Source organism: Oryza glaberrima, chromosome 7 (genome assembly GCF_000147395.1).
Source record: "Oryza glaberrima chromosome 7, OglaRS2, whole genome shotgun sequence".
NCBI classification, from domain to species: domain Eukaryota; kingdom Viridiplantae; phylum Streptophyta; class Magnoliopsida; order Poales; family Poaceae; genus Oryza; species Oryza glaberrima.
Genome location: NC_068332.1, coordinates 22,247,570 through 22,361,699, shown reverse-complemented (window position 1 = coordinate 22,361,699; position 114,130 = coordinate 22,247,570). Strand labels below are relative to the sequence as shown.

Here is a 114,130-nt window from a genome sequence, read left to right as displayed (position 1 = left end):
ACTATTTTTATTAAATTTTAATGGCTGAAAATCATTTAAAAAGATTTTAGTTGGAATATGTTTTTGTCACACATCGAAATATCGAGATTTCGTGGTTTTCGATCGGTTTTTATTGAGAAGCTAACATTGTCTCTTTGCAAAGTAAATTAACTTCAATTGTATTTCGATGTCCAAGTTCATATTGTAATTTCATTGTTGATTCTTAGGAAGTGATTGTCTTGTGTCAAAATGTTAATTTTGACTGTTAGTTTCCATTTTTATATGTTATAACAAATCATGATTAGCGTATAATTCATGACAAATTATATTAAAGTATTATAAAGTTTCAATCTATAAGTACACTTGTCCCTATTAAAAAGTCAACGTGTATTGAGAATGAATAACACACATGCACAACTATGCTGACAACTATTTAGAAACAACGGCAACAACTCTATTTAAAGACAATGGAACTTTTTAGTGGTTTAAAAATAGAGTTGTACGGTGCAAGTAGCATACTTTTATATTTCCTACTACATCTTTCTGGTTGCATTTTAGTTTCCTACTTTTATATAAAGAACTTATATCCAAAGGGATACAAATATGTAAGAAAACACATTTTTCATGAGGAGCTTCTTTATAATTTTGGTTTGAAGCCATTTTTTTAAATATTTGCAACACGGATGAGCTTGCATGTCTTTATATGAGCTTCTACCTTTGTATTATGTTTGGTAAAAAATATTAGTAGTACTAAAACCTTATCAAGTTATGGCACCACTAAAATCTTGTTCGGTTGCGGCTGCAGCTATAGCTACTAGCCATAGTTATACGTCGCAACCGCAAACACGTGCCACAGCTACTGCTGCTGCAAAAACCACTGCTGAACAATGCCTAAAATTGTTAGAATAGAACTTTTACTAATGTGGAAAAAATTAGCAGTAAACGAAGCATCCATTCAATATTATTAAAGTTGTAAAAAATTTTAGGGCTGAAATTGACTTTAGTCCAAACAAAGCGCACAAATTGGATGCAATCAAACAAACCGCGAAAATTAGATGCAATCAAATCAAACCCTACATGCGTTATTTGAAAAAAAAAAGAGTAGTATTGCACATGCACATTTAACTCGTAAAGAAAAATATCATGGCACACATCTGGATTTGTTGGTCGGGCGTGCTTGCATTATTTTTCTTTATTTTTAATCATTAACACTACCCTTTAATGACCTAGTACTTTAGCATCGAATCAATGCTCAGTGGAAAGGTAGTTGCTAAATAGAACTCTAACTCAAATGATAATAAATTATGTAGATCATTTTCTTCGATGAAGTATTTGGCAAGATGCAGCGTGATAGATATGTTTACAGGTGATGTCATGAACCAAGTATAATGTACAACGTAACTAAGGACAAACCATCCCGAAAAAATAGAGGTTTCCTAAAGATACTAAGATTGATTAAGGAAGCAAGCTTTTGCCACCTTCTGATCATGGGAAAAAAAAAGAAAGCAAAAGAAAATTCTTCCTTTTGTGCTTTCATGCTGGCATCATAGAACCGTTGGCTGGCACTTAATCAAACAGGATGGTTGTATAACAAAATCAAGTACCAGAACATTACTTTTACTTGTGCCATTGTTCAGATAAAAACAAGGCTTCTTCCATTAACAAAAACAAAAAACAGAGGGCTCTAGCTATATTCAGTATCAAATTATATATCAAACTATTAATTTTGGATGGCTCTACTTGCTCGGTTGTTACTTCATAGTTGCTAACCATGATGTTGAGATATTTCTCTCTTTTTTTATCTACTAGAATAGAATAATAGCATCACCATCGTAACACCATCCTTTTAATCTTTTGGGTTCAATTCTTTGGTTTTTCATTGAAAAAAAACATATGGATGTTTTTTATAGATAAACGTAATTTATTAATTATGATGGTTTAAATTGAAGCCAAATAATCGGTAGCGCACATGCTCCATGTTTCTTCGCCATCTATTAAGATTTGACTAATTTACTTCATATTAGTAGCAAGCTAAATATGAACTAGATAATTTTATCTTAAAAAAAATGTAGTATCAAAACTTTGCTCAAGGCCGTAAATACTGGAGTATTCATTAATCATTATTCAATTACATGTGTTTAGATAGAAATACCGTTTACGAAATAAGAGCATGTTTAGATCAATTTGCTACAGCAAATTTTTTAGCAAAAGTTTTGGTGGCAAAAGATTTGGCATTGCAATTTTATAAGTTGGTGTTTAGATTTATGGTAAAGTTTTGCTATTAATTGCTGCTGCCTCTCTCATGCACGGGGCCGGTGCTTTTTAGCCAAATTTGCTGCTATGGACTCCCAAATGACAAATACCAACTTACCTACTTTTTGCTACTAGTATTTAGATCCATTTTACTAAAAAGTGGTCCAAAACGATAAAACTTTTATTATGTTGGAGGATCCCGCGCTAGTATTAGAGTTGCTGCATCAACGATGGTTTCCTTCACATCTTTTTTGTTAAAATTATAGAGTGATCGGCCAATTCTACGTCACTGACTGCAGGAGCTACTATCCAAAGGCGTCTGGTAGAGTGGTAGAATAGAATAGACCTCCACTGGAGAGTCCTGTCTAGAAAGGAACTTTAGCTATGAGATGGGCCCTACATGTCAGCCAAACAAAACAATTAGGAAGGAGTCATCCTCGGCACCGTTACACGTGGCAGCCGAGGACAATGAGGTTGTTGGTAGCTCTCATAATAAAACCAAAATTCATGACCGTTTTATCACCTGCATGATGCCAGCCAAAAAAAAAAAATTATTCTGAGGTTTCCTCTCCTCTTCAGAGAGAGAAACTATAATTCTTCTAGCTACACATGGAATGGTACATGAAAATGATGGAAGAGGCAAATGGAAAAAAAATGCAAAGGTATAACTATTTATATCCTCGGAAATGCTTAGGTTTACTACTTGTAAAAAAATACGTATTATATTGCAATTATATTTGTGTTGTAGAAATATATAATAAACAGTGAAAGGAAGCTGGCTTATTGCAAAATAGTGAAGGGGCAACTTTATTAACAAGCCTCAAATCCAATATATAAAATCAATATTCGTAGACATATACTGTATGGCCTTGCGCTTAGCTCGTCCACGTGTTTTGGTATAGTTACATTGTTCACACCGCACATCCCCATCTAATTTTGGACGGGCCCTCCTCCTCCCCCCCCCCCCCCAACACACACCCACCCACCCATCCTCGACACACATTAATTTCAACTCCTAAGCTTCTTCTGACGCCTCATCTCTTTCGCTTCGCACATGGCTACGCGGAGTGCGCCGGCGACATGCCCTTCCTCCTTTTGCTCTGACGCCAACCGGCGATCACGCCTTGTTGTCGGTCATCGCCGAGTCTTCGAGTCCGACCATGTCGGCACCCTTCATCCGCCAAGCCGCTGCCCACAGGTGTATTCTCCCTCATATCATAAAATCTTACTAAATCCTTGTGTTGTAAGTTCTACTCTTTTTTTAGTCCCTATGTGGAGACTAGAGTCCGTCGATGAGATTCGGTTTTGTGATTTTCTATATATATATTTTTTACAATTTTAGTAGTATTAAAATTACTCAACAGGATGAAAGTGAAGAGATTAAAACACATGTTGGTTTCTTGCCTAACTGCAATAAGTACTCAATTTTGTGATTTCCTATCTTGTGTTTCAATTCCAACCATGTATTAAAATTGCTCAACTAAGATGAAGAGTAAGACAACTAAAACATATATTGGTTTTTTATCTGACCGTGGAGACGATATATGATTATACATGTATTAATTGTTATTGATATTGGCTTTGGCCTATCACCCTAATACTCCATGCTTAAATCCTAGCTCCGTCCATGGTTGTTCATGTATTTCCTAGGCCTTTTGATCAGCAACCATCCGTGCTATCGTATATCTCCTTCATTCTACTCTCTGTAGTGGCTGTTGTTGCGACTAACATGGAAGGGTCAACAGTGTGCATCTCAACTCGTGAACCATGATCCCCTTTTAGCCCTTGGCCTCTTCGCCCCCTCCTCTCCTTAGGATATGTGTTTTTTCTCTTAAACCTCCATAACTCCTTCTCATTCCCAAACTACGTTGAGCTAAAGTAGCGCCGCTCTTCTATGCCCCCTTTGCCCCAGGTGCTAAGCCATTGCTTGACGACCTTTTGTGTTGTTTTGTTCAAGTAGTAAGGGGTTGTTTGATTGAATGCCATGCACATTATTACACCACATGTTAGGCACGCCATAATTTATTGTTTATTGTTTGGTTACTTGTTTCAACTATGACAAGTCACATTTTGTTGCTCCATAGGTCTACTGTCCACATGCATGCCATACTCTTATTCTCTAGCTAAACATTACCATACTTGTGGCCAATAAATTGTTTAACACACTTTGTGTGCCGTACTACACTCGTGACAGGTTGAATAGTGACAATGCCAACCAACGATCAAACATGCCCTAAACATGCTTGGGAGACCCTGTTTCTCCAAAAAGCTCCAAGCATTTGTAAGTTGTGCATGTATATGTCACCGTATAAGTGTATGAATCTCCCATCTATACTCTTAAAATAAAGAAAGCACCCAACACGTTTAGAGCCGCGTTACTGTTGTTCCAACTAAAAAAAAGCAGTTGTTCCAACTCAAGAACTCAATGTTGCAACATCAAGTTTCAAGTGTTGTCCAAACAAAGGGAACATCCTATTCGCTTTGTCTTAAAATATAGCTATCTTTAGCGTTATTCAAAACTATAGTTATCTTCCGCCTATTTTTTTATCTGAACCAATCACAACCATCTATCATCTAATTTCTCCAACTACTCACTTATCTCAACCAATAGCAACTATCTATTATCTAATTTCTCCACTACTTATTTGTTTCAACCAATCATATCCATCACTCATATAACTTCACGTCTATTCTTTATTGCTGTAAAAAATCCAGAAATTCTAGAAGTATTTATATTTTATATTTTAGGATATAGCTAGCGAGTAGTATCTATGAGTTATCATTTGGCAACACATTACCATTCCAAAATAGTACTTTGAGAAAAAAAAAGGGTAATGGCTTTACTCCTTATTTAACTGTTAGCTCACAGGAATCTCCATAAGCCTTGGAAAATAGAGCAACCTATCCATAATTAGTTCTACCCTTCTCAAAAAACATAATAACCTTTGGCATACAAAATAAATCCTATTAATATATCTTCACTTACTCTACATACAACTAATTACAACCATCTCGCATTTAATTTCTCCACATATTTTTTCTTAATTAATAAATAAGTGCCTCCATTTTATTTTGCCTACTTTATATTTATAATACTTGTGCCAACTTCATGAATCGCTAGGCAATTATTTTGGGATAAAAGAGCAGAAGTAGAATTTTAGCATAGCCATATGCCTCTATGCACCTTCTGACTTTTCTTGGTGCATCTATCAATTTTATTGAAGATGTGACGTGTGAGTGTGGAAAGAAAGGCCAAACATTTCTTTTCCTTTATTATATACCAAAACAATAAGAAAGCTTGATTTATACCTACAAGTTTATATAGCAGGTCGCATATTTGGCAGCAAAGAGAGCATAGAGCACAGTCCTCCTCTCCTCTTCCCCGTGCTCCCCATTTCTGCTTCTTTTCCCACAAATTTCTCTCTCTATCTCGGAAAGGATTCGGGAGACTTGAAGAGAGGAGCTCGAAGCGGGACAGGAGAGAGAGGTACATCTCTATGCGCGCCGCTGCGCTACTCCCTCCTCGGAGAAATCCCCAAATTGTGTTCTTGCATGCGTCGTCCTAGTAGCAGAGAGCTGTCCCTTCCATTTTCCTTTCATGGAGTGGATTCTTGGTTCTTGATTACGACATGCTGTGTTTGGTCCAGTTCTTATCCCCTGCGATTTTTTCCCATTTCTTTTCTCTCCCTTGTTCCACCTCGGAAATTTGGGTTCTTTTTTTCTTCTTCTTTTGATTCTTGGTTGGTTTGTGTTGCATAATTTCAGTTCTTTGTTAGGCTTGCTTCGGAGTTGTAGTTAGACATCGCAAGATGCATCCTTTCGAGGAAGTCAATGCATCCCCTGTTGTTAGCTGACCACTGTATATCGAATGCACTGTGAGTTGTGTTTTAGGCCGTGGAGTGGGTGGAAATTTGACTTCCCCATTGCAGGATTTGGTAACTTGAAGCTAAATTCCGTGTGAATTTGTGATGGTATCAAGCGATTGTGTCTCTGATAAGATTCTGAATGTGTGAACTTGCTGCGATATGTTCTGATTTACTAGTGGTTTAGCTTTTCAATCGTTATTCTGATTAAGACAAGGGACTTCTTCTGTGCATATGGATTGGCAATTTGGACTCGAGAACAATCCACTAAAAGTTGTGTAGGTTATCTCTTTATGATCTGCATGTAATAAATGTAAACCTGAGACTGATGTAGGCTACCTCTTATTCGAGAAAAAGAAAAAGAGGCTGATGTAAGCTACCTAATGTGTATTTTGTGCTTATTCCTCTTGATCAGGTTGTTTCTATATAAGAATTTTCTGTCTGTCTACTTAGGGTAGGATGCTGTGTGTTATTTGTAGTGGTACTCTTTTTAGGTTGATTTATTTGTTTTTTTATTCAGTTATTTCCTACTCTTGCAACAAGCACTTAACAACCTACTCTGCCTACTCTGTTCCTACTGAACAGTACCACTATTAAGTATTACCTTATTATGATATTAAGGTAATATCATAATTTATTTGCTTTTATGGTTCAGAATCTCATGATTCAGTTATTTCCTACTGTCTCTATTCAGTATTACAACATCTATTGTCGTTTTTTTTAGATAATTCAACACCTGAAAGTAACTATGCATAATCATATTCCAGTTAATGAGTAGAAACCTTTAATAGGCATCTTTTGATAGAAAGGATTAGAGCTAATACTTTGATGGGCAACAAAATCCCCACCAATCTGAAGAGGTCGGGTTAAAAGCCCTATCAGTTCAATTTGCTTAAGTTAATGTTATCAACTTGTCTTGAAGGCTAATTATAGAAGTACACGAAGAAAAATGGTGCCTGGACCAAAGTGAGACCATCTCATAATGCTAATGCTTTTGCGACAAATGGAAGATCATCGAGCCCATACTACGCCCAACTATGTAAGTAGTAGTTATTGATGGTGCAACCTGGGAATCGCTGGCTTTGCTACTCCCATGAGTAACACATTTACCAGCTAGACTCTGCATGTGTAGGATTTTTTCTCTGGAGATTATCAGATGAAGCAGTTAGGTCATAAGATGTATGATCAAGATTCCCCGTCAAGCGATTCTGGACAGTCACACCAAGAAGAATCTGCCATGAATGATAGCAGTCCAAATGAGCGACATACCTCAACACAATCTGGTAATGCATGATATTTAAAAGTATTGTCATAATGGTAATCCGGTCTTAGTATAGTTTCAGATCTTATTGTCGCAACATATTCTTCGCTTCAATCATGTCTCTTTAAAACACATTTGTAGATGCTGCTTCTTGGTTGGCAATCGTTTGTCTATGGATGTAGTGCCAAGTTGAATGTATTCATGATACCAATACGTTCAATGATTATTTGCAAGCTCATCTATGCTATAGTGCAAGTGACTTTATGGTAGCTGTAAATTGTGACGAGCTGCTGTGGTCTTAGGCAACCTTTTTTCTGGATTATGTTAACTTTTCATTTGAGTTTCCACATGAAACCCATATTGGAACGAAGAGTATTATCATGTGTTTCCACATGATAATAGTTCATATGCGTCAAAACTCAAAACCATGTCATCTGTTTTGTATGTAATGCTCACGTTTCAAATTTTCCTTTATTGTTGTTATTACTATGCTTCTCACCAAACCTTCGAGTAATCTTTTGCATATTCTGAAGTGACAGTTTTGATGAGTCTGTCATTTCATTAGTGAGTTTTCCTGTTATTCCTTCTAGTGCTCAATTTACATCGATTATCTCTGTTAATCATTCCGGTGCCCAACCTAACATCTCGTTTGTCCTATTTTCCCCCTCAGACAATGATGATGGTCATCAGATGCCAGATCAGGACAAAACAAAGTCAGTATCATCGTTGGGGAATCCAGGAGCTTTGCCTCCAAAGCTCGACTATAGCCAATCCTTTGTAAGTTCATGCAATTGTGTGGATTGTTGCCCTCTTTGAATCAAGTGTTACTTTCAGTTGACCAGCTATGTTGTGTTCTAGGCTTGTATTCCTTATACAGCTGATGCATACTATGGTGGGGTCTTGACTGGATATTCTTCACATGCAATTGTGAGTTCACTCTACCATTTCTGTTCTCACATCAAATTTGTACAATCTTTGACGATTCAAGGTGATAAGATCATTTTTCTCCCCTCTTCATCCATTTACAATTTGATGAGCATCGAAGATCTTATTCATTCTGGTAGTTAAGCAATTGTTGCAGTCGAGTATTATTCAGAAGCAAAACAAAAGAGTAGACAGGTGCTTTGAAATAAAAGAGAGGAATTTGCAGGGGACTCGTGCATCCTTTTTGTTGAACTTCATTAATATTTAGAAGGAAAAAAAATAAAACAACAAAGAGTCCTTTTAAATAAAACTTAAAGGTGGGGAGTTTGCAATTGATTCATGCATCTTTTTTAGATTAAAGATCGTAGCTTCATTGATGGATTTTGGACTTCCGTACAAACCATTTCTAAGCTTATCAGCTAAAAGATGCCACCCAATCAAAACTGTCTTCCTGAGAAACTAGATGATATATTGTATAACACTTATTTCCTGCATCTTCGCAGTACATTTTTTTAAAATTTTCTTATGGCACAGCATCAACAATTTGTCATTTGTGTATTATTTACCCAGGTTCATCCCCAGCAAAATGGTACAGCTAACTCCCGGGTGCCGTTGCCTGTTGAGCCTGCAGCAGAAGAGCCAATATTTGTTAACGCAAAGCAGTACCATGCAATTCTTAGGAGGAGACAGATACGAGCTAAATTGGAGGCCCAAAATAAGTTGGTGAAAGGTCGGAAGGTAATATGAAATGTTGCAATCCTTCCTGGTACCCTTTTTTTTTTTCTTTCTGCTATGAAACTGTAAAAGAGATCCTCCTGTTAGTACTTCCCTAATTTTCTTAGATACATGCTGACTGCTGCACTGCATCTTTACATATCTTTCAGCTAAAAATTCATTATCCTGCCTTGGGTTACTTAGGGAGTTATCTGTGCTCAGAGTACATCTTTATGCTATTCATTGATCAAAATATTTGGACTCAGTATGTTTGAAGTGATCACCATCCTCAATCACATGGGTGATTCATTTCTCAAGGCAAAATAATAGCTACTTACAGCTATACATTTTAACTTACAATTACCCCTGTTATAAGTTAAAAACATTTCTCCTGTCTTCTCAGCCATACCTCCATGAATCTCGGCATCGCCATGCCATGAAGCGAGCTCGTGGATCTGGAGGGCGCTTCCTCAACACAAAGCAGCTCGAGGAGCAGAAGCAGCAACAGGAGGAGGAGGCCGCATCCGGTGGCGCGAGCTCTGGCAATAGGACATGCCTTCAGAATGGCACCGGTAGCGCGCCTTCAGCTTCCTCTCCCTCTGAAATCGCGAGCGTCTCAACCAGCAGAGAATTCCTTGGTAACCATGAGCAGAGCCACTTCCCCTCAGCTGGCTTCCTTCCCACAATGAGCTTCAGAGCGCAGAATGGCGGAGATGGGAAGCTGGTCGCGAACGCCATTCACCAGCGCGTTTCCATGATGAGGTGAGGTGAAGAGGGGTGAAGTGGGTTCAGCTCAGCACCATCACTTTGGCTCTCTCCCTGCTGGTGGCAATTCATCCTTGGCTTATGAAAATACCTTATGGGAAAAAAAAATGTAGTTTCATCCTCAAATGGACCAAATATGTGTGGCTCCATTTTAAGTTTTCCTGTAACTAAAAGCACTGCAATGATCAACTGACTGTTGGTTCTGTTTGTGGATGCTTATATCTGTACTTGCTGTATCTAAGTTGAAACCCTGAAACTGATGGTCCCCGTGAAATTGTAGCTTGCATTTTATCTGATTTTTAGTTCCTATCAGCTTTTGCATTCGATGTGACGACCTAACAAGTTAGAATGGTCCCAAATTTGAGTCATAGAACACGTTCTGCTGGTTAATGTGTCTCCCTCCTTCCCAAAATATAAAATACTTCTAAAATTTTTAATGGGGATTAAGCAGAAATGTAAATTAAATGAGGGATGGTTGCGGTGGGTTGAGATAAGAAAATAGGTAAAGAAATTATATGTGGAATTAACAAAATTTGAACGCTAAAATTAGTTATATTTTGGGACATAACAGAAACAGATATAGCACATGAATTAGCCACTGTCCAACAGTTAGTTGCAAAGTTAAAAAAAATAAGTGCGGTGCCATAAAAATGTAAGGTCTATGACAAAGACTTCTTGATATTAGAGTTCTAGAAAGACTGAGCACAAATATTAGAATTCTAGAAAGATTGAGCAGAACTCAGGTTTTACAAGTAGTTCTTAACTTCTTAGCAAGACTGAATCAATTTACAGGCCCATCGGTAGAAAATTTACAGCTTGGGCAAAAGTAAGCTGAAATGGAAAATGGGTGTTCTGAAATTAAATGGAAGCACTCATCCTCAGCACCATTTCGAGCCCCATCGGTAGAAAATTTACAGCTTGGGCAAAAGTAAGCTGAAATGGAAAATGGGTGTTCTGAAATTAAATGGAAGCACTCATCCTCAGCACCATTTCGAGCCTCTCGGCCTTGCGGTAGTCATTATCAGTGAGAGGTCCAGCAGGGAAAGCTGTAATCTCCAGAACTAGGTGAGGGGTAGGAAGCTCATCGAACAGAGCTCTCACATTATAGCAGCACACACTCTCGCCGTGCGCACTTTCCCTCCTTATTTGACAACCCTGATTGTAAGCAACAACATTCAGTTAGAAGAGCATCAACTTTACAATAAGAGCAAGAAACATGGCAAATATCTCAGTATTTTTTCTGAAGCACCTTGTTGTTAAATTATTAAACACTAAACATAATGGCTAGAAAGTGTATTTGCAGTGGATCATGAAAAAAATCACCTTGTGACTGGAGGCGTCCACAAAGTGGTCATCTTCAGAGAGAACCAAAGCAATTTCTTTAAGAATCCGTCGACCTTCTTCTACTGAACGAACTCGGTAAGTCCTCTTCAGCGTGCCTTTAGTTGTTGGTTTCCATTTGCTAACTAGCTTCCTCTTATCCTGGGCTTCATTTTCTCCTGAATGAGATGAACACGCACATCATTTATCCATCTTGTGTGTGAAAATGGAAGTACTTTTGATCAAAACCATAGTCCAATACATAACGAAGCAATGGAACAGAAATCTAGAACCACCATCCAATGTTTAGCCAACAATATGTCCATGGGTGATGTCCTCATCAGGATATCAATGATAACATCTACAATATTGGATCCAAAATCGTTCTATTTACCAAAATGATGAAGGTTCCCCTTGTGAACTGCTTAAGCCTTACCACTTGGGTAATGTTATGTTTCTTTCCTCCTAGACACAATCTTACAGAATTTGACACTTGAAATGTTAAATTCAGCTGGTGAGCATAACTGCATAAGCATGTTATCTGATAAAAAAAATGGTTGATCCTGGCATAATGAGAATTGACACAATGGATTCTTCGTTAATAAACCAAAGGTGATACACACCAGAAGTAGAAAACTTGGATTAACCCCAACAAATAATAGGTAACAAAGTGTCAGACTAAATAAGTTTGAGAAATGCTTGATAACACCTTTGGGCACACATCCATGCTAAACTGTTCTAGTTTGAGAAATGAGTTTCTTGCATAATACAATAACTAAGTCTAGGGAAACCTCTATACACATTTAAAGCCTGCACTGCACTATGTTCTGTGATTAGTCTGTAAACATCCAAGAGAATCTGATTCCCATATCCGTAGCAAACAAATCTTCAATACATTTCTATTCCATAATGGTATCGATCCACCAAGTCATCAACTTTTACTTTTTCTACATCTAAAAATTATAGTCCACTATAAACGACGACGGAAAACTTGCTTTTTCACACAATATCATATCATAAGCATCTCCACCTTTTTGGTCCCAAATCTAAACCCATCCAAAGATGCAATTGCATGCACTCTCTCCTAGCTAGCAGAAAGCTCGCTATCCAGACGCCCAAAGAGGAATATCTTATCCAAGATCCACATTCTCCTAACGATTACAGAATCCCACACACCTTTCGCGTTCTAATAAATCATGGATAAAATTAACTGAGAAGGAGAGATAAATCGATTTTTGAATTGAAACTGCACGAAACCTGGCGCGCCGCCGCGCAGCTTGTCCGCCCACTTCGAGAACCCTAGGTCGCTGTCCCCGGCGCCATCATCGCCAATCTCTGCACGAACACGACACGAGGCGCATCAAGAACCCCCCGCCTTTTTTCCCCCGAATCGAAACCAGCCGCGGCTAATGCAGATTACCGTGGGCGAGGAAGGGGTTGCGCGGGGAGCCGGCGAGGCCGATGTGGAGGAGCGCGTAGTAGAGGCAGAGCCTCCCGGCCCAGACCAGCACGGGGCCCTCGAGCAGCGACGCCGCGATGGGCACCACCGCGGCGGCGGCGGAGGAGAACGCGGCGGGGCGCCGCCTCGGCGTGGGCACGCGGATGGGGGACGTCGGGAGGAAGGGCGTCTTCGGCGGCGAGCGGAGGGAGAGCGGGCTGGGCACCACGGCGGCGGCGGCGGCGGGGGCGTGGAGGAGGTAGGCGAGCATGGCGGCGGCGGCGATATGGCTAAACTGCGGTGCGTGCGGGTGTTCAGTGATTCAGTTAGTTTTGAGGCGATTTAAAAGTGAGTGTCAGCGTTGCACGGTTGCAGTGGAGTGGAAGAAGAAAAAGATTTTTTGTTTCCTCCAAAAAAAATTTGTGGTATAAATTTTGATGAACTTTTAATAAAAAGTGAAAATTGTATGCAAAGCTCATCCAAATCTTTCTATCATTACATGGAGGTTGCAAACCCTCTTTCGTTACACGGAAGACTCATACATACTCCCTCCATCCCATAAAAAACCAAATCTAGATGTGAATGTGACATTTCCTAATACAATAAATCTGGACATGCTTACTAGAAAATATTACATCCGTGTCTAGGTTCGTTTTTTCGGAACGGATGGAGTAGGTGTAAAGGAAAAAAAGACACACATGTTGAAGATGAGACGAATTTCACAAAATTATCTACATGTAAGAAGTGTTTTGTAAAGAAAAAAGATACTTGAGTAAGATCTTAAAAATAAGCTAGGATGGTCATAAAAAGGACAATAATATTGTTAATATTAAAGGAGAAAATATTATAGGAAACGCGATAGGAGGCTGTCGAGGTTGGTTATGCACCGTATAAGACCATCCAAGTGCTCTTAAAATACCAAAGTTGCTTTATATATATTATATATTTGCACTTTATGAACCTTAGGTTGCGAAGGACGAATATAATATCTACATTTCAATTTCCGTTTTGTCCTTCTCTGTGGAGGAGCCATGCATATGGTCATCTCAGCATCAGATAATGGCGAGGACTGAATGAGACGGAGTGCGACAGCTAGGACTAAGGGATGATAAACTCCACATACCATACCTTTCAGATGACACATGGCCATAGCTCGATCTTGTACTATTCACTCTATGATTGTGACAAGCATTTCAAGAGAACCTGAACTTGCGGCCCAGCCCAGAAAGATTGCCCCAACCAAACACAGCACACTGGCACTGAACATCAGCAAGAGACCATTTTCCAGCTGCTGTTTTTTAATAATGGAATGGTTTACATCTCCGATCCAACTTCTGCCGACAAATACAGAGACAATAAGTTCTATTGTTGAATATTTGAATATATATATATATATATATATATATATATATATATATATATATATATATATATATATATATATTTCAGCTTTTGATGTAATGATATTTGACATGGCACCAGAAGAGAATGGTGCAAGGTTCAGACATCAAGATTATCTCCACTCCTGAAAGAACATCAAGATTTTCTGTGATACATTAGCAGATGAACTTTACATCTTTATAAAATTCTGTCCAATTAGGCTTTGAACAATGTACTATATTCAAAGCAACCTGTACTGCCCATGTGTGTGTTTTTTCAGTGGCTACCCTGCAGACTCAGCAAGAGACCATTTTTCAGCTGCTGATAGACTGATACTTGACACGGCACCAAAGAGATAGATGCAAGGTTCAGACGTCATGATCATCTTCGCTCCAAAAAAGAACATCAAGATTATCTGTGATATATTAGCAGATGAACTTTACATCTTTACAACATTCACAATTAGGAATTGCACAATGTACTATATTCAGAGCAGCCTGTGCCCATGTGTGTGTGTTTTTGAGTGGCTACGCTGAAGACTCCCCCTCCCCCTCACCCTCACCCTCCTCTTCCTTCCAGACAGGGAGGATCCCTTGGCCAGCCAGCCTCTTGTAAACCCAGAACACCACATACTTGGCGTTTGCTCTCTTCTCGTCGATCAGGAACGGCTCGATGGTGCTCACTTCTGTGCCATACGATGACAGCGCGAAGCCCTTCGGTCCTGCGTTAATCGTCGAGATGAATGATACTGGTGTAAACATTTCAAGCTATTCAATAAGCTATGCGCCCATATCTTTGATGATGATGCAGTGTTGCAACTTGCAAAATATGCTTCTGCAATCCTACTTAAGTACTCTGTACTCTGCATAACTGGTCTTTTACACCTAGATGCACTATATTGTAGTCTTCAGAATGCGGATTTATACCTAAATAATACGCTACATAGCAGCCTTCAGAACACGGAATATCAAGTGATAGTAGTTTACAGTTAAAAATTCAAAAGGTATGAAATATATAGGTTATGTGAATGCATTGAGGTATTGTCCTGCTTATGCCTCCCAACGGTATTCTCAGCAAGAAAGCAGCAATTTTTGTATGAAGAAATGAGAAAGGTGCAGGAGGTAGCTTGTACCTGTGAGGTCTCCATTTGGAAAGAAGGCCCAGAAGTAATAAGGCACTTCATCCTTTATGAAGGAACCCTCCAACTGCATTCATCAAAGCAAGGGTTAATAATGTCGATATATATGTAATAACGCAGCATAGCAGAAATGTTGGTATGAATTATCAATTATCTAGAAAAAGCAGAAATATTTGGTCATTATCATTCCTTGTAGGCTGTAGCCTTATTGTACAAAACTATCACAGCCTAAGCAAATGTTTTTAATTTCCTTCAGAAATTCCTACATCATCAGCAATGCTATTGTTCAGAACTAGGCTGAATCAAATTTAAAAAAAGCAATGAGAAACCTATTCCATGTAATTAAATTTGACTTGTTTAACATTCATCGAACAATTAGCTATGCTATGCTGAATTGCTTTATACCATCTGTAACTCTGTAACTTATACCAAGTTGCTAATTTACACGTTTCAGTACTAATCAGTAATCACAAAATCAACAAGCTTCAGACAACAGTACTTATGAAACAGTTAGGGATGCTAATATGCAGTGTGATCACTTCCCTATTATCATCTCCGGCACTAGTCGGCACACTCACCCTATTATCTTCGAAGGAGAGCTCCACTTGGGACACGTCGTCCTCAGCCTCCAGAGCTGCCTTCAGCGGGGGGATGATCTCCTCCTGCATCATCTCCGGCAGCGGCTTCACCGGAGGCTTCTTCGGCTTCGCGGCCGGCTTCGCTGCGGGCTTCGCCTCCGCGGTGGCTTCCTTCTTGGCATCGGCCGCATCCTTCTTCTCACTGACTGCACACCACACCACAAATCCATAGTAACCAAAAGATCAACAAAATAAGTGCAACTTTTCAATGGCAAAACGCAAAACATTGGCATGGTGCTACTATGGCAAACATTTGACTGATCTAATCAACACTGATGCGTTTCTTTCCTAATCTTATGAAGGATTTACAGTAGCTAAGCAATTGGGGGCGGACCAGTCGTGGCGGCGGCGGCGGACGACGATTCCTGCACGGCGGAGCAGGAGGCGCCGGAACCGGAGCCGGAGCCGGAGCCGCGAGGGAAGGCGACGAGGAGCGGCAGCCGCTGCCGCCCGAAGACGAGCGGGATGGCGGCGGAGCACTTGCACGCCGCCGCGTGCCGGCCGGCGAGCGGGCTCGGCCTCACGAGGCGTAGTGGCTGGGACGCCATGGGAAAATCGGGCGGCGACGCCGATGAGGTGACCGTCTAAAGCTTTCGTTCTTGGCAGGCAGTGGCTCGCCGTGGCCGTGGTGGTGGTTGCCTTCCACTGATTCAGTTGGATGGCATTGGTTTCCCGCCACAACTCGCTCTATCTGCTCGGAAACTGGAGCTCAGTGGCGAGGCGCGAGCAGCACGATTGCCTGAGAGCCAGCCATTCGTTTCATTATCTCTTTGCCGTCCGATCACAACCAACGGTTCGGATTAGTCGCTACAGCTGGAGAAACAATAGAAAGAGAACTTTTTTGGGATTTGCTAAAAATATGTGGCCCGTTTTTTTGTTAATGAACTAATGATTCACTTAGGGGAAAAATACTAATTCCAAATCGACTTGGAAAGAAAATACTCAATCCGTTTCAAATATAAGACGTTTTGACTTTCTCTAAATTTAACTAATTCTGTAGAAAAATATTACTATTTTTTTATATATAGTTAGTCAAACTTAGAATAGTTTAACTTTGACCAAAGTCAAAAAGTCTTATAACCTAAAACAGAGGGAGTCAGAACTTTTAACTTTGTGCTATATTATAATAAGTTTTATAACTATAAATCTAAACAAATGCATGTTAAGATTATAATAAAAATACTATATTTTGAGATGGGTTGAGATGGGATAGTATTTAGATTTTCCAAAACATCTAATTTACAAACAAACTCCGTACTCCCTCTATCTCTGAATGTTTGATACCGTTCACTTTTTTAAACATGTTTGACCGTTCGTCTTATTCAAAAAATCTAAGTAATTATTAATTCTTTTTCTATCATTTGATTCATTGTTAAATATACTTTTATGTATATATATAATTTTACATATTTCACAAAAGTTTTTAAATAAGACGAATGGTCAAATATGTTTAAAAAAATTAACGGCGTCAAACATTTCGATAAGGAGAGAGTATCTCACAACAAACCCTATTTTTACTGCCGAAGATACTTCCCAGTTTGTGCTTTGTACTTGGTGAAAATTGAAGCGGTTTGCGGGGGAGGGGCGGAGATGCAACGGCCCCGTCGGACACGGCGGAGGCGCCGCGTAGCCGAACACCACCCCGCCCGCCCGCGCGTCGTTTCCCATCCATCCCCTTCCACCCATGAAACTGACAAGTGGGCCCAGGTGGACCCCACCTTTCCACCCACACCACCACCACTTTTTTTGTACTGCTACCACACCCACCCCCATGGCCCCACCAACCACGTCCACCCTCTGGGCCCGGCCCACGTTGTACGCGCGAGCAACACGGCACGACGACCTGGCACCGTCTCCTCTACTCTAGGCGGATGATCTCCCACGTCACTGCTCTCACACCCGCCGTCCGATCTCCGCTCTCCACGATCCGCGCCGTCCATACAGGGCATCACGGGCATAGCGTGCATGCGCGGGGCCAGAGGCCAGAGCTATCTGTAGACACGGACCACATGGTCAGACGAGTGTAGCCACCCCAACCGGGGCCCCACCTCCCAGTCGCCGTACGTGACATGGACCCGGTGCACGTGATTCACCGCTCGAAGCAGAGCTATCGTATCACTGACTTGTGGGGCCCGACGATCACCGTGGTGGGACCCACACCCAAAGTCTGCGTCGTCTCTAGGCGCGTCGCCCATTCTTTAATTCGGATCCCGCGGCAGGGAGACGTGTCAAAGTTGGGGAGCCAGCTGGGGGTGTGCGCCTAATTCAAGCCGGTGGGCCCCCACCAACGACGAGGAGGGGGAGGGCAATACCGTCATTTCAAGAGGGAGAAGCATCCAAGGAAGAAAAGAAGGCATCCATCCAAATCCGGCCGAATCTCCTCTCCTCCCCTTCGCCTCGAGCCGCTCACCGACAACGCGCACCCACCCACCCACCCACCCCACCCACTCCCGCGCCGTGGTTCACCTCACCACCCGGTCCAGTTACCACCCGCCCCCACCACAACAGAATTGCCTGCGAGTGGGGCCCGGTGAGCAGTGAGAGAGGAGGACCCATGCCGTGAGCCGTGGACACGGGCGCAGCCGCCGCGGGCTGTGCTGCTGCATCTGCTCGGTCCAAAAATTGGTAAAGAAATGGCTCTTACTGCTGCGAGCACCGGGAGCCCAGTTGCCCGCCCTCTCGCCCACAGAGGTGGCTGGTTCGTTGGTTGGCCGCGGGCGCCTCCGCATCGCTGCAACCACAGCCGTTTCACCTATCTCAAAGCACGCAGCGCCCGCGTACAGAAGCCCCCCCGGGGTGGTGGCACCGTCGTCCACACTCCCCAGTGAGAAAAACTCTTACCACACACAGCAACACAGTTCAACCAACTAGGGCAAAAGTATAAAAATTCAAATTGGAGGGGGAGCAACGGCTACTGAGGGGGCATTTGAAAGGGGGGGCATTTCCCGGGCTTTTCCCTTGGAGGGAAACTACAGTTTTGACAGTTGGCAATACATCGGCTACACTGCCAATGTAACAGAAATTTGAAAGGGTGGAGGGAAACCTGGGGCTTGTAACTACCATTTGAAATTCTGGAGGGAAAAAAGAAAATCAAAAGAGATGGTGCAGGCTAGGGAGACAATGAAACTGAAACTGAAACTGAGCTTAACTGAGCTGCCATGGCTACTTGCTAAGTTGCTACACAGGTATCTCCATTTTCCCTCCTAAAATCTGATGTTTGAAGAGGAAGGATGGATGAAGAAGCTCTCTCTCAATCCAAAGTCTTTACAAGAAAAACGCTAAGAAAAAATAGGGGGAAACCCACCATTTCTGTTTGCTGATGCTCCTGCTGCTGCTTGCTTGGTTCTTTCTAGCTGAGAAGAGGGGGAGGAAGGGATCCATGTACATTGCTGCTTGGTCAGTGGTGCTTGAAGGGCCTCAGGTCCTCGACACCGTCATCGTCCTCGTCGTCATCTCCACTGCCTGATGGATCATCATCTCTCTTCCGCTTAGCGCCCTGTGAGGACGAGGGCAGGTCCGTACCACCATCATCATCGTCATCAACCTCATCTCTATCTTCATCAGCATCATCAGCCTCAGCTGCATCAAAGTCGTTTCCAACCGCCATGGCCTGAGGTTGAGCAATTGGTTGAACAAGATATTCTGTGTCTTCATCCTGAGGAAATGCAAAATTGGATGAATTCTCATTAGACCTGTGTTTCCACAATTCTGCTTTTAGAGATATTCATTAACAGGAAGGACATACTGGAACAGGGTTTAGAAAAACCTCAAACATAAAAGTCATGTGTATCATAAACAGCTCACTAAGTGAAATGCCCAAAGAGTCAAACAAATTACTCCATGATTTATAGTTTTAACATACATGCAGCAATAAATTAGCAATGAAAAACATAGGCAAAGTAACCATGCAATTGCTGAAATACAATAAGCGTCTCTACCACTGAAAGAAAATATGTATGGTTTCAAAACCATAGTAAACATCAGCAATATTTACATCAAAAGATCAACTTAACAATAAATTAAATGTCCTATAAGCAAGAATAGCACACTAAAACAATAGTGAAAGTAAAAAAGCAGTATCAACCACCTCTCGAAGGATTTAAGAAGATGAAATTCAGAAAGGAAGGCCTTCTCGTTACACAATGAACAAAACAATGGGCCATAACAAGCATGACAGGAGAAAATCTATCTACAAGGATATTTAGCAGCGAATAAATTGCACAGTTCACAAATGAGAGAAGAGCTTCTACTGGCCAGATAACATAGGCAAAAACTAAAGCATGTTCTCATGGATAGAAGAACTACAGGTCTGTACACACTTACACAGTCAGGGATATATAATGAAATAATGCATTATTAAGATAGCCCCAAAAGAAATAAATGCATGACAAAACATCTGGCACTACTAAAACAGAAATATATCAATAAAAATTAGAGTAGAAACACTAGTGATTTACTAAGCATACATAGATATGGATATCAAATAAGGTAAAAAGAACATATAAAATCCCAGGTTTCATAGATGCATCAATTTTTTTCTTTTAAGCAATTGCCAAATTTAAAAACTTCAGATGCAAAATCTTTTGTTATATCCGAAAATAGGGCATAAAAGAGATAACTAAAACCTTCTCTTTCTTCTACATGAAGAAACTAAACTCTGCTGTCATACAGTATCTATTTAATCATATCTGAAACACTAATTTCTCACGTTTCCTGTCATTTTTGGGTCTAACTGGAATTTTCAAAAAGATTGTGCACATAGCTGCAGCATATCAAACAAAGTACTAATGCACAACTCATAAAATCATCGCACGGATACATTAGCCAACAATGATAGAGCGCACACATAAGTCTCTGAACTGCTCCTATGTATCACACTCAGTAAATGAGGTAAAAATGATTTTATCCCTGCTGCTAAGTAACTGAGGTAAAGAAGATTATCCCTGACACTATTTCAGAGTGTAAAACATCACCAAAAAGGTGATTGTGGAAAGGAAACCTAACAATTGAAGTTATCTACTTCAGCATGACAAAAAAAATGTTGCACTTATAATAAGTAGACTAAACAAACACCCACATAACTAACGCATGAACTAGTAAATCCCCTGAAAAAAAAAAGAACCTGCAACTGAGAATGGTTAATATCAATTTTACTAGAACATGAATATAAACGACTACCGATGCTACCGTTACTACGAAACATTGCAACGAATAGCAAAGATCTTGATACGCTTGCGAGAAATTAATGCAAAATGTGTTATACCTCATCATCCACATCCTCCTCGTCGTCATCATTCCCCTCCTCATAAACCCTATCATCCTCCAATCTCTCCTCATCTTCCTCTCCAATCTCACCGTTCTCATCCTCATCTTCCCCCTCTCCGTGCTCATGCCCATCAATCTCTTCTCCAACGTCCCCCACCGCCAAAGCGACCCTCCCGCTGCTCTCTGGCTCAGCCTCCTCACCATCATCCTCAACCTCCTCTTCATCCTCGTCCTCCTCCTCATCCTCTTCCTCGATGCCGTCTTCCTCCTCATCACTGCTACTTGGTACATCATGCACCTCAACAACAGCGTCTTCGTCATCACCATCCTCATCGATCTCCTCCCCCAAATCATCCTCCTCCTCATAGTCTTCCTCATCATCATCGTCTTCCTCCTCCACATATTCATCCTCGTCCCCAACGGCGGCGACCCGAAACCCATTAGCGTGGTGGTGTTCGGCTCCCCCGTTCGGGACGACCTCGTCGGCGTCGCTCTCGTCCTCGTCCACATCGATCACACCGTTCACCTCCACCGGGTGCGACGCCACGCCACCGCGCGGGTGGGAGACGCCTCCGTTGGCCACCTCGCCGCTGCCAGGATCCTCATCCTCGTCATCGTCGTCGTCGTCCTCCTCCTCGCCGTCGCCGTCGCCATCCCCGTCGTCGTCGTCGTCATCCGACTCCGGCCTCTCGTTCTCGTCGGCGTCCATCTTGTCGAGGTACTTGAGAGTCCGGATCATGCCGAACACCTTGGATCTGTAATCCTTGACCCGCGTGACGGGGCACTCGTAGAGGTCGAGCGAGACGAGGCGGAGGTTGGCGAGCGGCGAGAGGTCGCCGACGTCCTGGATTCGATTGTTGCTGAGGTCGAGGTCGCGGAGCGAGGCCAGCCCAGCGGCGACGAGGTGGTCGAGGCCGCCGGCGATGCGGTTGTCGGAGAGCGTCAGGCGCGTCAGGTTCCGCAGCCGAGGGAACCCGGCAAGCGACGCGACCCCGACGCCGGCGATCGACAGGTGCTCCAGGCTCTGGTACCGCTCCAGAATCTCCGCCGCGGGCAGCCGCCCGTGCAGGCACTTCACGGCGCCGTCCAGCGTCAGGCTCCTCGCCGGCGACGAGCTCCCCTCTCCGGCGGCCTGCAGCGCCGCCTCCACCGCCCTCTCCCACGCCTCGTCCATCTCTTTCTTCCCTTTTTTTCTCTTCTCTTTTTTTCTTCTATAAAAAATAAATTATTTTTTTCCGGGGTGTTTGGTTTCGAGAGGATTTGAAACGGAGAGATATATACGGGGCAAGGGTGTTTACCTCCCCATTGGAGGCGGTTCACGGGGCGCACCGTGGACTCGGTGCAGGGGAGAGGTGGGGGGATCGCGGGTTGTATACGCAGCCAATGGGAGGGCTCGGATCGGGAGGTGCGGATCGATGACGTGGCGGGATCCGAGAGGCGTGTGTTTCTTTTGAGAGGAGGGGGGGAGCGCGGCGTGGAGGCGTGGTGGGCTGGATGATGCCAAAAGCATCTCTTTTTTTTTTTTCTCGCTTCTTTTTTTTTCCTCTTTTGTTTCTCTGGGTTTTTTTTCGTATCGTTTTCTTTTAAGGGGCAAAGATATTATTAGTTAATGGATGGAATCGCTTTCTCACGTGTGGGTTCGAGCGGGTGGGTGACTGACAATGTGGGGACGGGATGCGGTGGGACCCACGTGGAGGCTGATGGAGGGGTGTGGGTCGATTTTGTGGTTGTTGTGGATTCGTGGCCGTCCGTTTTGGGGTGGGGAGAGGAGGACCGTCGGATGATCTGTGAGGAGATAGGCTCGACCCAGTTGGGGTGCAGACTGGCAGTGGGGCCGGAGGCGGCTGGCACGGGTTTGATTTGGACCCGGGGCCTCGCGTTGGAGTCGTGCACTACTCTTGTTTGGTTTGCAATATTGCTCAAATCACGTTTAACGCTGCGCTACTACTTCATGTTTGATTCATTGGTAATTAAAAGACAAATATTAGGAAATAAATTAGTATCAAATAATTAGAATGGATAATACTTCAAACCCAGATCGGCTAGCCGAAAGACCCCAGACGTTTAATTACCCATTAAAATTATACCATCATCATGTTTACGTGTGGCTTCACTACATAGTAACACGTCCATATTACAAGTGTGTTAGTAGTAATTGTTTTACGTAAAAATATTCAAGAAACATAAATAGGTTGTATAGCAAGGTAAAACACACGTATAAAAGTATTTCAGCGCTTCTATGTAGGATATTATTGAGCACTTGCTAAGTCTTGAAAAAGTTGTGTAGTAGTAGTAGCAATTTTTGCTATGACTATGTTGTTGTGCAGGGGCTCAATATGCATGAGAGAGACATGGCAAAGGTTCTTTGAGAGAAAAAGGGCATCATCTTTTTACTTATATTTATAATTATCAACTAAAATTTGAATTTTCAACTCTAAATTTAGAGCTAATTTTGACGGTTTTTTATTGAAGTTTATTTTTCAATCTTTGCTTTTAGATCTCTATGTCGTTTCGCTTATCCCGCGAATAAGTGAAACGATGGCTCCGAAAGATGCAATTTAGTTTGGCTATCATACAGCAATTTGGACATGAATAAATATAGATTCAAGACAATTTGTAACAGTGTTAGCGAGATAGATATATGGCTAATGTATAACTAGCGCATTGGCCAATAGCTTCTCCTCCTTTTCGAGCTGATGTGCCACGAGTTATGTAGTGTTGTCTTCATATAGCTACGCCTCCACCCACATATCCAATCTCGTTGTGGGTATTTTGCTTATACGGTTATAACACATAGAACCTTCTTGTAGTCATCATTGATGTGTGATCGATAATCGACCCGCTACTCTGGTCTGACTGCTAAGATATATTAGCTTCACCATCAAGTCTACCCACAATCCATTAAGTTTTGTCTAACATATAGTGACACTATTACATTACCTTGTCATCCATTCATAGTCTAATTGTTATGCCAACTTTTATCTAGGCATCAATGTGCTCTCCCTCTCCCTCTTCCTCCCCAACCCTAGCTACACTCCTATGACTGGTGTACTTGTTACTTCAGTCCAATCGATGAGCTAACGAGTGGAGTTAGAAGGTATGGGCAGCGTGTAGTTATATGTACTGTCCATGGTGAGACACAAATTTTCCAATAGGAACTCATTATTGAAAACTATATAATGGGCAAAACTATTTGTTTAGTTTATTGTTGGTAAAACATGATCACGTCAAAATGTATGACTATTAGTAGGCAAAGTAAATGGCCACAACAATTAGGGATATGTTATGAATACATCTTCTGCTATATACACTGCCTTATATAATAGCCACTACAATGCTACGCACGTATTGTGGTACAATGGTTCATAATCATATTATGTTATCCGGTTACTCTAATACGTTTCTCTTCGAATAAATTAAGGACTATCGTGATGATGAACATTTTTAAGTTAGTTGGAAAAAAATATGTTCCATGGATATCGTTAATAAGAAAATAACATCAGAGGGACAAGAATAATGATACGATGTCATCGTCTGGGAGATCAACACGTAGGATATTTGTAATGTGGAGGGGGAAACAAAAGATAAAAGAGATACTTCCTCCGTTTCATAATGTAAGTCATTATATCATTTCCTACATTCATATTGATGCTAATGAATCAAGACATATATATCTATTTAGATTCATTAGCATCAAAATGAATATGAGAAATGCTAAAATAATTTACACTGTGAAACGGAGGGAGTAGAAGGGTACCGCATGTTAATTAACAAACGATATAACATACATGTTGATAACATATACATTTACAACAAAATCATTATTAATTGCTCCATTGCAAACCATTTTGTATGTGATTTTTTTATATATCTTGTGTTAGGTAGATGTGACAAAATTTTATCGACAGAATCGTTTGAAACATTGTTGTTCGTTTACTCCCTAGATCGATGCACGCAGGACTCTATAGTCTCTCTAGTCAGGACCCAGGGAATTTCCCTTTTTTTTCTTAAAAATGGAAAATGGACCCGGGGACAGCTAAATGCCATGCTTATTTTGCTGTGTGTTAGTGCTAACAAGGATGATTAGCGCTCATGACAACCAATGAGGAGAGAGCACTCTAACAGATAAACTGTCCCCTCTTTTTCTATATTCCCTTCATTTCATATTATAAAACATTTTATTTTTAAAATTTAATATTCTTTAAATTTTTACCAAATTTATAGAGAAACTTAGCAATCTTTTCAACCCAAAACGAAAATACTATTAAAATATAATGAGTAAATTTCACTTCGGGCTACTTTTTGTTACCGATGTTTCACTTTGGACCACCCTTTAAGCAATATTTTCACTTTGGACTAGGTAAACCTGCCTTTTGTTTCACTTTGGACCACCCGACTCTCTTCTCAAGCATATGAACGATCTCCATTACATCGCCTCATACTCGTCAATGAGCTGCCACAGCTATATGTAAGACTATTTCTTCAACATATTACAAGTTGGATGTAGATGAATAAAAGAGTAAGGGTGGTCCAAAGTGAAATAAAGATAAAAATACCCGGTCCAAAGTGAAAACATTAGTGCTAAGGTGGTCCAAAGCGAAACATCGGTAATAAAAGGTGGCCCAAAGTAAAATTAACTCAAATATAATCAATGTTAGATTCAATGAAACTAATGTAATGTTGTAAATATTGTTATTTTCCTATAATTTGATTAAATATAAAAAAGTTTGAATTAGAAAATGTCAAAGAATTTTATAATATAAAATGGAGGGACTATTATATACCTGTAGATTTCTCCGTTTAGACATTTGATTTTCAACATACCCTCTTTTCTACACTTTCTCTTGTACGTGAGTGATGTGCCATTTGGTCACATCAAAAGAACATGTGAGCGTCCACCACATGTTTTTTTCTCATAAAGATACATATTTTTTTCTCGATTTTCGTTAGCACGTTTTTTAAACCGTACGACTACTTTTTATATAGAAATTGCTTTAAAATATTGAATATATTAATTTATTAAGTTTAATAATAATTAAAACTTAATTAATTATATCATAGTAGCTTTCTCGTTTTACGTACGTTGAATTCATTTTTATCTTCATCAGTTTTAAACAGTGATGCACTAGCCCAGTAGCCCATCACTCCGGCAGATTGAACGGCCCATCCAGCTCGGGCTCAATACCACGAGCCCAACATCTCGGCAGCGGCGGTCGCCCTCCTCTACCGGTGCCACCAAGGCACCAAGCACCAACAAGCGAGATTCCACGTACGCCTCTTCGTCGCCACAAAGCACAAAATAACCGTACTGCTTTAATTATGCTCCTGCTGCGAGTCAACCAGCACCAATCCTCTGTTTAGCTTTCTGATGTACAGTGACCTGTCCGATATCACCATCACCTGACTGGCAAAATCTGACTTTGTTCTCTTAGCACGTGTATATTTGTACTCCCTCCGTCAAAAAAACAAACCTGAGTTTTCGTCTTCAACGTTTAACCATCCGTCTTATTTGACAAAATTATGAAAAAATTAAAAAGACAAGTCACGCATTAAGTATTAATCATGTTTTATCATCTAACAACAATGAAAATACTAATTATAAAAAAATTCATATAAGAGGAACAGTTAAATGTTGAACACAAAAAATTAGGGTTTGTCTTTTTTTTGGACGGAGGGAGTATGTTAAGATTCAGTATATTTTTGGTCCGTTCCTTTGCTTTGATACGTCACACTTTAGTCGTTGTGCACTCTTGCCATTGTTCTTTACTTTCTTTTTTAGAAGCATGTCTTTACTTCGTTACCACATTTACGTTATACCACACTTTATTAACTTTAGATTCCACCTTAATTTTAGAGTAAAGTATTATATGGAGTAACACTTTTGATCAATATTTTTCTCGTACTTCATACCATAATTTACCTATGCTTAGTCGTGGCACTCTTAGGTATCACCACCAATATCCCCTTAATGCATTCTAGTAGACGAATCAATACTAGTACTTGTTAAGGATGTGCTTGTCTACGGATTAAGAAGCCTGGCTTTTATTCATAAGTAAAAACTATACCCTCACTGTCTAAAAAACCCAACTTCTAAATACACGTTTGGATAAGAATTTGTTCAAAGGAGTGGGTGTGCAGGTGGAGGCAGAACATGGGTAAACACATATGCTGCTGGCCTCACTGCTCAGCTCTCCGAACTACTCCCTCCGTATTTTTAATGTATGATGTCGTTGACTTTTCGACCAACGTTTGACCATTCGTTTTATTCAAAATTTTTGAGAAAATATAAAAATATTTATGTCATGCTTAAAGAACATTTGATGATGAATCAAGTCATAATAAAATAAATGATAATTATATATTTTTTTGAATAAGATAAACGGTCAAACGTTAGACAAAAAATCAACGGCGTCATACATTAAAATATGGAGGTAGTACTAAGTTACTCCTGTCAAGAATTTACGAACTCCTCGTTTCTCATTTGCTTATACTTATAAGTAAATTTTTTTTAAAATTTTAAGTTAATTTTATGGTTTTCTCATTACACTTTATTTTATTTTACACATTTATATCGAATCGTCAAGAGTACATATATAAAAAGTTTTATTTGTAAATTATTTTTCGAGTTAATAATAAACTGTTTGGGTATGCATATATACGTAAGTGAAATGATGAGGCCGATACAGGAGTGTGTACAGAGAGATAGATAATCTACAGAGTAATTTGTCCTGGATCTTCTGATGAAGCAAATTCCAACTCGCTCATGCTAAATTAGAATACTCTACATTTGATAGAGGATTCGGATCCTAGGATGTAAAGTGAGATAAACATTGTCACTGACGTATAAACCCCACCATGCATCCATGGACCAACATGATAGTGACTATGTCAGGGAAAAGTTCACGTCAGATGATCCATTTCCTTTCGTATATTGGACAGGAGCAGGGTTTACCAAACCGTTTTAGATAGGTTACCATCATCTTGCGGTTTGATGGTTATCGCAAGGTATACCGTGGTTTCAAAACCGTGAAATATACCATGGTTTCAAAACTGAAAAGGTTACCGCAGGTGATAACCGTGCGATAACCACGCGGTTTCGTAAACCATTGACAGTGGTCACCCAATTTGCCTTTTTTTTTCATGTCGTTATTTAGCACAAACCCCCCTGATTTGGATCGCCACCATTTTTCAGAATAGACCCTAAGTTATTCTATTTGTTTCATCAGGAAAAGAGAAAAAGGCCTATATGTGCTGGATTTGATTCTAATTTGTCATGGAAACAAGTTGTGCAGCCGAATTGGAGGGGAAGATGAGGAAAAATATAGAGCCTAATTTTATGTTAGGTGGTGAATTCATCCCAAATTCAGAATTTCTGATATTGTCATCGAAGGAAAATAGTATTGCAAACCGTGCTTTTGCATTTGAGTTTCTTGTTGCTCTGATTGTTGATCTACCACTAATAAACAGTAGAAAATAAACCAAGCAACCCAAAAAAATTATATTCAAAACTTTATATGTGTGTTCTTATCAATTTAAAAGCTAATGCTGAAAAATAAACTACAACAAAGAAAACCTTAAAATCAACTTTGAAATTAAGTTTTTAGATTCAAATTTTTGCTACAACTGATAAGACAAGCAGACGATCAGCTCCACTTCAACTTATCTGCTACAACCAAAAATTAAATTTTAAATTTTAATTTGAGTTGATTTTAGTGTTTTCTCATTGTATTTTTTTTCAGCATTGACATTTAAACTTATCAGTCATAGCCCAAATTTAATTTTTAGATCTTAATGAGATTTGATTTTAATGTTTTATCTAGTTTATTTTTCAACTATATATAAAAATTTTACTCATAAATTATTTTTTGAGTCGCTGATAAGCATCACAACTTATAATTAGTTGTAGGTGAAACGATGAGACTAGATGAGAGCTTTTCAACAGGCACTGGCTATTTGACCCACAACGTCCAATACAAATGAAATTTTAATAAACAACAACAATATAAATGCAAAATATTATCTCATATTTCCTCTCTTTCACAATGTAAGACTTTCTAGCATTGCCCACATTCATTTAGATGTTAATGAATCTAGACGTATGTATGTGTTTAGTTTCATTAACATCTATATGTATGTGAGTAATGCTAGAAAGTCTTACATTGTGAAACGAATGGAGTATTTGACTCCATGTTGTAGGATCAAGGAGGCCGACTAGAGGGGGGTGAATAGGCGGTTTTAAAACTTAATGGCACTTAAACAAAACTAACCTAAGTTGCTAGGCAAGGTAAGGTGCAAGGTTAACTAAGCAACTAAGTTAAGTTTTGCAAAACTAGGTGATATGGGCTCAAATATGTCTCTATGAATGTAAATAGCACAAATGTAAATGCAACAAATAAATGAGACAAGAGACAAGGAATTTTTCACCGAGGTTCGGAAACTCGCCGGTTTCCTAATCCCCGTTGAGGCGAGCCCAACTCCACCGCTCAACCACGAAGCCACCGCACGCCCCCTTCGTCAAGGGGTGGGCAAGGCGGGAGCCGGCCCACGGAGAGGACTACCCAAGCCTTGGTCACTCGGGGTAGTTCTTCCTTCACTCCGAAGGTGGTGAACTCCAAACCACTCACAAACGGCGCCGGGCCTCCTCCACAATCTCCTCGGAGAGGTCACCGGGCAACACCTACACAAGCCATCTAGGAGGCGACAACCTCCAAGAGTAACAAGTCTAGGATGCTTGCCGAGGATGATCAAGTGCCACACTAGCTAAAACAATGAAACAATGCACTTGGATTGGCTTAACTCACTCTCTAACACCTCACTAGATAAACTAAGTGCACAAGGGTGTGAGAGCTCTTGCAAGGGTTCAAGATAATGCAATGAAGTGCCAAAACCTTACCCTTGCTGCTGGGGAGTGGGTATATATACCCCCAACCACCAAAACTAGCCGTTGGAACCGAAATCCCCAACTTTGTGCTTTGCCGGTCAGACCGCCGTTGTGAGGCCGGTCAGACCGTACTACTTTGTAACTACAGGGCAATCATTGAGCCCACTCAACCTGGCCGGTCTGACCGCAGTGTAGTGTCCGGTCAGACCGTCCACGGCTCGGTCAGACCGCCGTCGGCTCGGTCTGACCGGTTGCGGCTCTGGCGGCTCTGTATCGCCACCAAAAACCAGACCAGTGCAACAGACCAGTGGGGCTGGTCAGACTGGCCTTACCACGCCGGTCAGACCGGCTAACAGACCCGGTCAGACCGGCCTAAAGCCCACGGTCAGACCGCAGGTCACTTTTCAGCTCAACCGACCGTTAGTAAAACGGCGATATCTCTTGACTCGGATCTCGGAATTTGGCGTTCTTGGACTCTATGGAAAGCTTATTCAAAGGGCCATCCAACCCATGAAAAATCCATCCAAGAAACATAACTTAAGTCAAGAATAAAGGGCTCACACTCCAAAGGATATCCACCGGACATACCCACAAGATGTCACTCACTCCTATTGGACATGCCCACTTCTCTCTTGGTTTAGGACTTGAGAAAACTCATCACACTTGGTTAGACAAGCCCACAAAATGCACCTACATGTATATGAACTAATATGGCACAAGATCATCCACAAGCTCGCTTCATAGACCCCTCTTGATAGTACGGCGCCTTCTAGCAAATCCGGTCTACACCAAACACCAAGACCGGGGAAAGACTAAGAAAACATTCTTAGCTACATTATACCTTTGCCTTGCGCCATCCATCTTGGGGTCAAGCTTGAGCCGAGATCAACACTTGTGACCATCCAGTTGAACCATGTTTATGCTGAGGTCTTGTCCATCCTTTGTCAAGACTTTATTCTCATCACAAGTTTGACTTCATTCTTGCCAACATGACGATGTCCTTGGCTTGGTGACCACTAACCCATGGTGTCATTCATTAGCCTCATCGTAGTGGGACTTATTCCTTTTCACACCTCAAAGGAGAACATTAGTCTCAACAAATCGGTTGTCATCCTTCACTTGATGACCAACCGGTTGCATATGAAAGATATGGATATGTTTGTTGAGTATTCATTAACATCACAAGTGTCATATACTCGTATGCAAGCTCAAGTGCAAAGATCCGATATAAATAATAGGTGAACAACATGGATCTAGAACATGCACAATAAATGTATAGGATTTGCTCCCCCTAAATATATGCATACAAATAAATATACAAGAGATGCAAGTGTATGCATAATTAGAGAATGACCAATGGGGGTTTATCCTATACATATAGAGAAGACATATGTAGTAATGATGTAGACCAACATAAAACATATACCTTCATGATCTCCATGTTCTCAATGTAAATGAGACTAAATAAGATAACATTCGAGTAAACATTAGTCTCACACTTATATATCAATAACATGGAAATCATATATATGAACCTATCAAAAAGTAGGAGATAAGAAGTGGTACATATCGTTTTATCTCCATGCATTTCATCCTTGTCATGATTAAGGTCCATCACAAAAGAATGCATGTCTTCCACATCTCATTGTCGGGAAATAACCTAGTAGACAACTTATGCAAAAGAGAGGTTAATCCCATAAACATTGGTTTATCATCTATCACCAAAGTAACAATTACACAAATTGTTTAATCCAAGATCTTTCAATCTTTTCTCTCTTTGGTGATGGATAATAACCCGATATAAACAATATAGAGAGATGAGATGAAAAATGATTTCAAATCAAGATAGAAATCTTATAATAAACAAAATATAGAATAAGCTCCCCCTCCAGATGTGCATACATATGGATATGAAGGAACGCATATGCACATAATCGATAAAGATCAAATAGGAAGCTCACACTATATTTTGGATCCACAAGAGAGACCAAGTTAGAATATGTGAAGTTTAATACATACCTCTCATCATTTTTACTTCCATATCCAAATGAGACTAGTCAAAGAAAGGCTCATAAAAATGTTAGTCTCATATAATTAGATTTGTCATTAATCACCGAAACCAAATTAAGGCACTTGAACTTACACATGTTGAAGCTTAACAAGCAAAGAGGCCTCCATCGTTTGCCCAAATGAAATCAACCATGGCTAAAATTTGAATTTTAAAACTTGATTTTAAAATTTTCATCAAAGTTTATTCTTCACCATGACCTTTTAACTTGATAAGAACACATATATAACAGTTTTATCAACAAATTATTATTATCGCTAATATGTTATATGGTGTATTATTGGCTTATGCCTTATGCCGATCAATGGGGACAAAAGTTGCAAAAGATGTATATCCATGGTTTTAAAATCCATTTGGAATTGCCACCCTTTGAACACATTGATTCCAAATGGGTTTCTTTTAGTATGAAAATAGTTCAAAAAGATATTGTATAGACAACAAGGGCATATTCTATACTACTCCCTCCGTTTCACAATGTAAGTCATTCTATCATTTCCCACATTCATATTGATATTAATGAATTTAGACATATATATATCTATATAGATTCATTAACATCAATATGAATGTGAGAAATGGTAGAATAACACATTGTGAAACGGAGGAAGTACTACCCTTCGTCCAAAAAAAAACATGGCTGTGTATATGGACATACATACATATGTCCAGATACATAGTTAGGATACGCATGTCTGTATACACAGCCAGGGTTTTTTTATGAAGAGAGTGCATGTTTCTAACTTCTACTCCTTCGTTTTCCGCTCACACGCTTTTCGAACTGCTAAGCATGATTTTTTCTAAAAAAATATATATATGTAAGAAAATTGCTTTAAAGAATTATATTAATCCTTAACACAGCAAAGTCAGCAATTCCATAAGGAGTTTTTAGAATGAAATATGCTAGTTCAAAATCTTCCGAATCAATGGAGCAAAAATTCTTTTGATTCAGAGAAGCACAAAAGTTTCCCGGATAAAATGTGAACAGTTTTTGTGCCAATTTGTTTGATTGAGTAAAGCATAAATCAAAGGTGTGAAGAAGCACTTGGTAATTTACGGATGCTTTAAGCTTTATAATGTTCTCAGTTTGTTTGCATGCATACTGTAACAAGAAGGATATAGTAGCACATCTGCACAGCGAACAAAATTGCTTCAGGGAAAGTAAGGCACTTTGCTTAGACCAAATGTTATTACATTTCACACATTTGGACCAACTCAAGCATACACATGTTTGGCCTGCCTACAATGGAATAGCTATCTTTTTTTTGTATATTTCACATTCTAGGAGATATCAAAGGAGAATACAGATTATTGTGTAACTACAGATATCTTGTATGATGGTTTCTATCTCCTCCCAGGGAGGATGTGATTACAGCTGCTTCTTAGCCAGATTTCTGCTTTGCTCAATATAAGGGTGAACTCTTTGGTACTGTAGTATGGCCCAGACAAGGTGCTTGAAAGAGAACTCCGGCCAAAGAGGGTCTGGATTCTGCAAATGACTGAACATCGTCTGCCACAGAAGGAAATTGCTCAGGCGAGTCTCGCCTGAGGTCCGGATCACAATATCAGGATCGGGGCAACCAGCGCTGTACATATGGTGGTCCAGATCTGCCACTGAAATATCTGAATGCACACCATTATTCGCAACACTGTCAACATCCTCCCTCTGCAGTATATCCCTCCTTTCTGCACAGACCTTATTGACTGCATTGACAATCTCAGAAGTGGAGTTGTATGGCATGCAAACAGAGAAGACCAGTCCCTTGTTTTCAGCAGTGCTAGCCATCAGTTTCTCAGCTGCTACCCTCACCGGTTCGCTCAACATGTCCAACTTCCCCCAGAAGTTGATCTTACAGTTAACCTTGTTGATGACATTTCTGTTTTCTAGCAGTTCATTGATCTTTTCCTCCATTAACTCCATCAAGGATTTCACCTCAGTCGGATCTCGCTTAAAATTATCGATGCTAAATGCATACACTGTGATATACTTCATGCCCATTTCATAGCAGTAGAGTAGGCTGGCAATGAGAGCAGAGAAGCCCATCCTGTGACCAGAGCCTTCCTGGATACTCCTGAATTTAGCATATCTATGGTTACCGTCCATAATAAATGCAATATGTTTAGGCATTGGGCCATATGAGAGGACAGCTACGATGCATTTGCGGATAAAGTTTTGCAGACTCGCAAGGACACCAGTCGCAATTAACTCATCAGGGTTCTCCGTCTTTGGATTCTAAATGAAAAAAGCAAAACAGAAGTATACGAATATCAGCGAATGTCAGCAATAAGCACAAAAAAAAAGTCACAGCTCTTTGATTATCTTTACATGACTAATAATGTTTCCACCTGGGTACTTGTTCAGCATAAGAGATTAATCTATATATCACTGATATAAATCTAAAACTTACCACTGAAGGTGAGTAAGAGATATGTGAACCAAGCATTTTGAAGGGGAGGGACCAACAGGCAGTATCAGGCCTGCAAACTGGAAAAGACATAAAATTTTCAGACTTGCTTGCTCTGATCAAGAAAAAGGAGCAAGCGTTTGCCATTGGAACAGGATACACAAAGAAGCTATAGATTGCTACTCCATCCGTTTCACAATGTAAGTCATTCTAGCATTTCCCATGTTTATATTGATGTTAATGAATTTAGACATATATATCTATCTAGATTCATTAACATCAATATGAATGTGGGAAATGCTAGAATGACTTACATTGTGAAACAGAGGAAATATCTACTATTTTAAGTATGTTTTCCGGAAGGGAAATACTAATTTCAGAAGAATGGATACCAAAAATTATTGATATTTGATATAAGTTCTCTGGAAACAACATCAAACTCTTTATATTTAGTAAAGTTTTATCAAGGAGTATTTGATAGTTAAACTGAAAGGCGTAACCTTTGGATTTACCTAGATTTTAATTGATTTCACTTAAATTTCCTAACAAAGTGAGACAAAGATGATGGCTAGCTATGCACGGTTGGGCTCCAATCCACGTGTGTATATCGGGAATATCTCCATTCTCCCATCTACTTAGGGCCCCTGTGAATTGGAGGATTGTCATAGGAATTTTAGAGGATTTAATTTCCTAAGGATTTTTTTCCTATGAAACCCTTTGATTCATAGGAAAGTATAGGAAATTTTCCTTAGGATTGCATTCCTATAGCTCAATTTCATAGGAAAATAAGCAAGAGGTTCAACCTCTTGGAAACTATCCTTTGCTTTGTTTGTTTTCTATGGTGCTATCAAAGGGACCCTCTTCATATTTCCTGTGTTTTCCATTCCTGTAGGATTAGGAAAACATGCTACTTCAATTCCTACGTTTTTCCTATTCCTGTGTTTTTCCTATTCCGCGTTTCAAAGGGACCCTTAAGTTTTATGATGATATACTACTACTAGTGGGATAAAGGCAAAAAGAGCATACTTTTCTAGAGTTTGGAACAACAAGACAACAAATAAAGCATCTGCACTTCTCTTTCATTAACAAGATAAGCACACCTTTTAGCTATCGAAATCCCTATGCCATTGTAGGCTAAAGAAGCTTTCGCAAAAAAATGACGACTTTTTAGCCAGAAGCTTTCTAACAACGACTATTAATAACAAGCACAAATAAGCAATCAATCCAGCACAAATAACAGCTGGATTAGCATCAACCAAACCACAGCCACAGCACCTCACCTCACCTCACCTCACCTCACAGGTATTCCATCAAACACGTGGTGAGCAAGCAAACGCGTGTAGCAAATCAAGAACCCAAGGAGGAGCAACCGGAGCGCGCGCGCGCACACACACACAGGAGACGGCAGCTGATGAGTAGCGGGATCGGGCGCTCTCTTTCCGCCCTCTTTATAGCCGTCGTCCGCACTCCGCAGCCAAGCAGCCCCCCCTGCAGCGCGCCACCGCCACTCCCTCGCCTCTCCCGCGCCCGCGCCCGCGCGCGCGCCAGTAAAAAGAGAAAAGACACTGGCGAAACGGGCGGTGTATGTGGAGCAGGTTGGCCGCGACGCCGCCAAGCTTTTGGTTGGTTCGACCTCGAGCTGGATTCCCTTTTAGGGCTCAGGAGGAGGAAGAACGCGGCGGCGGCGGCGGCCTCTCCGCCGGTGAGCAATTGATTGCGGGGAAGAAAGGGGATCGGGCCACCTAACTCAGCTTTTGCACAGAGCCCATCTCGTTGCAGGCTCTCACGGCCCACCTAACTCCTAATTAAACCAAATTTGTTTGAGATGTTTATTTAAGTATATAGTTAGGTGGTGTTTGAAACTCATGTAAATAAAAGATAAAAATTAAGTGTTTTAAAATAATATGGTATTAACGTATGATTAGTTGCGTTTTAATTATTACAAAATCGAAAAATAGATTTATTTGATATTTTAGAGCAACTTCTATTTTTTTTGCGATTTAGCAGTTTTAATTAGTTTAATACAGATCATGCTAAGCCCAAGGCCCACCATCACCAGGCCTACTTTCACATGCGTTAGCGGTTTAGCCAAGATTTACAGTTGTTTGGCAACTTCGAGTTAAAAGGCTTAAAGCTCTCGGTAGCTTAAAATTCTTATTAACAATTGCTTGGCTTATAAGAATTTACAAAGGCTGGATTTTTCAGTTTTTGACTTCTTGTTTATTTTGTTTATTTCGTGGATTATATAACTATACATATATTTTTTACTGAGAATCTATAGAGCTACATATGTTAAAAGGAATTGTACTCCTTCCGTCTTAAAATATAACAGCTTTTAGCGCTTAAGGTTTGTCCCAAAATACAACAAATTTTTCATCAACATTCTCTTCTAAACCAATCACAACCCTCCACAATTCAATCTTCTCATCTACCTTTACTTCTCAACCAATCATAATCTTATCTTATTTAATTCCACATAATTTTTTAATACCAGTGTCCAACCATAAAAATCTTTATATTTTAGGACGGAGGGAGCAGTTGCTAAAAACTTCTAGTAAAGGGTCTTGGTGCCAACAGCTAGTGATGATATACTATCCATCACTGTTAACTGTTCACCATTCATACTAGTGTATTTAAATATAAAATTGAAAATGAGACATAGATGAATCTCACACCTTGAAGTAAGGATTCCACCTAGGATTCCCGGCAAATTTAGTTGGGGTGTCCAATGAAGGAGGCCTAATTAGTTCATCTCGTAGCTCACCAACAGCAAGAAACACTTTGTTGAAATAACATCTAACTGTTTCTCCAGACCTATCAAACTTAGTGATAACTAATCTATTTCTAAGGCAGACCTACTGTATTTAGAAACATAGCTACTTGTTTTTTAATAGATATGTGGATGGTATCGTTAAGCAAACCACGATTTCTAAAGAACTTACATAACCAAAACAAAGAGTCTTTTCTAAAAGGTGGTAATAACGTAAGTCTAAGCATGTTGATACAAGTGATATTGTTTCTCCAAATTTTTGTGTCTAGATACTCAATTCTCATCCTATCTCTTTTAACCATTAGGCCATATTTAACACATTCTCTCCTAGCACTTCTCTTTCTTTTCCTTGAGTGAATAATCATAGCTATCATTAACAAAAATAGATGGCAACATCAAAAATTAAAATCTTGGTCCTCTTATCCATATACTCTCTCCGTAAAAAAAAAGAATCTAGTACTAGATATGTGACACATCCTAGAAATATAGACATATGTATGTCTAAATTTATTGTATTAGAATATATCACATTTAATACTGGTTTAATTTTTTATTGGACGGAGGGAGTACACTACAACTATCAAAGAAAAATAAACACGTTGCTCAAATCATCTCATCAAAAGGTAGAGTAAGGGCCTGTTTGGCACAGCTCCAGCTCCACTTCTCTTAGAGCTGGAGCTCAGCCAAACAGTTTCAGCTCACCAAAACTGGGAGTGGAATTGGGTGGAGCTCTCTTACTAGAGTTGTGGAGCTGGGTTTAGGCAGCTCCATAACTCTACTCCGGACTCAACTCCTGTAGCAATATTTAGGAGTTGGGTCTGTACCAAACAGACCCTACTTGCCCACATCGCCCAGTCCCAGCTGCTGAGCTCCCACTGCCACCGCCATCCTCGAGACGAGACCGGCCATGAAGGCTCCCGCCGACCACCACCACCACCACCACTCCTCCACGCCGCCGCCGGCGACCAAGATCTCCATCCCCATCTCGGCCGCCGCCGGCGGGGCGGAGGCGGCGCTGCTCGGGAAGGGGCGGTACAAGGCGTGGGCGCTCGCCGCCATCGCGCTCCTCGCGCTCTGGTCCATGTTCGCCGCCTCCGTCACCATCCGCTGGTCCTCCGGCGACCTCGCCGCCGCGTTCGGGGACCTCCCCGACCCGCTTATCGACGACCTCGACCCCCTCGTATGTCTCCCCTACCCCATCATTCCCTTCCTTCCTTCCAGATCTTGCCGCCACTCGGTGGTCGGTGCCTAATCTCTTCCATTGTTCCTCAACTGTCCGATGTGTACATGCATTTTTCCCAAGTCCCAACGGTCTGACATTGCGAAAAAGGAGATGCATTATTGGTTGATTTCAGATTTCATAGTGGGATGAAATGGGTACTTGTTTCAGCAAAGTCACAAACAGCTTATTTTATTAGAAATTCACATAGTAGACTAAGCATTCTGCAATCTAGTAATTTTCTCTGTTTATAGAGTTTCATTTGGACATACATTGCATATTTTCTCTTCTGAAAGGTTTAGTTCTGTGCTAAGAAAATGCTCATTATCAAAAAAATGCTAAGGAAGGGTACACGCTCTGCTGGAAACATGATGATTTTTTTTTTTGGTCTGATGGTATTTTAAGTTGTTCCATTACATGGACGAGAAAGCAGTCACCTTTATTTCTTGATTTTGGTGTCTGGAACATATGCTATTTGCGTTAACGGTTTAATTTCCCAAGCTTCATCTGCATAATTGTCTAGTCAATATGACCAGCAGAATCCTAAGCTAAAACATAGACGAGCAAAACTATATGCATTTTTTAGTTGTGAATGAAATCTTGTACTGAAGTTTTGCCTAATTTTTAAATGATGAGTAGGAGATGGAGGACAGAGAGAAGCTAGTGCGCCGGATGTGGGATGTGTACACACGCACCGGTGTTGATCGGGTACGGCTTCCACGGTTCTGGCAAGAAGCATTCGAGGCTGCATATGAGGAGCTTGCTGGTGATGATACGCAGGCTAGTGAGACGGCAGTATCTGAGATTGCTCGCATGTCAGTCCACAGGCCTGAACTTGAACAATCGTCGAACAAGTATTAGGTATGAACAAATTGATCCTATCCCTGATCTTGATGCTGCATGGAGATAGATTTTCCTTCTTTTAAATTATTTATATAATCAAATATCTATGTTTGCTTCGCTGTGAGGATTATGCTGGTCATAAGTGTGATTATCAGATATGAAATGGTTACCAACTTTTGTAACTTAATGAAAAAAAGGTTACTTAGAGACTAGAGTTGCTAGCTTACGCAATATTTTCTAAATTTCTGGAATTCTAATACCTAAGTCTGAAGTTTGAGAATTTTTTCAAGCGTGGATGCAACAAAATCAGGGCTGTGAGGCCTCTCTTATCGAACATGGATCCCATTACTGTTAAGCCGTTAAGGGTGTGCCTTTCACTATACCTAGTTCCCATTTGTATGCTTCTTGGTTGGTACTGTATTTTCTCCACTGACTATTGGTTCAAGTATAGAAAGTTCCTATGACTAATGACGTGCCTGTGTTTATTTATGAGGGAAAGGGATGTAAAACAAGATGCCACATGTTAATTTCAATTTAATAAACTATAGCATCATCCAAGGCATCTTTTGGTTGTTAGCATTTCCAATTTTGTACTATTTCTATCTGTGGATGTCTCAACGTAGATGTTAACAAACAATATTATGGGCTATGGCATAACGACTTAACGCATGAAGGATGAAGCACATGGTCATCATTGCAGACTTTAGCTAGAGTACCATGTTGTACTGGTGTAGTGGGCTAGGGACATTCCGCTCCGGTTTCCAAACCTTACTTGCCTCAGTATATCACTCAATCGCTTAGGCTAGTGGGATAGAATATCATGGTACTCAATCGCTTACTTGCCTCAGTATATTCATACTGCCTTGCATTTGTGTATCCCCTGCCAAAAAACTGCCAATCTGTAGCAATCTGGTTGTGCTGTCTATGCTGAATTTGTTTGTTCCTAATATATGCTTTTCTATTTTGCAGAAATAAATGTGTAACATTTGGTGAAGTGGAGATGGTAGTTGGAACCTGAATAAGTATTTAGGATTATGTAAAAATTTAATATCCCACTTGAAGATCACTTGCTAAATATGATCACAGTTTACTTGGTTTGTTAGCCAAGGCAAAAATTCCACTTCTCTGCAGTATGCAAAGCTTAAGCATATGCTGATGACACAGCAAAACCCCACCTCCTTGTAAAGTTTTTTGGGATCCAGAGTAACCCAAATGAGAATATACCAAATTTCGGTAATCTCCTGAACATATTGTGATTTGTGAAAAGATCAATCACAATAAATTTGGAATTCGGGAATCACTTGTACCCATGTTTTAATCACCCATGAACAAAAACTGTTTTTGTATGCATACATATATGCCATATCTGTTTGTGCATATGGTGATTCTAGAAGCTTCTGGAAATTTCCACAGAACAGCATGACAATTACGAAATCTCTAACCAGTAACCAGTCCATGGGCTGAAACCACAGGACCATTTCATTGTTGCAAGGCTGAGCCTGAAAGTACTAGAGCCTATATTGAATTCATCAATCCCTCATACAAATACGGACTATTTCAGTCCATTTTTATTTGGCACGACCAAGGACATGAACTCGTTTTAAGTTCACACTTGTACAAAGTTGTCTGACTTTATAGGGTGACTTTGATTTTGAGTTGAACGACAAAGTGCGGTCTGAAAAATTGCTTTCACCGTGCTCATTTGTAAACGAAATTTTGATGAAAGTTGTCACGAATAAGCGTGTCGATTTGCTGAATTTTTGAGTAATTTGGGCATAGATCCTACACAACCCATGTTCATTTGATTGCACAGTAAACGGCTTTACTTGAACTGCAGGTTTCTGCAGAAGATTACCTAATCGTCAAAAATAGCTCTAGTGCATTGACCTTTTGACAGATTTCAGCAGTGTTAGGCTCGCACTTACATAATGCTTCTTCGCCTAATCCATTATAACTAGCAATAGGAAACAAAATGGCATTGACCATTGATCTCTTGCCATTCTTCTCATCTGAAGCATTAGCGCTTTGTTTTAGAAAACATTTTTGCCAATCTAATTTTTCTCCATTTAGGTCAAGAAAAGCAGTTAACTATGGACCATCACAATTCACAAGAGCTAGGTAAAAAAGGTTGAGAAAGTGGGACGTGCATGCTAGACTCAACCGTTCTGCACTAACAACCTACTAACTACCCCGTTTGATCAGCCTACCTTGTCCAAATTCCACCACGAAAATTCCCCAAACAAATCTTGGTCTCTCTCGTGCACAACTCATGAACAACCTTTCCAATTCTTGTAATCAATAAAACAAAGCACCAACCATTATGCCATGACATACTAATTAATTAATTAATTAATCACAAAAAAAAATACTATGCCATAACTATCACACCCTTATGAGTTCCCTTCCCACAAAACAAGTCCATGCAATGCAACACCATCGTGCTAGCTCTACCAACAATCCACTCTTAAAGAACCGTCACGAAACAGTCACTGACAAATAGGGCCCCACTATCACGCAACCTGGATGAAAGCGGCTTTTTGAGCGACAAACCGCTAAAGTTTTTCGTGGACAAAATTAGTCTCATAAAAAAAAAGGTTTTTCGCGGTCGACGAAACCGTGTACACAACTCCATAAGCAAAAACACCCACTTTTGTGCCCTAAAATCTTAAAAATCTTTGATATATCTCCAATGGGCACACCAAAACACCCATGGCTTTGTGTGTGGCGCTCCCCATATTTAATGGCATCATCACTTCCTCACGCCTCCAACGTCTTCTTGCATTCCATCCCTTCTTCTCTTCTTCTTCTTCTTCTTCTTCTTCACATCGTCGTCGTCATCATCCATGGCATGTGTAATGTGAAATCAGCGAGCTCGATATATACTCCATTAAGCTAAGCTGGTTGATCTCTCGTGTGTTCCAAATTAATCCGCGTGGTTAATTAGCTCTAGCTAGAGATCGGTAGCTCTCGACTAGTTGGACATGGCCGCCACGGGCGTGCTCGTCGTCGTTGTGGCGCTCGTGTTCGCCGTGACGGTGGCTGGCGGCGGCGGCGCCGGAGTAGGAGGTGATGGCGGGTTCATCACGTGGGAGGACCTGAGCATGCCGGCCGGGGCGGCGCGGAGCAGCACGTGGGACGACACGGCCGGCGGTGGCGGCGGCAAGAGGAGCGGCGGCGGCGGCGGCGGCGAGCAGCGGACGACGATCGTGGTGTCGCCGGACGGGACGGGGCACTCGCGCACCGTGCAGGGCGCCGTCGACATGGTCCCCGCCGGCAACACGAGGAGGGTCAAGATCGTCGTCAGGCCGGGCGTCTACAGGTACGTAGGTGTTCGACCGATCGATCGCCTCCCCACTACCTGTCCCTCTCTTAACCGCCATGGACGAGTTAATGTCGTCCTATCTCGCGAAGCTTTTTAAGACTGGAATTGAAGCTGCAATGGCGCTGACCTCGCCGGCGACGGCGTGCCGTGCAGGGAGAAGGTGACGGTGCCGATCACGAAGCCGTTCGTGTCGCTGATCGGCATGGGCACCGGCCACACGGTGATCACGTGGCACTCGCGCGCGTCCGACGTCGGCGCGTCGGGCCACCAGGTGGGCACCTTCTACTCCGCCTCCGTCGCCGTCGAGGCCGACTACTTCTGCGCCAGCCACATCACCTTCGAGGTATACACACACCGCACGTCGTCGTCGTCGTCGTCGCCGGCCGGCTCGCCGGCGGCGGCGAAACGTGTTCCTGGATGTAACAAGCGTGGTGGTGGTGCAGAACTCGGCGGCGGCGGCGGCGCCGGGGGCGGTGGGGCAGCAGGCGGTGGCGCTGAGGCTGTCCGGCGACAAGACGGTGCTGTACAAGTGCAGGATACTGGGGACGCAGGACACGCTGTTCGACAACATCGGGAGGCACTACCTCTACAACTGCGACATCCAGGGCTCCATCGATTTCATCTTTGGCAACGCAAGGTCCTTGTACCAGGTAACTAATAAATAAATAAAATTAAACCACAGCTGCTGTTACTACTACTGTTGCTGCCTTTTACTACTGTCTAATTAAGTCAGGATGTTGCCCAAATTAACCACAGGTATTTTTATGGCAATTCTTGGTAAGGATCAGTAGTGTACTGTTACCATGAGAAATAATCCTATAAGAAAAACCGACTTCTATTTCTATTTAGAAGGGACGTGCACATACGCCACTACACACAACAAGTATGACCGCTGAATACTCGTTTAAAGAGATAGAGAGCAGTTGCATATTGGATGTTTAATACAACATATGTTTTTTCTATTTGACATTGGTCAAATCAAAATTGAACTAACCAATGTCACGTAAATAAAAATGGAGGAAGTATTTTATATTTTTTAAGAATATGTTTATGTATAGCATGATAAAATCTTTGGACACTCTGTCCCCCACACTTTGCTCTAGTTGTCCTCTAGACTAGTAGTACTATACCTTTTATGCTGTGTCTCCTGTTGGTCCGATCAGAGCTGTCACAAACTCACAATTCAGGCATTCACCAACTCTTCCATTTTATACCTTACAGCAAAAGAACTTCTCGCTCTGGTGAGGCACCTAGATTAGCACCTTGCTTAACCTAGCTATATAGCTAAGTGGGATAAGGTGGTTAGGCACTTAGCCCTGCACCAATGCCACCAATGCTCTTACACAAATCGGTGTTCAGAATTAGTGGTCACATTCTCTTTCTACCTTCGGCACAACTGTCACTGAATGAAAAATGCCGGAGTGAGTGTTAATGAGAGTGACATTACATGGCAATGTGGTGCCATGATCAATTTATTTTTTTCACGAACACGCAAAAACCTTACACGTCAATATATTATTATTAGATCAATATACAACTGTTACACGTGGAGGCAGTAATATGCCATGATTAAAATGGACAATTAGCTTCTTGGCAGTCTGAATTTTTGTAACTTTGTTTTTTCTTTTTGTCAGGGTTGCACGCTGCACGCCGTGGCGACGAGCTACGGCGCGATCGCGGCGTCGCAGCGGAGCTCGCCGTCGGAGGAGTCCGGGTTCAGCTTCGTCGGCTGCCGGCTCACCGGCTCCGGCATGCTCTACCTGGGAAGAGCATGGGGCAAGTACTCCAGAGTGGTGTACTCCTACTGTGACCTCAGTGGCATCATCGTCCCCCAGGGATGGAGCGACTGGGGTGATCAATCAAGAACAAAGTGAGCAACTTTCCTGCCATTTAATCACACACTCAATTTGCTGCTCTTGATTAAAATTACAGTTACAATTATAATTGCAGCTACTCTGTCAGGTTCACATGGCATATTAATATTATTGATCGAAGAGATTATATTTTAGCTGAATTTTACTAGTTACCAACTTACCATCCTCGATGATCAAATGGCATAGGAAGTGGTTGGGAGTTGCATTGCAGGCTCACCAAACAGTCTTGATAGGGGAATTCAGTTACCACATGTGACAAGGCTGTTACCAAATGAGTTCCTTTTCTTTTCTGAAATCCTAGAGACGATACTGCCATATCATATCCGTCAGAAAATGACAGAGAATGTGTCTGAATCTTCTGACAGGACGGTGCTGTTCGGGGAGTACAACTGCAAAGGGCCAGGGGCGAGCACGAAGCAGAGGGTGCCGTGGTCGCGGACGCTCACCTACGACGAGGCGCGGCCGTTCATCGGCCGGAGCTTCATCAACGGCGAGCAGTGGCTCCGGCTGTAGATCATCGCCGATTCTTCACAAGTTCAGAAAGTTCAGACTGCTGCTGGTTCCTTCTCCACTGCAGTCTGCAGATAGAAAATGTACCTAGTAGATATAATAGCTGACATGTAACGATGTACCATGTAACAAACTTTGACATACATCCATATGTAGTGAGATGAGCAGCCCCATCATTTCACTTATCTTTATGCTTATTCGTATCGCCTATTATTAGCAAACAAAAAGTAATTTATAGGTAAAATTTAATGATACAAAAGCAAAATGTTGTAAAATAAACCACGATGAAACCATAAAATCAACTTCAAAGATTGAGTTTTATAGTATTCAAAGTTTGCGATATAATGGGACCGGAGATTTGTTAGACCAGCCAATCATAGCAGATGAGAGTTTGGATGTGTAAAGGAACTAGGGAATGCATCATATGAATGTGACATGCTCGTGCCAGGGACATCAGGCCTAACATAACAGAAGATGATGATATCATGGGATGGCATTGGCATCAGGTAGAATTGACTTCAGATCCCAGGATGCCACAAATAGATGATACAGAACTTGAGGAGGAGAAAAAACCACTCATTTTGCAACTTCTTCAGATCAACATGCGCAAGTGCAGTTCATACTTGACGGATGTGCAATTGCACACCATACCCAATCACAATGTGTGATTGTTAGTCGTTGAATCTTCACAACAGCTTAAATGCAGATATACTCTTGTAGCACAAGCAAGCTAGGACAAGAATGTTATTCATATGAACTTAAACTATATTAACAATTGAGAATAAACTGAAACTATAGTCCAGACTCCGGAGGAAAACGTAAGAGAAGCAATGATCAATCGGACTGCTATACAATATGACTGGTAAGGGTAATATTTAGTTTGCAACCTCTGTATCTGGTGACAGAAAGCCTGAAAGTGGGAAGCTAACAATAAAACAAGGGAACACGTGTATGAAAAAAGATGTCGATGCTCACTGATATCAGCAACCTAGTAAAAAACCCCTCTGCTGGGGTCCAATTACCATATCTATAGCTATGTACATACGTCTAATGAGGTTGCGCTTCCCAACTTCACAATTTGCCAACATCTATGCCTACTTCCCCATTGCAATGTTGTTCAGCATCATCATCCCTAGGTCGCTTTCCTAGAACTGTTTGTTTCTGATCCTCTGCAAAAGCAGAGGCCATATCAGTCAAACTAACTTCTGCTGGCTGATCAGCTCCTGTTTGTTTATCTTCACTAGAGTTTGTTTGTACGGCTGCAAGCTCTTGGTCAGACATTGCAGAATTTCTGGAGTCCGGCCTCTCAACAGATGTCAGATTATCAGGTTGCCTTGTTTGAACACCAACCGAAGGTATTTTCGATAACACATCTGGTTTCATTTCTATATCAACCCAGTGGCTCTTGACCCAATCTTTTGAAATTCTTAAATTCTTTAGCTGGCATACACTAAAGAAGTTCTCGCCTGTAAAAACAATAGAAATATCAACATGTTGCAGATGAAATAGAGGATTAAAGAACATAGGAAATCGTTGTTTGATGATAAGGAGCATGGTTTAGCTTCCATACGCTTGCAAGGAATACCACTGGGGCATTTGCAAATTTGCCAATAGTTTTTTCAATTTTGCAGGGATACCACTCGAATGACAGTGTGTCATTTTTGCATTTTTCTAGTGGCAGTCTTGCAATAACGATTCAATCCAACAGCAAATTTGCAATTGCCCCTAGCTTGGAAGGTCAAAATTAGATACGGACTGCAAATTTGGGTTAAGCCAGAGCATAAGTGGTGCCTGGTGCACATACTATCTAAGATTTTTACTCTCAACATGTGTAGAAGGATCTATTTTATCAAAACAACTTGTTGTTTTCCATTGGAAGAAAGGACCAGAAAAAAAAATTCAAAAAGGAAATTTACCTGGAAAATATATTTGTAGGCTATCAGCTGAAATGTTGTCTGCACTGACTAGAACTCCTTCCCACCAGCCACTAAATTGCCATACATCAACAGCAGCTCCAGGTAAAAGATTAGTTCCGTCAGCCAAACTATTTTGTTGAGGGCGTGGCCTAACTCTGAGTCGCTCTGGGCATCTCAATCCCAGTTTATCAGGACGAGCCAATGTTGATACAGGTACCCACTCCTACAAAGAAGCATAGAATAATCTCATCCTCTTATGAAAGCATACATTTTACAGAGTTAATAAAATAAATCATGGCATTACGAAAAAGAATAGAAGTAACAAGAAAATACCAAATATTATGGCATATTCTGCCTTTCAAAAATACATATACCACTTAAATTTCAAACTAAGACCAGTAGTCATACCTCCAATCTCCCACTATCATCAGCATTCTGGAGATCATCATACTGAACCTTCAATTTGTTATGATTAGTACATGACTTGAGAACTGTACACCTGAACCAGCAGCCTACAATCCCACTGTCCTGAGACAAGACCTCTATTCTGTCACCAACATTGTAGGTTGGCATACGCTGATTCTGAGGCCCTATGAACTTGACTGAGAGATGTTTTCTGGGAGATTGCTTACTGCTTGGTTTCTGATAAGATGCTATGGAGTCTTCTTGTGGGCCTCGGCAGATTTTAGTTCCCAAACATTTTGAGTAAAGCCTCTCAAACTGCTTAGGAAACTTTGTCTTCCCAGGTGTCCATTGCTCAAAAGTTTTTATGATATCAGAACCATCATCCTTTTCTTGCTCTGGGGGAAGTTTTAAGGACAAAACAACAGCTTGACTAAAATATCCACGCAATGATCTCAGGTCAAAACGTTTAAACTTATTTTTACTGTATTGGCGAAAGCAGAAACGGATTCCCACCATAGAAGAATTTGGCAATGTATTGACGCATTTTTCATAGTGCTCAGGAGTTAACACAGTTGCAATATCATCGACACACTCCACACTGATTACTTGAGAATAAGGAGTGATGAAAACTTCGCAAGGATGAGGAGGGGGAGGAGGTATAGCGCAAGCAAATTCCTGGTTTTGATGAAACCATCGCACTTTAACCTTCTTCTGCCCCTTCTTATCTTCGTACATATCTTCCAAGTATGCAAGATAGCGACTTTCCTCCTCAGACATGACAAGCACAAAAGAGTGGGTCTGCAAAGAAGATGGCACATGAAGCTCAGAAAACAATATGGGCAATGGGTATACACACATGACCATGACCATGACAAAATACTTACAGATATTGTGGTACCATTACGACAAAAAGCTTTATAGTGGTAAAGCTGCTTGCCACAAGTCCAGGACGAACCAGACCACATAATGTCCAAGCTACAGGCTTTCCCCTAACAATATAAAAAAAATCAATACGCTAATAAAGATGAGAACAAACTGTATGCAAAGTTACAAGTAATTGCATACCAGATTGTGACCCATAAAGCTATCAGGTTCACTGTATCCATCCAATCCAATGTCATTACCCATATGTGATCCAAATTTTGAAAGTTCTGAAATGACCAAACCGTTAACAAATGGTTCATATGTTGATCATACATGTTATATGCTGAACAGGGTGAACAAACTGGTAATCAGACCATTATGTGGTAAGAAAGGGAACAAAGAAAAAGTTGATTACTAAGGACAACTGTCACTAACAAGCTATCGTAAAAAGTTCATGTAATTTCCCTGTTTGAAAGGGCTTCTCTTTGAACGTGAACAAAGCATAAGCACTCTCAAGTCCCAAATGTTGTGATTACAGTTACATATGTTACCAGTTAGCACATATTGCCTGTTACCATGTCTAATATGATGGGTGGAAATAAACCAAAGGCCTCTACCACAAAATGTCTAATCTGTATAGGTCTTTCAGGTAGAACTTTTAGTCCTAAAGGTCCTTTAAGGCTAAATTTTCCGTATTGTATCCATCGCAGAAAAAATGATTATGCACTACGAAAATAGGGTACACAGCAAGTTGCACAGGATCTTCTAGAAATCCAAAATTTTACTAGTAAGGTCTAATCTGAATTCATGGCTAGCCTACTGTGAACAACAGACATACTCCAAACCAGCTATTTACTTCATTAGGTTCTAAAGTCACTACATGGCATATAGCATGTTAAATAAACAGCTATTGGTATATTCAGTATCAGCCGAACTCGTGTATGAGCACTATAAACAAAGGAGGCGAGACTTACTCGAGGCAAGGGACTTCGCCGGAAGGAAGGAGGCGAGCCAATCCACCACCTCACGGCGTGACCGCCACTTGCGCGCAAACACCCCCGGCCCGCCGCCATCGGCACCCTGCGCCTCCCGGAAATCCTCCGAGACCACATAGAGCATGTGGCGCAGGCTCCGCTCCGTGCCGACGACGGCGAGGTGCGACGCGCCCGCGGCGTCCTCGAGGTAGTAATGCACGACGCGGCTGCCCCTCTCCTGCGACACGAAGTCCTCCCTCCACCTCACGAACTCCGGGCCACCGCCGCCGTCCTCCTCCTTCGCCATCCCTCGCAGCAGCACCACCACCACCACCGTCACCTATAGAAGAAGGGACGCCCAGCCCGAACTCAAACTAAACGAGACAAGGAGCCTCTCGCAGCAAGCTCATGTCCTTTCACAACACCTTGAGCCGGTCAGCCCAGCCTCTCCCTCCCCTCAGAAACCTCCGAGAAGACGAGAATTTCACGGAACACACGAGATGAACCCAAAAAAAAAAACGAGGAGGGGTTGGGGGGAAGCGCCGCCCGGGACTTCCTTTTTCTCGAAATCCCCGGGCAGGAAGGAGGGGAAACCCTAGGGTTTCAGGGAGATTTGGGCGCGGTCCTCGGCGGCCAAATCGGCTTGAACCGGAACGGGTTCAGGCTGAGCAGGAAGCACTCCATGAAGCAGCCACCAACGGCGGCGGCGTCCGCTCACCCCGGCCCGATTCACGCCAAACCGCTCTCCCCCAACACGCGGGCGGCGGCGGAGGAGACCACCAGAACGACGGGCGGACGCGGCGAGAATCTCAGGCCGTCACCTCCCCGCGCGGCCACCGGCGAGAGGAGATACTAAACCCCCGCACCCCCGCGCCTCCTCTCCCCGCCCCGCCCCCGGGAAGAAGGCGGCGGAGGACGAAGGCGGCGGCGGCGGCGGAGGGGGGGAGGTGGACAGGTGGGAAGGCGAGGAGGAGGTTGGGGCCTTGGGGGAATCTACTCCGTTTCGTTTGGTTTGGTTTGGTTCGCTGGGGTTGCGGCGGGCGGGGCGGGGGCGGGTTTACCGGTGACCGGTGGTAGGGTGACGAAGGAAGGGTTGGTGACTTCCTTTTGCTGCTACTGCTGCCCTTGGATTTGGAGGAGGGCGTGAAAGAAAGTCTTCTTCGGCTTACGCCTTCGGTTTTTTGTTACTACTTGTAAAGATGTACTGTAAAACGGAATGTACAAAGTCAAAATCAGCAGTAAATTGATAAAATTATCTCGAGTATATATTATCAATCAATACTATTGACCTCGTTGAATCCTAATAAAAAATATAGTGTTTTCTACCGATAAATCGATTTGACGAACGTAATCGATGGTGAAAGATAAGAATAAAGGAGTACAGACAACCTCCGAGAGCCTCCGTGGTAGTATTTACTACGCTTTACATTATTATGAAATAGAAAGAAGGGGTGAGGTTTCTAATTCAGTTCGGTTCTAGCTAGAAAATGCCTAAATATTTCTCAATTTAGATCAAACTAGAAAAAAAAATACCCGTGCATTACAACAGGTGAAGAATATTTTAATTTTTATTATTGTTATACGGTTTAGTAAGGAGAAATTCAATTTAAAAATTTGCTTCGCTGCATAATTTTCTAGAAAATCATTAGCTGCAATTACTCCCTCCTTCCCTAAATGTTTGACACCGTTGACTTTTTTAAATATGTTTGACCGTTCGTTTTATTTAAAAACTTTTGTGATATGTGTAAAACTATATGTATACATAAAAGTATATTTAACAATAAACCAAATGATAGAAAAAGAATTAACAATTACTTAAATTTTTTTGAATAAGGCGAACGGTCAAACATTTTTAAAAAAGTCAACGGCGTCAAACATTTTGGGATGGAGGTAGTATAAGTCTGATCATCTCATGTTAGCATGCGAGTTTTTTTAAAAAGATTTTTTATACTACTCATCCTGTATTTTTTAAAGGCGAACGAATTTAAAACCCGACTCAAATATGGATCTGTATTTTCAAAAGCGAACGGATTTAAAAACTGACTCATACACGAATAACGTACTAAAAATACCGACAAAAATATCTTCAATTTTTAGAGATAAAGATACAGTATGAAACAAAATATAGCCACAACGTATCATTACCGTGATAAAATGCTTTAGTAAACACGATTTCGCCACGTTATTCACGAAAGCTAAACACGAATTACGAGACGGCCTCTTTCTAGCAGAGAAAAGCAAAACAATTTGCTAAATCATTGCGCAGATTAAAAGATGTAGAAAGCGCTAACATGTCATCAAACTTTTGGTTAGCCACTTTAGCCTACACAAGCCGCACAAAAGTAGAAAAGCGCTAACATGCCAAAGCGCACACCAAACCGGCCCATTTATCGAACCATGCCCATGGACACGAACCAAGCCCACGGCCCAACCATCAGCAACAATTGCTTCGGCCCAACAACATTCCACTCGGCCCAACAACCACCCGCATCCCCACCACCCCACATGCAGAGCAGGTGCAGATCACGGCGACTGCGAGGCGAACTCGTCACCACACACTCCTCCTCCCTCATCGCCGCCGTCCTCACCTCACCGCCGGCCAAGCCAGCCGCGGCGGCGCAAGATGAACCACCACCTCTCGCTCCTCCACCTACCTCGCCTCTCCCCCGTACTCCACCACCACCCCCGCCACCTCCGCCTCCATGGCCGCACCACCGTCTTCCAAGCTCGCCTCCCTTCCCCTCAGCGAACGAACCAGCACCGCCTCCTCGCCGTGACGACCGCACCACCGGAGCCCGAGAAGACGGAGGAGCAGCAGCTCCTCCTCCCCCTCCAAGAACCAGCGGAGGGAGAAGTCAGCGGCGGTGGCGGGGCAGACAGGACGTGCGGGCTCCCGACGTGGGCGCTGATCGGGGCCATCGCGGCGGCGGTGGCGCTGTCGTCGGCGGCGGCGGCCGGGCCGGCGGCGGCGCTGGGGCCGGAGGGCCCGCTGGTGGAGGAGTTCTGGGACAACATGCGGCGGTACGCGCTGTACGTGGTGACGGTGAGCACCGGGTTCGCGTACACGCTGGCGCAGCCCATCGTGGAGCTGCTCAAGAACCCCGTCACGGCGCTGCTCATCGTCGCCGTCCTCGCCGGCGGCGGGTTCCTCGTCTCCCAGGTGCTCAACGCCATGGTCGGGAACTCCGACTTCATCTACACCTACGACCAGTAGTAGAACAACAGCAACATCCCAATCCTTTTTCACGTGTAATATGCTTTTCAGTTTCAGCTAGAACAGGTGATGATGATGTGATCAAGTTTTTGCTTGGCAAATGTAGCCGTGTTTGGTGTAAATTTCGAACGAAATTGGAGGATTTAATCCGAGTTTTTGACCAGTGAATCTCTAAACTAGGATTTGAAATTATCGTTTAGAATGTTGCGCGATAGTATTATGGTAACTAATTTGTGCGCGATACGATGCGGGGTTGCAACGAACGAACAGATAAATCCATCGCTAATCCCTTTTCCTCCTCCGTGAAACTCCGGAACACATGGCGGCGCTCCGCCCCACCTGGTCGCCGCCTCATCTCGCGGTGACCGCCGCGCCGACGAGCGCCCCGGCCTTCCTCCCTCTGATTAGCCAACGCCGCCGCCTCCCCTCGCCGGCGCCGGCGAGGAGGATACAGCTCCGCTCCCACTGTACAAAGAGCCCAACGGAGTCAGAGCCGGAGCACGAGGACGACGGCGCCGACGACGAGGTAATGCTAGCCGACGCAGCGGCATCGTCTCCTCTTTCGGCGAGCCTTCGATCTCCCGCTATGTTTTTGTGCTAATAATGATGTAAGCTTATTGCTTGCTCGAACAGGATGCAGCTGCAAGATCAGAGCATCCAGCAATCATCTTCCAGGAGAGATTAGACAAATTCCGGGATGATTACAGAGCAGCCTTGGGCCTGGTAAGTCTCGATCTCAGATGTTAATCTAGATTAATCTGGTTCATGCTGTAATACTAGATTACTAGTCCCTCGAGATATAGATGAGCAGTGGGAATTATAAGCAACAGAGGAGTAATATGATAACTAATGATGCTACCTCCGTTTCAGGTTATAAGACTTTTTAGCATTGCCCATATTCATATAAATGTTAATGAATCTAGACATAAAATAGATTCATTAACATCTATATAAATATAGGTAATGCTAGAAAGTCTTATAACCTGAAACGGAGAAAGTAGATGTTTTGGCATTTGCCAATGTTTGATTTCTTCTTGTAAACCAGAGTGTTACAAATGAAAGTCCCAAGCTTATGATGTCAACCATCAGCTGTATGAGTTCTAAAATTGCTTTTAAGTTCAGAAGTTTTTTTTTTCTAAAAACAGTGGTCCCAATGTAAATTTAAACTTCAATTGGAATTTTGAAAGCAATCTACTACTGTGTTAGTTTTATTACTCTAGGGACAGAGGTAACCGAGATCATTTTCTTTATAAGGTGAGTCAGTGATTATTAGCAAACTTTCCTGCGGTTAGATTTATATTTGTTGTTCCTAATGCCTCTAATTTTGATCTTTTGAAGCGTACGCCCCCTGATATGTTCCGTAAGGAGAAGTACAAAATTGCGGTTATCATGCAGAAGATGTATTCTTCCAGTTCTAAGATTCTAGTTAGTCTTTGTTTATACTCTGTCTGTGAAACAGTTGGGAAAAAACTTCTAATTAAAAAATCCACAATAATAACATTTCCATTGATATGTATTTGCAAGAGCAATGCTACATGTACTAAAAATTTCTTTACAAACTTCTTACTAACAAAAATGTTAACTGATTGAGTCAATTTGCCTTTATTAAAAGTCAAGATTCAGTCACAATGTGAAACATCTGCTTTTGTAATGGTTCTTTTAAAAAAAATTAGTGCGCACATCTTTTCCCTATTTGCACTAGCTGACCAATCTTTGGGGTTATGTCAAGTTCACTAGTATTTTGCTAATGCACCGAATTCATTGTTAACACATTACTTTATGGTGAAATTTTGACAAGCATGCTCTTATTGTTTAACAAAGATCTACCAAAATAAATGTGTTGCAGCTTATCGTTGATGCATTTCATTCTCTTTTAATTTGGCGATGACACTATCACAGAATGCAGACGAGAAGGAGATGGTGTCAACGGTTTGCAGGAAAGCACGATTAGCTCTAGATTTAGCTTCGGAGGTCATGGTAAATTATGATGTCATGTGTACGCTTTCCATTTGTTATAAGTATAGTTGGTGCTTCTAAAGTTAATTCATCAATTTTATTATAACATTTCTAGGATGTTGCTGCCTTCGGGCTTGGTACAACCGAAATTTCTCAACGTACAGCAGATCAGGTAATTAAGTTCTAAAGTTTCTTTCTATTGTACTTCTAAAATTTCATTCGGCTTACTGATCGTTTCTGAATTGCAGATGGTGAGGACGTACACAACTATCTTTTGTGAGGTTGCCAACGAGTTATATCATAATAGGGTCACAATGGAAACTATTCTATCCTTTCTTGATGCTCTTGGAGGCTTAGGGGCAATAACACATATCTTGGTTCAAGATACCGTGGATAAGCTCCATAATGGTCTTTTAAAAAAGAAAATCACCCATGATCTGGATGCACTTTCCCATAAGTTTGATAAGGAGATGAACATTTTGAAAGACAATTTTAAAAGGGAAACAAGAATTGATGGATACATGGTACACGTTCTTGTCCACATATTCGTTATGCTACCATATATATATTCCATCAGTTCCAAAATATAAGGATTTCTAGCTTATTTAGCACTAATAAATAAGGTTAGATTGAAAGATTCCCTTTTAGCCTTTAGTTGTCAACTTTTGAATTTCTAATTGCTTAGATCACTTTCCAAACATCTGATTAGCTCTGGAACCATTTAAATGATAAGGATCATGGGAATCAATTCAAGAATATTTATATTGTTGTACAGAATTTTTAATCCAACCAATTAAATTTCTTGGTTGTAATTTTCTATTTTTGTTCACTATATATGAGATGATGGTTGAACTGTTTAAGCACTATTTTTGACAATCTTATCTGCATTTAAGCATACTATTTGTATGTATAATAATTTGATATTCAGGTCCTGTAATATCCCGTAGCTTAGATTTTCATTTCTGCATTTATCGCTGTAAGAGAGATATGAATGTGCACACCCAACGTGATCTTTCTGAGTCCGTCACTGCACCGAATATCCTGAAATTCAGTCTTTATTGTCAAACAGGTAGTGGACTATACTTCTGTGAATGAGACAGTCTCGCATGGTGTGATTAATACAGAATTATATGTTTCTGATCTGGTTAAATGTCGGAGAGCTGCATTACCTTCTATCTCAGGCCTCGGTAAATTAAATGATTCTCTGCACACGTTTAATTAGTCTGCTTTTGCAATGTTTAGGTTCTCATCAATGTAAGTGCAAGTTTAATAGTATAGCCCGCTGCTAGCTCCAATTTATCTATAGCCAATCTAATAGCCAATTCATATAATAGCTGTTTATTATACTATTAATATATGGTTCCATATATCCTACATACATTGCGTGTTACAGCTGGCTACAGATCTGTAGCCCGCTGCTCTTTTCTCTCATCGTTTATCTCATTAAAATATGTTTATAGGTGGCTAGTAGCCTGCTATTGTACCTGCTCTAACGATCGCTGTCATCTTGCTGGTATCTTTATGCGCAGGGAACTTTTCTTGAGAAGCAAACAGCCCGCCTCTAAGTAACGTGAAATCGTCGATGCCTGAATAAGAGCATACTTGGTACTTCTGAAGACCAAAGCTAACCGTTTGTGTGTGTGTTTGCCTTGCTTCAGATGTTAATCTTCTGGAACCGAGTTTAAATGAGCATAATATCTTAAATGCATAGCTGCCCTGCCTACTGGTGTTTGGGAGAGAACTCTCAAAAACATAAGTCCCTCCCCTAGAGACTTATGGTTTTGAGAGAGGGGCTAAAGTTTAGCCTCTCTCTCCTAAACACCCCCTTAGTCTAGTCAAGAATTAATTTAGGATGTCTCTTTTCTTTCCCTACTTCTTATTTGTTAGGCTTGGTTTTTGACAATTAAGAGTACAAGTATAAAAGATTTATTATCCAACGCAACATTAAGGGTTATATACTTGTATTGTTGAAGAGTAAGGACTATTGGTCTAAATTGTTATTATATTGTGGTTGAAGAGTAAGGTCGTCTAAATTGCTCCGACTACCTTGTGTTGCGTAATCTGACGTGCAAGTGTAAATGCTGCCTTGCTTGCACAACTGCATTGCAGCATTGTATTGCTGAACCGTATGTTTCCCTGTGTGTGTTGGTTTCATGCTGCGTTGTGATTCCCCAACAAAAGCTACTGTGATGCTGCAAGCACAGAACGTCCATGTGTTGCGTGTGAGCTGCCTTCTTTTCCCTCCCTGAAAGGAAAAAAAAATAAAGCTGGCTGTACCTGTATACTCCTGCCTTGTTTGGGCTTTTTGGCAACATGCACCGGAGCAAGAGATACACACCACAACCCTGCATTATTTTTGTTTGTCTTCATCTTCTGTTGCCACCTTCCTTTTTCATCTTAACGGAGAAGAACCATATCAGTGTGATGTGTGTTTCTGTTTTGATGTTTGACTGCATTTGCACTAATAATTCTACTATGCCCTCGTGGCATTTGGTATGGACTGAAAAGCTTGCAAAAAAAAAAAGTCACTTAACATCAGGTCAACAGACTTTGACCATACCATCATCGTGTTAATCATGAATTTTTATGATAATCGCGCATCGATAATTAAGTTGAGATCAAAGTTTTTTATTTGCATAACTATGCTGGTTGTTGGCGAACGGCTTCGTCAGACTCTCGTGGCGCGCTCCACGCGCACGACGCGCAGCGCTCCTCGCTCCGCTCGCACCGCTGCACGTCCGTTAGACCAGGGGATTAGTTAGGCCCAGGCAGCTCCCAAGCCTTGTTGTACATGTATAAATGTAAGCTCCATTGATCAATGAAAGTCACGGTTGATCCAAATCTCCTTCTACATGGTATTAGTGACCCTCTGATCCTAGTCTTCCGCTACCTCTCCCTTACTAGCCATGTCGCACAGCTCCGGCGCTTCCGACGCCTCGTCCACCTCTGACGAAGAGCCTGTGCCGGCGCCCTCTGCCTCTGTTCTTCAAACCGTCAACATCCGCTCCCACGTCCCGGTCGTCCTCGATCTCGACGTCTCCAACTACAGCCAGTGGCACTGTAGCTTCGAATCGGTCCTCGGCAAGTTCGGCCTTGAGGCCCATGTTCAGGAGCCGCCCGCTCTCGACCTCCGCACTGCCGAGTGGCGCCGCGCGGATCACTGTGTGGTCAATTGGCTGCACAACTCCATCGCCAAGAACATCTTCGACGTCGTCTACAAGCCCCGCGCCTCTGCCTTCACCGTGTGGAGCGACATCGAAAGCGTCTTCCATGACAACGCCGTCCAACGGTCTGTCTACCTTGAGACCGAGTTCCGCTCGATCAATCAAGGTGACATGACCATCACGCAGTACACCGCCAAGCTGAAGCAACTCGCCGACGGCCTCCGCGACATCAACATGCCCGTGTCTGAGCCCAGCCAGGTGCTCAACCTCCTACGTGGCCTCAACACCAAGTTCCGCTCCCTCCGCGCTGGCATCGCCGATCGGAATCCGCCGCACACTTTCATGATCGCGCGCTCCTACCTGCTGCTGGCAGAGCTCCAGATGCAGCACGACGCCAAGGCTGAAGCCGGGGAGGCCCTCTATGCCGGCACCAAGTCTTCCTCCGGCACCTCTGACACCACCGGCCAGCCTCGTCCCAAGGGACGGGGCAAGCGTCGTGGCCGGGGCGGCGGCGCCCCACCTGGCGGCTCTTCTTCGATTCCTAGCAGCGGCGCTGGTGCCGGGCACGACGGCCAGCCTCGCCCTCCTGCGCCTTGGGGCTACAACCCCTGGACGGGCTTTGTCCAGGCCTGGCCTTCCCCGTTCCGGGCTCTCGGCGCGGGTGTGTTGGGCCCTCGCCCGCCGTTCCAAGCCCAATAGGCCATGACCGCGCAGCACCTGCTTCCGGCTCTTCCTCCGGCATCTCTAGGAGTTCAATCCACCGGCGCCTGGGACAACAGTGCGCTCTACAGCGCCTTGCAGTCCGCCAGCGTCGCCACCACCACTCCTCCGAGCACTGCGGATTGGTTCCTCGACACTGGTGCGTCAGCACATATGTCCTCCACCCCTGGTATTCTTGCTCATCCCGTCCTCTTCCTTTGTCCTCTTGTATCACTGTCGGAAATGGTGCCAAGCTGCCTGTCACGCTTACAGCTTGCACCCACATTCCCACATCCTCCACTGATCTACACCTTCATAATGTGCTTGTTTCTCCTCCCTTGATTAAGAATTTGATCTCTATGAAAAAGCTAACTCGTGATAATAATGTCTCCATTGAATTTGATCCAACTGGTTTCTCCATCAAGGATCTTCAAACTCAGGTGGTGAAGCTCCGTTGTGACAGCCCGGGTGACCTGTACCCCCTGCGTCTGCCATCGCCACATGCCCTCTCTGCGACTTCCTCGCTATCGGTGGAGCGTTGGCATCTGCGGCTCGGGCACCCTGGCTCTACTTCCCTATCCAAGGTCCTTGGTTCCTTTGATTTCCAATGTAATAAATTAGCCCCCCATCACTGTCCTGCTTGTAATGTAGGTAAGAATGTGCGGCTTCCTTTCCACTCCTCCTATAGTCAGACTCTATTTCCCTTTCAGTTAGTACTCCTACTTCATGCTGACGGCTCCCTCGACAAGTACAAGGCACGTTGGGTGGTTCACGGGTTTAACCAGCGCCCGGGCGTCGACTTTGGCGAGACATTCTCGCCTGTCGTCAAACCAGTGACCATTCGCACCGTGCTGACGCTGATCTCCTCCAAGCAATGGCCGGCGCATCAACTGGACATTTCAAACGCGTTCCTACACGGCCATCTTCAGGAACGTGTCCTGTGCCAGCAGCCCACAGGCTTTGAGGATGCTGCTCGCCTGGCGGACGTGTGCCTCCTCTCCCGCTCGCTGTACGGTCTTCATCAAGCCCCCCGCGCTTGGTTCAAGCGCTTCGCCGATCATGTGACCAGCCTCGGCTTCGTCCAGTCCCGCGCCGACTCCTCACTGTTCGTGCTGTGCCACGGCTCCGACACGGCCTACCTCCTCCTCTATGTCGACGACATGATCCTCTCCGCGTCTTCGTCGAGCCTGCTGCAGCGCATCATCGATCGCCATCAAGCGGAGTTCAAGGTCAAGGACATGGGGCCCCTGAAGTACTTCCTCAGCATCGAAGTTCAGCGCACTGCCGACGGGTTCGTCCTCAGCCAGTCCAAGTACGCCACCGATGTCCTCGAACGTGCAGGCATGGCGAACTGCAAGGCCGTGGCCACTCCGACGGACGCTAAACCCAAGCTGTCAAGCGACAAGGGGCCTCTCTTCCAGGACTCCTCCTGGTACCACAGCATTGCAGGCGCTCTCCAGTACTTGACCTTGACGCGGCCCGACATCGCCTACACCGTCCAGCAGGTGTGCTTGCACATGCATGCTCCGCGCGAAGCTCACGCCACCCTGCTGAAGCGGATCCTGCGCTACATCAAGGAAACAACCGCGTTTGGCTTACACCTTCGCGCCTCGACGTCGCCGATGCTCACCGCCTTCAGCGACGTAGATTGGGCCGGCTGCCCGGCACCCGGCGTTCCACGTCCGGCTTTTGCATCTTCCTCGGCGACTCCCTCATCTCCTGGTCGTCCAAGCGGCAGACGACCGTCTCGAGGTCAAGTGCGGAAGCCGAGTACAGAGGTGTGGTGAACGCGGTGGCGAAGTGCACTTGGTTGTGCCAGCTGCTCGGTGAACTCCACTGCCGCGTTCCACAAGCGATGATCACTTACTGTGACAACATCTCCAGCGTCTACATGTCCAAGAATCCGGTGCACCACAAGCGGACCAAACACATCGAGCGCGACATCCACTTCGTCAGGGAGAAGGTCGCGCTCGGTGAACTTTGCGTCCTACCGATACCAAGTGCCCATCAGTTCGCGGATGTGTTCATGAAAGGGCTTCCTTCAAACATGTTCAACGAGTTCCGAGCCAGTCTCTACGTCGGTGATACGACGGCTGTGACTGCGGGAGGGTGTTGGCGAACGGCTTCATCAGACTCTCGTGGCACGCTCCACGCGCACGACGCGCTCCCCGCGCACGACGCACAGCGCTCCTCGCTCTGCTCGCACCGCTGCACGTCCGTTAGACCAGGGGATTAGTTAGGACGAGGCAGCTCCCAAGCCTTGTTGTACATGTATAAATGTAAGCTCCATTGATCAATGAAAGTCACGGTTGATCCAAATCTCTTTCTACACTGGTTATTCATAGAGCGAGATGCACGTTTGATTAATTGGTTGGACTAACGAATCTTAGCAGTTTAGAAACCACGTCTGAATAACTGCTTATACACACTAAAGAAACACCTAGATTATTTAAAATTAATTATTATTTTTTTCTGACGAGCGGGCAATAGAGCACGTAGAGTATGAGAAGTGCTATACGTACTACTAACGTATGTCTCACCTCATCAAACTAATCACATTGCTTAGATTAATTACCTCTGTGGGTTCAGGTTATGATCGTACGGACTACAGAGTCGTATTGACCAGTCGTATGCATAGTAATTCCGGTAAAGTACTCTCTCCAACCTAAAATATATACATGTAACTTTACATTATTCATATCCAATATTTGACCGCTCGTTTTATTTCAAAAAAATTATGATTAGTATTTTTATTATTATTAAATGATAAAACATGAATAGTACTCCCTCCATCCACAAAAGTTACACATATTACTTTTGACACCAAGACCAAGGAAAAATTAAATTACCTTAGATGTTACAAAATCAAGTAGTGAATGTAAGCATGCAACCAATAAGTATTTAGATGACTCCTTGGGTTCTAATAAAACATTTAATTTATCTCTTCATTCAAGTCTTGAATGCATAAAGACTACAAATATGAACAACTTATTTAGGAAAACTCAAATGTGAAATAGGTGTAACTTTTGTGGATGGAGGGAGTACTTTATGTGTGACTATTTTTTATTGTTTTCATAAATCTTTTAAATAAGAAGATGGTTAAACGTTGGAGATAGATATCTATGTCTACGTTTATTTTAGGACGGAGGTACTATATATACATTATTGCATGATCATCGTTGGGATTGCCAAAGAAAGTTACTACTAAGTGCTAGTCTTTTTATTTTTTATATTTTATTTTAGAACAAAGAAACGTTCTGAGAGGTCCCAAACTAGAGCAAGCTCGTATGAATTGAATATAGGATTCGTCGTAGCTGGCAGTATTTTCAGTTTTCACCTGACCTGAAATGGACCCACCCAGGACCCAGCCAACTATACTTCTACTTTTTCTCTTTTGAACGTACGGGTGTATTTAAATTTGTGTGTGTGATAATGTGATTTACCCTAAGCTTTCCTTGTTCCGCAAAACCAGCCAGGGAAAAAGCCTGCAGGAGAGACGTGCGATGCAACGACTATATACTACTCCATCCGTTTCGAAATATTTGACGCCGTTGACTTTTTATCACATATTTGACCATTCGTCTTATTCAAAAAATTTAAGTAATTATTAATTCTTTTCCTATCATTTGATTCATTGTTAAATATATTTTTATGTAGGCATATAATTTTACATATCTCACAAAAGTTTTGGAATAAGACGAATAGTTAAATATGTGCTAAAAAGTCAACGGTGTTAAACATTTCGAAACAGAGAGAGTGCTATAGTACATGATACGTTGCGAACTGTGTGGTACAGTAGAAAAAGAAAATTAATACTCGACGCAACGACACCTCATTCACTCATCCATCCATCCATGCATATCTTTTCTTTCGTATACACAAAAAAATCACACCAATCAAAACAGGAGTACCAATGTTTTCGGTAGCGTAGAATATAGTACTATCAATTTATAGTTATTGATTTGATAAATATTAGTAGCAATTCAAATATCTAGTATTCAGTATTGCTAAATGCTACAGTAGTAGTATTTGATTTTGGCATCAAACCAAATTTAACCCAAAAGAGGGATAAACTAAGAAAATACACGTCCAAAATCCGAATGGGCTTTTAGCTAAAACGGCCCAACCACAGGGCGCAGGGAGAGCTGCACAGAAATTAAAGCATAATCACGCTCATCATTAGACACTAATTAAGATCACAGTACCATTAGTCACTTGCTTAACACCACAGATCACAATTAAGAAACCGCCTTTCGTTCGCTATAAAAGGCGCACGCCGTGGTGAGGGCGAGGGCGAGCTCTCTCTCACCATTCACCAACCACTCCACGCGCCCACGCCTCGCGCGTCCCAATATCCATATTTAGACACGACTACTTTATTAGACTCAAAAATCAACTTAAATCCGTCTCTAGTCAGACGGGAGCCACTAGCAAGATTCCTGTCGATAGAAGGGACATGCTGCACGTTCTTCAGCTGCACGATCTTTCCCGAAGTAAACTTCAGATCTACCGTGCCAACACCATGAACAGAGGCATGTGACCCATTCCCTATTAGGACGGTGGAACCCCGTGCGTCCTGATAAGAAGAAAACAATGAGATGTCAGCACAAACATGTACATTGGCCCCAGTATCAACCCACCAATTAGTAGACTGATTAACTGAAAAAACAGTAGGTAAATTACCATACCCGCTTCCATCTCCAGTGTTGCCAATAGTCACATTAGCAGACTTAGAAATCTACCCTGCAGGTGTCTTCATCCCTTTGCGCTGTGGACACTTCCTAGCCAGATGACCAAGTTGGCCACACACAAAGCAAGTCCTCTCATCCTGATTAGGATTATTGTTGTTCTTCTTCTGCTTCTTGAAGTTGATGGTCTGCTGAGCTTTGTATTTCCCTTTGCTCTTGTTCTGGGCCTTGTGCACAACATTGGCACTGGACTGCCCACCATCGCCCTTAGACGCGATTTTTTTTCCGAGCTTTCTCCTCAACATCAAGAGACGCTATCAACCCCTCAACGGAGTATTCCTGTCTCTTGTGTTTGAGTGTAGTACTGAAACTTCTTCAAGATGGAGGTAGTTTCGCAATAATGCACCCGGCCACAAATTTGTCGGGTAAGACACACTTAAGGAGTTCGAGTTCCTTAGCCATAGTTTGTATCTCATGAGCCTGTTCGACAACAGAACGGTTGTCAGCCATCTTGTAGTCATGAAACTGCTCCATGATATACAGATCATTGCTAGCATCAGTAGCACCGAATTTAGTATGCAGTGCATCCCACAACTACTTAGCGTCGGTCATATGCATATACACCTCGACCAGACGATCGCCAAGAATGCTAAGAATGCATCCCACAAAAAGAGTAGTGGCTTCCTCGAATTGCTTCTGCTGTTCGGCAGTAAGAACTCCTTCAGGTTTGCCAGTACTCACCCAGAAGCATTTCATAGCTGTCAGCCACAGAGTGACCCTGATCTGCCATCTCTTAAAATGCACACCGATGAATTTATCCGGCCTCAGTGCATCGGCAAAACCAGCCATAGTAAAATCACAATTCCTATAATAAGGTTTTTGGATTGTTGAGATTATAGGCATATAATGATTTAATCTATTCCATAAATAAATCATGACATTACAGATGAAAACTAGCATGAACGCATCATTAGATCTACACATATAAACTACACAGTATAACATGAACAGATCAAATATGCGCAACATATTGAACACGTACCGAGGTGGCGGAAAGACCGGCTGCTCGGTCGAAACTTTTCGCAGGCGTCTACGAAGGCACGCAGCACGCGAGCGAAGAGGAAGACGAGCCGTCGCGGACGAACAGGGAGCAGTCGCGCAAAGCGCTTCCCAAAAACCTTATTGCCGCCTTCTCCCGGTGCAGAACGTCGAAGGCAGAGGTTCCGGAGACCTGCTCTCCCGATCGCAGGTGCACGCCGGCGAGCGGGATGGAGTAATCTACGAACGACGCGCAGCACAGAGTCGGAGGCAAACCCTAGATTGATTTCGCGTGTGTTGCGTGAAGGCGGCGGCTCGGTTTATATAGAGAAGGGTCGCTTGATCAGGGTGCCCGCACGATCTCCACTGCGCGTAACCGAACCGGATAAGTCGCGCGTAACTTATCCGGACTCCACGCCGTTTGCACGCACCGGATTTTTCTGGAACGTTTCCAAAACAAAAACGAATCCGAATTTGCAGCAAAACAAAAGCGAGCGCGCGCGTGTTCCCCCTCTTCTCTCCACCACACATGCTTCAAGTGGCTAGGAGGGCATCCTCCCTTTTAAGGAGGTCCCCTCTCCTAGAATAAGCAAGGTGGTACTAAACTCCACATGCATGCCATCTCATGAGGTGGGCTTTTGTGATTTTCCAAAGAATTAATCTTCGAGTGGGCTAAGACCCATTCATTAATTCCAACAGTAAACATTGGTGATGCCCTTAGCCATCCATCCTCGTTCCCTCTCACCTCTTGTTTGGGCTCTCTGTCTCTTCTTATGTGATGAGTGGGCATCATGCGGGCTCCACTGTTTTTTGTTTCCTTTGATATAAATGCCACGTAGGATGATGACCGAGTCAACACACAACATGGGGTCACATGAGTCGAAAACAATCTCAATTAGTCAATACTGTCTTTGAACTATAGTTCACTGATTTCAGAAGATGAGCAATGTATTGTACCTGGTTTTTCGTTTGAGAAATACGATTGAAACCCTACGTGAAGGATTCAAGGTGGACTTATTCATACTGTGTACAACAATTTCATCGGCCCAACAAAATGCCCATTGACCCAACAAAACAGTTGGGCCTTTTACAAGAGAAATAATTGGGATGTCCATCTGTCATTTGGGTGTGGCATTGTTGTTCATTAGTATGACTGAATCCCACCACTTTGCGGGCTATCCGTTGATTCATAGGCTGTGAGTTCACACTGTAGTTTGGAAGTTTGGTTGAAATTGGAACGATGTGATGAAAAGTTGTATGTGTATGAAAGGTTTGATGTGATGGAAAGTTGGAAGTTTGGAAAAAAACTTTAGAACTAAACAGGGCCTATAGTGTTCTTCCCGGGATCTTGCTATCTGCTTATTGTCAAAGATGACACATAGGTGGTGTTTGCATCTCCTAAAGATAAAGATTAAGTGTTTCACGCAAAATGAGGTGGTAATAACGTGTATTTAATTGAGTTTTAATTATTTAAACTTAAAAAAATGAATTAATATGATATTTTAGAGCAACTTTCATATAAAAAGTTTTCACACGAAATATACCGTTTAGCAGTTTGAAAAGCGTGCCACGAGTATAAAAAGTTTATCTCCGTGTTGTTGGAGAAACGAACCAAGACCATACTAATCTTTTGTGGTACATGCATTGAGATTGTCAAGTACTTGTACAGAGGCCGTGTTTACCCCCAACTTTTAATTTTCCATCACATCACATCACATCCAAAACTTTCCTACACACATAAACTTTAAATATTTTTTTTAAACTTCCAACTTTTCTCAAACTTCCAACTTTTTTCAGAAACTAAACACAGTCACAGTCAGAAACAAAAAGCTCGTCCAGACTCAGAGTTTGCTTTGCGTTGACTGTACCATCGTACTCACACTACACAGTGCATACATCTATTGTAGCAGCTACCTGCTCTCCGCATTAAGTTGTACCTTTTCTGAAACGGACACATATCTTATGCGCACAAGTAATCTCCTGTACACACTATGTACACTAACTAATAAATTTTACTAAAAAATCTAGAAAAAAATATACATGTACTTTTTAAGTACTATCACATTTATGTTTAAAGTCTCATCTTTTAGTTCATTTTATATATGAAGCAACAAAAAAAATCTAACCGATTTATTATAGGCAAAATTTGCTACAAGATACGCAAAAAACATGTAATTGGCTGTGAGACACCGCAAAAATGTGACACTGCCCATAGACACTACAAAAGTTGTGTAATTGGCCGTAGGACACCAGAGGCAATATTTTATAATTTCTGAGACAAAAGAGGGGATAGAATTTTCTAAATGACCTGATTGCCCCCGGTATCGCACCATCTAAACCCGCAGTTGGAGTCCGCTAATCGGGTTGGGCCCACATGTCAGCGAGGTGGTGGATGGGAGGCAGCCAGGCATGGCAACGGCGAGGTTTGCGGCATCGCCGGCAGTGAACGGCGGCTTGGATGAGGTTGCAGTCAAAAAAGAATTTGTAGAGGGGTCCAAGGCGAAGCTACCATAGTCTTCTTGCAAGCAATGGTGAACGGAATCAGTGGTGTCAGCGGTACGGGCGCCGGCCAAGTTCGGGATGGTGGTGCATGTCGTGTTAGAGCTCGATTTAGCCTAAGGGAATGCATGCATGTGGTTTGTAGAGGCTCTAGAGTACTCACCGAATCGCACACAGGGTTCGGCAAGGTCTAGACATCGATGGTGATGGAGAAAGTCTCCAGGCGGCGATTGTCACACCCCAAAGTTCTTTCCCAAGCCTAAATTGAAGTTATAAATGGTCTCAAGAAAATACTTGTGTAAATCAAGAGAAAACCTTAATAAATTAACGCAAATAATAATCGGAATTGGCATGTGGAATTTTTCTTGAATTCTACATGTCAAAACTCACTAACAGGATTTTTAGTGGAATTTTCAGAGCCCTAGAAATAATTTTAACCAATTAAAATTGAGCACATGCAATTTTAATCCCAGGAAAAATCCTTTTTCCTTCTTTTTCCTTTTTCTTTCTTTTCTTTTCTCTTTTTCCTTTGAATGGGCCGCCGGCCCATTCCTCTTTTTTTCTCCCCCTCCTCCCGCTGGGCCGGCCGAAGGCCGAGGCCCAGCTAAGCCGCGCGGGCCGGCCGCCCGCCTCCCTCTCCCCGGGACGCCGACAGGTGGGCCCCACCTGTCAGAGTCGTCCCCTTCCTCCGGCCGCCCGTTCCCATGTCGCCACCACCGCCGAAATCGCCGCCGCGCCCACGTCCCGCCCCCTCCGGGCCACGTCGGCCGCCCCGGTCGTGCGCCGCGCCTCCCGCGCCCACCTCCCCTCTCTCCCGCCCGCGCCCGCGCCCGAGATGGCCGTGATTCGATTTTCGAATCCCGCCTCTCTCTCTCCCTCTCTTCTCCCACTCCCCCACGTCGGCCGGCGATTCCCGCCTCTCCCGGCCACGTCCGGCCCCCTCTCTCCCTATTTAAGCTCCGGCGTCGCCCCCTCTCTCTTTTTCCCCATTTCACCGAACTCCCTCGTGCTCCCCATCGCTCCCGCGCCGTGCATCCACCCGCCGCCGCCTTTCCCGCCGCTCCGGCCGCCGCTAGCCGCCGCTAGGTTCGCCGCCTCCGCCGCCGTCGGGTTCGCGTGGCCGAGATCCACCCCGTCCACCCCTCCTTCGTCGAGGTTCGCCGCCGGAGCGCCGTTCTCACTGTGCGACGGTGAGAGCCGCCATGTCCGCCGCCTTCGGCCATGGTTTCCCATCGCCGTGGTTCATCTCTCTCCCTCTAATCTCTCTCTTCTCCTTCCTTAGGGCACCCCGAATCCCGTCCATCGGTTGCCGTCGTCCTCCCGTGGCTCGTCGTCGCCGTTCGCCGTCGTCTTCCTCCACGCCGGCCACCCTCGGTGAGGCTTCCTCTCCCCTCTATTCCCCTCCCTCTCCTTCCTAGCCGCCGCTTAGCGCCGCCGCCTTCGCGTCGCCTTCGCGCCGCCGCCTCCGCCGCCGGTTGCCGTCGCCGTGGCCGGTCGGCCGGCCTTGAGCCGAGCCGAGCCGGGTCGCCGCCATCCGTCCGATCAGCCCCGGGGGCGATCTGGGCCGTCGGTCCCGTGGACCGGCGCTGGACCACCCACGTGGTCCCGGTCCACGGTGGACCGCCCCCCCCTTTGAGCCGCTGCCGAGTGGGGCCCGCGTGCCGGCGCCCCTTTTCCCTCTCTCTCGAGCCGCTGATCGGTGGGCCCCACATGTCGGCGCCGCGCCCCCCTGATGACGTCAGCCCTGGGATTTATTGCGCAATAAATGATTTAAGGACTTTTTGTTATAGTAATAAACACAGTGAATCTTCTAAAATTCATAACTAATTCATCCGTGCTCCGTTTAAGCCCATTCAAGTCTCAGTAAATCAAGAAAAATGTGTAGAATCCATTAAAAATGGTTTTGTTCTCTGTTTCAATAGCCTTATAGCCTGTTTGCAATGTTTGCCTTGTATGTCGCTAAACTCCGGTTCTTCCGACGCTCCGGTGTATTTCGAGATAGTCGCCGAGGTTTCTCCAGCAGTAGAGCAAGGCAAGTCATGCTTGTCACTTGAACATGTTGACCCTATATTGCAAATGCTCTATTGTTTTTCTTCAAATATTGCATTGTTTTATAATGTTACGATGGGGTGTTTACCTATTGTTACAGCCATTCCATCTTGATACCATGCTCCTTTGTTAGCTTGGGGTTATAACATGAATAGATTTTAGACTAGGAATTGCTTAGCCATGCTTAGTTCCACTAGCACACAATGGGGAAAGCTCACTAAAATATAGACTTTAGGTTCAATTGGTAAGGTTGGTTTAGTACCACCGTTTTGGTGTTGGTTAATTAAAATGAATCACATGGTGGGCTGTGGGTGCATGGTTTTGCTAGTCGCACCCATGGCAGTTAAGGACCGGTTCGCGGGATGCCTTGGAAGAACTTATCGTACTTACCACAAGCCAACGTGGGCAACGGCTGGGCTTGTAGTGTAGCTTTCCTCTAGTCGATGCATCCAGGCAAGGGTGGGCGTGATGGAGCGGGGCGGGCCCTGCGACGGCCTCTGTCGCTTCCGGATTCACCTAGGCACGAGAGGGGACTACCCGTTGCCCACTGGGGACGGGGGTGAAACCTGAGGTGTGGTGTGCTTGGCTAGAGGGGGTTATGCGAAGGGTCCTGTCACGGCCTCTTTCCGGTATGTCGTGGTGGCATGTCGGCACACAGAAACGTGTCGTGGGGTTGTGTCTTGTGGGTACAGTTGTACACCTCTGATCAGAGTAAAACTATTCAAATAGCCGTGCCCGCAGTTATGGGCGGTCAACTAGATTCACCGTGATTAGTCTCACCCTAGTTTAGTCTAATGAAATTGGATTGTATAGGTAGATGGTTGGGCCTGTTGCAACGTGGGATAGCGTTGGACAGTGGATGATCAATATTAATTAATTATTACGACTGTTTAAATCTTCCAACTTCTGTATATAAATGCTCACTTTATGCAAATGAACCACTCTAGCTCTCCTTTGATAATTCCCTGCATCATATCCCCATTCCGGTATGACTTGCTGAGTACAGTGGGTAGTACTCAGTCTATTTTTCCCAACCCCAGAGTACGAGTATGTGTCAGATGGAGGTTTCTCCGAGGAGTAGGCTTCGTCCGTGCCGTCGAGGATGCCTGTGGAGTGGTGTTCCCGCTGCAGTTCTAGTCAAGGCTTAGCTCCTGCTGTCTTTCGTTTTTTCCGCTGCATTTATGTAAGACTTTTATAATGTTTGTAAGACGTGGATCTGAATGTCAACATTGTCGTTTGTGTACCCCGGCCGGTCCTGGACGGGGATTTTAATGCACATTCTGCTTGGAATTCTATTCGGGAATTTCTGGGCGTGACAGCGATGCAGAGCTTCATGACAACGATGATGGCGCGAAAGGGTCGATGAGCCGCTAGCTTGTGGCATGCATGAGCGTGGTGAGGTCATAGGGACAGCACGTGTATAGGGAATCGGGCAATGGCTCACTGGCGTGGACGGATTTGACGAAGATGGCGGTAGACCGGCGCCGGAGAAGAAAAGGTTGATCTCCCTCCTCGCTTCATCGATCTTGGCGGTTCTTGGGCCGTTTTGAAGAGGTGCTCGAGGTGATAATGATGGCGAGGCAGCTTGACCGGTAATGCTCCACGGTGGTCGGAACGCCAAGGTCGCTATGGCGGCGGTGCTCGGAGCATGCTCCCGAGCTCTGGTGGCGAGGTCGCGTTCCGACGCCGTCACTGCACGAAATGGGGTGTGATTAGATGGAATGGAGATGGCACTGAAAGGAGATGATGGAACGGGCAAAAGATAGAGACGACCGCGACTCGATGGCAATGACGGCCTTCATCTTCACCATGGCCGGCAAAGAAGATGAGGGCGAGGAGGATGAGATGGAACACCTCGCATCAGTTTCTTGGCAATGGGGTGAAGAGTGATGTCGTGCGACGTTGCTGGGTGAGCTAGAGGGCGAGGAGAAGCTTGGAGCCGTCGACACGTCGTGGTCACGCAACCTCATCACCGCTGGCAACACCGCAAACATCGCCGCTACCCTACCTCCCATCCACCACCTCGCTGACATGTAGGCCCAACCCCATTAGCGGACTCTGACTGGGACTGGTTCGACCGGACCCGATCGAGTTTAGATTGTGCAATGTCGGGGGCAATCTGGTCATTTGGAAAATTATCTCCCCTCTTTTGTGTTGGAAATTATAAAATATTGCCTCCGGTGTCCTACAGCTAATTACACAACTTTTGTAGTGTCCATGGACAGTGTCACGTTTTTTCGGTGTCTCCTAGCTAATTACACAATTTTTACGTGTCCTGTAGCAAATTTTGCCTTTATTATAACCTTCAAGCTATCTTTTTTCTAGGCTAAAATATAATAAATCTGAGGTTAAGACTTTAAACAGAAATATAATGCTATTGAAACATGTACTCCTTTTCTCTAAGTTTTTTTTGGTGAATTTTGTTCTGTGCATAATGTGTATACGAAAAATTTATGTGCACAGGATACGCTCCCTAACAAAATAGGTAGAGAAGTATTAAAAAATGTTAGTGTGTAAATACCACGGTGCATACAGCTATCTCTCTGCATTTTGTTGTACTCCTTCCATTCAGTGAAACATGTACTAGCATTAGGTTGTACTCCTTCTCTCTATTTACCTTTTTAGTAATAAAGTACATGTACCCAAAAAAGTTCAAAAATGTTAGTGTGCAAATACCACATTATTCATTATCTGAAAGGGAAGTTTCATCTTCCCAATATTCTCATAAAATCTTCAAATCGTTAATTCCTTGTCTGTTGTTTCACAGGGAAACAGTGCTCACTCCACCCAATAATCTCTTTTCGATACTTGAGTGGGTGCAAGCTACCAATCGGAAGTTTCTCCTTAGTTTAATCAAGTAGAACCAATCATCACCCAGAATTATGCCTGTGTAAAATCAAATGCGTTTTTGATTATTATTCTGTGATGAACAATTGGGCATTGGAGATTATTGGTTTTGTTATTTGGAATTTATTCACGAAGTGGTTTTGGAGATTATTGGATTTCACAAGTGAATATACAGGTACTGTTGGATTTGGGTCCGGTTAGACCGGGCATGGGTTGCCGGTCAGACCGGCGCAGCCCGCGGTCTGACTGGCCGACACTGTGTTGGTTTCAGTTTCGGGTTGTTTATTTAGATATCCGAGTTTATTTCATGATTATGACTTCTAAATGGATGCTATATGTATGTAATACTATTGTTTGCTGCTAATGAGTTAAGTTGGAGATAGTTTGGTCTCGGAATATGGTTTCTTTGTTTGTTCCATGTGTAGGCGACTCGATGTCTCGGGAGAGTATTTGCGGTGATGGACCGGGAGTCGGCTTGGGGATAAGACGACGTCCGTTGTGGTCAGAGATCATGCGGGATACTTAGGCTAGAGTTGATGCACATGGTTGATGGAGATTCCATATGGCATACGATGGAGTTATTGTGTGCGTATGGGATGCGGAGTCGAATTTGGAAGGAGTCCAAATTTGGTACATTTGGTTATGTAAAGTTTCTTTCTTGTACTAGAGGGTTTTCTAAGGTGTTTAGGACTCCTAGTATGAGTTTGGTTCGTGGCTTTAGGCTGCCTACCTCATGTATAAATAGAGGGGGAGCATGAGGCTTCCCGGTATTGCTTTAGAGAGCAATAGAGTTGAGTTTTGAGTTAGGGTTTCGAGTTTACTCGAAATTTTTGTAAGGAGTGCTGTTGGTGCACTTTGTAAACACAAAGAGAATCAATAAAGTCGTCATCTACTTTAAGAGTTCTTCGATTTGTATTTACCGGGTTTCGGCGGTCTAACCGGCGATCTACGGGCGGTCAGACCGGCGGGAGCACGGCCGTTAGACCGACGGCGGCGATAGCAAGCGGCAGGCAATCTCGGCGGTTAGACCGGTAGATCAACACCGGTCAGACCGGCGGCTACGCTTCGGTCAGACCGGCTAATCTACTTCGGTCAGACCGATCTCATCGAAATTGAGGGTAACTTTTATTTTCGCTAAAATTTTTTGTTTTTTGGGTATACCAACGATTCACCCCTCTCTGATTGGCTTAGTTCTTATGATTCGATCCTACAGCCTGCTGGTCTTGTAACCAATCCAATAGAACAATCTGAAGAGGTATCCAAGAGCCATGCATGAGATGCCATGATGCTCGATCTCTTGTTGCACCTTGCATGGATGAATCATCACAATACGAAACCCCCATAAACACGACAAGTTGATCACGAACAACCAGCACTAAAAACCTTGTGGATTAAGCCAACCCAAATACGATCAAATAAACAGAAATAAAAACCCACACGTTCTTTGCGTAGGAGCAGATAAATTATTCTTCTTCCTTGTGCAGTCAGTGGATGGGACAAACTGACGGGCATGTACAAAAACACCGCACGAATTGCAGAATAACCCGGATTGTATTGCTCATGAGAACGAAAGCGCAACGGCAGCTACGGGTTGCACAGGAATTAACTATTTATTTATTTTTGATGTCATATTTTTCATCAAAATGTAGTTAGATGTTTGTTACACTATATTTTCATATATCTACGCTGTAAATTTTTAAAACTTACGTGCACTCATTATATCTACACTTTAATTTTTAAAACTTATAGTACATACTCACTCCATTTCATATTATAAATTGTTTTGACTTTTTTAAAGTTAAATTTTTTGAAAGTTTAAGTAAGTTTATAGAAAAAATATAACAATATTTATAGCACTAAATTAGTTTTATTGAATATTGCATTGAATATATTTTGATAGTTTATTTTTTTTATGTTGAAGTAGTTTGAGTTAGGAAAAAATTGAAATGTCGGTACTCATTCCGAATTTTAATATATGATGCCATTGACGTTTTGACCAATCGTCTTATTCAAAAAAATTTATGTTATTATTATTTATCTTGTTGTGACTTGATTTATCATCGAATGTTCTTTAAGCATATCGTAAATATTTTTATATTTGTAAAAAAAATTTTAATTAAGATGAATGGTTAAACCTTAATAAAAAAAATCAACGGTGTAATACTTAAAATACAGAGAGTAGCATTTATCATGACAACGAGAGCACAACGGCAGCCACCACACCAGGTTTGCACACCACACACCCCAGGTAGCGTAAAAATAAAAATAATAAATGGAACCCAGCGATGAGCGCACGGCGACGGGGTAACGTGCACGACTAGTGCGACCACTGTGCGCGAGCGGCGAACCGCGCGCCCAACCCGATGAGAATCCCACCGACACCACCAAGCCCGCGAAGCCGCGAAGAAAACGTCCCGCGGCCAACGTGTTAATTTGGTACTACTTTGGTGTACGCGCGCGCGCGCCGCCGTAACAGCTCGCCTCGTACGTACATACGCGCGCCCACACGACGCCGCCGCGCGCCGCTCGCGCGCGCGTCTCACGGTAAAAACGGCAGAATTCTCGTGCGCGACCTCGCGTTCGCGTATGTACGTCGCCTACTATTTTTTTCACCGCCCACCAGGGCGATCTGCGGGTTGGGCCTTTACTCCCTCCGCACTTAGGAAATCGTTTAGAGTAATGTTTAAGTCAAACCTTAAAAATATAAATCATAAATAGCTTTTAAGTTGTTTAGTTTGAAAATATAAAAATTATATGTATAGATTTGTCTTGAAAAATACTTTCATAAAAATATACATATAGCACTTTTCAATAAATATTTTTATAAAAACAAAAAGTCAAAGTTATATTTTAGAGACCGTATCGCTGTACTAAACGACTTCCTTAGCGTGGAGGAGTACGAGCCGCATGCTGCATGCGTTGTCACTGTGTCTCGTCCAGTGTGACGACGTTTTTTCTTTTGGTTGTATTGGATGGGGTCGTAATTACGACTACACCTTGAAACTGCATGTATTTTCAGCCATTTATTTTTGTGATCAATGATCTAAATCAATTGCTACAGTGTTCGTGCTACGGTACCCCTGAAGGATCTTTTAGTCCTTTTACTGCAGTAATCAATCTAATCCTTACCGTTAGATTTAGATCCAACGCAACAGCTACAACTGCTTAAGTTGAAATCCACGCTACTACTGCATATATCCGGATCCGGGGGGAGGGGGGCAATCATTGGCATGTGAATACTTGTTCATGTGATGGGGAGTGGAGTACTGGAGTGGCGTTGCGAGTGACCACCTTGGCGAAACCGCGAAAGGTAGCGAGCGAGTAGCTGGGAAGGAGGGAGGGACAGAGGAAGGTTCCAAGTATTTTTTCCCTCTGGTGAGATCGATACGACGAATGGCAATTGGCAAATGAGTTGTGCAGCACTTTGGAAGTTTAGGGAATGCAAAATTAAATCCCTGGCCCCCAGTTCAAGAATCCAGATAGCTATGAACTTCCCAACACCAAAAGGCAATCGCATTAGCACACCATCATTAATTTATTGACCATCTTTGTGTTTTATCTGGTGGTTGCCCCTACATAGATGGTTGATGACGTACGTACGTAGCTCGCCTTCAATCTTCATCCCGTTGCCGACAGAAAACATCACGCCGTAAGAGAAAGTTCAATAGTATAGCCCACTACTAACTCCAATACATCTATAGTCAATCTAATAGTCAATTCATATAATAGTTACTTACTATACTATTAATATATGATCCTATCTGTCATATACACGTTGTATATTAGAGTCTGTGCTACAGAATCTGTAGCCCGCTGCTCTTCTCTCTCATCGTTTATCTTATTAAAATATGTTTGTAGCTGGCTAATAGCCTGCTATTGTACCTGCCCAAAGGTAACAAACAAAATTCCCCCATAGTATGTGGCGTCCCAAAATTTTCTTATGGTTGTCTGTTTCAGTTCAGTTCGGTGCATTTCACCTCAATTTATTGGCAAATTTGGCGGCATTTCGCCTGCCTACGCATCAAAAGTCCAAGGCATGGTCATGGAGATGCCGCCAAATTTAGGTGTCAAAATCGATGGACGCCATTCCCAGGCTGGGACGCATGCATGCATGCATGCGCTCTTGCCGCTTGGACACAAATTTCCCTGCTTTCCATGGCACAAAAACACAAAGCACACATCACTGCTGCTAACATTACATCACCTGTGTTAAGTCATGTATGTCACCTCCTTTTCCTTTTTTACTACCTTTTTTTTTTCTGAGCCATGCAATGTTAGTATCAAGTGCTAATTATATCTCGCCCTCCTCTTCTTCATCACCATATATCATCTGGTTTAAGGGGGAAAATGTGCAAAACATTGCAAATGAAGAGATAAGCATTACAGTACATTGCTTCCACAATTCTTTTCTGAATTCTAGAAGTGACTTGTACTAGGACAGTACTACTACTACTGCAGCACTAGTACTACTAGACTGATTATCTATTTTCTTTTCTCTGAAACGTGTGTGCCCAACGCAGAGAGAGGCCCACCTACTGACAATATTTTTGCACATGATACACAGCTAATAGAGGTCAAAAGGTCGACGAGGACCGGTGGGCCCCACCTGTCGGTGGGCCGTGGTTGGTGCTTACTGCTAATTACTAGACTGATACACTACACACATAATTAAGAGAAGATATATACCCAACACCTGCGTGCGCGTCAGTGAGGGCCGAGATCAGGCTTAAAGCCACGCACCCACCACCAACCCAGTACGAACATACACCATCCTTCTCCTCTCTTCTCTTCTCTTCACGCCTCCCTCCTCTCCTCTTCCCTCTCCGGCGACCTCCTCCTCCGGCGTCCAGCTCGGCCGCAGCGGCGGCGGCGACGACGAAGCCGGCCACACCGCCGCCATTCTCATGGCAGACAAGGTAAGAAGAGCTTTTCGCCGGACTTTGCTGTTCTAGGGTGTCCTTTCATGAGCTGGTCTGAAGATTCTGTTGTTCAGTATTGATTCTTGCCTTGCATCTTTCCTTCATTTCTTCAGTTGGGTGTGTGTGTGTGTGCATGTGTAGTCAGAACAAAGTTGATGTGTTTAAGCAAAATAAAGAAAATCGTTTTTTTTTCTTCCCTTTGGGGTAGAAATATTTTTCTTGGAGAACCTGAGTCAAGTTTGGTAGAGAAGCTCTTCAGGTTTATTGGAGAAATGGAGATTGTTGACAGCCTGATGGCGTTCACTTGTGTAGCTAAACAGAGTGTCAGGCACGCAAGAAAACAAGCATGGTGGTAAGCAGAAATGAAGTGCAGAGCAAGCAAAAATATCTCTATCTCTGACCACCCAAAACTCCTTTCCTTGTCGCAAGCCACTTTCATGCGAAGATCAAGGCACACGTTCTTTTTTTCTTTCTTTTCCCAGCTCGTGGTTTCGTTTTCAAACAATCTTTTGAACAAAGATACAAAAGATACACGCTCCCAGCTAGTGTCCTTTTCATATTTCTTTTGATGCTCTCGAAAGAAGCACCCACTCGATTTCCTAGTTCAAGTTCGCCCACTGAATTTCTTCTTCAGAAACTGGCTTCATTTCATCTGGTTCTGCAAGAGAAAACTCCAAGATTCATTTTTATGCTCCTAATCTTTTGTTTTTTTTAAGGACAGAACAAAAACTAGGTAGTAGCAGAATTGTAGAATACTAGTAAATCCTTTCTGAACCCACAGGTTGAAGAATTAGGCAAGTCACTAATTTATTCTGCTATCTGCAACTCTGCAGTTAACTCTCAATTAAGAATTGCCAAGTGAACCACACAGTAACACCGGAAGTACCAACAGCTTCCGGATCTGCTGTTAATAATACCACTAGCTAGTAAGTACTCCATTAGTACAGCATTTACCTATCTTTTAATCCCTCGATCACATCGCTGCAGATCTCCACGGTTGTGCTCAACGTTGACCTCGAATGCGATCGATGCTACAAGAAGATCAGAAGAGTCCTTTGCAGGATCCAAGGTAGAAGCTAGTACACTATCATATGGTTTCATATCGCATTCGCATCATCAATTCATCGCCACAGTCACCAATTCAAAAGCTGCAAAGGCACGGACCTGTCTCTGTTTCGTCAACTGACATGTGGGCCCACATGTCAGATGGTTGTGTTAGTTACTGTGAGCTCGTGCGATGCTGCTGCGCACTGTAGCATATGGAGTGTGAAAAGATAAAAATGTTGGTGATTTGAGGTTGATGACGACCGTGTTCAATCATGGCTCATGGCTGATGGTTTTCAATTTTCATGGATGATTTGTGTTGTTGTGCAGACAAGGCGAACATCAAGACGATCTCGTACGACGAGAAGAACAATGCGGTGATGGTGTCGGGGCCGTTCGACGCCGACAAGGTGTGCAAGAAGCTGTGCTGCAAGGCCGGCAGGATCATCAAGGACATGCAGGTCAAGGGCAAGGAGAACAAGGGCGGCAAGGACGCCGCCGGCGACAAGGCGAAGCCGGCGGAGAAGGACGGCGGCGGCGGGAAGGCGGAGAAGAAGGACGCCGCCGGCGGTGACAAGGCGGAGAAGAAGGACGGTGGTGGCAAGCCGGAGAAGGAGGCGGCGAAGGCGGACAAGGCCGCCGCCGCCGCCGCGAAGCCGGAGAAGGTTGCCAAGGAAGCGAAGCCGGAGAAGAAGGTCAAGTTCGACGTCGACGACGCGCCGCCGGCGGCCGCGGCGACGGCGAAGCCCGGCAAGGTGCAGCCCTTCCCGGCCGGCATGACACAGGCCGACCTCGCCCCGCTCCTCGAGAAGCTCAAGATCGCCAAGCAGCAGCAGCAGCAGCAGCAGCAGGCCGGCCCCGAACCCCCGCGCGGCGAGCCGATCGCGCCGCCGATGATGATGCCGGCGGCGCAGGGCGTCGCCGTGCCGTCCATCTGGCCGGCGCCCGCCGGCTCCCTCTCGTGCTACAGCTACAACCCAGCAGCCTACGACCAGTCGTCATATTACGGCGGCGGCGGCTACGGCTACGGCGGCGGCGCGTTCCAGGCGCCCGCCGGGTACTACGGCGTGGCACCGCCGCCGGCGGCGGCGGCGCCGTACGACAACCAGGGGTGGTACTACGGCCACCGGCAGCCGTACTACGGCAACCAGCAGCAATGCTACGAGGACCCCAACGCCGGCGGGTGCAGCGTCATGTGATGGCCATCTCGCCATCGCCATCGCCATCGCCATGGACGACGGGAGCAATCAGTGCGTGTGGTCACTCTCACTCACACTCACTCATCACTAGCTCATGGCCAGTGGTAAAAAAAAAGAAGAAAATATTTCTTTTTTTTTTTGGTGTCGCCTTCTTCTTGTTTATTATGCCTGTGGCTTTTTTGTTTATTTAGGGTGTTGAGTTGTGCATGTGAACAGTTCAGTTGTGATGTTCTTGGTGTCTAGTTGGATCTTCTTCCCTTTATGACTATCTGATAAATGACAATGAGAACCATAATATACTAGTAGTAAGCAGTACATTCAGTTGGAGCAAGTTGACTAATGATTGATTAGAATGAACAAGCCGTGATCAGTTGAGTTTGTTCATTAGCTCAGAGCCATCAGCCATCTGTTCTGAAAAGTACAGTATAGTTAAAAAATCAAAAGCATGGTACTACATAATACTCCTAGTAGTACATAGATAAGCTCATCAGCTGTCAGCATGTTCTGATTTCTGAGTGATGTACTGCCTCCGGAATAAGTGCAGCCATGAGTTTCCGTGTTTAACTTTGATCGTCCATCTTATTTAAAATTTTACTTTACTCGTTACTTATGTTTTTAATTTTTTTTAAATTTTTTTTAAATAGATGAATGGTTAAAGTTGGACGTGGAAAATTATGGCTGCACTTATTTTGGTACGGAGGGAAGGGAGTACCTGATTGGTTTCACTGTATAGAAACATGGGTATAGAAACATGGGGACCCATATTTCTGTCCATTTGTTGGAACTCGGAAGTTGGAAGAGAAGAGAGGAGATGCCTATGGAGTACAGTAAAATACAGTGCTAGTACGTGCATGGATGAGGCTGTCCGTGCAATGTGTTTGGGTCGGCCAGATTCGTTTGTCGATCGATCATATGTGTCCAATCAAACGGCCAATCAATCAGTACAAAAAGGAGAATGCAAAGTTTGCAACTGCTGCCTCCTCTGGGGAACAAGAAATCAAGCCCAATTATTCACGCATTAGCAAATAGTTTTGCATTAGGTTAATCAAACTCACAGCCTGGTACAGCCAGAAAGCAGAAGCTAAACCAAAACCTGTGGCTAACACGACACTAGAAGCTCTGATTATCAGAGAGAAGGCTTCTGGGAAGCGTAAAGCTGAACATTCCTATGGAAATGAAAATGAAAATGAAATGCTGCCATGTTTTGGGACCCTTTCTTTACCACTGTTCAGAAGCTAAAGAAGCTTTTCTGTTGTGAATAAATGTTGCCTTCTTTTCTAGTACTCCCTCCGTCCTAAAATAAGTGCAACTATGGTTTTTCACGCCCAACTTTAACTATTCGTCTTATTTAATTTTTTTAAGAAAATTAAAAATATAAGTCACGAGTAAATTACTATTCATGTTTTATCATCTTATAACAACAAAAATGCTAATTATAAAAAAAATTTAAATAAGACGAACGATTAAAGTTAAACGTGGAAACTTATAACTACATTTATTTTGGGACGGAGGTAGCAGTGCCTGTCTGCCTGATGCCGCAAGACTGTAAGCTGCTACTACTACTACTGTGGCCCAGTGAGATTGATGCCATGCCAGACAGACGATCGAATTAATAAGAAAGATTTCGTGTGTCCTAACACATCTTTAGACCACATTCATTGAACAGAAGATAATTACTTTGGTTGCTGATCAGTCAACAGCAATCAAAGGACATGTGTAAACAGTTCAGTTGCGTAGAGAGAGCATTATAGAGGAACAATTTATTCATTGCACTTGCAAGTCAGGAACCATGCTGGATTGCTGGCCATCTGCAAAAACCATGGTCCTTCACAGACTCATGCACAGTGTAGACCATCTAGCCCCAATTCCGTCCAAATACTAGAGTAGAGTGGATAACTACGATTGGTTTGGTTCATTTGGGTTTTCATGGCGTTGTCGCCACTACATGTTGAATTGTTGATTGGTTTGACGAGAAATCGTTCACATGATGCTTGCCATTTGCCAATGCCCAATGGCAATCAGTCTAAAAATCAATGCTTTCACGTGGCCTCCTCAACTCGTTGTCTTCGTCTCACGGACAGAATCGATCATGAACAGCTCGTCTCGTTGAATTCATCGTATGAATCAAATCAAATCAAATCAAATCGAATGAGAAATTGTGTGAGTGGAGTAGGAGTGAAGTGACCAGAGCTAGCGATACAGTGAAGCAAACTGTAATGTCGGCTACTGCAAGTGCAAGAATGTGGAGCACTAGGAGGCGGCGGCGGCGGCGCGGCGGCGGTTGACGAAGGCGGCGACTTCAGTGAGCAGCCTCTTGCTGTCGGCGAGGTCGTCGAAGATGTAGAACGCGTGGATGGCGTCGGGGAACTCGGCGACGACGACCTCCTCGGCACCGCCGGCGGTGCGGAGGGCGTCGGCGTAGTCGCGCTGCCTGTCCTGGTGCGCGTCCCACCCGCCGACGCAGACCATGGTCGGCGGGAACGCGCGGCGCCGCTCGGCGTCGCGACGGAGCGCGGCGGGCACGTTGGCCGCGTCGTGGTCCCGCGTGGCGCCGGGTGGGAGGAACGCGCGCCACAGCCAGGATATCCGCTCCGGCGACCCGAACGGCGCGTCGCGGAGACGCTGCTCGGAGGCGGTCGGCGTCTCGCCGGCGAAGAACGGCTGCAGCGCGATGAGCCCGGAAACGCTGCCCGGCGTGCGGGCGACGACGTGGTGGGCGACGTTGCCGCCCGCGCTGTCGCCCGCCACGAAGACGGTGGCGGGCGGTGACGGGAGGGCGCCACCGGCGCCGGCGAGAACCCAGCGGAGTGCCGCCTCGCCGTCGTCGTAGGGCGCCGGGAAACCGTGCTCCGGCGCGAGGCGGAAGTCGACGGACGCGACGACCGCCGGGATGGCCGAGGCGAAGCGACGGCACAGCGCGTCGAACTGCGCGGACGCCACGGAGTGGAACACGAAGCCGCCGCCGTGGAAGTACACCACCACCGGCAGATCGCCGCCGCCATCCCTGGCAACTGCCGCCGGAACGAACATCCTGACGCGGAGGTCGTCTGACACGGCATGGTCCGAGGACGACACGCCGGCGGCGTCGGGGGCCGGGTTGGGCGGCACGACTCGGTCGAACAGCGACAGGAGGAAGCGGTTGACGGTGCCGTCGCGGCGGAGCGACGCCGAGTGCAGAACGGAGACGGCGCCCACGAGCAGCAGCGCGCGCCACGGAAGCGGTGGTTTGTCGCTCGCCGCCGCCGCCATGTCTCTCGCCTTCCGGGCGCGCCACGCGCACGGCGTGGCGAGGGATAAGGCGACACAGAGAAGGTGGCAAGTGTTTGTCGCGGTCTACCGCGTGGCCCGCGACGTCCAACCGCAGCGACGTGCGTGTGTCGCTGGAAATTTGGAGATTTGCAGCTTTCAAGCGACAACAACATGTGCTGATCCATCTTAAGGATGGTAAATTTTAATGAGGGATTACCTGAAAGTTAAACTTTCTATTAAAAAATCCTTTTCAAAATCTTCCAAATACAATCGTATTGTAATTGTATTATACAATCACACTTGACGCGCAGAGGGGGCGGTTGCTTGTCGTCTAGGCTGACCGGATGCCGCAGTTCAGATACTTCGTGGTGGCCTCCCACAACTCCGGCTCCCTCTCGGAGTTCACAGCTCTTGCTTCCTTGTCCCGGGCTGCCGCTCACCACCCATCCCCATGCGATACCGTTTGCGCCGACCGCCCGCCGCCGCTCGACCTACACGTGTGCCTGATGACACGCGTGAGAAAGAGAGAGAGAGAGAGGGGGGGGGGAGGAGGTGAGAGAGTATGACAAGGGGACTCCACCATTTTTTTTAAAAAAAATACTGACTGGATTGTCATGTGTACGCCATGTAGAATAAAATCGCTCTGGATTATGTCAAGGGGGATAATTCGTCCAGTATTGAAAGTTCAAGGTAAGCGCTGTCTGGTTTTCTGATTCAAGGATGTAATTTGTACCTTTTCCACTTCTAAAACCACTTTGATGGCTCTGGTGGCTAGCGCGTGCGGCTTGTTAATAAGAGATGAGGCTTCCATCCCTATGTAAACCTACTTGTGAGTAATACTCCCTCCGTCCCTAAATATAAGAAATTTGGTTGGATGTGACGTAGCTCTTGTCTAGATTTGTCGTACTAGAATATGTCACATCCAACCAAAATATCTTATATTTAGAGACGAATGGAGTAGATCGGGGTTCCATCCCTACGTAAGCCTATTTGAGTTTTCACATGATTTTTCTCTCTCTCTCTCAAGCCCTTCATGAATCTTCAAGCACATCTGATGGTCAAAAAAATGAAAAAGAATTCTCTTTTTTTTCCGATAGAAATCTATAGTAAACCCGATTAATAAATCACTAGTTGTTTTGTTATTTGGAGAAAATTGCAGGTTTCTTGGTGGATATTTCCTTTTTTTCCCCCTGAAGTGGGCTCCGAATTAATAAGGGCCAAAAGGCTGTGAAGATGTTTGCACTGGGAACTGGTTGGATCATGGATGAAATATGTTGGGCTTCTGCCACATCTTGTCCAAATGAGGCTGGAACAAATATGATCCAGAAAAAGGATAATAGATCCATGTCAAATTGTTGGGCTTCGCGCTTGCAGCGGATTGGTTTCTAGCCCAAACCCTCAAGAGTTCTGGCGAATTTGTTCAACAATTTTGTTCAGTCAATTTTGCCCCATCCCATTTCCCATTGCTGCTCTGAATCTTACCTCTTTTGGCACACTGAATTTCTTGCTCAACATTAGAGATGTCTCATACACTGCCCCTATTTTTTAAGATAAAGAAAGCTTTATCGATATCAGACGATTACAAGATGATATAATAATTACTCTAATATCACTCCTAACTTCTGTATGGTTAGGATGCGAACAACTTATAATTATTAGAAAATCAAAAGAAGACCGATATAACTTAAAAAATCATGCCATCCTCCCCCAAATAGTTCAGGTGATTGTGACCAAGACGGACTTGGTGTTCTTCTCTGGCGACTGCTCCTTGCCGGTTCATGCATGATGATGGCCCGTTAATTAGTCAGTCGATCAACAGCCGACCTACCAGTTGACCAGCTGTCAGAGCAGGAACAACAATAAAACATCCGAATTGCTAAAAATATGTCGCCAGTTTTTTGGGCTGATTTTAATCGGTGTCGCTAGCCGCACGATTGCTCCGTGAGTTTTCGATGGTTGTTGGATGTTTTCACACACGGCGGCATTGCAGCAAGCCCTAATCTTCTTTGTTGATTAGCGTTGAACGTTGCACTGATACATTCTCTTATATAAGTTACACCACACTTACACACCACTTACATATGTAATTAGTATGTAATTTTAGTATTTACATATGTAATTTTAGGACTTACATATATAATTATAGGACTTATATTGTAAATACACTAAAATTACATATGTAATTTAGAGAGTTACAATGTAAATACATGCCGACTATTTTTTTTTAAAAAATATGGCGCCATAAATATAGCTACTCCCTAAAACATAATCAAACAAAGTTTAATTTGTAGTCGCAAACTCGACTGCTAAATCCTACACCTTCTCCATCATCTCTAGCACCTTCGTCAATGAAGTCGGAGTTGCTCTCGCTCTCTATTAAATTATTCACTGTATCTTTTTTTGAACTCAATTATTCACTGTATCTTAATTTTGGTATAGAGGGAGAAACCCGTACGACTGCCACTCGATCGAGATTTGACGGCTTGGATTGATAGGGCTCAACGCTCACTGGCCTTTGGATCTCAATCGGACGGTTCAAATTAAGTTCAGTTGACCCATTGCTGGGGGATATTTGTGTTATAGCCCTCTCATGATGTATAATTGCCTTAAAGATCTCTAATCTTTTGAACGATAAATAATGCTGCGATAGTGGTGAACAGTACACTGAAGTACAATACTTCCCTTCAAAACATAATTCACTCAAACCAATCTGGACAACATTATCGATGATGCAGCTACCAGTTTTATAATTCTTGACGTTGAACAATATTATAACTATCAATAACTTTAAAAGTATTTAGTTTAAAAAATCTAGAAAACAACGTATATGGATTTGTCTTACAAAATTCTATAATAAAAGTAAACATGCATTTATTTATTGTATATATTGTAATATAAAAATAAGGTCAAACATATATTTTAAATACCATATCATTATTCAAAACATCAAGAATTATGAAACTGGAGGGAGTATTAATTTTGTGAAGCACTCTTAATTATTAACTAATAAAATTTTCCACTAATGATCGGACTGTACCACTTGCTAAATCCTAAGTTCATTTAGTGTCACTTCCTCCGTTTCACAATGTAAGTCATTCTAGCATTTCTCACATTCATATTTATGCTAATGAATCTAGATAGATATATATGTCTAGATTCATTAGCATCAATATGAATGTGGGAAATGCTAGAATGACTTACATTCTGAAACGGAGGAAGTACCAATGAAGCATTCTCAATTTGCAACTCCCTTCGTTTCACAATGTAAGTCATTCTATCATTTCTCATGTTTATATTGTTGCTAATGAATCTAGACATATATATCTATCTAGATACATTAATATCAATATGAATACGAGAAATGCTAGAATGACTTACATTATGAAACGAAGGAAGTAACTAATTCTACATTCCGATAAGAAAAAAAGGGGGCCCACTGCCCGCATCCTCTCCACTGATGATCCGACACTTGACTAATTAAAACGATTTCTTCACAATTGTACCATTTAGATAGGTCACCCTAAGTATATAGTTTCAAACAAAAAAAAAAGGGTCTTCCACCAACCAAGCTTGGTGGCTTGCAAGTGCCAGGATCTATTGCAAATTTGCGAGTCAACCATCACCTACATATCTTTACACATGGTAGCCGACAGGGCGCCAATTCGTGCACTAGCTAGCTAGCTAGCAAACGATCGATGCACACGCCATGATGCACGATGATGATTTCTACATGGCCTAAACCCATGTGTTCGCAGAGCGCGACAGTCATCGCCCGTCTTTTCTCACCAGCTTAAACTTTTTTCACGTGAATCGTCCTGGTACAACGAACCCGACCAAATTAACGTCTTTCTTCTCTCTCTTCTTTTTTTTTTTATCACACCAATAGGGGTATAATGGCAGGTGAGCAAAATTTTGGCAATGATGAGCTTAATTAGCTCTGAATATCTCTGATCTGCACCATTCCAATGGCGGAGCGAAGGATATGAGGCCGAAGGAGGTGCCCTTGTCACTGTTATGATGATTGGCGACGGCAACGAGTCGTGTGAGCATCGCTATTTTGGTCGGTCCAGTGCCCGTTGGGCTCCATTACTTATCGATTATTAGTATCATTAAGCCGTCTTCGATAAAGCTCTCTGTTTGTTTATCCTTTTATCCTTTTGTTTTTCAGCCTTCCAACTTGGTAGGGCACCACGCCTCCATCGATCGGCCGGGCGTGAAAGAGACGTACGTCAGATGGCCGTCACTACCTCTTGGAAGGTACTCCTTCCGTCCCATAAAAAAATCTAATTCTGAATTTAAATCTGGACAAGAGTATGTTTATATTCAAATCTAAGATTAGGTTTTTTATGAAAAAGAGGGAGTAGATGTTTTTCTAGAAAAAATATATGCTACGCTGATCAGAGAGGTAGAGAGAGTGGCAATATAGGGGCTTCTTTAGAAAGCAGGACTTTTGAGGCTGTGTTCGTTGATTTGGGTTTGGAACCCATATCTTGCTCACTGGAAATGGAGCGGTCCATTAGCGCGGGATTAATTAAGCGATAGCTTTTTTTTTTCAAAAATGGATGAATATAATTATTTTAAACAACTTTCGTATAGAAACTTTTTTGCAAAACATGCACCGTTTATCAGTTTGAAAAACGTGCACGGGAAAATGAGGGAGGTGAGTTGGAAAAACCAGTGAAAGAAGTCAGCCTGAATATATAGACCTACTGTAGTACTACATTTGTCCTAAAATATAATGACTTCTAGCTTAATATATTTTGGGTTGGAAGTAGTACGTGTTAGTTCAAATCGTATAAAGTTCTTTTCATTCTCCCCTAGTTTTTTAAGCTTTTTTTTTACCAAATAACTGTTGCATATTATTTGCTCACAACTTATTGAAAGTATGATTTCTCACAACTTATTCTAAGATATTTATTAAAGTTTATTTCTTAAAATACTTATTTATCCTAAAAAGAATGCAATCCTAGCATATAAATTTTGTCAAAAAAGTACTCTTTCTTTTTTTCCTCCAACCGCTCTCGTCATTCAAAATTTCCCTATCTTACCCTAAACACACTCCTATTTCCAACATGCTCTGAGTTAATGAGGGGTATCTAGGACATTTTCTTTTGTACTAATTTGTCTTTTTTTTAATATTGGGATTGTATTTTTTTTAGAATGAAGGGAGACATGTTTGGTAGGGCTCCAAATCTACTACTCCATCCGTCCCCTAATATAAGAGATTTTGATATTTTGCTTGTACTGTTTGACCATTCGTTTTATTCAAAAAAATTTTAGAATTATTATTTATTTTTTACTTACTTTATTATCCAAAGTACTTTAAACACAATTTTTCGTTTTTTATATTTGCACAATTTTTTTTTAATAATACGAGTGGTCAAACAGTGCAAATAAAATATCAAATTTTTTATATTATAGGACGGAGGGAGTACTACCAAGCTAGAGTTGTGTAGCTTGAAAAAAATTAGCTTCATCCTTCGTATATATTTTTCTAGAGCAAATTCTTCCACTCCACTTAAGAAACTAACGATTTAATAATGTTTGGTTCCCCTAACACAGATCAGGTCTAGGAGCTATAGCCCCTGTGTGGCTGTGTGGCCTGATACTGGAAAAATCTTTTGTGAGGTGGTCGTCGGCTCGTCGCTAGCCGTTGATCGGATGGGCCATCACAATCGGATGGGAAATGTACAAGACCACAGAAGCAGGACACTGTATATACCTATCAGAGTATCAGGTCAATTATTGAACATGGATGAAAAGGGCTAGATCAGCTAAAATACGTACTACTACATTACTGAAATTCAATTCTCATGCGAATTGCGTTTTTATTTTTGCACGATAAAGTTGACTTCATTTGGGATATTTAAGGTTGAAGCTATCGCTACATCGTCACCCAAAAAAAAATATATTATCACATCCATCGAAAAGCAAGTCAACCCAACGTCCCAACCCCAAACATCAACTATAATGCAAGTCGTTTTCTTGCAAAGAATGCAGTGGCATCATTGCATGGCTGCAGTTGCCGGTTGCACCGGTCAACCGGCCGGCCGGCCGGCGTCGTCGCACAGCACCGCCATTAATCCGCCGGCGCCGGCCACGCACGCACGGCCTCACACCGGTCGTCCGGCAGCCGGCCGCCACCGTCACCCGCACGACGTCGATCGATCGCCGTAGTATCTCAAGTTGTCAAATTGGCACAGTCACCTCACACATGAAACACATCCAAGCACCAATTAATTAACTCACTAATCAATCAGTCAGTCCCATTATTATCTAAAACAAAAATCAATCAGCCAGTCAGTCAGTCAGTCCATTGTGAGTCTCAGAAAATATCAGCCAGCAAAAACAGCCAGTTTGATAGGGAAATTAACCTGTGTTAATTAACCACAAGGTTCACAATCATGTGTGGTAACACTACTAGCTAGCCTGACCATGACCCTCTGCCATCCAACAAGTGGGGAAAATCTTCATCAGTTCTAAAATATAAAGAATTCTGATCATAAAGGGAAAAAAATAATATACTGCAACAGGAGGGTGGTTAAGTTATAGTAACACAATACTCGAGCAGGGGTGAGAATTAATATTCTAAAATATTTATATTTTATGAGAAATTTTAAATGCTAGAAATAGTTGTATTTTGGGATGGAGGATGTGCATGCATATTTTCCCTCTTTCCAGGGTGAAAAAGATTCTGATTTTTCAGTCACTATTGACTGATCAAGGCACTATTAAATGACACAATGATCTACAGGGCATAGAATGGATAAACCTTTAGACTATTTAGGTCCCCTTTCATTTGTAAGAAATATATAGGAAACTTCAAGGATTTTATCCTAGAAGGAAATGTTGAAGGAATGCCTTTAAAACAACGGAGCGCATCTTAATTACCCTTTTCTTTGAATTCTCATGGAATGGACAATTCTATAGGGGTTTTAGAGGAAAATTAACAAATTATTCAACCTATTAGAAAAAAAAATCTTTTAGGTCTATCTCTTTCATATGATTACTCTGTTTTTTCTACGGTTGATTTAAATGATCATTCATGTTTTTTTTGTGTGTTTTGTAATCTCTGTTTTACACTTCCGATCCTTTCCTATCAAAACACAGTGTTTTTTTTATTCCTTCATCTTTTCAATTCCGTGTTGCAAAGGAGCCCTCGATATGTAGAACAACAAATGAACTATTGAAAAGGAGTTATGTGGTTACTAGACCTTAACCCTAAGCCACTCAATATTCTGTTTTTGATCGTAATCCTCATGACAGATATGGGTGCCGTTGTTGGAGGAGATTCCTGGTGCATATGCCACCTCTGTCACCTTTGGACACGTAGCTGCTGTCATGTGGGCCCACATATATAGCATCAATCTTGCTCGAATCCATTTTGCAGCAACAGAGTACAGATTCTACTTAAGCAACATTCCCATTGACTCAAATGTGGCTAAGCATGAATGGTTCCCAAGATCTGAAGAACTGACAGATCAACTGCAAATTGGTGCAGTACAAGTTCTTCTTGCACAGACAGGAGCATCGCATCTTGACCACTCGTTATCTGTATGATCGGAATAAGATCAAGCTAGCTGTAGCTTAATAACAACAATTAACGTGTGCATGAGCTTCGAAATGGCACTGTAATCTACAGAGAAAGAAACACCCGTCAGAGATCTTGAACTCGAAGATTCAGAGCAAAGATGGCGATAATTAACGAATAGAACAGTGTCAGTTTCACATCCCAATCAGCTCCTATATGTATCGATCAAGGACAGGCCATTGTTAAGTGTAACCCCTATACACAAGGCAGGCATCTCTTAATCCCTTTTCTTCTCATTAACTAGGTAGATCATGGGCATCAGCATCACTGCAATAATGTCACCTTTTGCTTCATGACATATTCAGTTAATGTAAAGCCACAAATTTCAGCAATTTATGCATCCATGTTTTTCATATGCAAAGAAAACAAAAAACTCTATTGAGGATCTGGCACCTTCCTTATCTAAGAAAACAACCAGACAGAGTTCAAGTCTGATGAAGTCCATTATCTAAAAAATTCTGATGAAGTTGCACAATGTTGTAGGTATAAATGCCATGTCATGTAGGTCTAGTGGAGCAAGCACCTTAAAAGAGGAGTTTAAAAAAGATCAGAGAGTATATATTACTTAATTTTTTTCTACAACTAGATAAGAAAAATTTTCTCAAAAAAATAAAACTAGATACTACTCCAAGAAAAGGCATTACAAAAGAGAGGGCACTTGGGAACTTGACTCGATGCCACTTGTCAGTAGTACTTATGCGAGCTAAGGCCTTCTCCAGCGGTATGAGCCGGCTGCTAGCTCATACGCGCTCGGCACAGTGCCGGCCACTGCATGGGCGAGCGTGCCTGTGAGAGGGCACCGCCTCGGTGAGCGTGCGAGTTAGCGCTTGAAGAAGAGCTAGCGCGTCTTGTTCATCGTTTAAAAACCTCTATGAGCTAGCTAAGAGCTGCCCATTGGAGACGGCCTAATTGACCTTGTGCTTTGGCAACGTGATTTCTGCTTTCGCATCACTCGAGAAGACTTCTTTTCAGAGTGGTTGGTAGTTAGTGGCGAAAGGCCAAGGTTATTATTTTTGGATCTAAGGTTTGCTTAATTAGTGGCCTAAGACGACCCGGCTGACGTGTGAAGGGCTCGGATGGAGACATGCTGAATTCGCCAATATCTGAAGATAGTGAACCTTGTTGGCTGATTGCGCTGTCCATGTGCTTAACTTAGTGTCACCCATCACAATTTTTTACTCCTATCTAGACCCAGTGATGTTATATCTACCGATGTGGCTGCTTACGGATCAGGATGCGCAGGTGCAGTCGACTACAGAGGATCTTAATCCATTGCTTTTAACATATATATTTTAAAAAATTATCGATGATCAGATTTAATATAAGAATTTCATACTTCTATTAAATATATAAGTGATGACTAAACATGGTTTTTTTTGGGACATAATGTATTTATTCAACATCTGAAATTGTCTAGGAGGGACTTAGGTCACGTTATTATTGGACGTATTATGGATAATTGTTTGTAGAGATGAATCAAATATTATATGCCAGAGACCTAAAGTAACTTCAAGAAATCTAAAACAATGATGACGCGGAAAGCTTGTGAAGAAATCGTAGTTTGAGAATGGTAGTTATCTAAAAGTTGATAAACTTAAAAGAACCGGAGAAAAAGAATGAAATCGTCCAAAAGTCTTTTGAATTTTCATCTATAATTAAATTAAGAAAACAATATGGAACGTTTACCATTTTTTGATTAGGAGTAAATAGCAAATGTACACTATTATTGCCTTAGCAAAATGTTCATTGAAAACTATAATACATTATCCCCTTCGTCCCATTTTAAGTGTGGTTATGGGTTTCTATATTCAACGTTTGACTGTTTATTTTATTTGAAATTTCTTTATGATTAGTATTTTTATACATGATTTTTTAAATTTTTTTTAAATAAAACGACGGTTAAATATTGAACACGGTAGGAGTACTAACTAACATAAGGTCATCTCATATAGGATTTTTTTTCTGACAAGAAAAAAAAAAGTAACAAATGCCATGGAGAATAATCACATTAAACCAATATAAATTCCCTTCCTTAATTTTGATTGAGATGTGACTGGAAAGGTGTGTCAGTGCAGGCACCAAAACACGACAACCATCTCCTTCCTCACACCAAAACAAAACCGGGCCAAGACGGCTCCATGACCTTAATTTACCTATATAAACCCAGGCCACGTCAGCACCCCCGCCCCACCACGTAGGCCATCCAACGTGGCTAACGGACGGCCGCGACGTCGCCAGCGTGGCACGGATCGCCCGCGCCGCCCCCCCCCCCCGGCCCACACCGCTTATCGACAAAAACAAACGGCCTCGCTTCTGCCACGTCGCCTCCCCGATGCGTTCTTATCCCCACGATTCATCCCACTGCATCCCCCGCGCCCTCCTCTCCTCTTCGTCTTCCTCCTCGCTTCGCTTCGACTGCTTCGATCGAGGAGATCGAGGTTGCGATGCCGGAGTCGGACAACGAGTCGGGGGGGCCGAGCAACGCGGGGGAGTACGCGTCGGCGAGGGAGCAGGACAGGTTCCTGCCGATCGCGAACGTGAGCAGGATCATGAAGAGGGCGCTCCCGGCGAACGCCAAGATCAGCAAGGACGCCAAGGAGACGGTGCAGGAGTGCGTCTCGGAGTTCATCTCCTTCATCACCGGCGAGGCCTCCGACAAGTGCCAGCGGGAGAAGCGCAAGACCATCAACGGCGACGACCTCCTCTGGGCGATGACCACGCTCGGCTTCGAGGACTACATCGACCCGCTCAAGCTCTACCTCCACAAGTTCCGCGAGCTCGAGGGCGAGAAGGCCATCGGCGCCGCCGGCAGCGGCGGCGGTGGCGCCGCCTCCTCCGGCGGCTCCGGCTCCGGCTCCGGCTCGCACCACCACCAGGATGCTTCCCGGAACAATGGCGGATACGGCATGTACGGCGGCGGCGGCGGCGGCATGATCATGATGATGGGACAGCCTATGTACGGCTCGCCGCCGGCGTCGTCGGCTGGGTACGCGCAGCCGCCGCCGCCCCACCACCACCACCACCAGATGGTGATGGGAGGGAAAGGTGCGTATGGCCATGGCGGCGGCGGCGGCGGCGGGCCCTCGCCGTCGTCGGGATACGGCCGGCAAGACAGGCTATGAGCTTGCTTTCTTGGTTGGTTTTTTGGTAATTAATTAATCAGAGGACATGTCGGGTTAATTAATCTTAATCTCTGTTTTTTTCTCTCTTTTTTTTTACCTTTCTTTCTCTCTCTTTTATCTTTCCTTTTCTCAATGTGCTAAAATGAGTCAATTATATGGCTAAATTCTCTACTAATTCGCTTCCATTGACTTCTTCTTAAATTCTCCTAATAATGATCCCATGGTTCATTTGTTTGGGCTGCTAAGATGATTAAACAAGCTTAATTAGTTAATTGGGGTGACTTTTCTTGATGGTGCAGTTTATTTTGGCATGGTACTGATGAGGTAGGTATCCATGATGTTCTGTGGTGACCAAACAGACGATGGATGCTTTTTTTTTCTCCATCATTATTTCTCCCAATTTTGTTTTTTTGCTTGGTTATAATTGATATTAGTAGAATGCTTGATTGGTGCTATATATATGCTGTTTTGGATTCCTCTGGAATTCAGAGTGTCGGCTGTGTGATCTCAGGTGTCGGCACAGATAACCTTTGGAAAATGAATAAATAAATTTTACTACCTAGTACTATCTTCTACTGCTAATATACAGTATTAGTGACTAGTGAGAGCTCAGTTTAATTTGTTTTAAGGACTCGTCAGGTCAGATATTATACTAGGGTTTGCAAAAATAATCTCTCTCCAAGGTATCTGCATAACTCATTAGTCTTTGTTTTAGAGCCTGTGTTGATATTATGTAAGGAGTCCCTTCAGTAGTTGCTAATCATGAGCATAACCATTAAAAAAAAACTTCACCCACCCTAAAATATAATATTTTTAGCCACCAAACATAGGTATTAAAAGAGTGATAAAAAACTTGTTATCTCCTCGGAATAAGTGAGGTATAGGCATGGACTAATTTGGGCTACTCCCTCCGAGTTGATAATACTTATCGTTTTAACACGATTGATGTCAAACTTTATTTTTTTTACTATAAATAATTTCTAAAATGTTTTTCTTAGAATTATGAAGATCATATGCATATATTACCCTTAAAAAGTATTTAAATAAAATCATATACTTATTGATGACGATGATAATAAATATTTGTTAAAATTATTTTTTAAGACTATATTCTTGTCTAAAACAAGTATTATTAGTTCGGGAAGGATTATAATAAAGCTAAGTGATACTATGGTGGTTTAGTGGCAAAAGGTAATACTAGGTTTAAAGTTTAAAAGTTGTTAAAATTTTAGGACGGAAAGGAGTATTTGTTAATAATTTATTTGTTGGTTCCAATTCGTTCAGAGTAGATAATTACGGCAGTAAATGATACAGGGGAAAATGATTTGAAAAATAAAAACATGTAAAGGCATGCAAGCTGTTGGAGCAAAGGCATAATATTCCATTGATGGAACATATTCAGAACATAGGACTATCCAATTCAACTCCACGTGATCTACTAGATGACTCCTAGGCCTGAAATGTTGACACGTGGACACTGTGCCACAGGCATTATCTACTGCTAAACAGCATAAAATAAAATATCCAGAGAGGCTAGAGGCTACCTGCATGCACATCCTTAATGTGCAAGCAATGACATGACATCCAAATTGCTGATCTGTGATCAGTCACCACCTGACCCTCTACATATACTTTATGCAGTGCTAACCTAAAAGTTTAATGCTGCTTAATTAAGCACTTATATATATAATTCTCAAGCTAGGTGTCACCATGCAGTATGTTTTCTTTGCTTTTCTTGTTGTTGTATATCCTCCCTGTCATAGCATGGCATGAATCAGCTTATCAGCAAGTAAGTATAGAGTAGTAAGTAGTTAGTTGCACTTAGCTTTCATCAGTCACAGACAAGTAGGCAGCAGGAAAGGGCCAGGCAAAAAGGCAGGGAGGATAAGGATGGATGAAGCCTGAATTGAGTGAGCACTAGTGTGTGTGATATGTGTACTGTGGAAGTTTCTTCCACTGGGCTTTTGGGGGCAGGGTCAAGTGAGGCTGGATTCCATTGGCCAGGGAAAGATCTCCCCGGTCTAATTGGATGACAGGTACAGTACCTGTATGTAATAGTGCTTGCTTGCTTGTACTGGCAGCATCTGGGGCTTGTTTTGAGTCAGATCTGAGCAAGGGCTTCTACCTATGGACGAAAACGGTCGGAAACAATATTATTTTTTTTCGAGAAGTCCAAAACGGTCAAGAAATATATGTATTTATGAATTTTACTATTTAGTGTTAATTTCAATGCAACATTGATAGAATTTAGAAAAACTAAATTTTAGAAACTGTAATAGTCGATAAAAATATTATTATTGTATTATTTGCAGGAAAGATATCGGTACGGCCGGGAAAGTTTCATAATGTTTTCATCCGTACCTTTACCTGACTGCCACCACCTACCTATATCTTGATGTTGCTCTTGCAAGAGCAATTTTCGCTTGCCCACCTTTTTTTTGAATCTGGACATGTGCATATTTATAATTATAATTATAATTCTTTGTATTTAGAGGTAGAAGAAGTACAAAGCAAAGGAAAAATCCGAGACTTTCTACAACTACAAGCAAGCATGCTTGAGTTGATCCAGGGAGAAAATTAAGAGAAGTGATATACGTATATACTTGAACAATTTCTTACAAACAAAGATCTTGACAGTTCGATTTAGTTAGTTGAAAGTGTAATAAAGAAAATCAGGATTTTACTTACAGTGTGTGATACATCAACATCTAAAACATTTGCAAATTTTCTTTGTACACGTATATCTTTTCCCCCGAAAATTAAGGGGGTTGCGGTTTACCATAAGAAAAATAAATGGACAGGTCAACCACTATATATATGAACAGTACACCGCAGACCATTTTGATGGCGACGACGACGTCGATCGATATCATTTTCAGCCTTCTGTAACAGTGTAATTTGACGAGATATTCAAGAGAGGACTAGCTAGCTAGATAACTGCATCGATCATCAGCAGTGGCAGATGCTAGTAGCACAGGAGCACAACAAAGTAAGTACTATAGATCAGTGGCCGGTGCCTTTGAGTTGGTTGACCACTGCACGGCCTCGATCCAGCGCAGAAAAACACCAGCTGCACCGGTGCTATATAGCAGCCTGGTGCTAGCTAGTGCTCAATTCATCCAGCCAACGATAACGTTAGCTTGCACGTAATGGAACACCGGAGGAAATTCTCCACCAACCGACTGTCGTTTCGCAAAAGTAGTACCATCTCCGATTCTAAACAATTCTCGTAATCGTCGACCCCTTGCCAATTGATTCTGACTTGTTTTATCGAGAGCAGAGGCGAATTGTGCAAAGGCTTGTAACTCGGAAAATGCTACGTGATGGTATCCCGTTTGAACGATGATACCTCAGAAATATTGTCCAATACTTGGGTATCAGCCGATACCTATCAAGTATCAGCGATACCTCAGACGTATTATCCCGTCTGAACGGGGTATATTGGCCGATATCTCAGAGGTATTATACTGTCCTAACGGTATACCGTCATGTAGTATTTTTCTAAAATGAGGAATGCTAACTTTATTTTTTTTAAAAAAAATCTATCAGTGTTATATTGATATTGTCCCTAAATAACTAGTAGATTAGTACATACGGAAAATTCCCAATCAACCAAGAACTACTTTTGTAGACATGATACCGTTTTCACTCGTTTTTATCTTCTAGTGTGTTTAAGTTTGATCATCATATTTTGACTTGATGCAAAGACCAAGGATAACAAATGTACATATATATCATCTCCCAGGTCAACGGTCCAGCATGCATGCATGACGATCGCGGCAGAACCAACGATCTTGTAGTCAACTATAAATGCTATTAATTTCGCATGCATATGCAACAGGCTTCTGCGCGCGGAGTGCTCCCATTTCGCGTGCGAATTGAAACGGCCAGCACGTCGGACGAGATCGATCGAGATGCAACGGCTTGCCGACTACGAATGTAACGTTCAAATTTGAAAATTCGGTTTTTTGAAATATGATGATGGAACTAGCTAGAATGGAGGGAGTATTAGCTTGCAGTTGTGTGATTGCATCTAGCTAGGTAGCGCCAGCGGTCGTATCACTCGATCACGGCCTGGGTGGTGGACGAAGCATATAATACTCGATCGCATACGGCAAAATGGGCGGCGCACCACATCGATCGATCGATCAAATCAAATGAAATGCTGGGTGCATATGCAGTGGTTGCACGAACAATATGCAAAATGATCGAATGCGTATGTGGAGAGCTAGCTAGGCCAGCCAAACTTGGATGGATGCATGCAAATGCAAATGCAACGGATACGTCTGGGTGGCTGCATTCATGCATCCATATTATCAGTGGCCGACCGATGATATTTACTCGACCGAACTAAAACACGTCGCGCCTCGATCGATGGAGGTCAACGAACGAAGAACCGCGAAAAGCTGCATGCAAATTAAGGTAGTGGCATATGCCATCGAGCTTCCCTTAGGGTGCGTTTGGATCCAAGGCTAGCACGAGCCTAGCCTGTCCTGGCAAGGCCGGTCGTTTGGAATCAGAAAAAATTCCTAGTTCCCTACAGCCAGGAACCTAAGAAAGAAACAAAAAGGAAAAACCGGAGGAGGTGCATCGCATCGTCGTACGTCACACACGGGTCATATATGTGTCACGTATCGCATCCATGGACGATGCGGAGATGAGTAGTACCACATCGATGATTCAAGCAGGGAGGGGCACACTACAAGAGGCCGTGTGGTTACACGGTACCACTCATATCTTTTTCGGCCTTTTCACTAAGATCAAATGTAGTACTCCTCCTTTTAATTAAAAGTCTAAGACCTATTTCATTGGTTGATTTTTTCAAAAGTCTAAGTCCTATCTGTAGTCACTGTGCTATATTAAATTTTTTATCGGAAACCAAGAAGTCATTTTAGTACTTATTGTTTGCATGTTCATTGGTTTTATCACATGATGAATGAGTTAACTACACCTTGGTTTTGGTGAAAAAGAAATAGGATTTAGACTTCTAGAAAGAGGGAGCACATGTTCTTATCGGTACATGTGAGCTACTCCCTCCGTCTAAAAAAACATGATAGGTTAGGTTTTTTTAAGACGGAGAGAGCATATGCTTACTTCAGTATTATTATTTTTTTTTTGAGAGGGAGCGTCCTCTAGTGTCATTTAAGCATTGCGCTACAGCCTAAGCGTGGTGCACCCCAACTAAAACAATTCTCTTAACATTGTTTGCGATCATAATATATAGAAATCTGGCCTCTATACATACAGCCAAATATTACCTAAACTTGAAGCCTCGTAATTGAGGAATACAATAAAACAAAAATGAAAGGTAGTAAACTAAGAATACTAAGCTTCAATATTTGTTTTATGTTCATGCTTCAACCTTGCTTTATTTAGTGGTAACCCATTACATCGTCCGTTTACAAACTTTGATGCCAGAACCATCTTGCTATTAAACGGCTAGTATATATTGGGCCTGCCCGATAGGCCTAAATGTGGCGGCAATACAGCCAGCCGCTACCAATCTCTACAGCATCGACAACAGCTGCAGCAGTACGACAGCCGAACAGGCCCATTTCTTGCCGGGCACTGCCGTGCAGAAACCACATGAAGCAACAGGTCCACCCGCTCTATGACATGGTTTTTCGCCGTCCTTCATTAATCAGCAATCAACGTATTATCCTTCTGAGAAGTTTGAATTTTAGTGCTGTGGTTGGTTAATCTCCTAGATTATAACACCCAGATTCCCCAAAAAGAGATTAAAAGAACCAGATAATAAACATGGAACTTATAAAAACATTGCAACCAACTCTTCAAGGGCTTGTTTAGATTACACGTGATGATGTGGTTCTTGCAGTACCCGCAGCAGAAATTGATGGTTTCTTCCATCTCACCAGAAGGGAAAACTGCAGATATCTTAATCACAGGTTCAAATCTTTCGACATATTTCTTCACAGAAGCTTGGGGATCGCAGGTGGCAGGCAATTTGGGGAACCCATGACCTGGTTCAGGATAAACAGTGGTGGTGGTTACAGGATGGCAACAAAATAAAATATACAATTGAACCAGAAATAATTTATAATTGAATGGGAACTCTGGTTAGAGCTACATTTCCGTATGATAACCAAACAATTCTACCATTTCCAATGGAGAAAGCCTTGTGAAGAAAATATTAATATGGCTCCTGTGTCAACCAAATTCACTCGTCTTCACGAAGACGTGAAAAGTTAAAACCTCATCTCACTCCTTGGTCGGAACCATCTTCGTTTTCAAAATATGATCTTTCATATTCGATTACTCCCTGCACATGAATATATATCTTAGAGCAAGCGAATTTTACGTTGAAAGGTGTAGGATGGAAGATGGTTAGGTAACTTTAGCAAGCACAGATTATTAACCTTCAAAATCAAAATTGCTGCCTCCTTGTCCAAAACCTCATTATATTCACCGCATGTTAGTGTCTGAAAAAAAAGAGAGAAACTTATCATCTTGAAGATGTTTTTTTCCATCAACAGTTGAGTTTAGTACAGCATTGGAACTTACTTGGATACAATTTGGACAGCCGGCTGAACTAGTACAGTTGCATTCTGAAACAAGTTCTAAAGCAGCAAGTAGTAGTTCCCCAAAGAGTGATTTGATCTACACCATTAAATAAATGAAAATCTAGACTTCAACCTTTACCGAATCAACGAACAATATCATCTCATAGCCATAAATGAGATAATATAGTTCAGAGGTAGCATTGCTGGTAAATATTTACAACCGCGCTAGGTTCCTGGGTATGCTACACATCATCAAACATTTTACCTGCAATGCTATGCCGATACCACCAGGGTGTTTATCGTATAATAGAATTCTGTCTGGAATACCACGGGTTTCATGAGGATTTGCACATTCTGTTCCTAGGTCAGAAGCATTACACGTCATATGCCTGCACAAATGTATGCACATTCAACTATCTGCATTAATGATTATTTATTATGATGCAGCTAAAACTGAAAAACCTACAGAGGCACTATGTTCAGCAGAGCATGTGAAGCAGCATGCGAGCCACCTCGAAACTGTAGTTTCCTTTCCTCGACATTAGTTTTCACCGAGTGCGGGATTCGCACCCAAACAGCCTAGTTAGGCATCGCAGAAGAAAAATGAGGGTATCAATCATGGACGGCAATGCACCATGATATTGATAAGGTTCACACAAATATATTTTAGATACAAACCTGGGAATTGAAGGAATATGGAGGCAGGTTAAGCTCTATGCTATCAGATATTTTGTTGTTTGATTTCCATATGCGATAAAAACCAAACCATTTAGTAGTCACTTTGCAATCATTTGCTTGGGCGGTTGTCTTCACCCCGTTAGTTTTACACGTACTTGGTGGAAGATGAGCCTTCAAGATGTATTAGAGTAGAAGAGATCATTGGTAATTAAATATCAGCATGGAAATCACTCATGCACATGTCAGGCAAGGAAAGTTTCTTGACTAAATGATGGTAAAACATTTTAGTAGACCTATTACTGTGGTAGGAGTACCATAAACATTTGTCCTATCCTGTTTCATTAGTTCAAGAGAGTATAGGCTTCTAAAAAATGTAGGGAAAACGTACAACAAAGATGAAAAAATAGACTGAATAAAACTAGATTGAGTTAAAACAACTCAAAAAACAGTTTTAAAAAGTCAAACTAAGCATGGCATGGAAAAGATGTTAGTGCTAAGACAGACTAGATGAATAATCCTCAGATTTAATGAGCAGGATAAGGCCTAGAAAATCAGGATAGAAGAGATTTAAACAAAAAAATGGTGCTAATAATAAAATTTGGCAGGGATTAATATTATAATGATAGACGATTATAAGCAGAATGTATGAGGCTAATGCACAATCCTTTTGAATACTTACAAACTCTCCTCCAAGGACATTGATGTCTGTGTAGTCTCGTGTTTTTGTGTAATACTTCAAATCAGCTTTCCTACAGAATGCTGTCCTTGATGACAAATCAAGTTCCTCAACTAAGTAATTGACACCCTGATGCATGTATACAGCTCCATCATACACCTAAGAATGAAGAAAATGCTTAAAAAATTCAGATAGCAAGTTACCAATATGAAAACACACAGTGGCAGATGCAGTCTATAATTAGTATATCAATTAGGTAACAATACAGTATATAGTGCTTATGAGTTCATAAATTTTATGACTTTCTTCAACAAACTCATAAATTTATCTATCTCTTTACGGGCATTAGAGTATGTTCAAAGATCCAACAAGTATGACAGTTCATCACACGTTTGAGTTGAGGAACAGTTTAGAACATGGTACCTGGAAAAAGGCCTTACTTTCCTCAATTTCTTCCAGTAACCGGTTATTTAACTTGTCTATTACTCTGTATTTGTCATGCTCAATTGCCCGTATGCTCACCGCCTGTGAAGGTCTTTTCTGCAGAAAACCAAAATACTTCTTGCATAATAACCAAAAGAGTTGTATTGTAAAGATAACAAATAAAAAGGAACAAACCTCAGGTCCAATATAACTCCACATGCTTGATGAGAAAGGTCCAGAGGGATTGTTTATGAGACAGCCTTTGTCTTTCAGGGCCATCATTACACTGTTCAGGCTAGAACTAAAGTAATCCGCATCATATTGCACACACAATGGATGTTCATAAGCAGCACAAGCAAGATGCTGTTCCAAAAGCTGTAATAAATGTTCAAATTAAGAAGGAAGCTTTTAGATCCTTATGCATTTAAATTTACCAACAAAATCTGATGTACAAACCTTCTGATTATGTGAATCGACTTGGCAATGCTCAATTGGCTTGCCAAATAGTTTATGTGGGAATTTCATGAAATACTGATCTAAAGGGCCCTCAAAGGCAACATAAATGGCTAATGATTGTTTTGCTCTTCTTCCAGATCTTCCAGCTTGCTGCCACAGGCTAAAATTAAATTGTTTCTATGACTTAGTAGGGCTTCAGACAGAAATATAGGATCCATTGGAGAGACCACCTCTCACTTACCTAGCAATACTCCCAGGAAATCCAAGATGCAATGTTGCATCGATATGGCCAACATCAATCCCTAGTTCAAGAGCATTGGTGGCAGCAACACCAAGAAGTTTTCCCTGAAAAAGGTTGGCCTCAATTTTTCTCCTGTCCTGAAATAATTTGTTTTCAAATGAACAGGAACAAAACAGTCAACACATGAAGAACCGTAAAATGTTCAGATTCAGCAAGCAAATATCAGAAGGTAGAATTTTCTCAATTTATCAGAAAATGAGTCAGTTTCTGGCTAGTACACAACTTTATTTTGTGGGAAGCGCTTCAATGCACCACCCCTCACATAACAAACAGCATACTCTTCAAGAGGACAAAACGAAAGCTTGATTTGCATATGTACACTGTAACATTAGTAACAGAAGTTCTTAGTTCTTTTTAAGTAGAGAAGGTAGTAACATTACCATCTTTGATATGTCTACAGCATTCATATGATATATATTCTACTAGATGGAATTTAGAAGAAAACAAAAGCTGGTAATATACATTGCAGTTTGTGTGAATCCATACAGTTCGAGAGCACCGATGAAATTCTAAATGAGGTCATATTTTATCAAACCAAAATTCATTCTAAGAAACAATAAAAAATTTGATAAGTACAATGAAAGAAGACATTAGGTGAGACAGAACAGAATACTGACCTCAGCAATGTAGCCTGCACGATATACACAGATAGTATCTACCAATTCTTTGGCAGTCTCTTGAAGAATTTCACGCCTACAATACAAAATGACATATGAAGAAACAAGTGAATACAAGTAATGTAAAACAAGAAAAAACAACACAAAAATGAATAGCAGAGAAGAAAATGGGTTCTTACGTGTATGCTAGAACAAGCTCACAGAGCTTCCTTGTTTTACAGAATGCAATGCAGCGAAGCCCGTGCTGAACCATCTCAGATAATAGATAAGAAACCTCAACTATTGGACTAATACACGAAATACAAATTATTAGTGTATCTTTACACATAGTAGTTATAAGAAAATTATGAATATAGAAACAAACACCGCTGTACTGGCATGCCATAAGAAACAAAATGCTGAAGTGTTAAACTGCAATAACTAACACATTTACATGCCACTACAGAACAATTATATGTTTACAATTTTTGGCTTAAAAATTAAACATCGTCCCTTTGTACTGTGATGAACTCATAACTTTTGCTTTCAAGTCCACAACAATTACTGTATCTCATCAAATAAAAGGATCCGTTGTTGAGTGTTGGAAATTAACATGCCACTCAAGGATCACAGGACAGTACAGAGATGAAGTTGGCAAAGCAGTATGGCCCCTGGCCCAAAATTTTCAAATTCAGGTTGGCAAAGAAGTATTCTCTATCTTGACTATCAAATCATCCTGCCAAGAAACTATTTAATAGGACAACTTCTTAGAATTCCTGCGTCGATGGCCAGTGAACAAATTTGCGTATATCTGAAAGACAACAGCTATTGAGCTATAATAAAATCATCTGGAACTTTGCAAATTTGAAAAGTAAAAATACAATGAAAATAAATAAGTAGCTTAATTCAAGGGAAAAGAAAGTGTCAATACCTTGAGCGTCTAGTTAATAAGCTATCTTTTGAACTCCCCTCCTTCGTCATATGTAGCGGGGGATTCCACAAGAGGAAGTATTTAAAACCACAAGGACTTCCATCATTCTCGATCAGCTCTACATTATCCAGTTTGGCTAGCTCCTGTGATTAACAGAATTTTGCAAAAGGAAAAATGCTTGTTGTTCGGCCAATATTCTCGAAAGAGTATATGCACGAAAACATAAGCAACAGTGATAATAATATTTCTCTTCAGAAAAAAGAAACACATTTGGTGGATAGCTTGTGCTTTAGAGCAGTAGTTAACAACAGCTGGTTATTTTTTTCTTGTGTGCAACCATTTTTTCTAAGCTAACATAAAGAGAAGATCAAGCCTACCATCACATGCTCACGCGGGTTTGCTGAAGTAGCCGTACAAAATATGAAAGTAGGATGACTGCCATAAACTGCAAATCGAACAAGCAAATGCTTTTAAGAATTATATGTTAATTTGCATCAGTAGATCATACTTCTTATATTCCATAAATTTGCCAAGATATAACTCAGAAGTTAGAAATTGCAGGGATTACTAGATTTTAGGTAGCTGATGATTGGTAATTGAGAAGAAAACTGAAGTAACACTAACACATTTGCAAAAACAAGAAAATTCACAGTTATGGTATATAGCATATATAAGCATCATGTCAACTAACAATTAAAAGAACTGGTTCAACATGGTATACATACTGTTTGAACAAATGCGCTTCAATCTTCTAAGAATAAGTGCAGTATGGCAGCCAAATGCTCCCTTGTATGAATGTGCTTCATCAATGACAATATACCTGAGTATAGTATTGCAGAAATGGAAACTCTTTATGGAGATAATAAGCATTCATCTAAAAGTTAAAAGATAATTGACCACAGATGATGAAATTAGCTATCAAGAAAACAAAACTACAAAAGGCCAATAAGTTCCACCTGAGATTGGACAAAATCCTTTGGAATTGACCATGGCATGGCAAAATTGACATGTGCAGCATATCTGGATTGGTAATTAACTGAGAAGGAGGTAGATGGTGAGTTCAAATGCACTTTTTAAAAAAGAAACGAACTGTTTATAATTATATATCTTCAGAAGCGCATGTTTACCAGACGGGCATTATCTCTGATCCACGTACGGTCTTCTCTAGGAGTATCACCATCATATATGTTAACATCAATATCAGTGTGAAGTGCATTCTTCATCTCGAGTAAACTCCTTAGCTGATCTTGAGCTAGAGCCTGCAAAGCAACAAACAGATGAATTTCTGCCCGATTTCAGACAATCAAGCCTAAAACAGAAAGTTCCTGTCTAGACCTTTGTTGGAAATATATACAAAGCACATGCCATCAGGTTTTGACAGAGAGATTCAAGGACTGGAATGTTATAGCACAGAGACTTTCCACTAGATGTTGATGTTGCAATGGCAACATGCCTTCCAGCAATGGAAGAGTGTATAGCTCGAGACTGCAATCAAGTAAATGATCAACATAATCGGTGAGCTTCTACAACTGAATGCACCAAATAGATGGCACACCCTATAATACCTGGTGGCTGTACAACCTAGATACTCCAATACTTTTTAATGCTTCCCTCGTAGCCTCTGAAAGATGATTAGGAAGTTCTGCAAAAGATGCCGCTCGACATGGTATTTCTTCAATATGTACAATCTGAAAATATAATCCCAACAACATAAATACTATGGTTTTACTGGCCTTGTTAGTTCCAGAAGTTCATTGAGTGAAAACCTGTCCCTCCTTTCCAAGTCCTTGTTTCAGATGGTCAACCATTTCAGCAGGCCCTAAATGGCACGTGCCCTGCAATTTTCATCGTATTACTCAAAGAAATCTAACAAACAAACATGTAATATATGTTGTGGTTAATGCCTCCTCCCTCAAGGAACAGTGCAACACAAAGGCTGCAATTTGGATTTCTTCTATGAATGTGAAAGTCAAAAAGTGAAATTGGCAGGGGAATATATAACGGCAGAGTGACCTACATGGCAAGATGTTGCAGCAGATCTGGCAATGCTACTTTTCTTATCTATGCTAGGCTGGCCAGCAGCACTGTTCACTCCAGAGGTAGGCATTTCGTTGAATGCATTTCCATTTTCCTTACATGGCTTCCTCCTTTTATTTGAATTCCCAGTAGGTAACCTTTGATCTGTTGACACATCCTCTACAGAATTCCCAGAACAAGGGATAGTGCTTTGGGCACAAAAGTTTTTGGATGCAGAATCATCCTGTGGGCTGCTAGAGATCGATGAAAGATCATCCATAATTTCTTGCCAAGCTGAATTAGCCCCACTCGAAAAATATCTGGACGCCGTTTCAGCATGTGGGCTGCTTGGGATTGATGAGAGGTTATCCGTAATGCCTCTCCGAGCTGAATTCGCCCCAGTTGACACTTGCGATGATCTTGGTGATTCAGTAATCTGCCCTTGTTCTGCCATTGCCACCGGAGAACACTGCTGCGACTTCCTTGCGAATGGAACAAGGACAATAAATTCCCCCTCACCAACAGCAAGAGTGCCAATCTCGGCCTCCACGCGCAATTTGGTGCCCTTCATCACGAGAACACTAGTGGTTAGCACATTTCGGAGCTCCATTACTATAAACATAAATGGTGAAACCACCCTAAACCCTATCGAAATCCCTCAATGCCGCGAGCGTGAAGCGAGACGAAACACACGGCATCCCGCAGGCCGCATCCATCCACCAGCACGATCAAGCTCGCACGCAAAGGAGAAGCGAGCGGGCGTACCTTGAGGAAGAGGTGGAAGCTGGGGGAGACCTGCGCGGGAGGGAAGGAGCTCCGGAGCGCGGCCTTGAGATCCCGCACGGAGGCGGCGGCGGCGAGCGCGACGACGGTGGACCGCCCGTCGAGGGCCCGGACATGGAGCTCCCTCTCCCCCTCCGCCATCGGGGGCTCCGCTCCGCTCCGGGAGCGCCCGGACCGCCGCCGCCGCAGTTGGGGAACCGGAACCCTCACCGGCGTTGGGCTTTGGCGCGGGGAGGAGGACGGCGGCGGTTGCGTCGCGTGAGTTCCCCGTGCGAAACGGGCTGAAACCGAAGCATGATACGGGCCGGTTAGGCTGGCTAACCTAAATGGGCCGAGATCGAGGCCCATCAAAACGATCCGAAGTCCTAACTTGGTGTGTTTGGCTGGGTGGATGAGTTTGAATGGGAGATGATCTGCTCAATTTTGTGTGATGTTTGGTAGGGTTGGCAATTTCCCCGTTGGGGCCGGGATCCGGTGGAGACCGAGGAGAATTCTCACCCGCGGGTGAGTGGGGACAGGGCCCCGCAAACTTTCGGGGATAGGGGCGGGGATTGGAATTAATCCGCGCGTGACTTGGAGGGGTCACCAATGTGAGTTACTTATCTAAAAGTAGCTCATTGCAATAATGTAGAGCCAATAAACCCATTCAAAATTGACATATAAAAGCTCAACACCCTAGTTCTCCTCAACCATAATTCCTTTCCTTCCTTCAACCAACCCACACAACCGGGGGCTATTAAAATTATATCGTAATATTATTAAGTGTATTGCAATATTTTTATGAAGTATTAGCTCCATCCGGATGATGCAGGCCCCGGTCACCCGCCGGGTCCCCTGTGGGGGGCGGGGAAAGGTGATGTTTTTCACACGACTTCCTTTGCGGGGCCGGGATTATGGGTCTATCTAAAAATATGCGGGAGGACGGGATTAGCGAGGCGGGCGTCCATGTCTCGGCGTGGGGCGGCGGTGGAGCTTCCGGCGGAGGGAACAACAGCGCTCGGCGGAGATCGATAGTGGTGCGAAGGAGGATGAGAGGGGATCGCGAGGAGTGGCGGCACAAAGCCGGTCGTCGAGGCAGAGATCGTCGGGGCCTCGGCAGCGCAGACGGCGCGGAGGAGGGCGAGGGGAGTGGCGGAGGATTAAAGGGCGTCGCCTCCATAGCGGCGGTGGCTAAGAAGGCGGAGGAGGATGGAACGCTCCCGGTGATTGTGGCACTGAGAGAGGAGATGCGAGGAGGGCGGCGAAATATGCGACGAGGAAAGGAGAGCGGTTGCATAGGGGGAGGGTGCGTGGGATCAGGGCGGAGTGATGAGTGGTGGCTTAGTGGGTGATGGGGGGTGGTAATCTCAACCGTTCGATCGGATGTAGACGAATACAGAGTGTTGGATTTGATGGATGAAGTATGTAACATGTAAGAGTGAGTTCGTTAATTATAGGGTATAGATATGGTGAATTAAGAAAGTTTTATCTTAGGCCCTGTTTAGTTCTCAAAATAAAAATTTTTACGTTGTTACATTGAATGTTTGGATACATGCATCGAGTATTAAATATAGAAAAAAACCAATTACACAGATTGCATGTAAATTGCGAGACAAATCTTTTAAGTCTAATTGCGCCATGATTTGACAATATGGTGCTACAATAAACATGTGCTAATGATGGATTAATTAGGTTTAATAAATTCGTCTCGCAGTTTTCTGGCGGAATCTGTAATTTGTTTTGTTATTAGACCACGTTTAATACTTTAAATGTGTATTCATAGATCCGACGTGATGTTCAGGGGCAAATTTTTTTTTTGTCAACTGAACAAGCCCTTGGTAAAATAGAAGTGTAGAAGATCAGTGACCGCCTGGCTGGCTGCCACGCTATATAATGTGCCGGCCGGCTCGTCTCCACCGTCTCCCCGGCCGTTTCGTTCGATCAGAATTCAGACATGCAGCCGACCAGCGCCGCCGCAGGCCCCGTCCCGTTCAAGGACATCGCCGCCGTCGCCGTCGCACGGCGACCGGTTGCGGAGGAGTACGGCGACGTCGTGGTGGCTCTCCCGAGCAGGCTGTACCCGCCGCAGCAGCGGTGGCGCGAGTACCAGGGCGCCTGGTTCCGGGAGGCGTGGGTCCCCGGGATCGTGGCGCTCCAGCGCCGCTTCGAGCCGCGCGCCGGCGACGTCCTCCTGGCGAGCCTGCCCAAGTGCGGCACCACGTGGCTCAAGGCCCTGGCCTTCGCCACGGCGGCGCGCGGCGTGTACCCGCCCGCCGCCGCCGCCGCCGCCGGCGGTGATGGGCGGCACCCGCTGCTCCGGCTCAACCCACACGAGTGCGTCCCGTTCCTGGAGGGGATCTACTTGGACGGGGAGGAGGCCAAGCTTGACGCCGCGCCATCGCCGCGGCTGATGAGCACGCACGCGTCGTACCCAAACCTGCCGGCCTCCATCACCGAGGACGACCGCTGTAAAATCATCTACATCTGCAGGTAAGTGCTGATCGGGGGGGGGGGGGGGGGGTGGTTAGGTATAGGGTATAAAGTTGTGGCGTATCACATCGGGTATTATATAAGGTATTATATTGGGGTGTTCGGGCACTAATAAAAAAACTGATTACAGAATCCGTCGGTAAACCACGAGATGGATTTATTAAGCCTAATTAATCTGTAATTAGTAAATGTTTACTGTTCATTAATGTTCCAATTCAAAATTTCAGTAACCTTGCCCTCAACAATGTTTCAAACAAGGTGAATTTGGCACATTCAGTTACTCACTCAGTTCATACACTGGTTAAACAAAAAAGAAGGAAAAAGTACGAACTACCCTCTAAACTATTGGTTGAGTATGAATTACCCCTCTAAACATGAAAACCAGACGTTTTTCACCCTCAACTATCGATACCGAATGAAACCTCCCTAGCAGTTTTCCAAGTGGTTTTGGTTTACATGAGTACATGGCAGTCCAGTCAACAATTTTTTAATTAAAAAATGAAGGGACCCACCTGTCAGATATCTCTCCACTCTCTCTTTCCCTTTCCCCTCTCTCTCTCTCTCTCAAATCATGGCGGTTGCGGCTCGAGCGCCGACGGCAACGGACGGCTCCAGTGCCTCGACGAGCCGCGCGGCGATGGCTGCGGGCGCTTCCTCCGCCGCCGGAGCTCCGCCCGCTGCCCCCTCCACCTCCCTGAGCACCGCTGGCTGCAAGCATCCCCTCCGCTGCCTCAACGCGCCGCGCGCCGGTGGCTGTGGGCGCCCCTTCGCTGCCCCAAGCACCGCCCTCCGCCGTCCCCTCCTCCCACCACCCCGAGCCCCGCGCGCCGGCGGCTGTGGGCGCCCCTTCAATGCCAGACATGTTTATCTCTTATACTATGCTTTGCCACTTTGCATCGGACAACCGGGTGAAATGAGCAAGAGAGCGATGAGCGATGAAAATGGTGAATTACATATTGCGCACCTGCAAATCTCACCGCAGAAAGCGGGGCAAATTACAGTTGAAAATTGATTCCATAGCGGGAGATTCCAATCTTGTGAGCTCGACAAAACATGGCATGGCTGATTACTGATCAAGAGGGAAAAGAAAAGAAAAACAAACTTTAAAAGAGATCCCGACCTTGTCTTTCCAACCCAAAATCCTCCGCCAAAAAAACTGAAAGCAAAATTAGCTACGAACAAGAAAGAGTAGAGCCGCTCGTCGCGCGCTGCGCGCGCCTCCTCGCGCAGCCTGGCGATGTCGGCGGCCTCGACGTAGTAGAGCCGCTCGACGAAGCTCGCCTCCGCGGCTCGCCGTGAGCGGGTTCAACTCGTGCTCGTGGTCCCACGGCACGAACATCCCATCGACGGCGGCGCTGTACCTCGGCGGGGAGTGGGGACGGCTCAGCACCGACCGGTCAAGGTTCAGGCCTCCGGCGAACGTCCCCGTGCGCGCGAACTCCGACCACGATTGGAGGAGCACCACCACGATGTGGCCGTCGCCGAGGAGGTGGTTGCTAGCCCACACCACAGCGAAGCTGCCGGCAACCCACTCCGCCTCCGTCTCAGCCACCCGCCGCCCTCCGCCGCCGGCAGCGCCGCCTGCTCCCGCCCTCGCGCGGCCGCCGCCGTGCAGGTGAGAAGAGAGAGAGAGAGGGGGGGAGAGACTGGGATAGAGTAGAGAGAGATAGAGAGTGGTGGAGAACTTACAAAAGGGACCCACTGATTTTTTTATTTAAAAAAGTGCTGACTGGACTGCCACGTGACCCAAAACCACTCCAAATTGAGTTGGGGGTTATTCGTTCGGTTTCAATAGTTGGGGGTGTAGAATGTCTTGTTTTCAAGTTTGGGGGTGTAATTCAGTCGACCTCAATAGTTCGGGGGGGTAATTTATACTTTTTTCAAAAAAAAAAATCATTTTTACGGGTTGCCTGTAACCCGTTTATGCATGCATATGCGCACGTAGTTTTACTGAAAAGCAATCTATTAGGCTATATTCGGGAGGTGAAGTTGAGAACTCCATATAAAAAACGAATTGTTTCATTAACACACAATTAGTTAAGTATTAGCTTTTAAAAAATGAATCAATATGATTTTTAAAGCAACTTTCATATAATTTTTTTTAAGAAAAAACATATCATTTAGCAATTTGATAGCGTGCACGCGGAGAAGGGTGACAAGTTGACAACACAAGCAATAATAATTTTGATTTTAATACTACCTCCATCCTAAAATAAGTGCAGCCGTGAAAATCTGTGTCCAACGTTTGACCGCCTGTCTTATTTGAAAAATTTATGAGAAAATTAAAAAAAGTTAGTCGCATATAAATTACTATTCATATTTTATCATATAATAACAATAAAAATATTAATCCTAAAAAAAATTAGTATTTATATTGGACATGGAAACCCAGTGTTTATCTTTTTTTTTACGGAGGGAGTACACAAGTAGCAGCACGCCAGCACTAAGCCACCAACCAACCACCGGATTTCACTAAGAGCAAGTACAATAGCAGGCTATAAGCTAGCTATAAACATATTTTAAAGAGATAAAGAAATAGAGAGAAGAGCAGCAGGCTACAGATCTGTAGCCAGCTGCAGCACGGACTCCAAAACGTAATGTGTGTATGATATGTGGGGCATGTATTAATAATGTAGTAAGCAACTATTGTATGAATTGATTATTACATTGGCTATAGATGATTTAAAGCTAGTAGTGGACTATACTATTAAATTTGCTCTAAAATGGTAGTTCAACCGACACCCAAACACAAACATGCAGTGATTTACTCACAGCCTCACAGGGGAACAAAGGAAAAACTGCTTGGTGGTCTTGTGCCTGCTGCTCGGAGGTGGAGGCGCTACTGTGGTGCTGGCCGCGGACCGCATAGACGGCTACGCGCGGAGGCGTTGTTCTGGGGACGGCGGCCCCAGCATCCCATAGCCCCTGACGCCAGCGGCGGAGGAGGATATGCGCCGGCTGCGCCGCGGGACGGTGGGGTTGGAGGCGCAGTGCCCGCCGGCGAAGGAGGCGTTGCGGCTGCACAGACGGCGGTGCTGCGCCCGACGATGGCGACGGCAAAGACGATGCGGGGAGACCGGGAGTGAGTCATGCGAAAATATGGGCGTATCAATACGAATCAGCAAAGTATCCGTAATTCTTTCATTTGTTTAAAAATCGAGAAAATGTCAGATACGTACGGAATACATATCGGAGCGTGTATCCGTCGGCGTATCCGATACAGATACGCGACGCTCAGCGACGTATCGGGGTAACATAGCTTGGAAACGGTAACCTAACAAAAGGCAAGAAAATACGGAAACAAAAATAATTTTGATGTTCTACTTGCCGTTTTCTTATTTACCATATTTGCACGAAAATTATAGTTTTTATAATACTGTAATTAATTTCCATATTTCTAAATACCATGTCTCTATTTTACTAGAGGCCCATCAACTTTTCAACCCAATTCCTAATTTGAGTACATGCCTAAAGAAGAGATGGTTTGTGATTTACGTAGTGTAAGTTTGAATTTCTTTTTTTTAGAATAGTGTAAGTTTGAATTTACGTGGTCATATTATATAATCATGTCAAGTTAAATATGTGATTTCAGATTATTGTTTCAGATATTACATAGTCATGTTTCCGATCGATACAGGCATTTTTTTCCATATCTTTTTATTTTCGATTTTCCGATATTTCCAATACCATTTTTATATCCGCCTCTGCCTTTTTTTACTTTGTTTTCTAAGAAAATATGGTTATTAAAATCATTGGGACTATTTTTTTTATGGTTTCCAACCATTTCGTCCCAAAGCCTAGTCTTAATGGTTATAGTCTTCTTCTTGTTATATTATTAATTGCAGGCAACCGAAAGACATGGCAATTTCTTTATGGTATTTCATGAACTGTTCTAAGGCTAAGACCTCATCATTATCTGATGAGTGGGAGTCCATCACCATGTCATTATCTGATGTGTGGGAGTCCATCCGTGAGGGTGCATACTTGGGAGGCCCAATCTGGGAGCATATCCTTGGGTATTGGAACACGAGCAAGACGGAGCCGGACAAGGTGCTATTCCTAAAGTACGAGGAGGTTCTACGCGATCCTACGAAGAACATCGAGAAAATCGCGGAATTCATCGGCCAGCCATTCTCTGACGCCGAGAAGGAAGCCGGGATCGTTGAGAGCATCATCGAGCTTTGCAGTTTTGAGAAGATGAAGGCTTCGGGTGCCAACAGCACAGGCTCCCTACATATGATGGCCAATGAGTACCCACATGAGTCTTTCTTTAGGAAGGGAGTCATCGGAGATTGGGTGAACCACGTCACGCCAGAGATGGCCGATAGTCTTGATAAGTTTCTCTCGGCCAAGTTTTATGGATCAGGGTTTACTTTTGCGGAGTGATGCATTTGGAATTTCATTTTGTGTATGTTTAGCCTCCGATCCGAACACTTGATGTGTATGTGTTCAGTTACTTTTATCGTTAAATATTTGGGGCAGGCATGCGCATGTCTCAATGCTCTATGTTACGTACTCCCTCCGTCCCAAAATATAAGTGATTTTAGGTGGATATGACACAAAGTACTAGAATATGTCACATCCAACCAAAATCCCTTATATTTTGGGACGAAGGGAGTACTAAGTTTTACCTCCGATGAGAAAAACAGGCAGCTGATACGCCCACTTGAATAGTAAAATATACAGTGTAAACCATGTACCGTGAAAACCTAAAATTATCGTATGAAGAAAAAGATGAACGTATGAGATTTTGTTCACGTCATTATAACTAAAACTTTTACTTGCATATGCAACCTTAAGGGAAAATTTGGTGACATCAATAAATATCATATGTTTATTTCTTAATCTTGCGACACCCCTCACTTCAATATATAAACATATTTGGGATGTGGATTTTGATCCCACGAGGGGATATCCCCTCGTTGCTTGCATGCCATCTAAATAATTATTAAAAAAAAGTTTGAAAAAATTGACAATATAAATTAATATGAAATATATCAGTCCACAAGCATGTAAGGCCAAATTCGATTTCTGCCAGTTGCAAAAAAAGAACAAATTAATTTGAAAATAGTTCTCGTATATTCATAGTTATTTTTGTTACAATTTGTAATGTTGAATTTTAACATACATGTTTGTGGAGTGATATATTTCATAATAATCTATCTTGTGATTTTTTTAAATTTTTTTATAACTATTTAGATAACACGCACAAAACGAGAGATATCTCCTCGAAGGATGAAAACACTTTCCCACATATTTGGTCATATATATGTGTACAAGCAAGTCCAGTCTTGCTACATACTGTTTGTATACTAGTTGACATCCTGAGGGTCTCCTGCGTCTAGTGTGCTCTTGCACTTCTTAGGGCGTCCGCAATGTGGATGAAAAGTGGGTACTAAGACCTCCTTACTATCTACTTTACCATCATAGGGGTGGGTAGTAGAGGAGGTAGTAATTATACCAGGCAATAGCACTACTATCTGGTAATAAGAGCATAAAAAACATTAAACTCTCCCATCTCTCACTTTCTCTCTCATTTCTACCCAATAGTTGCTTTACACATCAGTCATATCTTACTACCCGCACATGCATGCAGTATAAATATAAATAAAAAAACTAATTGCACAGTTTGCATGGAAATCGCGAAATGAATCTTTTGAGCCTAATTAGTCCATGATTAGCCATAAAATGCTACAGTAATCCACATGTGCTAATGACGGATTAATTAGGCTCAATAAATTCATCTCGCAGTTTACAGGCAAGTTATGAAATTAGTTTTTTCATTCATGTAAAAAAAAACCTTCCGATATCCGGTCAAACGTCTGATGTATCACCCAAAAAATTTTCTTTTCACGAACTAACACACCCATAGCCTCAGAAAAAACACACAAATGTTTAGTTCCACGCCAAAATTAAAAATTTAACTAAAATTAGAAGTTTAAAGAAAAAAATTGAAAGTTTATGTGTGTAGAAAAGTTTTGATGTGATGAAAAAATTAAAAGTTTTTTTAAAAAGT

The 114,130-nt window shown here is 43.0% G+C and overlaps 15 protein-coding genes across 24 annotated transcripts; 8 read left to right on the top strand and 7 right to left on the bottom strand.

The window, feature by feature from the left end:
* Positions 1-5,565: 5,565 nt before the first annotated feature.
* On the top strand, positions 5,566-10,033 carry LOC127779502 (nuclear transcription factor Y subunit A-4-like). 2 transcript variants are annotated; one of them, XM_052306301.1, is made up of 7 exons: positions 5,566-5,719; positions 7,018-7,134; positions 7,228-7,378; positions 8,027-8,133; positions 8,215-8,283; positions 8,851-9,018; positions 9,398-10,033. In XM_052306301.1, the coding sequence occupies exons 2-7, from the start codon at positions 7,078-7,080 to the stop codon at positions 9,758-9,760; spliced, it is 915 nt and encodes a 304-aa protein (XP_052162261.1). In that variant the 5' UTR covers positions 5,566-5,719; positions 7,018-7,077; the 3' UTR covers positions 9,761-10,033. The 2 variants fall into 2 exon arrangements, with proteins under 2 accessions (XP_052162261.1, XP_052162262.1); XM_052306302.1 differs by lacking the exon at positions 5,566-5,719 and having other exon boundaries at positions 7,209-7,378.
* Positions 10,034-10,412: 379 nt separating this feature from the next.
* LOC127779503 (uncharacterized) lies at positions 10,413-12,899 on the bottom strand. Its single transcript, XM_052306303.1, has 4 exons — positions 12,500-12,899; positions 12,337-12,414; positions 11,083-11,258; positions 10,413-10,914 (listed from the first exon to the last, which is right to left on the bottom strand). The coding sequence occupies exons 1-4, from the start codon at positions 12,786-12,788 to the stop codon at positions 10,720-10,722; spliced, it is 738 nt and encodes a 245-aa protein (XP_052162263.1). The 5' UTR covers positions 12,789-12,899; the 3' UTR covers positions 10,413-10,719.
* Positions 12,900-14,297: 1,398 nt separating this feature from the next.
* LOC127779157 (uncharacterized) lies at positions 14,298-16,709 on the bottom strand. Its single transcript, XM_052305873.1, has 4 exons — positions 16,008-16,709; positions 15,614-15,819; positions 15,030-15,102; positions 14,298-14,618 (listed from the first exon to the last, which is right to left on the bottom strand). Exons 1-4 carry the CDS (start codon positions 16,219-16,221, stop codon positions 14,425-14,427), a joined length of 687 nt encoding a protein of 228 aa, XP_052161833.1. The 5' UTR covers positions 16,222-16,709; the 3' UTR covers positions 14,298-14,424.
* A 2,085-nt stretch (positions 16,710-18,794) lies between these two features.
* LOC127779156 (acidic leucine-rich nuclear phosphoprotein 32-related protein 1) lies at positions 18,795-22,188 on the bottom strand. Its single transcript, XM_052305872.1, has 2 exons — positions 20,937-22,188; positions 18,795-19,328 (listed from the first exon to the last, which is right to left on the bottom strand). Exons 1-2 carry the CDS (start codon positions 22,110-22,112, stop codon positions 19,071-19,073), a joined length of 1,434 nt encoding a protein of 477 aa, XP_052161832.1. The 5' UTR covers positions 22,113-22,188; the 3' UTR covers positions 18,795-19,070.
* Positions 22,189-33,015: 10,827 nt separating this feature from the next.
* Positions 33,016-36,038, bottom strand: LOC127780875 (dehydrodolichyl diphosphate synthase CPT3-like). Of its 6 annotated transcripts, none has more exons than XM_052307852.1 (3): positions 35,570-36,038; positions 34,293-34,369; positions 33,016-34,117 (listed from the first exon to the last, which is right to left on the bottom strand). In XM_052307852.1, exons 2-3 carry the CDS (start codon positions 34,326-34,328, stop codon positions 33,254-33,256), a joined length of 900 nt encoding a protein of 299 aa, XP_052163812.1. In that variant the 5' UTR covers positions 34,329-34,369; positions 35,570-36,038; the 3' UTR covers positions 33,016-33,253. The 6 variants fall into 6 exon arrangements, with proteins under 6 accessions (XP_052163812.1, XP_052163813.1, XP_052163816.1 ...); XM_052307853.1 differs by having other exon boundaries at positions 35,575-36,038; XM_052307856.1 differs by having other exon boundaries at positions 35,580-36,038.
* Positions 36,039-37,886: 1,848 nt separating this feature from the next.
* On the top strand, positions 37,887-40,477 carry LOC127779122 (uncharacterized). Its single transcript, XM_052305818.1, has 3 exons — positions 37,887-38,239; positions 38,918-39,139; positions 40,091-40,477. The coding sequence occupies exons 1-2, from the start codon at positions 37,967-37,969 to the stop codon at positions 39,137-39,139; spliced, it is 495 nt and encodes a 164-aa protein (XP_052161778.1). The 5' UTR covers positions 37,887-37,966; the 3' UTR covers positions 40,091-40,477.
* A 1,365-nt stretch (positions 40,478-41,842) lies between these two features.
* LOC127779121 (pectinesterase QRT1) lies at positions 41,843-45,350 on the top strand. The gene is made up of 5 exons (XM_052305817.1): positions 41,843-42,440; positions 42,597-42,786; positions 42,887-43,093; positions 44,078-44,313; positions 44,683-45,350. Exons 1-5 carry the CDS (start codon positions 42,103-42,105, stop codon positions 44,828-44,830), a joined length of 1,119 nt encoding a protein of 372 aa, XP_052161777.1. The 5' UTR covers positions 41,843-42,102; the 3' UTR covers positions 44,831-45,350.
* Positions 45,351-45,571: 221 nt separating this feature from the next.
* LOC127779120 (uncharacterized) lies at positions 45,572-50,040 on the bottom strand. Its single transcript, XM_052305816.1, has 6 exons — positions 48,987-50,040; positions 48,214-48,299; positions 48,033-48,137; positions 47,152-47,946; positions 46,744-46,966; positions 45,572-46,293 (listed from the first exon to the last, which is right to left on the bottom strand). Exons 1-6 carry the CDS (start codon positions 49,291-49,293, stop codon positions 45,899-45,901), a joined length of 1,911 nt encoding a protein of 636 aa, XP_052161776.1. The 5' UTR covers positions 49,294-50,040; the 3' UTR covers positions 45,572-45,898.
* A 1,466-nt stretch (positions 50,041-51,506) lies between these two features.
* LOC127779875 (uncharacterized) lies at positions 51,507-52,363 on the top strand. Its single transcript, XM_052306796.1, has one exon. The coding sequence runs from the start codon at positions 51,610-51,612 to the stop codon at positions 52,198-52,200; it is 591 nt and encodes a 196-aa protein (XP_052162756.1). The 5' UTR covers positions 51,507-51,609; the 3' UTR covers positions 52,201-52,363.
* Positions 52,364-52,519: 156 nt separating this feature from the next.
* Positions 52,520-56,210, top strand: LOC127780407 (uncharacterized). 3 transcript variants are annotated; one of them, XM_052307315.1, is made up of 7 exons: positions 52,520-52,726; positions 52,834-52,923; positions 54,100-54,177; positions 54,272-54,328; positions 54,405-54,680; positions 55,226-55,343; positions 55,686-56,210. In XM_052307315.1, the coding sequence occupies exons 1-7, from the start codon at positions 52,520-52,522 to the stop codon at positions 55,697-55,699; spliced, it is 840 nt and encodes a 279-aa protein (XP_052163275.1). In that variant the 3' UTR covers positions 55,700-56,210. The 3 variants fall into 3 exon arrangements, with proteins under 3 accessions (XP_052163275.1, XP_052163277.1, XP_052163274.1); XM_052307317.1 differs by lacking the exon at positions 55,686-56,210 and adding an exon at positions 53,539-53,625 and having other exon boundaries at positions 55,226-55,674; XM_052307314.1 differs by lacking the exon at positions 55,686-56,210 and having other exon boundaries at positions 55,226-55,674.
* A 19,626-nt stretch (positions 56,211-75,836) lies between these two features.
* Positions 75,837-78,604, top strand: LOC127780535 (protein PYRICULARIA ORYZAE RESISTANCE 21-like). Its single transcript, XM_052307454.1, has 3 exons — positions 75,837-76,056; positions 77,047-77,128; positions 77,434-78,604. The coding sequence occupies exons 1-3, from the start codon at positions 76,045-76,047 to the stop codon at positions 78,300-78,302; spliced, it is 963 nt and encodes a 320-aa protein (XP_052163414.1). The 5' UTR covers positions 75,837-76,044; the 3' UTR covers positions 78,303-78,604.
* A 1,449-nt stretch (positions 78,605-80,053) lies between these two features.
* On the bottom strand, positions 80,054-81,704 carry LOC127778939 (probable carboxylesterase 18). Its single transcript, XM_052305590.1, has one exon. It carries the CDS (start codon positions 81,549-81,551, stop codon positions 80,553-80,555), a length of 999 nt encoding a protein of 332 aa, XP_052161550.1. The 5' UTR covers positions 81,552-81,704; the 3' UTR covers positions 80,054-80,552.
* Positions 81,705-91,482: 9,778 nt separating this feature from the next.
* LOC127778716 (nuclear transcription factor Y subunit B-10) lies at positions 91,483-92,748 on the top strand. The gene has a single exon (XM_052305338.1). The coding sequence runs from the start codon at positions 91,587-91,589 to the stop codon at positions 92,262-92,264; it is 678 nt and encodes a 225-aa protein (XP_052161298.1). The 5' UTR covers positions 91,483-91,586; the 3' UTR covers positions 92,265-92,748.
* Positions 92,749-97,585: 4,837 nt separating this feature from the next.
* LOC127779616 (uncharacterized) lies at positions 97,586-105,898 on the bottom strand. 2 transcript variants are annotated; one of them, XM_052306442.1, is made up of 24 exons: positions 105,628-105,898; positions 104,864-105,427; positions 104,613-104,681; positions 104,412-104,534; positions 104,182-104,331; positions 103,974-104,105; positions 103,803-103,882; positions 103,572-103,666; positions 103,224-103,291; positions 102,847-102,989; positions 102,116-102,223; positions 101,937-102,012; positions 101,260-101,396; positions 101,019-101,178; positions 100,758-100,937; positions 100,563-100,679; positions 100,143-100,268; positions 99,464-99,634; positions 99,252-99,364; positions 99,051-99,174; positions 98,787-98,882; positions 98,642-98,704; positions 98,382-98,544; positions 97,586-98,245 (listed from the first exon to the last, which is right to left on the bottom strand). In XM_052306442.1, exons 1-23 carry the CDS (start codon positions 105,784-105,786, stop codon positions 98,479-98,481), a joined length of 3,120 nt encoding a protein of 1,039 aa, XP_052162402.1. In that variant the 5' UTR covers positions 105,787-105,898; the 3' UTR covers positions 97,586-98,245; positions 98,382-98,478. The 2 variants fall into 2 exon arrangements, with proteins under 2 accessions (XP_052162402.1, XP_052162401.1); XM_052306441.1 differs by having other exon boundaries at positions 97,587-98,245; positions 100,143-100,298; positions 105,628-105,897.
* A 1,680-nt stretch (positions 105,899-107,578) lies between these two features.
* Positions 107,579-112,500, top strand: LOC127780304 (cytosolic sulfotransferase 12-like). The gene is made up of 2 exons (XM_052307213.1): positions 107,579-108,114; positions 111,960-112,500. The coding sequence occupies exons 1-2, from the start codon at positions 107,579-107,581 to the stop codon at positions 112,498-112,500; spliced, it is 1,077 nt and encodes a 358-aa protein (XP_052163173.1).
* Positions 112,501-114,130: the final 1,630 nt, after the last annotated feature.

Excerpts from the sequence above, each read along its gene's own strand:
- LOC127779616 (XM_052306441.1), bottom strand. The coding sequence starts at position 105,786 with ATGGCGGAGGGGGAGAGGGAGCTCCATGTCCGGGCCCTCGACGGGCGG. Across the intron at positions 99,365-99,463 it reads CATATTCCTTCAATTCCCAG|GCTGTTTGGGTGCGAATCCC; the intron begins GTTTGTATCTAA and ends ATGCCTAACTAG. Across the intron at positions 98,705-98,786 it reads GCTGTCCAAATTGTATCCAA|ACACTAACATGCGGTGAATA; the intron begins GTAAGTTCCAAT and ends CTTTTTTTTCAG.
- LOC127779157 (XM_052305873.1), bottom strand. The coding sequence starts at position 16,221 with ATGGCGTCCCAGCCACTACGCCTCGTGAGGCCGAGCCCGCTCGCCGGC. Across the intron at positions 15,820-16,007 it reads CGCCGCCGCCGCCACGACTG|TCAGTGAGAAGAAGGATGCG; the intron begins GTCCGCCCCCAA and ends TGTGGTGTGCAG. Across the intron at positions 15,103-15,613 it reads TCTCCTTCGAAGATAATAGG|TTGGAGGGTTCCTTCATAAA; the intron begins GTGAGTGTGCCG and ends TGATGAATGCAG.
- LOC127779122 (XM_052305818.1), top strand. The coding sequence starts at position 37,967 with ATGAAGGCTCCCGCCGACCACCACCACCACCACCACTCCTCCACGCCG. Across the intron at positions 38,240-38,917 it reads TCGACGACCTCGACCCCCTC|GAGATGGAGGACAGAGAGAA; the intron begins GTATGTCTCCCC and ends AATGATGAGTAG.
- LOC127778716 (XM_052305338.1), top strand. The coding sequence starts at position 91,587 with ATGCCGGAGTCGGACAACGAGTCGGGGGGGCCGAGCAACGCGGGGGAG.
- LOC127779875 (XM_052306796.1), top strand. The coding sequence starts at position 51,610 with ATGAACCACCACCTCTCGCTCCTCCACCTACCTCGCCTCTCCCCCGTA.
- LOC127780407 (XM_052307317.1), top strand. The coding sequence starts at position 52,520 with ATGGCGGCGCTCCGCCCCACCTGGTCGCCGCCTCATCTCGCGGTGACC. Across the intron at positions 52,727-52,833 it reads ACGACGGCGCCGACGACGAG|GATGCAGCTGCAAGATCAGA; the intron begins GTAATGCTAGCC and ends TTGCTCGAACAG. Across the intron at positions 54,178-54,271 it reads ATTTAGCTTCGGAGGTCATG|GATGTTGCTGCCTTCGGGCT; the intron begins GTAAATTATGAT and ends TAACATTTCTAG.
- LOC127779156 (XM_052305872.1), bottom strand. The coding sequence starts at position 22,112 with ATGGACGAGGCGTGGGAGAGGGCGGTGGAGGCGGCGCTGCAGGCCGCC. Across the intron at positions 19,329-20,936 it reads AGGAGGATGTGGATGATGAG|GATGAAGACACAGAATATCT; the intron begins GTATAACACATT and ends GCATTTCCTCAG.
- LOC127779503 (XM_052306303.1), bottom strand. The coding sequence starts at position 12,788 with ATGCTCGCCTACCTCCTCCACGCCCCCGCCGCCGCCGCCGCCGTGGTG. Across the intron at positions 11,259-12,336 it reads GCTGCGCGGCGGCGCGCCAG|GAGAAAATGAAGCCCAGGAT; the intron begins GTTTCGTGCAGT and ends CATCTCATTCAG. Across the intron at positions 10,915-11,082 it reads TGGACGCCTCCAGTCACAAG|GGTTGTCAAATAAGGAGGGA; the intron begins GTGATTTTTTTC and ends GCTTACAATCAG.
- LOC127779502 (XM_052306301.1), top strand. The coding sequence starts at position 7,078 with ATGCTAATGCTTTTGCGACAAATGGAAGATCATCGAGCCCATACTACG. Across the intron at positions 7,135-7,227 it reads CCCATACTACGCCCAACTAT|GATTTTTTCTCTGGAGATTA; the intron begins GTAAGTAGTAGT and ends CTGCATGTGTAG. Across the intron at positions 9,019-9,397 it reads AGTTGGTGAAAGGTCGGAAG|CCATACCTCCATGAATCTCG; the intron begins GTAATATGAAAT and ends CTGTCTTCTCAG.
- LOC127780304 (XM_052307213.1), top strand. The coding sequence starts at position 107,579 with ATGCAGCCGACCAGCGCCGCCGCAGGCCCCGTCCCGTTCAAGGACATC. Across the intron at positions 108,115-111,959 it reads AAAATCATCTACATCTGCAG|GCAACCGAAAGACATGGCAA; the intron begins GTAAGTGCTGAT and ends TATTAATTGCAG.
- LOC127779121 (XM_052305817.1), top strand. The coding sequence starts at position 42,103 with ATGGCCGCCACGGGCGTGCTCGTCGTCGTTGTGGCGCTCGTGTTCGCC. Across the intron at positions 42,441-42,596 it reads GTCAGGCCGGGCGTCTACAG|GGAGAAGGTGACGGTGCCGA; the intron begins GTACGTAGGTGT and ends CGTGCCGTGCAG. Across the intron at positions 42,787-42,886 it reads CCAGCCACATCACCTTCGAG|AACTCGGCGGCGGCGGCGGC; the intron begins GTATACACACAC and ends GTGGTGGTGCAG.
- LOC127780535 (XM_052307454.1), top strand. Across the intron at positions 77,129-77,433 it reads AGTCCTTTGCAGGATCCAAG|ACAAGGCGAACATCAAGACG; the intron begins GTAGAAGCTAGT and ends GTTGTTGTGCAG.
- LOC127780875 (XM_052307851.1), bottom strand. The coding sequence starts at position 34,436 with ATGGCAAACGCTTGCTCCTTTTTCTTGATCAGAGCAAGCAAGTCTGAA. Across the intron at positions 34,118-34,292 it reads TCTCTTACTCACCTTCAGTG|AATCCAAAGACGGAGAACCC; the intron begins GTAAGTTTTAGA and ends TTTTTCATTTAG.
- LOC127778939 (XM_052305590.1), bottom strand. The coding sequence starts at position 81,551 with ATGGCGGCGGCGGCGAGCGACAAACCACCGCTTCCGTGGCGCGCGCTG.
- LOC127779120 (XM_052305816.1), bottom strand. The coding sequence starts at position 49,293 with ATGGCGAAGGAGGAGGACGGCGGCGGTGGCCCGGAGTTCGTGAGGTGG. Across the intron at positions 48,300-48,986 it reads GGCGAAGTCCCTTGCCTCGA|AACTTTCAAAATTTGGATCA; the intron begins GTAAGTCTCGCC and ends TGGTCATTTCAG. Across the intron at positions 47,947-48,032 it reads GTAATGGTACCACAATATCT|ACCCACTCTTTTGTGCTTGT; the intron begins GTAAGTATTTTG and ends TCTTCTTTGCAG.